This window comes from Podarcis bocagei, assembly GCF_964188305.1.
Source record: "Podarcis bocagei genome assembly, chromosome: 1".
Lineage (NCBI taxonomy): Eukaryota > Metazoa > Chordata > Lepidosauria > Squamata > Lacertidae > Podarcis > Podarcis bocagei.
Genome location: NC_138125.1, coordinates 12,281,536 through 12,425,714, shown reverse-complemented (window position 1 = coordinate 12,425,714; position 144,179 = coordinate 12,281,536). Strand labels below are relative to the sequence as shown.

The window sequence follows — 144,179 nt, the reverse complement described above, 5'->3', positions numbered from 1 at the left end:
ACCAGCTTGTTCTCTTGGCAGAACTCTATTAGCCTTTGCCCTGCTTCGTTTTGAACTCCAAGGCCAAACTTGCCAGTTGTTCCTTTTATCTCTTGACTCCCTACTTTAGCATTCCAATCCCCTATAATGAGAAGAACATCCTTCTTTGGTGTCATTTCCATAAGGTGTTGTAAGTCTTCATAAAATTGGTCAATTTCAGTTTCTTCAGCACCAGTGGTTGGTGCATAAACTTGGATTACTGTGATGTTAAGAGGTCTGCCTTGGATTCGTATCGAGATCATTCTATCATTTTTGAGATTGCATCCCAGTACAGCTTTCACCACTCTTTTGTTGACTATGAGGGCCACTCCATTTCTTTTACGGGATTCTTGCCCACAGTAGTAGATATGATGGTCATCCGAACTGAATTCGCCCATTCCTGTCCATTTTAGTTCACTGATGCCCAGAATGTCAATATTTATTCTTGCCATCTCATTTTTGACCACATCCAACTTACCAAGGTTCATGGTACTTACATTCCAGGTTCCTATGCAATATTTTTCTTTACAGCATTGGACTTTCCTTTCGCTTCCAGGCATATCCGCAACTGAGCGTCCTTTCGGCTTTGGCCCAACCGCTTCATCAGCTCTGAATCTACTTGTACTTGTCCTCCACTCTTCTTCAGTAGCATGTTGGACGCCTTCCGACCTGAGGGGCTCATCTTCCAGCGTCATAATAATAATAATAATAATAATAATAATAATAATAATTTATTATTTATACCCCGCCCATCTGGCTGGGCCTCCCCAGCCACTCTGGGCGGCTTCCATAAAAACCAAAAATACAATAAAATATCACACATTAAAAACTTCCCTCAACAGGGCTGCCTTAAGATGTCTCCTGAATGTCAGGTAGTTGTTTATCGCTTTGACATCTGCTGGAAGGGTGTTCCACAGGGCGGGCGCCACTACCGAGAAGGTCCTCTGCCTGGTTCCCTGTAGCTTTGCTTCTCGCAATGAGGGAACCGCCAGAAGGCCCTCGGCGCTGGACCTCAGCGTCCGGGCAGAATGATGGGGGTGGAGACGCTCCTTCAGGTATACTGGACCGAGGCCGTTTAGGGCTTTAAAGGTCAGCACCAACACTTTGAATTGTGCTCGGAAACGTACTGGGAGCCAATGCAGGTCTTTCAAGACCGGTGTTATATGGTCTCGGCGGCCGCTCCCAGTCACCAGTCTAGCTGCCGCATTCTGGATTAGTTGTAGTTTCCGAGTCACCTTCAAAGGTAGCCCCACGTAGAGTGCATTGCAGTAGTCCAAGCGGGAGATAACCAGAGCATGCACCACTCTGGCGAGACAGTCCGCAGGCAGATAGGGTCTCAGCCTACGTACCAGATGGAGCTGGTAAACAGCTGCCCTGGACACAGATTTGACCTGTGCCTCCATGGACAGCTGTGAGTCCAAAATGACTCCCAGGCTGCGCACCTGGTCCTTCAGGGGCACAGTTACCCCATTCAGGACCAGGGAATCCTCCACACCTGCCCGCCTCCTGTCCCCCAAAAACAGTACTTCTGTCTTGTCAGGATTCAGCCTCAATCTGTTAGCCGCCATCCATCCTCCAACCGCGTCCAGACACTCACACAGGACCTTCACCGCCTTCACTGGTTCTGATTTAAAAGAGAGGTATAACTTTTATATGCCCGTTGCCTTTGTCCATGGAGTTTTCTTGGCAGGGATACTGGAGTGGCTTGCCGATTCCTGCTCCAGGTGGATCACGTTTGTTCAAAACTCTCCACTATGACCTGTCCATCTTGGGTGCCCTGCACGGCATAGCTCATAGCTTCTCTGAGTTATTCAAGCCCCTTCATCACGGCAAGGCAGTGATCCATGAAGGGGAAGACATACCTTAGTCTAGCTTAAGATGGTGTCTGAGCTCCATCATGTAGCTCGGACTCACATTTTCACATTGCTTGCTTGGTGGAAAGTGACAAAAAAGAAAGGATGTGCCTAGGCAGGTAAGAGAATACAGTGGTACCTCGGGTTAAGAACTTAATTTGTTCTGGAGGTCTGTTCTTAACCTGAAACTGTTCTTAACCTGAAGCACCACTTTAGCTAAAGGGGCCTCCTCCTGCTGCTGTGCCGCCGCTGCACAATTTCTGTTCTCATCCTGAAGCAAAGTTCTTAACCCGAGGTAATATTTCTGGCTTAGTGGAGTCTGAAGCGTATGTAACCTGAGGTACCATTTTATATACAGTGGTACCTCTGGTTGCAAACTGGATCTGTTCTGGAGCCCAGCTTGCAACATGAGCAGAATGCAACCTGCGTCTGCGGGTCGCGATTCACTGCTTCTGCACATGCACGTGACGTCCTTTTGAGTGTCTGCACATGCGCAAGTGGCGAAACCTGGAAGTAACCCTTTCCGGTACTTCCGGGTCGCGACGGGACGCAACCTGAAAAGATTTAACCCGAAGCGTCTTTAACCCGAGGTATGACTGTCTAGCTATGCTGTGGGAGTGGGAGTGTCTCTCACAGAGTTCTCTCTAGCAAACTTACAGGAAAACTCTCTGGGCTTCAGCTCCTACCATGTGCCTATCTAGCAAAACATGAATTGTGGGTCTCGTTTCAATTCCAGGTGCAATCCCCTTACTCCCCAACTCCCAAGGGTTTGTCGCCGGTGTCAAGTTGCGTTTTGGACGTGAAGCGTGAGGTCAGAGACGAGATTTCTCCATCTCGCATTAGGAGAGTGGACCTGGTGGCCACAAATATTTTGGTCATCCAGAAACGCGGTTTTCTGGATAAGGCTGCTGTATAGCAAATATGATTTTAAGAGGACAATATGAACTATGGTGAACTCTCTTGCGCAAGATGGAGCAATGCAATGGTTTAGGTGACAGCAGAGCACAGAACAGACTGAGGAGGATGCAGAGAGATCCAATAATGTGTTCTCTTCTGATGCAGCAGGTGTTCTGTTTGGCAGAGGCATTGTATGTGGGGAATTCTGTTTCATCAGCAAAGGTGTTCTGCAAAGGAGCGTGGCCTTGTCAGGGGTCCTGTTTCTCAGAGCGCACACGAGGCTCTGTGTTGCTGAAATCTAGCTCCCATCTCCACTCTCCATCACGCGCCCCACACCTCCCGTATGTGAACCGCACCTCTTTCCCAGCAACGCACAAACTCGGCTCTCTGTTGGATGAATGATTTTTTTCCATGATAACCATGTGGGCTTGCAACACAATTCCACCCATCTGCACCCAGTTCCATTAGCAACATTGTCACCCGCAATGAAATGACATGAATACCGGGCTATCATTGCCAACATGACTGCAGGAAAACATTAATTAGCCCTCATTTGCATTTGTCAGTGCTACTTTGGGAGAGACAAATCTGTCGCGGCAAAGATGCTTTCACAAACTATCGCTGCTTATGTGATAAGCAGATGCACCGAACCTTGCTATCTTGGCTGAGATCTGGCAACCATAACCCCACACACCAAAACGGAGGGTTCCTCGCAAGCTCCTGCCGTAGGGACAAGAGGTGTGATATGGGGGCAAGGTGAGGGAGAGCTGTGCATGTGCCAGAAGCTGAGGGAGAAGTGGTTGGGTGGGCAGAGTAGTTGTTGAGTCTAAAGAAGTATGGCAAGAACAACTATGGTTTTATAAGGCGAGATTGGGGTGGAATAACCCGAGTCACTGATAGGTTAGGGGCAGTTCAGAATGGCTTCCCAGCATGTAGGCTGCATACAAAATGGCAGGGGCAGACCTTGGTAATATGGTGCCCCAAGTGAGGACAAAATTTGACAACCCCTAACTTTGAGTAGGTATCTGTATACATATAGGGTACCTCTATAAATATGGTTGTTCTTGTTGTTGAGACCCAGGACCAACTGGTTGGAAACCAAATGGTCCAAGTTACCCCAAACAAATACAGTTGTACCTCGGGTTACAGGAGCTTCAGGTTACATACGCTTCAGGTTACAGACTCTGCTAACCCAGAAATTGTACCTTGGGTTAAGAACTTTACTTCAGGATGAGAACAGAAATTATGCGGCAGCGGCGTGGCGGCAGCAGGAGGCCCCATTAGCTAAAGTGGTACCACAGGTTAAGAACAGTTTCAGGTTAAGAACGGACCTCCAGAACGAATTAAGTTCTTAACCCGAGGTACCACTGTACTTAAGTATTTTTTTAAAAAAATATCATCATCATCATCATCATTTTCTGCCCCCTTGGCTCTGGCACCCTATGTGGGGGAACCACCCACACTACCCTAAATCTGGCGCTGACAGTGGGGTAGGTATCGCACATCGGTAGAGGTTTCAAGGTCAGGTTTCACCTTGAAACTTATTTCCTTATGTATAAAGGCTCACAGAATGGCTTCCAGATCAATGAAAGCAAGACAGTCCCTGCCCCCCAGTTGTACAGTCTAAAAAGACACGGCACAAAAGGAAAAAGGAATGTGAGCGGTGAGGAAATAAGCAAACTCGGATGCCAGTTCTTAGGCACAACGACTACATGGGACAGACACAACTGAAGGAGAGGAGGACTCAAAGGTTGGTGGTGTTCCAGCTGCATCAATGGAGAGAGCTTGCATCTCTTCTCTATTTGTGCCAGCCTCATTTTTCGCTATTGAAAGCCCTGTCATTCAAGTGCTGGATCTCTGCATCACCATGGCTGTTAGTTGGAGAAGAAAGGTAATTTTGAGGATCAGTCAGGGGGAATTCAGAGGGACAGTTGTTGTTGTTGTTGTTGTTGTTTCCCAGTCTGGGACTCAAGGTGGCTTACACAGATAAAATGGAACCAGCTAAAAATATAGAAATGGCAAATCATTAAAATGTAGCTAAATGCAATAGAATTAAAAATATAAAACAAAGACAATCGTAACAGCAACCAAAGCAGGCTGGGCAAACTTGGCCTAATTCTGTTAGACATTTTGGAAAATTGCTTTCTATAGGTTTGCCCTCTCTGGAGAGTTTGTCACCAAAATTAGCATGAGGGCTTCCAAGGTGGGAGCAGCATTTTTTGTTGATAGAGATGCTGTCCACCATTTTGAATCAAGATGGCAGACCAAAACGTAGATTTGGTGTGGCTTTGCCCATTTGGGGGCATGGGTTCATCCGCCTCTCAAGATACCACCACCAAGCTCAGCACGAGGTTTTCCTCAGGTGGGGGCAGTACAGTCCATGTTGATGTTTTGACACTAGGCTCTAGTGTCTGACCAAAATGTGACTTTGGCGTGACTTCGTTCACTTTTTGGCAGGATGGGTCCAAACTCACAAACGACACTATCCATTTTAAAACCTCAATATATAGGGGTTTCTCAAAACTCCTGGGCACCGCTGGACACTCCCCACTAGTATTGCTATATTGGGAACTCTGAATGCAACTTTTTGGCCTTGTTAGGTTTCAAGTCTTGTACAGCATTTGGTTTGACAGGAAACAATAAGGATCCATTCTGCTTGCTGGATCAGCCCCCCCCCCCAATTTGGAATATTTACTTTTTCCACCTCCCTTCTAATGAATCTTTTTAGCACCCATGATCTGTGTCCCTTTTATTTTCTTCTGGTGATGCATCCTCTCTCCCCACCCCACCCATTTTTTGTGATGATACAGAAGTGACCACCCTGTTCTGCCCAGCTGTGCATCTATATGTTGTTGTGGTGGTGGTGGTGTGGTGTTGTGTTTTTGTTCAGCTGTGCTTCTAACCTCTTTGTATGCTGTTCATTTGTATTATTCTGCCAACAGGGTGAGAGGAAGACATAAAATAAGACAATGTTTAATCTGTCAATAAGGGGAGCCCCCGAGTGCCTCTTACTTACTTAACTAAATAACCATTTGGAAGCTAGATAAAGCTCTGTGTTTGCAGGGCTTAAGCTGTTTCCTGCAGTCAGCTAACAGAACTGTATAGAGAGGCCTTGTGGTCATTCCTCTCCTCTTGCTTGCTGGCCTCCTGTTTCTTCAAAGGCTGCATGGCAGCAATCAATCTGACATGAGCAGGAAGGAAAGGGATGGGCAAAGGGGCTGTCAGGCAGGAAGTAGGGTCAGCAGACAGGGTTGGACATTAAGCTATAAGCACCATGTTTTTGGTGTCCGAGTGAGAGGCCACAGAATTTCCCCACTCCTCTCAGCAGGCTGCCCAGACTGGGAGAAGATGGCAGACCCAGGTGACCACCTAGGAACGTGTCTTATACCATACCCTGCAAGTGTCCCCATTTCCCAGGGATAGTCCTGGAATTACGAAAGCCATCCTGGCTTCTGATTTGATCCCGGAATGTCCCTATTTCCCCTGCCAGGGCTGCTGCAGCCGAACTCAGGGAGGAGTCAGAGTCAGTGCTCGCCCCAAGCGATGACAATGGAAGCGGCTGTGAGGGAACATCTCCTTGTCTCTCCTTGGCCACCACCGCTGACCTTCTCCCTTGGGCAGCTCACAGCAGCTGCTGGAGAGGAGGTTTTCCCTTTTTGTAGATCTACCAAAGAACAAAATAAAACCAATAAGGCCTGTGTCTTCTCCTTGGCGATCACTTGTAGCCAAGTAAGGTTGTCTTCCATAAACATGGTTTTAACAATGAGTCCGTAAGTCACTGTGGAGGCCGATTCTGGATCCACACGTCCTTCCATAGTGGGGACATAGGTTTCCGGGTTGGAGTTGATCACGGTGTGGATTTGCCAAGCATGCCTTCCTCTTAGCACATTTCTCCCTTTTGTCCTGAGTTCGAGCATCTTCAAAACACATGACACCTTTGGTAAAGGCTGTTCTCCAATTGGAGCGCCTGCAGGCCAGTGTTTCCCAGTTCACGGTGTTTATACTACTTTTTTTTATATAGATTTGCCTTGAGAGTCTTTGAACCTCTTTTGTTGACCATCAGCATTATGCTTTCCATTTTCAAGTTGCTTTGGAAGGCGATAATCTGGCATCCGCACAACATGACCAGTCCAATGAAGTTGATGTTGAAGAATCATTGCTTCAACACTGGGGATCTTTGCTTCTTCCAGTACACTGATCTCGCCTGTCTTCCCAAGTGACCCTTCCTCTGGTTGGAAATATTCTGCAGGACAGGGACAAAAATGGGGGAATCGAGGAGGGTCAATTGGGGTGGGTGGAGTGAGAAATGTCCCTATTTTCATCTGAAGAATGTTGGAGGTTATGTTACATTGAGTCAGACCATTGGTCCATCTACTGAATGTAGCTCACTGTTGTCTACCCAGACTGGCAGCAACCCTCCAGAGTTTCAGCCAAAGGACATTCCCAGCCCTACGTGGAGATGCTGGAATCTTCAGCATGCAAAGCAGAATGCTTTAGAACAGGGATGGCGATGCTGGCACAACAGAGGCAGCCGCAACTCAGGGGAGTCATAATATCTCCACAGGAAGGTTTACATTTTCCGCGATTAGGACATAAAACAAGGCTATGTTTAATCTGTCAATAACAGGAGCCTGCCTTAATGCCTTGCCTCTTGTTTGAGTAATTATTAGAAGCTACATAACCTCAATATTTACAGTGCTTTAAGGGCAAGCCACACTCTGTAGGCAAATGAACGTAACAAAATCCTGTTCTCTCCCCCTCCCCCTTTATGGAAAACAGATTCATAGGACTGGAATTTTGAGTGGAAAACTAGCGGCCTGGAAAGGGAGTACTGAATCTTTTCCTTCTCCAAATTTCCTCCCACAGCTTCTACTATGTAGGGATCAAGATGCAGATATAAAGCATCTCTCCACCGTCTTTGGTAAGAGCCAAGCACTGAATATTGGCGGCAGGGGAAGATGATCCAAGTCACAGGCCCTTAAAGTCAGAATGTCATCAAATAATTATTTTCATAGAATTGTAGAGTTGGAAGGGATCCCTGGGGGTCATCTAGTCCAACCCCCTGCAATGCAGGAATCTCAGCTAAAGCAGCAATGACAGATGGCCACCCAACCTCTGTTTAAGAACCTCCCAGGAGGGAGAGTCCACCACCTTCTGAGGGAGTCCATTCCACTGTCAAACAGTTCTTACAGTCAGAAAGTTCATCCTGATGTTCAGCCAGAATCTCCTTTCTTGTAACTTGGAATCAATTGGTTTGAGTCCTACCCTCTGGAGCAGCAAAAAGCAAGCTTGTAATAGCCCTTGAGATATTCAAAGATGGCTATCATATCAGCCTCCTCTTTTCCAGGCTAAACATACCCAGTTCCTTCAACCGTTCCTCATAGGGCTTGGTTTCCAGACCCTTGATCATCCTGGTTGCTCTTCTCTACACATATTTTAACTTGTCAACATCCTACTTAAATTGTGGTGCCCAGACCAGAACTGGGCACAGTGTTGTTGTTAAGATTTTTATACCACCCTTCATCTGCAGATCACAGGGTTATTTACAGCATAAAACGAAAACACAAAATACATAGCAAAAAACCAATAACAAACCAATAGCCCCCTTCCCAGAAGCACATTTAAAAGCCAAAGGCCTGGTTATAGAAGAATGCAAGAGACACACAAGGTAGTGGTTTCAGTGGATGCCTGCATTTCCACCTGAGGAATTTTACACAAGTTTCACTCTCAAAGCATTTCTTCCCAATGCTTTTCCCCATGAATCAATCCAAATCATAACTTTGCCATGTACTGTAGTATCTTGAACTGACTCTCAAATTCAGGCAGTTCTGAGGATTTCTAGCAACAGGCTCTTGGATCTGTGCAAAAGGGGGGGGAGGGAGGAACACTAAAAAATAAAAAAATGCAGATCTGCAGTCTCTGGAACGACAAGCTTTTTTTAAGAAAAGGGGGAAAAAACAAGGGATGTGTATGTACGCAGACATGAGACCCTAAAGCCTAATAAGGAAAGTCTTTACCATTTGTTTAAAGGGCTGGTAATTTATGTTTTTTTGCCCTCTTCCTGAGGAAGGTTGCTTACTTTCTGTTTATGCAGCCACTTTTTAATGTGCGATTGTACATTTGAGGCTGGCTGGAGAAGAACACACTTGAGAGCGAATGCCGAGTGGATGAAGAACAGGCAGCAGGCCATTGTTTATTCCCATTATACAATAGCAGACTTTTAACGCATTGCATGTGAGGCTCTGAATGGAGGAACCTCTGCAGGTAGGCAGAAAGGAAAGCCCAGTGCAAATGGCCGGGTGTTTCCACACAAACCTCTTTTCTGCACAAAGAGGTGCATTTATGGGTTGTGCGCTGCCGACACGTCCCTGCCCAGGCGCATACGTGCTCCACACTTTGATTCCAGAGCTGGAATTCAGGATCCTCCCAGAGAAAATGAAAAGGGGTAGTAGATTCAGAAGAGTCAGAACTTCTTTACGCAACACCATAGTCGTGCATTTCTGCGTACATTTACTTGGTTGGAGAGCTGCGCTGCAAAATTCAGATAGTTGCAAATTTTGAAAGGATGGAGGGGTTTCGGTTCTCAGATGTGAATTAGGTAGGTTCGTCTTTAAATGTGAATCGACTCTATTTTTAAAAAAATATTTCAAAACCAAAACAAAATTACAAACATCAAATTCAAAATCCATATTCATTTTCTAACATAAGCCTATTACATAGATCACCTAAATTAAAATATATCTAATTGCTCTAGGCTTCCCTTTGCTATATGTAAATACAACACAATTAACAAATTATATTATAAATGATATTATAGGTTCCCATATACCCCCACTCCCCTTCACCCATGTGTGATCTCAATATTTTACTTCTTCCAATTTGTTGTGTTGTTATAATTTAATAATTATTCAATTGATTCTATTTTTATTTTCTTGCTTACCCCTGCATGTTTTACACATTCTCTATTAATATTTCAATTCCGGAACCATATTTTTTCATGTGAATTGACTCTAATTTCTCCTCCATCCCTTCTTCTAAGCAGGCCACCAGTGACCATGTTGGATCCAGGAGTATCCCAAAACTCCTTATAGGGGAGTGAAGTGCAGTCTAGAACAGGCCTTCTCCCAGCCTCTTGGACCCAAGAATTCAGAACGCACATCACACTTGTCGCATCAGGATTCAGGATCGATATACTGGCCTGCTTCCCATCCACCCACACTTCCAAGCACTGGTCTAGCACCCAACTGCCTCTCCTGATTCAGATGCCTTTGGGAAACCAGCAAGCAGGATAGACCTTGAAAGTGGAACCACTGAAATACATTATCTCCAACCCCAAAGGGTGGCCCTCCCTCCATCTCTCTCCCAATGAATGCCATTGATGAGTACGTCTAACGCAGTCTCAGTGCCATGACCCGGCATGAAGCTGGGTCATACAGTGGTACCTCGGGTTACATAAACTTCAGGTTACATACGCTTCAGGTTACATGCGCTTCAGGTTACATGCGCTTCAGGTTACAGACTCCACTAATCCAGAAATAGTACCTCGGGTTAACAACTTTGCTTCAGGATGAGAACAGAAATTGTGCTCCGGCGGCGCAGCAGCAGCAGGAGGCCCCATTGGCTAAAGTGGTGCTTCAGGTTAAGAAGAGTTTCCGGTTAAGTATGGACCTCCGGAACGAATTAAGTACTTAATCCGAGGTACCACTGTACTTTCTTCCCTTGATGTCTCTTTTGAGAACTGCGAAGCTGTAGCTGAAAAGACAACTTGTGTGTTTGCTTTAAGTTAAACGAATGCACCGATTAAGCCCTCAGTGGGCTTGTTGAAGGCTTGAGGACTTCTTTCCCAACACAGAAGAGTGGGGAGCTCAGCCCTTCTTGTTTTCATTATTCCAGATATCCAAGTGGGCTGATTGCAAGTGGGGACAGCAGAGCTCCTTTTCCCTCGACTTTTTACAAGAAAAGATTGCACTTTGCCTAATATGGCCTGCTCAATGGACCCTTTGCTTACAGCTATAATTTTAAACAGAAGGTTTGTGCTTCGTATCCCCCCCCCCTTTCTCCACAAGCTGGTTCATTTCACTAGGAAGAAAATGGGACATTAATTAACCCTTTCTTGAGTTGTGTAGTTCTTAACTGATTGGAGGCTGGCGTTAGCTGTGCAATGCAAAATTACTGCACACACCACAATCTACTGCAGATGGGTAGGTTTAAGCCAAAAAAGGGAACATTTACAAAACACTAGCAGTTTGAAAGCATGTCAAAGTGCAAGTAGATAAATAGGTACCGCCAGGCGGGAAGGTAAACGGCGTTTCCATGCGCTGCTCTGGTTTTGCCAGAAGCGGCTTAGTCATGCTGGCCACACGACCCGGAAAAACTGTCTGCGGAGAAACGTTGGCTCCCTCGGCCTGAAAGTGAGATGAGCGCCGCAACCCCAGAGTCGTTCGCGACTGGACTTAACTGTCAAGGGTCCTTTACCTTTACAATTCTCAGGAAAGCGCTGCTGCTTTAAAGCTGGTGTTTTAAAAAGAAAACAAGCTTTTGGGTGTATTTGCAAAGGGTGAGTAGTGCATGTGTGTTTCAGATCGATTGATGTGATTACTCCTGAGGAGCACATGCATTTCTAGCCAAACAGCAGAATCTGCAACAGGGATGGGGAACAGGCAGCTTTCCAGAGGTTGCTGAATTACAGTTTTGCCATCTCTGACCGTTGGCCACGCCGGCTGGGGCTGATGGGAAATGAAGTCCAAGAATACCTGGAGGGCTACAAGGTCCCCACACTTGGTCCTCAAGCTGAAATGGTGTGCAGGGGGACTTCCCCCACTCCCCAGCCCATGTCTGCTGGATGTGGGAAGGAGGATGTGGGGCTGAGGCCATGAGCTTTCCACCTGCCCGGAAAAAAAGAGACCTAGCATATTCACTCTCCAAATGTGTGTGGGGGTTTGTGCGTGTGTCTCAAAACAGAAGTAGGGAGACAATTCAATTCAGGTTGACTTTAACGGTGAAGCGCCCTAAACCCACATTGAAACACAGCCGTGCTTCAAAATCTGCACTTCACTGAATTTTTTAGGACCCTCACCCAAAGCAAGGTAGATGTGTGGGGTGTGTGGGGGTGCAATTTATTGCATTTATATCCCCCCCTTTGATCCAAGGAACTCAAGAGGGTATGCATTATTTCTCTACCCCACCCCACTCCTTCATTTAACCCCCACAACGACCCTGTGAGGTAGGTTAGGCTGAGAGGCAGTGAGTGGTTTAAGGTCACCCAGGGAGCTTCATAGCCAAGTGGGGATTTGAACCCTGGTTGCCTGGGTACCCACGCCTCTCTCCCATAGCTGTCAACTTACAGCCTCGAAAATAAGGGATCAGCAGCCAAAATAAGGGATTTTAGTCAACCAGCAGCCAAACAAAGCCTCAAGCGGTGGTTCCCACAGCGCAGCAACCCGGCAAAGGGGATGCAGCAAGGAAAACCACTGTCACCTCTCCGCTGGGAAGCGCTGAGCAAAGGCGAGTCCCCAGGCAATGCGGCCGATTTGATCGGCACAAGGCATGCAGGCTCCACCCCCCCCGTCGTTCTTAGACTTCTTATTGGGTGAGCAACGCAGCCAAGCAACACAGTTGGAGCCTCCCTCCTCCCTGGCCGGCAGGGAAGGAGCGAGAGGAGCTGCTTCCTTTGAAACCCGGGAAATTTAAGGGACATCATCAATAAGGGACAGCAGCGGGACACGGCGCTGGGATAAGGGAGTTTCCCACCAAATAAGGGACGGTTGACAGCTATGCTCTCTCCCCCTCCCACCCCTCTATATTATGGAATGGCTGCATGGAGTGGGGGGGAGGGACAGGGGGGGAAAAAAGCTCAGTTTTCTGTTATCTCAAAAGCGGTTAGAATAGTGTGGGGAAAACTGGCTCCCTCCTCATGGATCACCTACGTGTGCCTTTCTGGAATCAACGCTAGAAAACGGAGGGCTCGCCAACAAGTCGCTACCCAGTGTGGGCTGCAATGCCCAAACGCCTGCTGTTGGGCCATAAGGGAGTGCAAGATCTTCTGGAAGCAGTGAAGTGAGGTCACTCATTAGATTATTTTTAATGGGCCAGTCCTTGGTTGGCCCACCTGGTGCTCCGATGGCTAAATATAGTAAGGACGGAGCAGTATCAGCAAACACATCTAATTGTCTGGCATTTTGTTTAGACATCTCATGCTAATTCGTTGCATTAGCTTTTCGGAAAGCTTAAGATACGAGACTCGCTGCGGGAAGGAAAGCCGCCTGCTCCTCAGCTAGTCTGGGGAGAGCTTTGCTCTGGGGTGTCTGAAATCTCCAATCCAGTCTCCCCTAGCCTGGCGCCGTCCAGAAATGTTTTGGGCTAAAACTCATACGATATCCCTGGCCATTGGCCACACCGGCTGAGGCCGATGGGAGCTGGAGTCCAGCAGCATCGCTTCTCCTGACCCAACATGATGTGCAACAGTGGGAGGGTATTGGGAGGGCTCAGGTCACATGAGCAACAGCAGCCAGGCCCAGGAGGTCAGGGAGTCCCCAGAATGTGCCCCAAAATGTCCTTCACCCCCCAAAAAACATCCAACCCCCCTGCAGCATATTTGCAGTGGTGGGTTTGGGTACTATGGTGCCCTTTGCGAGGCCAAAGTTTGGTACCCTCTCCAGACCTTGAGTTGCCTTCCCAAAGGGTCCTAGAAGGTCCCTTCCGCCTCTTTGCCAAAGGTGGGGAAGCACTAACTGGCTTTGGGAAGGAGGCAGGAGGACTCTGGGACTCTGGCAGAGCCTCTGCCCCCTTCTCAACGCCTCCCTTACCTGGCTTTGAGATGGTACCACCTTGGCTCAGCACCCAGTGTGTGTGCCCTGCTCACACAGCCTGAAATCAGGCCCGGTACATGGCTTCCATAAGTGCATTTGCTGAAGATATATGTAGAGTTCAAAAGCCACACTTCTGTCTCAGGGAATCATCATCAATTTATTATTCATACCCCGCCCATCTGGCTGGGCTTCCCCAGCCACTCTGGGCGGCTTCCAACAAAATATTAAAATACAGTAATGCATCAAACATTAAAAGTTTCCCTGAACAGGGCTACTTTCAGATGTCTTCTAAAAGTCTGGTAGTTGTTGTTCTTTTTGACATCTGGCGGGAGGCCGTTCCACAGGGCGGGTGCCACTACCGAGAAGGCCCTCTGCCTGGTTCCCTGTAACTTGGCTTCTCGCAGTGAGGGAATCACCAGAAGGGCGCTGGACCTCAGTGTCCAGGCAGAATGATGGGGGTGGAGACGCTCCTTCAGGTATACTGGGCCGAGGCCGTTTAGGGCTTTAAAGGTCAACACGAACACTTTGAATTGTGCTCGGAAATGCCGTGGTCCCGGAAGGTCTGACTGGTCGCCATATTTAGGGATGGGAAGGCCTCTTTAATCCTGGCCCAGTTGCTACATTTTCACCCGCCCCTCCCCAAACACTTGGCTCAACTCCTTTAAGAGCATCCCTGTGGAATCAGACGAAAGGTCTGTCTAGCCCAGCACCCCTTTCTCAAAGAGGCCAAGCAGATACCCTGGCGTGAGCCACCTGGAGATCTCTGAACCTGAGACTTTTTGTATACAAAAAATATGCTTTACTGCTTGGTCAGAATGGAAGATGGGAGGACCCCCAAGGATATGCCCTGTGGGGAGCTGGCTCCAGGCCCATAGGCAGACCAACTCTGTGTTACAAAGATGTCTGCAAACATGACATGAAGGCTGGCAACATCAACCCCACCCTGTGGGAATCCCTTAAAGGACGACCGCAGGGCCTGGAGACAGGCAGTCACAGTTCCTCTAAGTGTCCCTATTTTCCAGGGACAGTCCTGGATTTACAGAAGCCATCCCGGTTTCTGATTTGATCCCGGAATGCCCTGCTTTCCCTTAGGACGTCCCTATTTTTATTGAAGAAATGTTGGAGGATATGAAGTTATGCAACCCTTGAGCTGAGGGAATAACCATACAACCTTTAGAAGACGTCTGAAGGCAGCCCTCGGGTTACAGATGCTTCAGGTTACAGACGCTTCAGGTTACAGACTCCGCTAACCCACAAATAATACCTCAGCTTAAGAACTTTGCTTCAGGAGGAGAACAGAAATCGGGCGGCGGCAGCAGCGGGAGGCCCCATTAGCGAAAGTGGTGCTTCAGGTTAAGAACAGTTTCAGGTTAAGAATGGACCTCCAGAACGAATTAAGTTCGTAACCCGAGGTACCACTGTATAGGGAAGTTTTTTTTAATGCTTAAAGTTTTATTTTGTTTCTATATAGATTGGAAGCCACCCACAGTGGCTGAGGCAACCCAGTCCGAATATAACGATTATTGTTATTATTCTGGAGCAGCAGTTCTCAACCTGTGGGTCCCCAGATGTTGTTGGACTACAACTCTCCTCATCCCTGAGCTCTGGCCTTGCTAGCTAGGGGTGATGGGAGTTGTAGTTCAACAACATCTGGGGACCCACAGGTTGAGAAAGGCTGGAATAGGGTGTCCCTGTTTTCATCAGAGAAATGTTGGAAGGCGTTGCAGTCAGGGTGTGCATCTACAGCAGTGGCCAGAAGAGAAATGAGCACTGGGAGGAGCACAGAGAGAAGAAACATGTTCATCTGCAGCAGCACAACCGAACTCCTTCATCTGCCCCGGCTGCAACAAAACATGTCTCTCCTGTATCAGTCTCTACAGCCAGGGGAGGTACTGCAAGCTTCCAGCAGTTTGACTTACTCCCAAAGGTGCATTCCCCCATTGTCTCCTGAGACAGACGGATGCCAATAACCACTAAGCATTCCTATCTCATGCGCAGCTCACTGGGCAATGCCTTGTTCGGTGACAACCCTGCCTAGCCGGGCGTTCTTAGAGCTGGCTCTCCACCCCCTTAAATTGCAATCGGCGGAAACGGACGCTGCTTCAGCATTCGTCCCAGGCTTTTGGGGAGGGGGCAGAATAGGTGGGCACCTACCTGCTCGTTCGCAAAACGGCCTTGACTTCTCTACATTCCTATAGCAAAGGTCACCCAGGAGGCCGCAGAATAATGTGCTCATTCCTCGTGTGTCACGAGGGCGAAGCAGCAAGTCCCCAAGGAGCGGCCATCTCCTGCATGTTTATTTTATTCTGCAGTATCATGTCAGTGCGTCTGCCTAAATTTAGCTCCCGCGAAGAGCATTTGTAAGTTTCCTGTTACAGTCCTGCTCCAAGTTACCTTACAGTAAATGGGAGGGAGGGGGGGGGGAGAAATCAATGAAATCTCCATTAGTGGGCTAACTGGAAAAAATCAGCAGTATGCATATGTATAATTCTTTCTTCCACTAAAGTGCTCCTTTCACTGGCCTTACATATAGACAGAGACAGAGGGAGAGAGAGACCGGGCTTATATTTCTATTTAAATGACTAGCTTACTTGCCTTTTTTTGCTCAATTTATGTTCCAGATAAGGGCTTTGCACCAGGATGCCGGCTCCGTGGCGCCTGCAGATGGAGTTGCAAATTCAGCATTAGGCTAAGCCAGACGTGGCATTGATGCTCAGGCACAGGCAGCTTCTGCAAAGCGCATTTGGCGGCAGGGTTCAGGGCGGCGGGGGCGGCGAGAGAAAGATAACCCAGACATGGGGAAGTTTAAGCAGGAATGCATCAACATGGGTGGAGCTTTCTTCCCGTTGAAAGATCAGAGGGAGTCACACCGCAAAATAGAAATCTGATGGGGCTGCTGAAGGCCAATAGAAAATAATAATAATAATAATAATAATAATAATAATAATAATAATAATAATGGGTTGTGTCTCATAGGTGACGGGTAGGTCTGGCCAGTGGCGGAGCTTCATGCTCCGGCACTGGGGAGCGGAGAGCAGGCGAGGCGGGGCTAGCACGCGCCCTGGGGGCGTGGTTGCCCACTGGGGTCTGGCACACTGCCTGGGGGCATGGCACCCAGCGCGGGCAGGGGGACAGCCAAGATGGCACCCCAGCGGGATCGCACTGCCAGGGGCAGTGCGCTCCCCCTGCACTCCTCTTCCTCCACCACTGGGTCTGGCTCCCACTCATTGTTGTTGTTTAGCCATTTAGTTGTGTCCAGCTCTTCATGACCCCATGGACCAGAGCACGCCAGGCACTTCTGTCTTCCACTGCCTCCCACAGTTTGGTCAAACTCATGCTGGTAGCTTCGAGAACACTATCCAGCCACCTCGTCCTCTGTTGTCCCCTTCTCCTTGTGCCTGCCTTCTTTCCCAACGTCAGGGTCTTTTTCCAGGGAGTCTTCTCATAGTATCGTAGTATAGTAGAGTTGGAAGAGACCCCCCCCAAGAGTCATCGAGTCCAACACCCCCCCCCCCGCAATACAACCATCTCAAATAAAGCATCCATGACAGATGGCCATCCAACCTATGCTTAAAAGCCTCCAAAGAAAGAGGTTGCTAAATGCTAAGGCAACCCACTCCCAACACACACACACAATGAAAGAGAGGGGGGATTAAGGAAATCGATATCATTTATTTCTTTTGTGAGCAGCTCAAAAACGACGCCCTCTGAGATGTTCACAGTACAAAAAAAAATAAATCAGCAATGCCAAACAAACAATAAAGTTCATGAAACAGCAAGCATATCACCAGCCATAAAATGCCACACAAGGCAAGAGTGAAAGGCAATAACTGTTAGGATATTTCCGTTCCACCTTAAAAGGGAGCAGGATGTTTGTGTCACAGCCTGCGTATTTCCTGTTTTCACAGGATGTTTCTGTTGTGTCTTTGCTTTCGTTATCTCTCTGTCAGAGACACTGACGCAGGCAGTCATGTCTTTCTTTGTTCTGATCAACGCTGAATAAAGCTTGTAAATAATGCTCTCCTGAGTGCGACTTTTGGCTGTGCATTATCTGCTGATAGAGTGTGCATGAGCTCTAGAATGTGGCAAGATATTTTCTAGAAACTCATGTCGCTAATCGATGATACTGCATGCCTACGGGAGATCGATGGATCGTCCGGCAGACGGCTTGGGGCCATGATGGACTTTATCTCCCTGGCAGTATCCCAACAATAACTCCCTGAAAGGAGATTTCCATCAACTTCAGATAAAAGTTGAAACCAAATTGTCTTGACATGCTTTCAAGAAAAAAAGAAAAAAAAGAGCAATCCGGAGGATGGCAGGCAAATCACTCATTTATGCAACTGAGAGCTAGACTTTGCCATAGTACAAGGGCAACCATTGAGTCCTCCAGATATTGATGGACTACAACTCCCATCATCCTCGGCCATAGACTTTGCTTCTGGGGGTTGCTGGGAGGTTATTATTATTTTATTTCATAAAATTTACACACCACTTATTAGGTGCCATTGTGTGAAACCAAGACCCAGTGCGTTTTCCCATCACTTTCCTTATCGCAAATGCCCCCCCCCGGGTTTGTTGCACAAGACCCCCCTACCAACTACAACTGCACAACCTGAATTTGCCATTATGTGACTGAATCCTCCTATAAAATAAAAAGGTAAAGGTAAAGGACCCCTGACAGTTAAGTCTAGTTGAGGACGACTCTGGGGTTGCGGCGCTCATCTTGCTTTACTGGCCGAGGGAGCCGACATTTGTCCGCAGACCGTTTTTCCAGGTCATATGGCCAGCATGACTAAGCCTCTTCTGGCGAACCAGAGCAGTGCACAGAAATGCTGTTTACCTTCCCGCCAGAGTGGTACCTATTTATCTACTTGCACTTTGACATGCTTTTGAACTGCTATGTTGGCAGGAGCTGGGACCGAGCAACGGGAGCTCACCCCGTAGCGGGGATTCGAACCACGACCTTCCAATCGCCAAGCCCAAGAGGCTCGGGGGTTTAGACCACAGCGCCACCCGCGTCCCACTCCTAGTGTGGTGTAGTGGTTAAGAGCGGTAGTCACGTAATCTGGGTAACCGGGTTCGCGTCTCCGCTCCTCCACATGCAGCTGCTGGGTGACCTTGGGCCAGTCACACTTCTATGAAGTCTCTCAGCCTCACTCACCTCACAGAGTGTTTGTTGTGGGGGAGGAAGGGAAAGGAGAATGTTAGCCGCTTTGAGACTCCTGAAGGGGAGTGAAAGGCGGGATATCAAATCTAAACTACTACTCTTCTTCTTCTTCTTCTTCTTCTTCTTCTTCTTCTTCTTCTTCTTCTTCTTCTTCTTCTTCTTCTTCTATAAAATAGTAACAATCTAAAAATGTCCAGGTTGAAGGGGAAAGGGTAATCTGCAGGGGGGTGGGAGGTACCCCCCCCATCCCATTTCCTCCTGGTCCAGTTTTAAACTTCTTTCTAATTCATCATTCTCCGCCTTCCTCTTGTTTCAGCTTCAAAGTTTTTAAAAGCTGGGACTGAGGGTGCCGAAAGGAGCCTGGTAGATGGAAGCTGCCATGGAGAGAAATGGTAACTTCTCATTTGCTCGGTTGATCTTGAGCTTACAGAAGGCAAGCAAAAAAAATAAATGCTGAAATATGCATTTTGCACCAGTATCCCAGAGCGCTTGAAGGAGAAGCAAAGCTCAGATGCATTATTGCAGTATGAATTTCAGCCGCTGATGAACAATGACAGCTATGAAATAAAATACTTGGTCAGGTGTGATGCAACAGATGAGGAAACCAAAATAGTACAGCTAAGCATTCTTGCTCGAGGCTCCGTTTCACATGATTTCTCACGGCATGCAATGTCACTCCAGCGGCACACTCTCTGTAAAACGCAACCAGTTTCTCATTACTCGCTTCAGTTTCTGCCGTGTTTAAATGCATTGAGTGGCACTGAACACACACACACACCAACATCTATGGAGCATATTCAACCTAACATGCAAGCCAAATAGAAAAAGAGCCCCCTGTAAAATCAAAACAGCATATAGTGGAACAAGAATATAATCACTCCCTTGCTGGAAGATCCAGTCTAGACCAGTGCCCTTCTCCCCACAAGCTGCTAGCTAAAAGTCTGGAGAGTGCTTGAAGATCATGAGTGCTGTGAGAAGTCCTTAATAAAACCCACAAGTCCTGGGGGACAGAGGAAGAGAGAATGCGATTAAGGTGGGGAGAGAGAGAGACACTTTTGGACATAGCCCCATATTTTGGACACAGCCCCATGCTCGCAATATTCCATCCCTAGGGAGATGTGTCCTATTTTCTTTTTCAATTCAAATTTTTTTTTTCAATTTTCTGTGTTGTTTTGACTGCCAAAGTTTCATTGGAGTCTTTTATGGTTTGGTTTATTGTTATTGTGGTTTTGATATAAGCCATATGGATATCTGGGCTTGGTGATTTTCTAGAACGTTTCAATCAGGGTTTAGGCTCTGTTTTGGCAGGGAGGCTGCCTTGGTCACCCTTTGATGGGAGAAAGAGAGAGAGACTGGGGGTGGGGGGTGGGGAGTGTGTCCCTGTTCATTCTCCTGGGTTTCTCCTGGGCTTTTAAATACCACCCACCATGGGATTCTGCTGGGGCTGGAACCTCACTTTGGGGTGGGGTGGGGTGGTACTGCTTTGTGATTGTTCCCGTCCTACCTGGATGGCCATTTTAATTTTTCAGTTTATTTTTATTGGAACTTTTCAGCATAGAATACAATAAAAACAGATTAATCTGAATGAAAAAAAGAAAGTAACATAGAAGAAAGTAACATGGACCCTGGCGAGCTCTGGTCCATGGGGTCACGAAGAGTCGGACATGACTAAACAACTAAACAACAACATAGAAGAGGGAGGGAAAGGGAAAGGGAAAGGGGAGGAACAAGGGGGGGGGGAGTCCTCTGTCAGAGGCAGATCTGAACCCTCACCTGGGAGCCTCCCTTTCTTCTCCCTGCCTCCCACCCTGGGAGATCTTCCCTTCCCTGCTTCTCACGCAGGGTCTTTTGCCTTCTGATGGATGGTCATTTTCAGAGGGTGGCACCCAGCTGCACGGAGCCTGCAATGTGAGCTTCTTCAGGGTCCAGTTTTATTCCTGATGTTGGTCATCAGGAGTTCTTGAGTATACTGTCAGCAAGATGCTGCTGGGATGAAGATCTCCTCCATTAAATCTGCAGGTGTGGCAGTAGAAGCACTAGACCAATGTCTTGCCTCAGTAATGGGCCAGAGGAGAGTCAGTGAACTGAAGCTTAACCCACGGAAGCCCTGCTGGTACATGGCTCAGTTGACTGGATGGATGGATGCGACTTGCTCTGGATGGGATTGCACTGTCTCAGAAGGGGCAGGTATGTAGCTTTGGGGCACTTCTGAATCCATGAGTATCACTTTAGGCCCAAGTGGCCTTGGTGCCTCCCACACCTTCCATCCTCTTTGGCTAGTGACCCAGCTGCGCCCCTATCTGGGCCGCAACTGTCTTAACTTCTGTTGTCTGTGCTCTGATAACCACTGGATTGGATGACTACAATGCTAGACTGCCTCTGAAGATGGTTCAGAAACCACAACTGGCACAGAATTGGATAGCGAGCTGGTCCAAATATTTGTGGTTTAGTCGTATAGTCGTGTCCGACTCTTTGTGACCCCATGGACCAGAGCACTCCTGTCTTCTACTGCCTCCCGCAGTTTGGTCAAACTCATGCTGGTAGCTTCGAGAACACTATCCAACCATTTTGTCCTCTGTCGTCCCCTCCTCCTTGTGCCCTCCATCTTTCCCGACATCAGGGTCTTTTCCAGGGAGTCTTCTCTTCTCATGAGATGGCCAAAGTATTGGAGCCTCAGCTTCACGATCTGTCCTTCCAGTGGTCCAAATATACATCACCAGTTTTAGTATGACTGCACTGGCTATCAGTTAGTTTCAAAGTACAGGTTTTGACCTATAAAGTCTTATAAGGCTCAGGACCCCTGTACCATGGGGACCGCCTCTCCGCACATGGACCCAACCTGGACCCTGTGGTCATCATCTGATGCCCTTCTTTGTGTACCCCATCTATGGGAAATTTGGAGCGTGGCAACGCAACAAGGGGCCTTTGCAGTGGTGGCCCCGTTTGTGGAATGCTCTCCCCAGAAATGCATGCCTGGTGCCACCTGTCTCTATCTTTAAGCACTGGGGGCAAAGACTTTTCTCTCCTGTCGAGGAAAATGCACGTTACAGACCCAACTTCCTTTTTAACCACTTTCATTTCATGGTGGAAGACATGTTTTCTGAAAATAAAGACCTTTTATGCTGTTGCGGTGTGCACTTTGGATAAATGCTTTTTTTTAAAGGGCATTTCATCATCTCCCTTGCCTTCAGACAAACCTGGCAGGGGGAAGGCAATTCATTCCATGACCTTGGTCTAGAGCAAACAGAGACTGCCCTGTGCAGCAGGTGCAATGAAGTTGATCGACTAACAGCCTGGCGCAGGGAGTGTGGGGATGGGTTGGGCTCAGCTAAACATTCAAGTGTTCAAGTGGCCTTTCACCAACGGAGGCATGCGGCTTTGATTTAGTTCTGGGGAACAATTGGGCTCACAGCTTGCCCGCTTTGTGCTGCAACAGGTATGATAAATTTGGAAATGCCGACCACTGTATAGTGGTACCTGGCGTTAAGTACTTAATTGGTTCCGGAGGTCTGTTCTTAACCTGAAACTGTTCTTAAGCTGAGGTACCACTTTAGCTAATGGGGCCTCTTGCCGCCACTGCACAATTTCTGTTCTCATCCTGAAGCAAAGTTCTTAACCCGAGGTACTATTTCTGGGTTAGCAGAGTCTGTAACCTGAAGCATATGGAACCTAAAGCATCTGTAACCTGAGGTACCACTGTAAAAGGGGTAGGGGGTAGGGAGAGAAGTCCTGTAGAGTTGGGAAAAGGCAAATATGAAGTGACATGACAGAAGCTGATAAATGGCATGGATAAAGTATACTAGGACTCGTGGGCATGGACAGATAAAAGACCTTCTTAAAGGTAAAGGTAAAGGGACCCCTGACCATTAGGTCCAGTCGTGACTGACTCTGGGGTTGCGGCGCTCATCTTGCTTTATTGGCCGAGAGAGCTGGCGTACAGCTTCCGGGTCATGTGGCCAGCATGACTAAGCCGCTTCTGGCAAACCAGAGCAGCGCACGGAAACGCCGTTTACCTTCGAACTGCTAGGTTGGCAAGAGGTTATAGGACCATAGCTGTCAACATTTCCCTTTTTTAAAGGGAAATTCCCTTATTCCGAATAGGAAGATATTCCGAATAGGAATATCTACTTGCACTTTGATGTGCATTTGAACTGCTGGTTGGCAGGAGCAGGGACCGAGCAACGGGAGCTCACCCCGTCGTGGGGATTTGAACCGCCAACCTTCTGATGGACAAGTCCTAGGCTCTGTGGTTTAACCCACAGCGCCACCCGCGTCCCTGTAACCCAGCACATATTGAAACTATGGAACTCATTCCTCCAGGAAGCGGTCAAGGCCACCCAATTGACTCATGGAATTGTAGAGTTGGAAGGTACCCCCGGGGTCATCTAGTCCAACCCTCACACTGCAGGTATCACAGCTAAAGACAGATAGAAGAAGATGCCGTCACCCTGGTATGGTTCCTCTATATCACATACAAAGCCCAGCAAGATGACAACAAGAATCCGCCGGCAGCATACAAATCAATCTGGCTAACCTGATCCAAAAACCAGGGCCAGATTTAGGTCTGATGAGGCCCTAAGCTACTGAAGGTAATGTCCAGCTGTCCTTTATCAACAACAAATTGTCACTGTTTTTTGTGTTGGATATATGCTATATGGTAATTTATGGACCTGATAGGTATCTAAAGCCATTTGCACATAACAAAATATGCATTTTATCAAAGTAATTGTTGAACTGAAATACAGTCATACCTCGGGTTGAAGTTGCTTCAGTTTGAGTGTTTTCAGGTTACGCTCTGCGGCGACCCAGATGTAATGGAATGTGTTACTTCCAGGTTTCGCCGCTTGCGCATGCGCAGACGCTCAAAATAACGTCGTGCGCATGTGCAGAAGCGGCAAATCGCGATCTGTGCATCTGCAGACGCGGGGTGCGTTCTGTTCTGGATGCGAACGGGGCTCCAGAATGGATCCTATTCGCATCCAGAGGTACCACTGTACAATTGGAAATGTACATCCAGTCCCCCTCCCTTTAATTTTTTGGGGGCCCCCAAGAGAGTGGGATCCTAAGCTATAGCTTGTTTAACTTATATGTAAATCGGGCACTGCCAAACACACACACACACACACACACACACACACACACTGCTCAAACACAAAAACAAATCTCACTACAGCCAACCAAAGACAGCCAACCACACCCTAGGCCACCCCCAACCTCTCTCACCACTAAGGAAATACAAACGAGCGAATAGTAAGAGAACCCACACGAGTGACGCTGACACAAACCCCCACATATACACTAAGTAGAAGAATGGAAGCATTGTCACCCCACCACATATACACTAAGTAGAAGAATTGTCACCCCACCTCACCCCACTCACCATTCCCCCTCTCCCTCTTTTCTTCCTAACACTCTATGTAACACAATAAATAAACTGATCTGTAGAACACACAACTTGAAAAAAAAGAGACAATGCACGTATTTTTTGTAAACTAAGAAATCTTTAATAAAACATATATTGAAAGAAAGGAAAGAATGCGTGGCAGATGGCCATCCAAACTCTGTTTAAAAACCTCCAAGAAAGGAGAGCCCACAACCTCCTGAGGGAGACCATTCCACTGTCGAACATCTCGGATGGCTTTAAGAGAGGACTGGACAAATTCAGGGAGGAGAAGGCAGTCGATGGCTACGAAGCACAATGGCCGTCTTCTGCCTCCACAGGAGGGGAGAGGGCTCTTTTGCTTGGATTCTCTTTCAGGGTTTCCCACAGGTATCCGGGTGGCCCCTGTGAGACCAGGAGGCTGGACTAGACGGGCCGTTGGCCTGATCCTGCAGGCTCTTCTGATGGCCTCACGCCCCCTGCCAACAAATCGGAACAAATGTTCCATGAAGACCCGATATAGTCTAATCTCTGTGCAAGCAGATCAGGATGAAGGAGCGGGTCAGCCGAGGGAGCATCCTTCTGATAAGCGAAAGCCTGTGCAAGGTAGGGTTACCAGACTGAAACCTGGAGAGCCTTTACGCCTCCCGATAAGTTATCTGTGGCTTTTGCCCATGTGCTGTGGTTTATCTGCAGCCTCGATCATTTGCATCAGTTCAGGGAAGTGGTCTGGCGAAGGGACAGGCCGAAGCAGCTGCCTCTGCCTTGCCGACTGTTGCGTCAAGAGCTTTAAAGGTTTCCGAATGGCCCCTGTCTTTGAATCTGGCACTGCTGGTGAGTGGAGGGCTAAGGCTCTTCCAGTGTGGACACCCGGCACTCTCACTAAAACTACATTTCCCAGCATCCTCTGGGGTAAGTCATGGTAGCAACCCAGCCAGATGGGTGGGGTATTAATACTAATAATAAGCTAAACTGCTATAAAACTAATATAAATGTTCAAATATACTCGGAGTCATTCATGCTCTTTATTCAGCTCATGGTGGTGAGGAGGAATGGAAGTTCCCCCAGAATGTCTGCTTTATATACATTATTTACACAATGGGCCCCACTTGATTGGCTAATTCCGGGATTCACCTGTAGGCCAATCAGGTTGCGGATTCACTTCCACCTGGAGCTGGATTGGATGGCTCCTGTGGACCAATCAGACTGCTGCATTCTGGAGCCTATTGTTCTAGGACCAATCAGACTACTGCATTCTGAATCCTATTGTTCTAGGACCAATCAGACTGCTGCCTTTTGGATTCTATTCAACTCAGTACATAACAAATGTGTTGGGTGGGTGAGTTCTTGTTTTGCTATTACGTTATGTATTTTTGTACTGTGGTCTAAACCACAGAGCCTAGGGCTTGCCGATCAGAAGGTCGGCGGTTTGAATCCCCGCGACAGGGTGAGCTCCCGTTGCTCGATCCCAGCTCCTGCCAACCTAGCAGTTCGAAAGCATGTCAAATGCAAGTAGATAAATAGGTACCGCTCCTGCAGGAAGGTAAACGGCGTTTCTGTGCACTGCTCTGGTTTCTCCAGAAGCGGCTTAGTCATGCTGGCCACATGACGCGGAAGCTCTACCCCTGCTCCCTGGGCCAGTAAAACGAGATGAGCGCCGCAACCCCAGAGTCGTCCGCAACTGGACCTAACAGTCAGGGGCCCCTTTACCCTTTACCTTTAAACCATCCTATGGCCTTCAGATGAAAGGTGTTATATAAATTTTATTGATTGATTGATTAATAGTGCAGAGAGAACCTCTGGGCTCAACATCTTCCAGTTGCAGGACTGTGACTTATTAAGTTTGATGTTAACAGATTCAGCTTACCCCACACACAGAGCTCTTTGGGGAAAGCCATGTGTTTTAAATCTGCTTAAAATGGATGGACACAACCTCAGATTTTACTTGCCCTGATCTTTGCTTACCTGGTCTTCTCTCCCAGCATAGCAAGTTTGGGACTGGTTGCAACTCTTTCAACATTTCCTTCATTTTATTTAGTTTTGCTTTTTTAAGTAGAGCATAATTTTCTTTAGATACCTTGGTTGGACAGACCTAACCTTCTCTTCTACATTTTGACCATCATCCTGCCATTTTCATAACGCAAGAGAGCAGTGAAGGTCGCTTCCCCCTCAAGGGGAGGGTGGGAATCCCTGAGAACTTTGCAAGGAGGAGAAGGAAGAACGAACTGGGATGGGTAGGGAGAGAGAGAGAGAGAGAGATATGTCAGTGCATTTGCAACACATGACTCACCCAGGAGGACTGGAGAATGCAGAGGGAGGAAGGAAGGAGACTTAGAGAGGATGGATGGAGACAGTAAAACTTGTCAGTCCGCGCATCTCCTGGCATGCGCTCACAGCGAGGAATGTGAAGGGGTGGAAGGTTGTGCAGGCAAAGGGGTGCCTTCTGAAGGGCATGTCTGAACAGGAAGTGGAAGGCATGTCCGCTCCTTGTTCTGGGTGAGTAAGAATGTTTCAAAGAAACACGGGGGAAATGCCTGTTCTGGTCTTCCAGGAACAGTGGGACGCAGGCTCTGGAATGGCCCTCAAGCCGCAACTTCCAAGTACGGATTTGTGCCTTTTAAAAGAGGTGATGAGGAAGGTTGGGTTGGAAGTACAGGTGGGAGAATCTGTCAATTTCACGTTCTCATTTTTTTCATTTAAGGTGAGTTTGTTTCCACATCAACCTGTGATGGTGGTGATTATGGTTAAAAATGTTCATTAACAATCCAGCAAATTTATCCTAATATGCACATTTTTGTATGCAGTTTTTAATAATAATAATAATAATAATAATAATAATAATAATAATAATACAATAACAATAATAATAAATAACCTCTCCTGGTATGTCCCATGGAGGACCTTACGGTCTTCAAACAAAAACACCTTGGAGGTCCCGAGCCACAGGGAGGTTAGGCTGGCCTCGACCACAGCCAGGGCTTTTTCGGCTGTGGCCCCAATCTGGTGGAACGCTCTGTCACAAGAGACGAGGGCCCTGTGGGACTGGACATCTTTCCACAGGGCCTGCAAGACAGAGCTGTTCCGCCTGGCCTTTGGCCAAGGCACAGTCTGACCCCCTCCTTTGGTAATCCTCACAGAACTCTAGCCCAATGGTTGCCATTAATTTGATTCTGAATTGATTTTAAAATGAATTGATTTTACAATGCTGTGTTACTTTTATTGTTGTTAGCCGCTCTGAGCCCGGCTTTGGCTGGGGAGGGTGGAATATAAATAAAATGTTGTTATTATATTATTAAATAAATAAGCCACCCATCTGGGCGGCTTCCAACAAACTGGAACATTAAGCACAGTAAAACATCAAACATTATATACTTCCCTATACAGGGCTGCTGTCGGATAATAATAATAATAATAATTTTTGCAAAGCAGTTTTCCCTACTCTAATCCATTTTTTGCATGTTATTTTAAAGCAATATGCACATTTTTACACTCACTTTACTCTCCATATGGGCATCTTCATTCAAATGACTGCATTGCACAACACTGCAGATGCCGAAGGACAGCTGTGCTTTGGTTCATGTGTTGTTTTTGCAAAAAGCATGAATCGGGTCTGTTCACCTTTAAATGCAAACCGAACCGAATTTCTCCTGCATCCCTAGCTAGAAACGACCCGTGTGCAGAAGATGATCATTTATTGATATGCTGTCATCAAAGTACTTTGAACTGCCCCGGTTGTGGCAGGGTGCCAGGGCGCAGCTTGTCACAGAACATCATATGGCACAGGAATCATGATATACCAGAGTGTCTTGGCGCACAATAAGGACATAAGAAAAGCCCTGCTGGGTCAGACCCATCTAGACCACCACCCTGTTTTCACAGTGGCCAGCCAGATATCTCAGTGAGAAGCAAGTAGGAGCCGAGCACAGGAGTATTTTCCTTGTCTTTGGTTTCCAGCATCTGGTATTCAGAAGCATGATTGCCTCTCACCCTGGAACCAGAGCAAAGCCATTCTGGTTAGTGGCCAGGGCCGGCTCTACCATAAGGCAGAGTGAGGCAGCTGCCTCAGGCGGCCAATTCTGAGGGGTGGAAAGTGACCTTCAAGGTGTGCCATGTGCTCTGCCCTGCATCTCATAAGCTAGCTTTTTGCCCTAGCATGGCCAGTCCGCCAATAAGGCAACCTGTGGAACCTGCCTCGGGTGGAATGCTTCTCCCACACCTCCCCCTCCAGAACATGGACCCAGATAAGTGGGGAGCGGGCGGGAAGCATCAGTGGCATATCTTGCCTCAGGCATCAAAAGGTCTTGGGCTGCCCCTGTCTTTACTCCCTGCTTGTTCCTGGTGTGGACCTTTATCCCACCCTCGTTCCTGATGTAGACGTTCGCTTACCCCTTCTTTCCTAGTTGCGGGGAGGCATTTTGTGATTCACCTCAGGTACCAAAATGTATTGGGCCAGTCCTACTAGTAGCCATTGGTAGACTTATGCTCTATGAATTTGCCCTATTTTAAATCCGTTCCTTTTGGTGGCTGTCGCTGCCTCCTCTAGCAGCAAGTTCCAAAGTTTAACTACGCAATGCGTGAAGAAGTGCTTCCTTTTATCTGTCCCAAAGCAATAACCACAAATACTTTAAAAATAAACATAGGAGGAATGCTTAATTTTCTGTCAGGGCTCCTCTCTCTCTATGACACATTGGAAACAGGCAGAAATCCGGCTACCCCACTATTGCTGGGCAATTACCATGTTAGACAAAACTGCACCTTTTGAATTCTCTTTGACTTTCAAAGATGCATTTCATTTCAACACTCTGTTTTTCCTTCAGTAACAGCACCGGATCCCAAGGGTTGCTAAACCTCTCCTGCCAAAAAATGCTTGTTTCAAACCTAGCCCTTTGCGACAAGTTAAAAGAGAGGCAAAAAGAAAGGAGCGTCGTCACAGGGCTCTGTCAGGAGCAAAAACAAGAAAAAGATGGCAGCCGTACTGAAGACATGGCAATTTTCACAAAAGTGCATTATTGTTGTTTAGTCGTGTCCGACTCTTTGTGACCCCATGGACCAGAGCACGCCAGGCACTCCTGTCTTCCACTGCCTCCCGCAGTTTGGTCAAACTCATGCTGGTAGCTTCAAGAACACTATCCAACCATTTCGTCCTCTGTCGTCCCCTTCTCCTTGTGCCCTCCATCTTTCCCAACATCAGGGTCTTTTACAGGGAGTCTTCTCTTCTCATGAGGTGGCCAAAGTAGTGGAGCCTCAGCTTCATGATCTGTCCTTCCAGTGAACACCCAGGGCTGATTTCCTTAAGAATGGATAGGTTTGAACATCTTGCAGTCCATGATCACTCCTCAAGAGTCTCCTCCAGCACCATAATTCAAAAGCATCAATTCTTCGGCGATCAGCCTTCTTTATGGTCCAGCTCTCACTTCCATACATCACTACTGGGAAAACCATAGATTTAACTATATACAGATCTTTGTCGGCGAGGTGATGTCTCTGCTTTTTAAGATGCTGTCTAGGTTTGTCATCGCTTTTCTCATAAGAAACAGGCATATTTTAATTTCGTGGCTGCTGTCACCATCTGCAGTGATCATGGAGCGCAAGAAAGTAAAATCTCTCACTGCCTCCATTTCTTCCCCTTCTATTTGCCAGGAGGTGTTGGGACCAGTGGCCATGATCTTCGTTTTTTTGATGTTGAGCTTCAGACCATATTTTGCGCTCTCCTTCCCCCCACCCCTTCCAACTAACTTCGACTCCCCTGCTCTCCTGCATCAGATTTCTGGGCTAATAAGAAATTGATGGTGGCGGCAGCAGCCTCCTCAAAATAAACAAAGTCAAGTCAGTCCAGTCCAGCCTCTCTTGTGGTTTTCCCTTTTGAGCTTCCACAGTTTTCCCTGTCAAACGTAGCACTTGAGATGGCAGATGTGATGAGAAACACCCACCACTGCCAGCAAACACCGCCTGGGCCTGGTTGTCTTGTAAGGCCCCTTGGAGTTGCCTGCTTCCCTTCGGATCATTTCTAGCCTGAGGGGAAAAATAAATAAATGAAGTGGGGTGGGAAATCCCAGGCCAAGCCTTTACTTTATTACTTTATTACGGTCATAGACCAGCATAAGCAAAACATCTAAATAAATAGCATAACAGTATGCATCTAAGTGAATAATTATTAAATAAATGGGAGCAAGAACCAAACGTAGATTTAAACTTAATTAAGCAGGTGGCGCTGTGGGTTAAACCACAGAGCCTAGGGCTTGCCAATCAGAAGGTCGGTGGTTCGAATCCCCGTGACGGGGTGAGCTCCCGTTGCTCAGTCCCAGCTCCTGCCAACCTAGCAGTTAGAAAGCATGTCAAAATGCAAGTAGATAAATAGGTACCGCTCCGGTGGGAAGGTAAACAGCATTTCCATGCACTGCTCTGGTTTGCCAGAAGCGGCTTAGTCATGCTGTCCACATGACCCGGAAGCTGTACGCCGGCTCCCTCGGCCAGTAAAGCAAGATGAGCACCGCAACCCCAGAGTCGGCCACGACTGGACCTCATGGTCAGGGGTCCCTTTACCTTTACCTTTAAGCGTAGATAATGGGTGACTAAAATTTTATAAGAAAAATTAAAAGATCAGTTAACACAGCTATATGGGGTGGGCTTCAGAAGTGCGGATCTAACAATATGGGCCTTCAGTTTAGGATTGAGTTGTAGCATAGACCATTCTTCGTTGGATATCTATCATGGCAGCACAAAATCTGATGGCTGAATATGTGACTTCTGGGCTCTCATCCTGTAATAATAGGGAGATGTTGTGTTGTTCTGAACGTCCAGGAAACTTATATAAGATGGGTTGGATAAACCTAGTTTGAATGTCTATCTAATCCTGGCAATGAAGAAGGGCACGCTCCGTTGTTTCCTGCTGCCCAGAGCCACATGGCAGGCCAACCCTTCTTGGCTCCAAGAACACGCCAGCTTGTAAGTGAAATGATTGCCTTGGATGTCAGGATCCCTCAGGATTACATTAGCGCACTAGGTCGGATTTGGGAAGCAGATTAAATTTGGGTAAAATCTCAGTCTGCAAACTGGGGGCGAGGGAATGAAGCAAATCCTTTTCCTCATCAACAGCAACTCATGTGATGTCACGCCACTGCTTCATTTGCATAGGTATGTTGACAGATGAGCTGACATAATTTTTAATTCAAGGAATGAAAACGTTTCTCCCTTTTGGTGATTTTTGTGTGTGTTTAGCTGATTACGTTTAGCTGGTTACGTATGTTGCCTTCACTTGTTCTCCGAGTGCATGGGGTTTTAGGGGAGGGGTTGTACCTCTGGTGGGGGACACGTTGTGCTCCTTCTGGGGTAGTTTGTGCACATTTGCTCCCCATTCTGCAGTCATCTCTCACCTGTGGCTCCTAGAAGCTGGCAGCAGCATCTGACAACGGCCACACCCCAGGAACGGCTTTGGCTGGTTGGCTAAACCAGGTGAGGGGCGCTGATGGGTCTCAAACCCTCTGCCCCTGCATGCAAAGAGAGACTCTGGCGGATTGAGCAGACAAGACCAATACAGTGGTAGCTCTGGTTACAAACACTTCGGGTTACAGACTCCACGAACCCGGAAGTAGTACCTCAGGTTAAGAACTTTGCTTCAGGATGAGAACAGAAATCACATGGTGGCAGAGCGGCGGCAGCGGGAGACCCTATTAGCTCAAGTGGTGCTTCAGGTTAAGAACAGTTTCAGGTTAAGAACGGACCTCTGAAACGAATTAAGTTTGTAACCAGAGGTACCACTGTAGTGGGTCCAACGGTCAAGAAGGCCGTTTCTGCAGGTGCTGTAGAGGGAAGTGAGGGGCAGATGGGGCTTGTCAACCTGGGAAGGGAGCCCGTCTAGGAGAAGGAAAACACTGGTCCTAAATCTCCGGAGTAAACCCTACACAAACACGGAGTGGAGTTGCCCAGTGGCGTAGCGTGGATTGTCAGCACCCGGGGCAAGGCAAGTAATTTGCGCCCCCTAACCCATGGATTTGCGCCCCCTAACCCTGACCCCCATATGTTGCGCCCGGTGCGGCCGGCCCCCCCTGCACCCCCCACGCTACGCCACTGGAGTTGCCTTTGGGTGAGTGTTGCTGTAGGTGTTTTCCTGTTGTTTCTTGTGGGACAGGAGGTTCTCGGCATCACCTTTATCTTCTGTGAAATGGGCATTTTGTCGTGCCCACAATACTGTCGTCCCCTCTGCCCCAATTTCCAAATTAGCCCCTGGGGCCAAAAAAGGTTGGGGAACCCCCTGCCACCGCCTCCCAATTAATTTTAAAGAAGTACTATTTCTTTCTGCCCAGCAACAACCAGAGGAAAGCATCAACTTACTCTTTGAGCAGCATTATGACATTAACTCTGTTTCAAAAAGAAAAAGCTCCAAGGACACTGCCACTCATCCACCTGCCCCCCCCGCCCCCGCCAGCCCGGTGACTTATTTTGGTATGGAGCAAGCAATCATTCAGTTCCTTTAATAATTAAAAGGCATTTGAGTTGTCTAAGCCTCAAGAAAGAGATAAGCAGCTTTCTTAGGACCAGAATTCAGACTGGTTTAATAAGGCGCATTTATGGGAAATGCTCTTGGCGCTTAACAATGCAGCACTGAACATTTTGGGTCTCTGGGAGACAGAATGAAGAAAGGCAGTGCACATCACCCACAGATGATTTAAACTAAAATATTAAATAGTCAGCGGAGGATAACTTTCAGGGAATTGAGATCAGGCGTGATTTTTCATTTTTTAAAAAGGAATATTGCAAAACAAGCGTGGCATTGCTACTGCCAACCAGATAAAATCCATAAGCATCTTAGCAGTTTAATTCTGCAAGGGAGATGCAAAAAATTAGCCAGGGATGAAAGACAAAACCCATAATTAAGAAGGGTGGATTCAGCTCACACGGAATGCATTTCCGGCTGTCCCCCCCCCGCCCCCAAATCCCACCTTCAAATTTCCGACGTGTGCATCAATGTCAGCTGGGAAATGCTGGTTTCTGTGTACATGCAACCATGCTAAAATTACAGGATATTTGCAATGGCTAATCTGATAGGAGCCCTTGCTAATCTGCATACAGATGGCTGGCGGATGTGCTAAGTACTGTATCACTTTATGATACTGAATACCTTGGTCCAGCCAGGGCTTTATCAGATGCTGCTGTTGCTGCAGGTGCAATGGATCAGGATTCCCCCAAGTTGCCTACAAAGGGGCCGTTACACTTTTGTGAACTCAAATAAAAGGGTCGGCTCAAAAAGAGGGAGAGAGGCAGCTTTAACCTGCCCAGATGGCATCCATTGATTCTAATTCCTGCTGAACCAGAGTCACGTTACAGAGTCCTTTTAAAATTTATATGTACATGTGAGCCATAGGCAATGTTATTGGCAGACCTCTGCATAGAGGCAGAGACAAAGAGGCGCTTCGACGTCAGGGGAAAAAATAAGAGCGATTTGTGCAAAGATGCGCTCCCTTCTCCGGCTTTCGTAAAGCCAAGGAGCCTCTACTATCTTTTCCTTTGCGACCTTTGTTGAAAACACCGACAGTGGAAAAGAAAAGAAAAATGTAATGGAGGTTAAGCCAATTGTAAGTGACACATGAGATTATTGTGCTTAAAACCTCAAAGCTGATGATTTGTAGGGATTCTCAGGACCCAGAATTTCCACTCACTTTCCAGGCCTGGACATGGCATTGAACAGAATCACAGAGCACGGTCAGAAGGGAGTGTTGGGGAAGAGATCCCCACCAGAGGTGGCACACTTCAGATAATTATGGGCTGTCCCGTGAATCCGCTGGATGAAATAGCAGAAGAACGTTGCCTCAGGAGAGCGAGGAAAATTCTCAAGGATGATTCACACCCTGGCTGGCACTTTCTTGATCTCCTGCCCTCAGGTAGAAGATATAGAAGCATGATTAGTCGCACCGACAGGGTAAAGAAAAGCTTCTATCTGTGGGCTGTTAGGCTGCTGAATGAAAAGATAACAACAGGGCAACTGAATTTTGGGTTTGGTGGGTGTGCTTCAGTAAACGAGGGGAATTAAGACTAAGAGAGCTGAGTGGGGGGGTGCTTGTGTAATCTCACTGTATACAAGTTGTACAAGTGACAATAAAATATTTCAATTTCAGTATTTCAATTCAGTAATGGTTCCAGTAGCTCAGTTGCTCACCGGAAGGACAAATTGTGAAGCTGAGGCTCCAACTTTGGCCACCTCATGAGAAGAGAAGACCCTGAGGTTGGGAAAGATTGAAGGCACAAGGAGAAGGGAATGACAGAGGACGAGATGGTTGGACAGTGTTCTCGAAGCTACCAGCATGAGTTTGACCAAACTGAGGGAGGCAGTGGAAGAGTGCCTGGCATGCTCTGGTCCATGGGTTCACAAAGAGTCGGACACGACTAAACAATTAAACAACAAGCTCAGTTGGTAGAGCAACAGACTCTAAATCTCAGGGCGGTGGGTTCAAGCCGCATGTTGGATGAAAGATTCCTGCACTGCAACACATTGGTTCCTTCCAACTCTACAACTCTATGAAGCTGAGGGATGGGACACAAAGGTCCTGCCATTCCTCTCAACAATGGGAACCCCAGAAGAAACTGGCTGCTGGATCAGACCAATGGTCGATCTGGTCTAGCATCCTCCTCTGACAGTGGCCAACCAGATACGAAGTGGTATTCAGAGTTATTCTGATATTGGAGGTGATATATGTTGGGATACTGCTGGGGAGACGGGGGCATCAGGCAGGCCCCCAGCTGGCTCCAGCCACTGGCCGGCAGCCGGATGATCACCGGTCTCCCTTGGAAACAGCATCAATCAGCAACACGAGCCTCAGATACGTTTAGAGACCCGTGCACGCTCTATCAGCAGAGCGAATAAATCTTCTCACAGCAGAAGAGGCAGACAGAGCCATATTACAGCATTTGATTCAGCAGCAGGAACAAAGGGGAAAAACATGTCTGCTTCCCTTCGTCCCCAGCAAAACAGCAATGCAAAAGCTATATACAAACGGAAGTTCCCAGCAAGCGCTGGAGGTAAACAGGCATTTGACACACAACAGATGCCCAGACTTTTAGAAGACATCTGAAGGCAGCCCTGTTTAGGGAAGCTTTTAATGTTTAATAGACTATTGTATTTTAATATTTTGTTGGAAGCCTCCCAGAGTGGCTGGGGAAACCCAGCCAGATGGGCGGGGTATAAATAATAAATTATTATTATTATATAGTATAATACAATAAGTATAATCAGCTATAAACACACATATAACATTATTGTCCTAATACATATATGCTTAATAGAAACCAACTATATTCTGTACCAACTTGTTCCAAATGTCAATATATTTATCCAAACAAGTCTACGTCTATAGGCAATCAGTTCATATGTTGCGAGTGTTGTCATGTTTTAAGCAGAGGGGTTTTTTCGAGAGGGGGTGTCTGTCATGGATGCTTTATTTGAGATTCCTGCATTGTGGGGGTTTGGACTAAATGACCCCCGGGATCCTTTCCAATTCTACGATTCATGTTGATTAAAGGGGATCTTATCTTTATTCTTCCAATTCATCAATATTGGTCTCTTAGCTATATTTAGGGCTTGTAGAATCCATTTCCATTGTCCAGTTGTCAGTTTTTTCCACACAGTCATATTCCCCAATGAATCCTGGGAATGGTACTTTGCTAAGGGTGCTGGGAATTGTAGTTCTTTGGGGGGGAAAGGTAAACTACAGTTCCCAACCATCTTTTATGGGATGTGGGTGTGCTTTAAATGCATGGTGTCTATGCAACCTAGGTCTGACGACACGCAGTAGCCTCCCAGGGCTATGCCACAATGCACAGCGAGATGCGAGATATTCAGAGGGCTATTAGAAGGTTATGCTAGCATCTCAATTTCTTTATCTCTCCTAAGACGGTTTGGCCTTTCGGATGATATCTCCCTGCACGGCAGACTGCTACCGTGGAAGCCACAGGCTAACTAAGTAGACCGCTGATCATCCCGCTTACAGACTTGAATTAAAAAGCTTTGCCGATCCATCTTGAGGTCGGACGAAGGGCCAGGCGCCAGGATAAGCCACGAATCGCCACCTGGCAGCAGGGCAGCTTTAAATCTCCTCTGGCCAGTTGTTATTCCCCCCACTTATTAAATAAATGTTGCTACGAATCAAGGCTGACAGCCACGCAAGCAAGATGGAGTCTTTGAAAAAACAACAGCAGCCAGGCCGTGAAGAGCCAATAAAGGGAGCCAGACTAAACAATGCATTTTTTAAAAAGGAAATAATGAAAGGAGAATAAAATAGACGAATGTTCACTTTTCCCGCCACAGACACTGTGCAAGACATAAACGTAGAGGCCAGCAATTGGAAATCTGAAAAGAAGCTCCTCCATTTTTTGGCAGGGGTTAAGGGCGCCAACGGGACGCGGGTGGCACTGTGGGTTAAACCACAGAGCCTAGGACTTGCCGATCAGAAGGTCAGCGGTTCGAATCCCCGCGATGGGGTGAGCTCCCGTTGCTCAGTCCCAATTCCTGCCCACCTAGCAGTTCGAAAGCACGTCAAAGTGCAAGTAGATAAATAGGTACCGCTCCGGCGGGAAGGTAAACGGTGTTTCCGTGCGCTGCTCTGGTTTGCCAGAAGCGGCTTAGTCATGCTGGCCCCATGACCCGGAAGCTGTACACCGGCTCCCTCGGCCAGTAAAGCGAGATGAGCTCCGCAACCCCAGATTCGGTCACGACTGGACCTAATGGTCAGGGGTCCCTTTACTTTTAAGGGAAAACGGGGCAATCCGGGATCAAATCAGAAACCAGGGCGGCTTCTGTAAATCTGGGACTGTCCCTGGAAAATAGGGACACTTGGAGGGTATGAAATAATAAGAATGTGCAATACATACTGAGCAGAGTTGTCATCAGATTATACACCATGTCTACCTAGCAGGGAACTCTGCAGCTCAACGCCTGAGAGTCTCCTAACACAAGCTATTACCTGCTCATCTCAGATGCAACTACAGTAGTAGCTTGGTTTTCGAACTTAATCCGTTCCGAGAATCCGTTCGACTCCCGGAACCGTTCAAAAACCAAGGCACGGCTTCCGATTAGTTGCAGGAGCTTCCTGCACTCAAGCGGAAGCCGCGGAAGCCGTGTCGGACGTTCAGCTTCCGAAAAATGTTCGCAAACTGGAATACTCACTTCTGGGTTTGCGGCGTTCGGGAGCCAATTTGTTCGGGATCTAAGCCGTTCGGGAACCAAGGTACCACTGTATAGATCATGGGTAGGCAAACTAAGGCCTGGGGGCCGGATCCGGCCCAATCGCCGCCTAAATCTGGCCCGTGGACGGTCTGGGAATCAGCATGTTTTTACATGAGTAGAATGTGTGCTTTTATTTAAAATGCATCTCTGGGTTATTTGTGGGGCATAGGAATTCATTTATTCCCCTCCCCCCCAAAAAAATAGTCCACCCCCCCACAAGGTCTGAGGGACAGTGGACTGGCCCCCTGCTGAAAAAGTTTGCTGACCCCTGATATAGATGCATTTACTTTCATGGATATTGTTAGAGGTTGGGTGTTTGTACTATGAATCATAATGCATAGTTAAGGAATAATAACGGAGGACTGATGTATCAGTAACTCCTAAATAGGGACATTTCGAGTGGTCTGGGGATGGGAGGAGAAGTGTTTGTGTTGGCAGGGGCTGGGGGGGGGAATACCTTGGCCTGCCCGAGCCTTTGGCTCCTTTCCCCCCATTGATGAGCTTCTGAATCGCCCCCAGCTTGGAGCATGTGTTGTTGTTGCTGCTGCCTACATCTTGCGAGGCTGTGTCCTTCTGCCAAGTTCATCTGCAATTCTATGGGCCGCTCTGGAGCTCCGGACCCGTCCCTCTTGCCTCACAGGAGCAGGTGGAACAGCTGCAGCTTCTGCAGAGAGAGACAGTCAGTTGGAACGCTCCTTTTCCCAGGGAGAATTTGGCACGGCAGCCGCTCTCGGGTTCAAAGCAACTGAAGGATGTCGACAAAGATCACCCCTCCCCCCCCACTGGAAAAAAACAACCCACAACTGACTCGGGTGCCAAAAGCGGCGTTTGCCATGGCAGCACACCTGCTCTGGGGTCAAGGGGCAAGGCTTGCTCTGGATGCGGCAGGTGGCTCCTCCCACCTGGGAAGCCTTTGGTGTGGCGTGAGGTGGCAGGGGGACAGGAGGTGGGTGGGAAAAAGCCATAAAGCCTCCCAGTGGACTGCAGGCCTGTTTTGAGGGAGGCCAGCAGGAAAGCAACATTGCAAGCAGGGCGGAGCCACAAAGAAGCTAGTCCTCATGAAGTCTAGAGCAAGCGTAGAAGGCCAGGAAGCTCTCGGTCAACTCTGGCCAGGGCTTGTGAACCAATTAGGTGTGCATAGCCAAGTCACTCTTCCTGGTGTTTAGTCGGAGGGAGCAAGCTTGTTTTCTCCTGCTCAGAACGGCAGGACTCGAACCAAGGGCTTCAAGTTGCAAGAAAGGAAATTCTGACTAAACATCAGGAAGAACTTTCCAACGGTAAGAGCTGCTCGACAGTGGAACAGAGGTGGCGGACTCTCCTTGGAGGGTTTCAAACAGAGGTTGGATGGCCATCAGTCATGTATGATCTAGCGGAGATTTCCGCATTGCAGGGGGTTGGACTACCTGACTCTTGGTGTCCCTCCCAACTCTACAATTCTATGATTCTGTGTTTTCCAATTAAAATCAACAGCTGGCATTTCCGCTGCTGTTCAAAGCTTACAGCTGTCATGTGGGCATTTATAGTGGTACCTCGGGTTACAGACGCTTCAGGTTACAGACACTTCAGGTTACAGACTCCACTAAACCAGAAATAGTACCTCAGGTTAAGAACTTTGCTTCAGGATGAGAACAGAAATTGTGCTCTGGTGGCACGGCAGCAGTGGGAGGCCCCATTAGCTAAAGTGGTGCTTCAGGTTAAGAACAGTTTCAGGTTAAGAATGGACCTCTGGAACGAATTAAATTCTTAACCTGAGGTACCACTGTATAAGGTATTCCCCCCCACCACCATGGGGCAAATAGCAAGTGTAGGGAGGGGGTTGGTTTTAATCAGGATAAATGGGGAATCATGAAGAGTTTCGTTCCTGATCCCCTTTCTAGATGCTACAGATTTTTTTTAAGAAACCAGAGAGAATCTCCCCATTATGTTCTCCCCGCTACAAGCAGCTTCTGTTGCACAACTGATCCTCTGTTTCTGTTTGCTTTACTTGGATTTATTATTATTGTCGACTGATTGATTGATTTTTGCCATTTTTAAACCTAGATGACATTTGGAACGGAAAGGCAGGGCATAAATATATATATTTTTAACAACCAATGGAGAGGCCCATCGGACTTACAGCGAGAAGTTCTATCCTTGTCCTGCATTTTAGAAAAAGAAGGGGAAATTAAAGAAGAAAAGCTGTGGTCTATGTATCTCAGGAAGGCTGGTTTATTCTTCATTGTAAGTAAGGGAACCGACATGCAGAACATGACCTTGCAGCGGCCAGTTCACACCTGCCAACTGTTTGGAAGAAGATTGCAGACAGCACCAGGTGTGCCGTTTTCGACAGATTTTATTGCTGGGTGTGTTGCGGGTGTATTTTTGGAGGCGTGATAGCCCACAGTGGCGATTCTGTATCAGAGTGGCCTGGGGCTTTCTTAACAGAAGGCACGTCTCTCCTTTAAGGGTTATCAGAAGACAGCTCACTCTATGTGAAGGTTTCCCCTATCTGAAAGCCGGTCCGTTCCAAGCTGTAAGGAAGGAGAGCAGGAAGATCTATTAACCGTCACCACCTAGACTGCAGACTGAGCGAGCAGGCAGGTTTGCTGCTATGGTGAGATAGATGTGTTATATCTCTATTTAAATTCTAGTAATTACGCCTAAATTTTCAAGGCTACATATTAATCAGTGCATGCAAAATCTGCATCTTCTTCTTCTTTTTGGAGAGGGATGCACCCCCCCGGCAATCTATAAGTGCCCATCTGACTCCATCAGTGGTGTTCTTGAGATGCCCTGAATCTACAGATGGGAGAATTTTGTTTGGTCTGCATTTCAGTGTGGAATTACAAAATCTGCGTTTCTCAGACCGATATGCGAACACAGCTCTCCTCTGATATTCGCACTTCTCTGAATTCAGTATAATCACTGCTTTTTTTCTTTAAAAATGTTTAGGGATACTCTCATTTTGACTCATGAAAATCACCATTTTATAGTTCAAATCAGAAAAATTAAATACAGTAAATGGACAGAAGTACAACGATTCACAAAATGTTTAGGGGTATGTGTACCCCTGCGTCCCCCCCAGAAAAAAGCACTGAGAATACCTGAAGGAGTGTCTCCACCCCCATTGTTCAGCCCGGACCCTGAGGTCCACCTCTGAGGGCCTTCTGGCGGTTCCTTCACTGCGAGAAGTGAGGTTGCAGGGAACCAGGCAGGGGGCCTTCTCGGTAGTGGCACCCGCCCTGTGGAACACCCTCCCATCAGATATCAACAACTACCTGACTTTTAGAAGGCAATTAAAAGCAGCCCTGTTTAGGGAAATTTTAAGGTCTAATGCTTTACCATTTTTAAGGTGTTGTTGTAAGCCGCCCAGAGTGGCTGGGGAAACCCAGCCAGATGGGCGGGGTATAAATACGAAATTTATTATTATTGGCATGGCCAATCATCAGAGATGATGGAATTTGGAGGAGGCCAATAGCATCAGGCAGGTCCACTGGTCCCCAAGCCCTGCACTACAGACCTCTTCATTTGCTTTCAAGCTCCCCACTTACGTTGGGGTTACACTCCCAGGTACTGCACATATACGTGAAATCGTGTGTGGTGGGGAACACCATCTGAACACCCTCTAAACCTCTGGAAACCTTTGCAAAACCCTTAAAGAAACCAGCGGCACTTACCAGACTGGCATAAACGGTGGCAAAGGTGGCTCTCAGTCTTCCTCATTGCTGGAGAACTATTTGGAAACAAGAAGAAGGGGCCATTTTGGCCCACTTTGCAGTTTAAATGGATTTATGTATTTATTTCCTGGTGCTGCACGTATACACGGTCGTGTGGGAGTCGAACCAGTGCATCGTGGGTTCTTGAAGCTTGATGGAGCAAAACATAACTGTATCTAATATACTCAGTGAAGCATGTACACAAGTGAATGTACACACACATTTGTGTTTTTGATCATTTTCACGACAGCAAAAGGAGGCCCAAACAGTCTCCCCTCACCTTTTGCATTTGACCCTTGCATAAACGTCTGCAGCGCAGGCTGTGGGAATCCTGGGTGTCAGTAAAGGTGATCGAGTTTGCATGGCTGAAAGTTCTGCGTTGGGTTATGCCGCCGTTTCTCAGACTTGCCTCCCCAGCTGTTGTTGGACTACAACTCCCATCATCCCTGGCCACTGGTCCTGCTAGCTAGGGCTGGTGGGAGTTGTAGTATGACGGGGTATGCTACCCTTCATAATTTCCTGGGGGAATAGTGTGGCTTTTTCATTAAAAGAAGGCAAGAAGCCCCTACATATAAAAAAAATCTCTATAGAAGGAAAATTACAATTCCACAAGTGATTATGTTCAAGTTGCAATATTTTTTTCTGATTCTGATTTGTCCTAAGGTGGGAAAAGGAATTATGCTGCCACTGGAGCCTGGCTCTCTCAACCTAGGAGAGAGATATAGGAGATATAGGTGATTGTCAGGTTGGCGGTTCAAATCCCTGCGACAGGGTGAGCTCCAGTTGCTCAGTCGCTGCTCCTGCCAACCTATCAGTTCAAAAGCATAAAGTGCAAGTAAATAGTACCACTCCGGTGGGAAGGTAAACGGCGTTTCCGTGTGCTGCTCTGGTTTGCCAGAAGCGGCTTAGTCATGCTGGCCACATGACCTGGAAGCTGTACGCCAGCTCCCTAGGCCAATAAAGCGAGATGAGCGCCGCAAGCCCAGAGTCTTCCGCGACTGGACCTAATGGTCAGGGGCCCCTTTACCTTTATAGGTGATTGTCAAGCTCGGAGAGCATGCTTGCCATTGGCCACTTATCCACTCCACAGCTGAAACAAATAGTGCTAACAGTTCATCTTCGCTTGTAAAGCCGACATAGGTGATGAACCTTTGTTCCTGGATTCTTTTGCTTGCAGGAAAATCCACATTTGTGCCCATTCCGATAAATGATTTGTGTGTGAGCGGTTGTCAACCGATTGCGATTAGAGCAACACGCAAAAATTCACTGACTTGTGTCACAGAGATTATACCTTACACATTGTGAGGAAAAGAGGAGAGAGACTTGTATGAAATTTGCACAGGCTCACTTAGTGTGCAAATGCAGAAATTTGGAAAACAATTCCTGTAATATAAATAGAAAGAACACCATGCATCTCACCATGGTGAGGAAGAGTGACCTGGGAACCTGCTTACTGTTGACGGGCAACTTCAAGGCTCCTCCTGCTCTTTTCTGAAAGTTCATTGCCTTTAAACCAGTCTTGGACCAGTTTGCCTTTCACATAAAGGGCTCTCTTGAAACAGAGGACGATGGCTGACAGCCCTCCAAACAGAGGAGAGTCATCTGTAAAACAGGACTCAGGCCACCCTGGATAAATTTGTATAGTCAACCTGGAAGCAACATCTATGAACTATGTGTGGAAACAGGGCTCTGAGATCGAACCCCAAATTCCTGATTATATAGCCCATAAAAAAAGCTTATGCATATTTTCAAGGGCAAGGCCATAAATATTAAACATAGTTCAAGATGAGCCCAATTAGGATGCTAATTAGAATGGGAAAAAACATTTGCCCTTATTAAAGAATGGTGGCTGGCAGGCGTGTGATCAGCAGATTAGATTAGATATGCAAAACAAAGTGCAATGTGGAGATTTCGAATAACTAATTAAAAAAGTAATGAATATAGCTAATGGGCACAATCCACTCATTTATATCCCATTGGTGTAGCTCCCATTCATTTCAATGGTGCCTCAGCTCCCCAAAGGATTTTGCCCAACAGGTTTATTGCATTAAAAGAACCTTTAGAGCTTGAAGCTGTATGCGTGGCAGGTGGAAGAAAAGGGAAGGTGGAAAGTTATTTACAGATGTGACTTGGGAGATCTGCAGTCACAGAGCTCCTTGATCATCATGGTCTGCTGCCCAAACCCAGCAGATGCAAATCTAATTAGATCTAATTACACTTTCCAAAAAGAATGCTAATTTGAGGCAACGGTGTGCAAGGGTGTCTAAGTGCCTCTTTTGCACAATGTGATTTGCCTCTGATTTCTTAAACAACAAGCTCTTTCCAAACCACTACTTTCGGTTAACAAGACACAGGTCTCTGGAATTTAGCAATAACAATCACACCTTCTATCTCTGTTTCCTAGGCTTGATTTCTTGTTGCCTGTCCCCAACAAAATCGGCAACCCGGATTTGCTTGTTAGAAATGCTGCTGGTGTGAATTGCTTTTGCTGGTTTTAATCTTGGCCTTCTTTCCTGGGTGTCTCCTTTGCACCAGAAATAACCATCAATAAGGGTGTAAGAAGGCATCCTTTTCCGCCCTTTATTTCTCGCATGCAGTATTGTTTCCGTTTTGCTGCAGTCCTTTTCCTGCCCAAAAGTACATAACTCATCTTGCTGTCTGCTGCAACAAAATTACACAATTTATGTGCGCTGCGCAATGCTACTGTTAGGTGAATTTGTACCTGATTGACTGGTGGAACCCAAATACAGTGGTACCTCAGGTTAAGTACTTAATTTGTTCCGGAGGTCTGTACTTAACCTGAAACTGTTCTTAACCTGAAGCACCACTTTAGCTAATGGGGCCTCCTGCTGCTGCTGCGCCGCTGGAGCACGATTTCTGTTCTCATCCTGAAGCAAAGTTCTTAACCTGAAGCACCACTTTAGCTAATGGAGCCTCCTGCTGCCGCTGCGCCGCTGGAGCACGATTTCTGTTCTCATCCTGAAGCAAAGTTCTTAACCTGAGGTAATATTTCTGGGTTAGCAGAGCCTGTAACCTGAAGCGTTTGTAACCTGAAGCATATGTAACCCGAGGTACCACTGTAATGCTCACCAATGGTTCTTCACCATCCTGGAGAAAAGGAGAAAGTGGACTACCACAGGAATTGACCAGGACCTGTTGTTGTTCAACATAACTGACTTGGATGAAGGATGGACTGGCGGCGGAGAGGACAAAGAAGAAGAAGGGGAAATGGTAATCGTTGTCTGTTCTTCCCATTCATCCCTCAGACAAAAGGAGCAAATCTATTCACTGGTCCCACTTCTTTTTGAACTACAACCATTTAACACACAGCTGTGCTCCACATTAACTGAGCGAAATAAATTCCCGGGCAGCATTATAGGGCCTGATCTACACACTTGGATTTATGTTTAGAGGTAAGCTCCCCTTGATCATGAAATAACCCCCCCCCCAAAAAAAACCCCTCACATTGAGAGCTGCTTCCTCTGTTCAGCTTCCTTTTTGCTTCGTGGGCAATTCAGCAGCCTTAGCTGTGTGGCGCTGCAGCGCCGCCACCATCTTAGGCCAGAGGGGGTACTGCAGCTTTCAGCCCAGCAGGGACCAGGTGACCTCAGGAGCAATCTGGTCTTCTGCAGCTTGTTGCTCTGTCCACTGAAGCCAGCTTGCCTGACTATATCATCCTTCGCACACAAGGGCAGCAGCGGCAGCGAGGGCTGTAGATGATGATCCGTTTGCCCAGAGCTTTGCCGCCACAGAGAAAGTGCTTCCTTAGTAGGTTTGCAGGTGCAAATATGATCTGGCATACGGTGGTGAGCTTCGATGGGAGTCCTGTGTGCAGCAGCACTGTCGGCCCCCAAATATGTTCACATCCGCATGGCTTTAAATCAAGCAGCACTGCTGCAGAATGTGCGCACCTCCTGAGATTAGCTGCCTCGGAACATGCATTTTAAATCGCCCCACTGACACAGATAGCATTGCCATGGTAATTAATGCTAACACTGTGAGGAATGGCACATTTAAGGTGGCGGTGGGGAGATTTCCTATTTTAGATTCCCTGCTCTCTCTCCGTTGACAATGATGTCACCTTTCACAGCATTAGTGAAGGCTGCATTTTCACTTTATGTATCAGGCATGAGGATTCCAGGGACTTTGTTTGGAAATGAGAACAGGCAATGCAATTTAATTTGTCATAATCATGCACTGCTCCAGAACACTTTGCTTTCATCACTCTTTATTTTTCTTTTATTTATTAGACAGCTTTTGCCTCTGAATCAGATTCTCAAAGTGGCTAACAAATTAAGATTAAAAAAAAAGACACGATTTAAGGCAACATCAAACTGATATACAAAACAACATGATAAATAGCCTCTTAAAGCGATCTCCAGCTTCTGCGATCTTCCAAGCCTTTCTACGCAGTCTTATTAATGAAAATAACAGCTGTAGTTACCAAGGCCATTTACAACAGAATTTAAAGCGGCGGCAGCAGCACCAATGTTAAAAACGCCATGACCAAGTATTAAAATGACGACTAAAAAGTAAATTTAGACAGCGATACGGACCAATTCTAAAAAGAGCAACAGGATCAGAAAACTAGATCCCATGAGAACAGAGGTGGGCAATCTCTGGGCCTCCAAGCATGGCCAAAGGGCAGGGAGAAATCTGGAAGCCAGAGGTTCCCACACCTGCTTTAGAAGCCCGAGGTAACAGAAATATTCAATGTGAATCAATTTCTCAAATAGGCTTAAGGTTTTAAAAAGACACCATAAAACAGCAAATCGGTACACAACATAAAATGGTGAAAAGAAGAGTACAGCTCAAAGCCACTTCCAGCATCAGCCGCAATCTGCCCACCCAACCCAATGCTGCCTACTCTGATTGGCAGTGATCCTCCGGGGTCTCTGGCAGGGGGTCTTCTTCCCTATCACCTGCTACATGACGCTTCTAGGCGAACTATGCACCCTCCACCCCCACAGTAACCTTACAGTGGGACACAATTATTTCTATCGGGAGGGGATCAAGCAAAGATGGGCCCCAGAGGAGTCAGATTCATGAGTAGGAGAAAGATTTCATCGCAGGGAACATTTCAGACATGCAATTACCGTATTTTTCGCTCTATAGGATGCACCCAACCATAGGACACACCTTGTTTTAGAGGGGGAGGAACAAGAAAAATAATTTCTCCCCCTCTCTGCGCAGCGCCCCTTCAGCGAAGCGGCAGGAGAAACGGAGCCCCTTCCATTTCTCCTCCCGCTTCGCTGAAGGGGCGCTTTGCAGAGAGGGGGAGATTTTTTTTTCTTGTTCTCCCCCTCTAAAACAAGGTGCGTACAGTGTGTTCAAGGTGCGTTCAGTCACCTTCAGTGAAGGCAACCCGAAGCCTCTGGAGCGCAGCGGGAGTTCTTTGGAGAGCGCGCTTTCCCCCACCGCCAGCCTCAAAGAGCAGGTCGGGGCTGGCGGGGGAAGCCCAGGTCCCCCCCCCCAGCCCCATGGACCACACATTCGCTCCATAAGACGCACAGACATTTCCCCTTAGATTTTAAGAGGAAAAAGTTGCGTCTTATGGAGTGAAAAATACGGTAAGCTGGCAGAGCTGTCACAGAGAAGCCGGTGCAACTTGCAATCAGGTTTGAGGACACAATATAAGTGCCAGGAGAGGCTCCCGAGGGGCACAGAAGAACCTTGGACCTCCTTGGTCCAAAGGCCAGATTTTATCTCTCCCACGCCTGTGGGCCAACTTTGATAGGTGGGAGGAAACACATGCCTGTCAATCAAATGATGTCGCTGTGACTCCAGCTGACTGACACCTGTCAAAGTTCAAAAGGTGCAGCGTTTCCCAGGCACCCCAAAACCAGCTGATTTTGGGGTGTGTGAGAAGCAACTTGCAGAGGGCTGAGCACGTCCTTCAAGTTCTGTGCTTGGCGCTTAAGAAGTATTCACTCCAGGGTTGCGGAGAGCCTTGTGCCGGGCTTCCAAAGCAACCAACGACCAGCTGGTTAGCAAGCGCAGATCGAGGAGGTTGTGTGTGATGCCAATCTATGGCGCTAGCAAAGCCCCGTCCTTAACTGATGTCATATATGAAGTTGGGTGTATGGCAGGTATGTGTGGCTTGGCCAAAACAGAAACCACCAGCCATATCCGGTCCCCTGACTGCTCTCCTCTGCAGCAGCCAACTTTGACTCAGCAATTCCCAAACTGGACCAGGGCTCATCGATGAGAAGACAAAACACATTTGGTACCTTAAAGCAAAGCCAGGGCGACTGCCCACAGAGAGCGCTCTGCCCTTGCCTCCTTCCGATGAGCTTTCACCTCCCTTTGCAGAGACATAGCAGAATTCCTTCTCTCCGTGGGGGTTGTTCGTTGCATCCCTGCGTGAGTCACAGCTCTGCGCCAGTCTCCTCCCAATGGGGAGGGTCAGCCAGATCATCGGCTTATGCAGAAGTGTGTGCTTGCATGCGTCATCTGAAAGGCTAGTAATTCTTACTCCAAAAGTCAAACTTTTGGAGTGCAAGGGGGTGCCTGTGGCGGTTATTGCTCTATCCTTTAATATGCTTTTCCCGCCAGCGGGGTTTGCATGGCGTAATTACACATTACATGCATGTATATGTAGAGTAATCCAAAGGACCTTTTAAAAAAACGAATAAAAGACCCTCTTGCAGTGCATGAAACAGAGGCCAGGGGGCGGGGAGGGGAGGGGGGAAGCAAGGGCTTAATCCTTCCCTTCCTCACCGTTTTGTCATTCCAAATTGCCCTCCCCAAACAGCTGCTGCTGCAAATGTGTGTCTGTCCTAGCAAATTAGGATTCTGCTCTCCCAGCTTTAGCAGCTTCTATGCTGTCCAGTGTTACGTTCAACCAGTCAATAATGAACTCATGGCTGTCAAGACTCACTGCCAATGGTGGGCGAGGACTTATGTCTGCAGCTGCAAATGATGTCAAATGCTTAACGCCCGCTTTGCCCAGGGTGACGGGGGAGAAAGCAGCAGTTCCCTAATTTCTATTTTTGCAACTCTTTCCTGAAATATATACATTCAGAAAGGGAAAAAAATCTTATCAATGGTTTGGTGGTTGTTGTTGTTTATTTTTATTTTTTAAACGAAATAAAAAATCCCAACCTCACCCCTCCAGAAATCTCAGCAATGGTTATTCTTTTTCTAGCAGCTTTGGGACAACGTTGGTCTGGAACCACATGAAGCTGAAGATGAAGCCCATGGTTTTAGGGAGAGCTTCGTCAAATGCAAAATTCATGCAGTCCTGCAGAGGTATTTCCACCACCTCAATCAGCTCCCCTTCTTGTGGCTGGCCTCCACCTTCGCCGGCTTTCATCTCGTCTGTTACCTCGGCGTAAAACAAGGTCTGCTTTGATCCTGACACACCAACACCAGATCTTTAGGGGTGAGAGAGGGAGAGGAGAGAAACCAGTATGTATTTAAGGAAACCTTTCATGAACACCTGTCAAAATAAGGGGTACTCTGTAACTGAGAGCAGAACGACACAGTGTGAGAAACACAGGATGTTGCTGAATGGCAGCCCTGCACTTCTGTAATCTGTATATTATTATTATTATTACCATCCAGCCTACACATTTACACCCAGCATATTAAACACTAAGAATTGAAATAGCATTAAAAGATCCATTAAAAACATGGACAATAACAATATAAACATCACGGCACCAGCCCTTTCCTCAAAAACAGTCAATTCCCAAATATCTATTGCAGGGGTGCCAGCTTGAATAAAATATTGGGGGGTGGGCAGGTAAGCCCCATCCAACGTAATTGATCGACTGATGTAGCGCATGCACACCATTTTAATGGCAATGCCCATCAGTTGGGGGCCCGCCTCAAATATTTTATTGGGGGGAGGGAACCGCCAAAAGGCCCTCTGCGCTGGACCTCAGTGTCCGGGCAGAACGATGAGGGTGGAGTCACTCCTTGTTGTATGAAGGTATGAAGTCGTATGAAGAAATCGGCTGGCTGGGTTAAGGCAGACGGTTGCCATTTTCACAGCAGCCCTGCGTTTCTTCTTGGTTCAGAGAAGGGTGGTCACAATGATCTGGTGGTCAGAGGAAATCCCCTCTGGGGAAATGCTACATTATTTGGGGGTTTTTGGTGACCCAAGAAGGAAATGATAAAGTTTTATAAACTTATGCATGGTGTCAAATGAAAGGGAGAAAAATCTTCTCCCTATCTCTTAATACCGGAAACGTAGGGTCCTCCAACAAAACTAACTTGAAGCAGATTCAGGACAGACAAAATGAATGCAGGATTTAAAGGTAAGGAATTTCTTGTAAGTGGATGGGGCGATGCCCACCAACTTGGGTGGGAGAAATTCATAGAGGGAACGCCTGCAAAAGATTATTAGTCATGCCAGCCAGAGGTTCAGTAACATCTGCAGAGGTGCTGCTGTGGGCCTTCCCCCGAGACTGGCTACTGGATGGGCTTTTGAATTGATCCAAACTGATATATTTATGTTCTTATAACACGCAGGCATGGGGTTTCCAGTTCACAATCTTGCTGCTCTGCCACTCTTCCAAGTTAGACACAGTGGTACCTCGGGTTACATACGCTTCAGGTTACATACGCTTCAGGTTACAGACTCCGATAACCCAGATATAGTACCTCGGGTTAAGAACTTTGTTTCAGGATGAGAACAGAAATCGTGCTCCTGCGGTATGGCGGGAGCAGGAAGCCCCATTAGCTAAAGTGATGCTTCAGGTTAAGAACACTTTCAGGTTAAGAACGGACCTCCAGAACAAATTAAGTACTTAACCCGAGGTACCACTGTACTCTCTCTCTCTCTCCATCTAAATATATGTTGCAATAGATTTATTTGTCTTCCATTATTTCATTTATTTTGTGTTCTCATTTTGTATTTCTACGTTGTGCACTGCTCTGTGATCTTCAGATGAAGGGCAGTATACAAATTTAATAAATAAATAATAGTTACAGTGAAATAATCTACTCCTACGTTTCTGAATCCATGTTCAAAAATTGAGACTTATTGATCATCCTGTGCTTTTAAGCATACAAACCCTCCAGTCAAATTATGAAATCGATTCATTAATAAAAGGAAATTCAAGCAAATGCACTATGCGGCATCTGAGGAACGTATTATACTGCTTTTATAAGCAAATCCAAAATCACGACGCTCTTTGTACTGCATGCCAATTCCGTGCACACACACACACAATGGGTAAGCTGATGAGCGATTAAGGTAATTTCCCAAGGTAATTGATTTGGACCTTTACACAGTTCTGAGGTTATAAGTAGCAGGTGCAGGAAAAACACACACACAAAGAATAGAAGCAATTGACACAAAATTATATTATATTATACTATCTGCAGACAGGTGTACTGGCAGGTGATTCCCTCTAATTACAAAGCATGTCATTGTACTGTGGCCATTAACCAGAGCAGTAAGGTTAAAATTGTATTTATGCAAAGATTACCATGGAGAGTACAGCATGAGACAACATTAACTCTACCAGGTATGGCCAGTATACTGTATTTTTTATGGGAAAACATTAAAAGACCCCATTGGCAAAATAAAAAACAAATGAAGTGAAACCATATGTCCAAAATAATGATGATAATACTAATGATGATGATGATGATGATAATAATAATAATAATAATAATAATAATAGCCCACCCATCTGGCTGGGTTCCCCCAATGACTCTGGCCAGTTTTCTGCTTGCCATTCCGCATATTAGTGAAAACGGTGTACAGATATACATTAGATGAGGGGAAATTGCACTAAAATGGTGATGACTTTCCATGAAAACTATTATTATTATTACTACAGTCATACCTCATGCTACGTCCGCTTCATGTTATGTTCTTTCAGGTAACGTCCCGTGGCGACCCGGAAGTACCGCAAAGGGTTACTTCCGGGTTTCACTGCTTGTGCATGCACAGAAGCGCAAAAAAAGGTCACACGCATGCGCAGAAGCGGCGAATTGCAACCCATGCGTGCGCAGACCTGCTGCTGCAGGTTGCATTCATTTCATGTTAGCGAACGGGCCTCCGGAATGGATCCCGTTTGCAACCAGAGGTACCACTGTATTATTATTATTATTATTATTATTATTATTATTATTATTATTACAAAACTGAGGTGGAAATGCGGCAAACAAAACTTTTAAGATTTGAAAAACGAGGACCTGACCCTGAGGGATAACTCGGCCATTAGAGCATGAGACTCTTAATCTCTGAGTCGTGGGTTCGAGTCTCACATTGGGTAAGATTCCTGAATTGCAGGGGTGGGACTCATAGCTGTCAACTTACAGATTTGAAAATAAGGGACCAGCAGCCTCAAAAATAAGGGATCAGCAGCCAAAATAAGGGATTTACCCAGCACAGGTATATTCAACTTCTGAGCCCCTCCAAGCCAAAGGCAGAAAGCCCAGCCAGCAGCCAAACAAAGCCTCAAGCGGTGGTTCCCACAGCGCAGCAACCTGGCAAAGGGGATGCAGCAAGGAAAACCACCGTCACCTCTCCGCTGGGAAGCGCTGAGCAAAGGCGAGTCCCCAGGCAACGCGGCCGATTTGATAGGCACAAGACATGCAAGCTCCACCCCCTAGTCGTTCTTAGACTCCTTATTGGGTGAACAATGCAGCCAAGCAACACAGCTGAAGCCTCCCTCCTCCCTGGACGGCAGGGAGGGAGGGAGGGAGAGGAGCTGCTTCCTTTGAAACCCGGGAAATTTAAGGGACACCATCAATAAGGGACAGCAGCGGGACACAGCGCTGGGATAAGGGACTTTCCCACCAAATAAGGGACGGTTGACAGCTATGGTGGGACTAGATGACCCCTGTGGCCTCTTCCAACTCTACAAATCTGTGATTTTGGTTCTGTGACTGGTTCAGCCATCCCTACGCAGCACATAACATAGAGTCTGCCATTTAAATGACCCTCCAAGGCCTAAGTTATTGGCAGAGAGGGAGGCAAAACTCAAATGTCTGGGTAAAAGGGGAGGGGGCTGTGACTGGTGTAGTCTTGCTTCTTCTGTCTGTCCTCAATCTCTGTAGGGACCTCCTGTTCTTCTCTTTGCCTCAAAAGAGCAAACCCAGATGCATCCATAATTATCCCCCCCCCTCCAAATAACATTGACGGAATGATAATACAAATGGGGGGGGGGCAATTCCCAGCCTGTTTACTCAGAAGTAAGCCCCCTTGAGTCCAGCGAGGATTATTCCTAAGTAAGCAGGCCTAGGATTGCAGCCTGTCTTTCACACCAAAGAAAGCACCTTTTCATCTGGGAAGCCAATCGCATAATCTGGCTCCAAGGAGTTGTAAGAGACAGCTCCTCTGTTCCTCTTCTCCTCCCCCTAGCAAAAGCTCCTTAATCCAGCAGGAAATGACATTTGCCAGGATTGACAGCTGTGGATCTGAATTTAATTCCCAGTCCCCCGCCCCTCTTCTTCTTCTTCTTTCTTAAAGCATGTCAGTGTCCACTTCAATAGAGTCGTCAAGAGGAAAAGCAAATAAAGTTTTCCTTTCTTTGAAAGTCCCAACTCTCCATACATTTCGACAGGCATCTCCAAGTAGGGGAACAGATGCTTTCCCCCCCCACAAAGCTGCAATCTGGGGAGGCAGAAGGCTCTGAGCACATTTTCATTTTAGATTATTTAATTCTTGACATTTCCTTAATTCCAAATACTAGACGCATTCTGCATACACACAGTTGGCTTCCCCTCTTCGTTCTGGTGGAATTTCAATGTGCCTTAAAAAAAAAAAAATCCTTCTAAAATAGTTGGGATTACAAAATGTATCCCAAATTGCATCTAATAATTTTGATTTAAATCAGCATGTAACGTCCCAAGGGCTGGAAAATGATCCACTTCAGTAATTCCTAAATGATGTGCTGGGGCACACCGGTGGGCTGTGTGGACCAAATGAATTAAAAATGCAACTCTCCTATGCGCTCAGTGTACTTTCTCAAAGGAGGCTGCTGGTGTGTCTCTGCATGATTTGTTGTTCCGGCACTGCATTCTTCCAATCCACTCGGACAGGAGGTAACACTGGAGAGGTCTTGGGCTAATAATAATAATAATAATAATAATAATAATAATAATATAGAAAAAAATGGCCAGATGTTAAGCGGACAAGAATAGTTGTTGTATATCCAACAGTGTGATTGTGTCTGTGCCAAAAAAATGCCCCATATAAGTAGTTTACCCCACATCATTTCCCCTCCTACTGAGAATTGTGGAGTTGGAAGGGACCACGGGGTCATCTAGTCCAACCCCTTGCAATGAAGGAATCTTTTTGCTGAACATGAGTGGGGCTCGAACCCGTGACCTTGAGATTAATAGTCTCATCCTCTATGGGAGTGGGACAAGGGGACACAAGATGGAGCTATTATTTCCAGTGGTGGGCCCATGTCAAACGTGACATTTAAGTTCAGCCCTGAGTAACTCTGTGCAGCTTTGAAGAAAAAACAAAAGGGGAAATAACTTGTCCGGAACTTAGGTGGGCATGGTTAGACTTCCCCGCAAACTAATTGCAGGAAGAGATATTATCTCTCCTGTGCAATCCACCTCCTCTTCAACCCCCAAGGAAGTGAAGCAACAGGTGAAGGCAGGTAAAGGCTTCCCTTGTCAGGCTACTATTGAGGAAGGGACAAAGCTTTTATTGCCTTCTCCAGCTTTCTATTTTGTTTGTTTTATGGCAGTTGTTGGTGACTGAGCTGGGTTTAGGGTGGCTGTTATCTGACTGGAGAAGGGGCATAGCACAGTTAGCCTGCAGGTCTTGGGTTCAATCTTTCAGATCTCCAGATTAAGGGGGAAAGAAAGATCTCAGGAGCAGGGCTAGGAAAGCTCTCTGCCAGAGACCTTTGAGAGATTCTGGTGGAGAGCATTAAAGAACATTAGCCCATGGTCTGGCTCAAAGGGTTGTCAGAGTACCTAACTGTGGGATGTAATCCATTGGTGCAGTCAAATGCTACATTCCTTATTTCCCTGGAGTGGACACAGGCAGGGGGACATCCAGTCAGGGTAACTTTCTCTTCCATTGGTCTGGAGCATCCTCCCCCTGCATGTGACCTGGGAGATGGGCATGGCTCTGGCTGACTCCACAAAAGAGCCAAGTCATGCAGCCATTTTCTTAGTCTCTAGTTCTGTCTTCACGTGCTTGGTGATCTTTTGCTGCCATGCTGCTCTCCTGCAGCCATTTTGTTCTATTCATGTAATTTTGCTGTCTGCTGGCTCTCAGCCAGCAGCACATAAGTTCAGTCTCCACATGAGATGAACTCACAGTTTCTTTGTGTAACTACTAAGCAAAGCTTGCCTTTCAGGGATCAAATCGTGAACTGAAATGTGAGTAAACTTTTTGTTACTTTACTCAGAAAGACTCTTGTGTCTTTATTCTTTTAAGAGCGATCAAAGGGGACACCAGGAAAGAAACTTAACTAAGAGATTCAAATGAATCTGCAAACTAGCTTCCAGCTACATGGAGGGGAATCTGCTCTGCTACATCACTTACTAGCGTTAGTGAAGGAAGGATAATACTTATTCAATAGATCCTTTCCTACAATCCTAAACATTCCCACACTAACAGCATGTTCGGGAAATGTTCGGCTTGTCTGATTTCATCAAGGTCTACCCTGCCAGCTGCTCTCCGAAAACCACCAAGCCCAGATCGACTTACCTGCACGAAGTAATTTTCTTCAGGCTGGCTGTAGGGATCTCATACCCACACTCTTCCAAGACTTCCATGCAAGCTGTCTCTTCCAAAGAGAGCTCTGGCTTGTCTACAATGCCAGCGCAGAGCTCATAGGTCACTCCCGTTGAAGCAGGCAAGTGGCCTGGCAGAGGGCACCAGCTCCTCTGGTTTTCACGTTCGAAGACTTGAGGGCAGAGCCGCTCCATCTCACACATGTAGACAGCTGGAGGGGGGAGGGGAAAGGTAAAATATAAGACTCTGGCACTCACCTGACCTTAACAAGAGATAGTCAAGCCATCACACCAATCAAACACCTCCGGCCTCTATTTATTTATTATAAGATGCATATTATTACAGTTGCACTTAGAAGTCCCTGGTACATTTACTGTGCTGCGTTGTTTGAAAATAAGTTTGTGTGTGGACATCCAATTAGTGCTAATTAGCAGAACAGGAGAGACCCTGCATGCTTTAGAAACTTAGATTCCAGCAAGATCTCTCTCCCCGTCCCCCTCCACATTACTTCTACTTTTGGGAACAACTTCTGTCTCAAGGCAACTTCCGTTTGCCAGCCAACATTTCACAGGATTCATTGATACTCACTGGGATGTTGGGCTGTACATGATGTACCATGTGCGCAATGATGAGTGTTTCAGCCTGTCAACTCAGCTGCTGTTTCGGCAGAGTTATGAAAAGCACGTGTGTTTGTTTAAGAAAGCCCTTTTTGAGCACATAGTACCCCCCCCCCGTGCAGAGTGGATTGAGGAGTGGAATTTGCAAAAGACCTTTTGCATTAATCTAGAAACAGCTGTTGCGGTAATACTCTCCTAAAGGAAATGCTAAGAGCCATGTAATACCATCAAAGGAAACACAAAGCACTGGATTCTGCACGGTTGATCCGGTCTATGTTGGCGTGCAGACTGCCAAAAGGCAGGTTGCTGCGACGAGCAGCCTTTGTTTCAGGAAGGCCACCTTTTTTTATCGGCCTTGCTTCTTAGCCTTTAATGGCAGCCTGGCAATATATAAATTAATCTGCCAGGCCGTGGGGATAAGGGGTAGGTCACACCTACATATAGGCTGCCATGAAAGGATTGGAGTTGGCCCAAAGAGTGGGGGTCCTTTTAAAAAAGTTGGTGCAAAAGGGGGGGAGGGCTGAAGAGGTGGGAGAGGTGTCCCAGGTGAACAAAAACAAAGCAAAAGCAAACTCCTAGAATTGGAAGATCTACTGAAGATCAGGTCAATTCTGTGTCCAGGGCAGCTGTCTACCAGCTCTATCTGGTATACAGGCTGAGACCCTACCTGCCCGCGGACTGTCTCGCCAGTGGTGCATGCCCTAGTTATCTCTCGCTTGGACTTCTGCAATGCGCTCTATGTGGGGCTACCTTTGAAGGTGACCCGGAAACCACAACTAATCCAGAATGCGGCAGCTAGACTGGTGACTGGGAGCGGCCGCCGAGACCATATAACACTGGTCCTGAAAGACCTACATCGGCTCCCAGTACGTTTCTGAGCACAATTCAAAGTGTTGGTCTGACCTTTAAAGCCCTAAACGGCCTCGGTCCTGTGTACTTGAAGGAGTGTCTCCACCTCCATCGTTCTACCCGGACACTGAGGTCCAGTGCCAAGGGCCTTCTGGCGGTTCCCTCATTGCGAGAAGCAAAGCTACAGGGAACCAGGCAGAGGGCCTTCTTGTTAGTGGTGCCTGCCCTGTGGAACACCCTCCCATCAAATGTCAACTACCTGACATTTAGAAAACATCTGAAGGCAGCCCTGTTTAGGGAAGTTTTTTAAGTGTGACATTTTAATGTATTTTTGATCTTTGTTGGAAGCCGCCCAGAGTGGCTGGAGAAACCCAACCAGATGGGCGGGGTACAAACAAACAAACAAAGTAATTATCATCATCTAGTCCAAGCCCCTGCAATGCAGGAATATACCTCTGTCCCATACAGGGATCGAACCTGCAACCTTGGTGTTATCAGCATCAGGCTCTAACCAACTGAGCTATCAAGCACTCTGCAAAAGGCAGCTGCTTTCTTTAGAGGGTCACACATTTTGAAGCCTAAATGGTTGGGACTAGGGAATCTAAAGCATGTTTGTAAGTGTAGTGCACCCTATTGTCCTGGGATAGCTCAGTTGGTACAGCATGGGACTCTTAATCTTGGGGTCATGGGTTCAAGCTGCACGTTGAGCAAAAGATTTCTGCATTGGAGGGGGTTGGAGTAGATGGCCCTTGAGGTCCCCTTCCAACACTACAATTCTATGATTCTACAATTCACCAGAAAGGCTAGTGCATCTTCCCCCATCTCCGTCACAAAATATTACGCCACAGGTATTCAAAGGGCCACCTGCTTTTTACTGCTAAAGCCCCTCAAAAGCTGTGCTTCACTGGAGAGCAAGAAAGGGGATTACCTGGACGGAACTGCTTCACCACAACAAAGCACCGCCGAGAAGTATTAAAGATCAGGGTGGCCACGCTGAGGAAGGAGACAAAAGCACAAGGGAGGAGGAGATCAATGCACTTGCAAGCAAGGAGGCATCCCTAGGCTTTAATGGGTTTAGGGGCTTGGCCTTGGAAGGCAGGATGAGCCAGCCAGAAGAACACAAGCTAAGGACACAGTTGTTAAATTCATAATCTAATTTTGGAGATAAGTCTCTGGCACGACTCTATGTTTCCGCACACCAACTCAGGTAGAAAGCTGTAGAGTCGTCTGGACACATGGCATGCAATAGTACTGGGGACAGATGGAAATGATAGTTATAATGACCCTAAGTGGGACTGCAAGAAAATGTCATGGTGTGGCTCCTGTCCAGGGTTCCGGTCAGCCACACCCACTTCCAGGACTCCGCCTTTTTGTTTCCTGTTCCCAGCATTCCTTGCTCACTGAGCATGCTCCGTCCTCGTGGGACGGCTTTTCCAAGCAGCTGCGCATGGTTCTTTTTCCTAAATATTTTCATGCTTTTTCTGCAGACCTTGCGATTCCCTTGTGCCTAGTGATATCGTTTCTTGGCTGCATAAAGATCCCTACTCTTATACAATCAAAATAAAAAAATTCCTTCCAGTAGCACCTTAAAGACCAACTAAGTTAGTTCTTGGCATGAGCTTTCGTGTGCATGCACACTTCTTCAGATACACTTCTTCAGATATGTATCTGAAGAAGTGTGCATGCACACGAAAGCTCATACCAAGAACTAACTTAGTTGGTCTTTAAGGTGCTACTGGAAGGAATTTTTTTATTTTGACTATGGCAGACCAACACGGCTACCTATCTGTAACTTATACAATCAGTACATCTTATAGGGTATGAAACAGAGGCTTGGTTGTTTGAGACTTCCATCATATGCCAGACCGCCAACATTTTCGGCATGTTGAAGCAGTTGCCATCAACAAAAGAAATGGTGCATGTATGACTGGCATGTCAGTTAGTCATTTGGGACCATATTTGCTGATTTCTGCGAAACTTCTCTGGAGCAAGTGCCGTCGCTCTGACGCACAGAAGTGAACAGAAACTTATATCAAGATGGGCAAGAAGTACTGGCAGTTATTTTACATCGGAGACAAGAAAGCATCAGAGACAGTTGTAGTCACAAAGGTTTACAAATAATCACTGAAGAATTAAACAATCAAGAAGCTTCAGCTTATTAATCAAATTGTTCCCTATCACATGTTAATAATAAGTAACGATCAAAATGTACTTACTTATTTCATAAAATGTACACAATGCTTGATTGTAAGAAAACTCAAAGAGGTATACACTATTTGAGGCTATAGAAAGCTTTTAATATTCCCCTTTTCTCCGCCTTTCTAAATTCATTTCCCCAACTGACTCTAAATAACATCCCATAACCAATTCTAAGTGCCTTGGAATTATCTTGTCAATCTCAAGAAGCTCTCCACCAGTAGTCTAAAAGGCCTAAAAGCATTGAACATGCATAATGGCTAAGAATTGGAGGCTACGACACTTAACACAAATTATGCTGTGAGCAACACACACACACACACACACCACACACACACACACACACATTTCCTCTCCCTATAATATGGGTTCAGTGTAAGTTATGGCAGTTTCTGGAAGGCAGACAAATAATTGTGTATCCGAGGGTGACATGATCTATGCAAAACTCAGCCCAGTCATAAAACTCTACATAAAAGTAAGATCCACTGAGCCCAGAGCGACTTTCCTCCCCAAGCACAGATGGGACAAAATGAAGGGCTGATGAAATTCCACCCTCACAACCTGTTCTTCCTCATTTCCCTTTGGAAATTTGGAGGTATAAAGCTTCTTACAAATTTTTCCCATGCTTTTTATATGGAAGAGATTTTATCCTGGTTTTTCTAGCCGGATTTAATGCCAACTAACTGTCAAGCATATTTGTTAATTGATGTATATATTAAGAGTTCCATGATAACTTGTTGACTACCGAATATTAATTTTGACTGATACCTTGCCCTGTTTCAAAGACCCAGGAATCTGTTCAAGGCGGCTGAAGGGTTACGGAGAACATAAGAGAGGTGATTATCAAGGAGTCATACAATACCATAGTGCTGAGAAAGCTTGTTTTTAATTCTTCATCTGTGAGATTTGCACAATGTGAAATGTGATTATGTTTGATATTATTAAAATTAACCACAACCTTAATAAAAATAAAAAGCAGTCTCCATAGCACTGCACTTCAATGATATTGTTTCCCCAGCTTCCTCCCCCCTCTTTCTGCCTCTTTTATCTGTTTCCCAAAGGCTATTTTTTGGGTGTGTCCCCCCAGTGTTTTTTCCTTATAAAAAACCCCCACTATGACATGGGGCATTGCTTTCTATGAGCCAAATCACTAATAGCCTAAGGACCTGACCACGCAGGAATCAGGGTCTCTGATAACGGCAGTCCATTCACTCTCCCAAAGGTCCCCCAAGCTGTCCAGAATTAAATGGGTGTCAACACAAGCAAAACAATTTGCTTGCTTATGATTCTGGTTGAATTCTGCAGAGTGCAATCAGGGGTAGAGGCAACTGCCCTACGAACATGTCGCCTTCCTACCCAACAGGTAGCCTGCATAGTATCTCTCAGGGATGCAGGACATTTGGAGAGGAAGTCATGCATATTGTCACAGCAAGAGGCACATCCTGTCTTGTTTTGCCCCCAATGGCCAGTGAGAAGCCAATGACAGAACCTGAGAAAAAGCTAGGAAAAATATTTTCCACCCATAGACGGGCCAGAAATGGCAAAACGATAAATTTCGAGGGGAGGGTTAAAACCATCCGATGAAGTATTTTCTCTTTCGGAATGAGGAACGAAGGCTTTTAAAGTGAATTTTTGCAACATTGCTGCTGCTTCCGACTGGATGGCTAAGCAAGCAACACTCTTAAGGCGATGCTGGAAAAAGCATTTCCAAATATTGTAGAACGCAGAAGATCTTCAGGTTTTAAGTCTCGGAGTGCAGTCTGGGATTAGGGGAAGCAAAAAAAGTAATAAAGGAAGTTTATGGATCATAAGAAAGAAATTCTTGCCAATATTTCAACTTCTCTCAAAGATGGGGGGAGGGGCTATACTCTCCCCCATAAATGGCTGCATAGTTTTCAGAAATTTTGCATTTCTGATCTCACAGAGGAGTTATGCGCCTCTCAAGGGTTTTTAATATGTGTTCCTGCTTTTTATCACGGCCATAATGATTGGATCCTACACGAGTAATACATTTTCAAAAGGCTCACGAAATTAGAATTTATATTCCAACAAAGAGACAGAAAGAGAGAATAACGATGACTTGAAAACGAAGTAGCATGTGTCAACTCACTGAAGAATGGGTTATTATCCCCCCCCCCCCAATTCAGACACTTAAAGACATACACAGAACAGATGGAACAATCAGAACCAAGCTGTCAAAGTTAAGGAACAAGATCAAATTAAACTTGAATGGAATAGTGTTTTCATTACAACTGTCTCCTTTCTGTGCCATCTTGAGACAACAGGGAACGTTGAAACACGGAAGATTTGTGAAACTTAACAAAGTATCTGCAAAAAGCCAAATTAGTTCTTAGTTCAATTAATAGTTTAGCTTCCTTGAACACTGATGAAAGGGGTTTTCTTGTTCTAAATTGGAAATGTTTGTTTACTGTCAGACATTTAAGGCGGTTCAGCGAACTAGGCTTCAGATAATTTACTTTCAGTTTCCCTTAAAAGTGGCAAGCCCTTGTGAACTTGGGGAGGTTGAGGCTTATCACTAACTCCAGGCACTGGCGGAGGAACGGGGGCGGGGGGAGCACACCACCCCCGGCCCCATCGGGGGGGGGTACCGTCATGGCCGCCCCCGACACACGCCACCCCCCCACACACCCCCAGGACGCGCACCAGCCACGCCCCCGCCTGCTCTCCGCCCCCGGTGCCAGAGCATGCAGCTTCGCCACTGACTCCAGGCCAACTTCAAACCATGGTTTATGGAAAGTGGCTTGTTCAAACAGCTAATTGTAAACCATTGCCCCCAGTTCTCACACTATGACAAGCTGAGTTTAAGGGAAACGGAAGGTAAATGATGCCCAGTCCTTCTCCTGGCTATGTGAGAGGAAGTCGCGGGGACTGCACAAGTCTGACGCTCGCTTGGGCTCATTCCAGCTCAAGCGCATCACACTAAAGTGACTAAACCATGGTTTAGTGCAATATGCAAACACAGCTGAAGTGAAACTTGGTTAGGCTGCCCAAAATATCAGACAAATGAGAAGATAAATGGGGGTGGGGGTGGGGACACAAGCTGAAATAATTAATGGGCCTGCTCATTCCAGTTTCCATTGACTTTTTCTTGGGGGGGGGGGGGCTTGGCCTTGTGGTTGAACACTTCAGCCCAGTATGCCTGAAGGAGGGTCTCCACCCCCATTGTTCAGCCCGGACACTGAGGTCCAGCTCCGAGGGCCTTCTGGTGGTTCCTTCCCTGTGAGAAGTGAGCTTACAGGGAACCAGGCAGAGGGCCTTCTCGGTAGTGGCACCCGCCCTGTGGAATGCCCTCCCATCAGATGTCAAAAAGATAAACAACTACCTGACTTTTAGAAAACATCTGTAGGCAGCCCTCTTTAGGGAAGTTTTAAATGTTTGATGCTTTATCGTGTTTTTAATATTCTGTTGGGAGCCACTCAGAGTCGCCGGGGAGGCCCAGCCAGATGGGTGGGGTATAATTAATAAATAAATAAATAAATAAATAAATAAATAAATAAATAAATATTTTGTGTCTCTTGTTTGGAACTGAGACCTCAGCAATGAGGGAGGCTTTGGGAGGATAGTGAAGTCTAGCATGGGGGGCGGGGCTAGGTAGTGAAAGTGTGTGTGTGTGTGTGTGTGTGCGCGCGCACGTCATTTTGATGCAGGAGACACTCCAAGGGAGCAACACCCAATTAGGAATACTGTCAGCCAAGTTTTGGGGGGCAGAGGCATGTTTGCATTTTAATGGACGTCAAACCCTTACCTGACAACACAGTAACCATTTTGGTGCTACGTGGATTCCAGTTGTCCTGGATTTCTTCGGATAACGAGGAGGAGGCTTTCACCATTGGAAAGTGCACACACAAACGTTATTAAAAGCTTTATTTGAACAAATGAAATGACTTTATATTCCCCCCCCCCCCGTATTGTAGTGACAACATATTTGGCACCATAATGGACGAAAGATTAGATCCGGCCACTGTGTTGTGTTATGGGAATGCCTAAGCAGAACACAAGGGCAGGAAAAGAGTAGAGTCTCCTTGGAATGTATGAAGCATACACAAGAATTTAATCTGAAATTGACATCAAAAGGCCCCGAACAATAGGTCTCATGTGCAAACATGCCAGAAATGCATACAATTTGTTTTTGTTCTTACTCCCTCCCTGGAGAATGCAGTCAACAAAACTTTGTTTCGGGTCCATTGGGATGCTGAGAGACTACAGAAAGAGCCGATGGGAAGAGAAAACTCCTTGGGAAGTGAGGGTGCCTCTGACCTGCATATACTGCTCCCTCACTTGCAAAGGCTCGCCCGTTCAAGTCAAGAGACTATCCCTTTGGCCGGGGCAACTCCTCCTCCCCCCCATGAATCCTGCATACTCAGGAGATCAGTGCTCGCACCAGAGAGCTCAGAGGAGAACTGCAATTGCTCGAGTCACTGAGTCAGGGATCCCAAAGCTTGAACCAGCAGATTTGACCCTGACTGAGTGCTTGTCTGGGAACTTTGTTCCAGAAACTATGCTGCTCATCAAGGGTTTGTGATACGACGGCATTGTCATCTTGCAATGCTCCACCCTCTGAGACAGCCAATTGCTCCCTGAGCAAAGCCACTTCCGCCTTAAGGAGAAGGTGGGGTTGTGGGCACTCACGACCCCTTCATGTGTGCAGGTGTGTGGTCAGCCTTGTGCGAATGGGGGGCTCCGGCTGTGTCACTCCCAGGCTGACCAACCCGGTTGGTCTGGAGGTGTGGCCCGCTCAGTTTAAATGGGAAACAGCCGGGAGATCTCCTCTTTCCTCTCTCACCAGCTCCTGTTTTTAAAACAAACAAAAATATACTTTTATTTTGCTTTAAACAAATACAGATAAAGTGGTACCTCGGGTTAAGTACTTAATTTGTTCTGGAGGTCTGTTCTTAACCTGAAACTGTTCTTAACCTGAAGCACCACTTTAGCTAATGGGGCCTCCTGCTGCTGCCGCGCTGCTGGAGCACGATTTCTGTTCTCATCCTGAAGCAAAGTTCTTAACCCGAGGTACTATTTCTGGGTTAGCAGAGTCTGTAACCTGAAGCGTATGTAACCCGAGGTACCACTGTAAATATAAACAACCAAAATTACAAAAGAAAAATCCTTACTAATAATAATAATAATAATGAAAAAGCTAAAAAACTACAAAAAAATTCCAAGTACATGGCATACAACATAAGCCATTATGGGAAAGAAAAAAGAAAAAAGGAAAAGGAAAGAAAAAGGAGGAGGAGGAGAAAAAGAAAAAAAGAGGAAGATGAGCAAAAACACAAGGCGGCTCATCTATTGTACGCTTCCGTCAAGGTCACAACAGATTATTATTCTTATCAATTCTATCTGTATTCCATAGAATCCCTCATCTTGGTATCAGGGAACATTTCCCTATGCGGTATCATTCTAAACATAACCAGGTCTTTCTTGATGGACCCTTATCCCCTAGATAATTATTTAACAGCTCCTGTTTTTCCTTGCTCGTGGATCTCCTCCGTTGGATCTCTTCTGCTCCCCGTGTTGGCTGCCGTTCCTTCTGGGCTTGGTACAGTGGGCAGTGTTGACAGCCTCTCTGCCAGCTTCCGTGAGTGATCTATTCCAAGGCACGTTTACAGGTCGGCTTTGGGGGCGCAGTGCTGCTCTCTGTTCCTCGCTCTAGCAAGCTTTGGAAGGCACATTCGGGTGACCATTTGGGGGTTGATCAGCTGGGAGGCGCAGCACAGCTCTCCCTGCTTTGTCTTGCTTTGTGTGTCTGTGTCCTATCACTGATGCTCGACTTTTGTTCCCTTCTTCAATTCTTACTCCTTTCCAGTCTCATGGGTGGGCAGATTCCATTTTAGCTAGTAATGGTAAAAGTAAAGGACCCCTGCTTAAGTCCAGTCGAAATCAACTAAGGGGTGGGGAGCTCATCTCGCTTCAGGCCAAGGGAGCCGGCGTTTGTCCGCAGACAGCTTTTCCGGATCATGTGGCCAGCATGACTAAACTACTTCTGGTGTACAGAACACTGTGACGAGTGCCAGAGTGCCTGAAAATGCTGTTTACCTTCCCAATGCAGTGATACCTATTTATCTACTCACACTGGTATGCTTTCAAACTGCTAGGCTGGGCAGGAGCTGGGACAGAGCAATGGGAGCTCACCCCGTTGCATGGATTTGAACCGCCAACCTTCCAGCTGGCAAGCCCAAGAGGCTTGATGGTTTAGACCATAGCGCTACCTGCACCCCCATATTAGCTAGTGACCTCAGCAAGCCTTTGACATTGCTTCCTGCAAGTTTCAGATGGGCCCTTGTGATTGACCTGATGCTGCCCAGACTTCATATCCATTCTTTTCCAGCACAGATGAAGAATCAGTGCATCTCACTTTGTTGTTGTTGTTTAGTCATTTAGTCGTGTCTGACTCTTCGTGACCCCATGGACCAGAGCACGCCAGGCACTCCTGCCTTCCACTGCCTCCCGCAGTTTGGTCAAACTCATGCTGGTAGCTTCGAGAACACTGTCCAACCATCTCATCCTCTGCCGTCCCCTTCTCCTTGTGCCCTCCATCTTTCCCAACATCAGGGTCTTTTCCAGGGAGTCTTCTCTTCTCATGAGGTGGCCAAAATATTGGAGTCTCAGCTTCAGGATCTGTCCTTCCAGAGAGAACTCAGGGCTGATTTCCTTCAGAATGGAGAGGTCTGATCTTCTTGCAGTCCATGGGACTCTCAAGAGTCTCCTCCAGCACCATCATTCAAAAGCATCAATTCTTTGGCAATCAGCCTTCTTTATGGTCCAGCTCTCACTTCCATACATCACTACTGGGAAAACCATAGCTTTAACTATATGGACCTTTGTTGGCTAGGTGATGTCTCTGCTTTTTAAGATGCTGTCTAGGTTTGTCATTAGAACTCTGCAAACTTTGCCCACAACCTCCCTTGACTTGGATCTTGATTTTGCAAGCACTCTTGGCAACAGCAGCAGGCAGGAGTTACCTGCAACCCAATGTATGACAGTTTCATCGAATTTCATTTTCTTACCCTCTGCTTGAGGATGTTCCACCCAAACATCAGAGGATCTCATTAACAGAAACCATTGCCAGAAAAAGAAATCTGAATGAGACAGTTGTATCTTTATAAGCTACTGAATTACTGGTGGTGGGGACGACGACCAGTTGCAGCACAGTCCTAACCTTGTCTACTCAGAAGTATTACTGAATTCAATGGTGCTTATTCACAGGTTAGGACTACAGCCTTCGTCTCAGGATAAAACTGGATGTAGAGCTAAAACAGTCCTTTACACAAACTCTCAAGTGTTGAGATTGTAGAAGCACCGAGTTGGTTGAGTGGCGACTCAAATGGAGAAAAGCCAGGGGGAAAGGGAACTGGTAAAAAGCAAAACAGAGATTCACTAACTTCTCAACTACAACCAATGCACAGTTTTTGAAGAAGGCTACTAAGAACAACACACTATAAACGTTCAATGTGATAAATGGAGTGACATTAACGTCCTTTAATCAGGCAGGCAGATCAAGCGGCTTAGGCAAGAGAAAATACAGCCACTCCACTCCAGGGCTGTTGCACTAAAGCTACAGCCTTTTGATTATTTTCTGGTGCAACCCCTTTCCTTTCCCAGAGCTTTAACCATTAATGCAGGCAGGCCCTGGATTAAATGTGGGCACGCCTGCACAATCTTTCGTTGGCTCATTGAGAGCTCCTTCAAAGCGTGCTGCATCTCACTCCCCCCACCAAAGGCCACTACCATTCCAAATGGCTACTTCAGATGCAGCCCCTCAGAGACGCAAAGCCATAAGCTCTTGACAAAAACACTCAGCCTTTCATACTAATAGCCAAGTGGACGCTCTCCCCCTCGAAAAGGAAGATAATTAGAGAGGTCTAAAAGGCTATCCCTAAAGAAATGGTTTTTGCAACACCCCCCAAAAAAAGAAATTCAACATGCAATGTACATTTTTTAAAAATGCATTACAATCGTAGACTTGGCAAGTACATTTTAACTTTTCTGCGGTGATGCAAAACACTACTAACCTGACGTTGTGGTCAAAGGGCTCCTTTCTTTTTTATACCACAACCCAGTATCAGATATATTTGACAATGACTCCTGTTTGACGCTATGAGATTATATTGAGGTTTGTAATTTATTGTGCAGGAGTAAATTTATAACAGTGATGGTATTTGGGGTCTTAAGGACCTCAATTTTAATTTATATGGGGTACTAGAGGCCTAATTCAAACAGAACAACAAATCCCCCTCTTTCTCCACACTTGAAGGGAGAAAGCTTAAACCAGAGCTTTCCAAACTTTTCATGTTGGTGACACACTTTTCAGACATGAGTCATTTTGTGACACAGTAATTCAGTTTTACCAACAAACCGGAAGTTAAACTAATCCCTTTCCAGCCCTGGGAGGAGCGCCGGGAGCGTTCGTGCCACACACCTACACACTACAGCCGACACACTAACATGTCACGACACAGAGTTTGGAAAACTCTGGTTTAAACGATTCAGTTTGTAGAGAACAAGCTACGGTTTCCTGTTTTTTAATCTGAATAAAGGAAACTATGGTTTATGCACAACATAGTTACTCAAGAAACCAATATATCAAATCACTGTATCCAGCAAAGTAGTGGGGAGGGGGGCATAGTTGGCATTTCACTTCAAGATTGGGCCATGGACTCCTGATACCTTCCTCCTGCAGTTTTCCATTTCATTAAATACCTTCTGGATACATGGATAAAAAATACTGAAGCGTTAACACCTCCTTATCGGAAATCCTGCATCAACATAAAGTAGGAATAGCAATGCTATAATCAAAATTATAATATAACCTGCAATAAAGCATGTCTCTCCTCCCAAAGCAAGCACTCTTAACTCTCCCCTGAAGGCACACTCTTCCAGTGTTTCCTGAGACAGACGGATGCCAAAAACAAATCAAAAATTTTAATGCAACCCCTGCAATAACTTAATTACAGTGGTTTCCTGCCCCTCATTAATGTTAACTGAAGCCTAAATGATTCCAAAATTCTTCTAGTTAAACATTCACATTGCATGTGTATCCATGTATCTGTTGAAACACCACAGAACCCCTTTATTGTACAAAACATGCATGAAATGTGAACTAAGAAGAGCAAAAGGAAATGGTTTTTTTATATGTATATATATTTATACACCTACAGGGTCATTTGTGCATTGGAGGGTTAAAACAACAACAGCGTGAATTGGGGGGGTGGGGGGGTTGTTACTTTAGCAAGATATTCCTTGTGATGCCACAAGCAACAAACCCTGCTCCTTTAACAATCAGCCTTGCAAGAGAATGAGGAGTAGCAATAATTTTTAAGACGTATTAACAATCCCAGAAGCATCTATCTTTGAAACATAAACTACAGCTACAGATTATTACATTGGCTTGAGCTGCCTACGGCGTTTTATTTAATCAGCGTATAAAAGAATGAGGTGCCGAAGGACATTTTTTAAAACAAACAGACGCTCAGCAACATGGGTTCGTGGGTAATAATGGATAAAATATAGAGTGTAAGAAATTAAGCAACAACAAAAAAGGGAAGTGGGCTGTCGGGCCAACATTTTGTATACAATACACCGCATCAGTCACAGCATTTTAAAGTACAATATACTGTCTCTCTGTGTGAGATACTTTGGCCCACATCCCAGGATCCGCAAGACAAGGAGACCTCACTGTTCCAAATCATTTTAAGGCGGAGGCGCAGGGAATATTTAAATAAAATTTGAAGTCCATTGTGCTTATAGCTTCACTCAGCTTTTTTTGGGGGGGTGTCGCTTGCGACACGTGTTGCAATGACCTTTGATTATTTGTAAAAACTGTCTTGCCACCCCCACAATGCATTACGTTAACACCCTAACCCTGAAGGAATCCAAAACTGCGATGGCATACAGAACAACTTGCACTGGTTGCCACGATGGCACACCCGGTCCGCTGCCTGCTGGTTGCAATCTGTGCAGTGCATTTGGAGACAGCTTTTTAGAAACTAAGGGTGCGCCGCGAACGCAAGATTCACCTTGTGTCTCTTTTGGATCTGCTCTGTGGTGTTCCAATTAGATTTGTTATTTGGGTGACAATAATTCACCGGGGATAAAAACTAGACCAGTCCATCAAAGCAAAAGATCCCTTCTTCTCCTCTTTACTCCTTCCCCTTTGGAACGCTAGTGTTTCCCCAATGAGTCTGGTTTAACTTCTCAGAAAATGGATGGAAGAAAAGTTTGTGCATCTAACTTTCTGGATAAAGCAAGGCCACAAAGTGACTTGGAAGTTTAGAGGGTCCCTGATCCCACTCACGGCATCTTGTTAATGGTGCAATCCAAGGAACACGATATCATTACTCAATTCACCCTGGTTTGCCTCATTATTCAGGCTAACAAAGAACCACTGCACACCCTCGGCAGAAATGATTTTCATGTGGTCTGTTGACGAAACACCCTAAACACTCTCTAAGAGTAGTTCCTAAGCTGTGCACGGAGGCACGCTCGTGTGCCATGAAAAAGTAAGAACATGGTAGTTGTCTTATTTGTTCATTTGTCTATTCTGTTGTCTACTCTGACTGAAAGTGGCTCTTCAGTGCCTCAGACAAGGTCTTCCCATCACCTACTACCTGATCCATCTGCTTGAATTTTGAGTAAGGAGAAGTAAGCTTCCCATTTTAATTCAGAAAAAAAGAGTACCGCATTTTTCGCTCTGTAAGACACGCCAGACTATAAGACACACCTAGTTTTTAGAGGAGGAAAACAAGAAAAAAAAATATTCTGAATCCCAGAAGCCAGAACAGCAAGAGGGATCGCTGTGCAGAGATCCCTCTTGCTGTTCTGGCTTCTGGGATAGCCGCGCAAAGCCTCTTCAGGGCAGCGGGATGAAGGGTCCCCCTGCCCTGAAGAGCACACACATGACCCACACACATTTCCCCTTACTTTTTAGGAGGGGAAAAGTGTGTCTTATAGAGCGAAAAATACGCTATTTCTCAGCTTTCGGAAATCTGGAAGCACTGCCCTATCTTCCATCCATATTTCAGTCTTCCACCCATCCATATTTTTGTGCCACGATACAATTTTGCACATCCACATCTGCCAAGAGTGGTCATTGCCAGGGCTTTGATGCCAACCAAATCTACGGCAACAGCATGGCTCTGCAGATTTACTTGCCACGCAGGCAATGGCTGGCCTTTAAAGTCCATTCCCCTGAATTTGTTAGCAGTGTAATAATCCAAGGGACCTGGCCTTTACGACTGGACTCTAATTGAAAATAAATTTATAAACTATAGGAAGGCCAACCCAACAGGCTGTGTTACTTGATAGCCTCCATCCAACCTGTGATGCAATGGATGAGAATCTCACCTTTGTCAAAGAGGCATTGTCTCAGCCACACACAAAAAGCAGATGGTTCCATAAATGCACACCTCAATTCTTCCAGGTTCCAGGCAAGAGGCACCATCATGCTTCAGGGGCACATTCCAGACAGACAAAAGCTCTTGAGAAGTGTGTGGGGTGGGGCGGGGCAGGGCTGGGGTGTGGCCTAGGGAAAAGGGGTGTGGCTTGGGGAGAGGCATGGCTTGGGGGAAGCCCAAAGGCTGAGAAGACCCAAGAGCCGCATGTGATTAATTTTAAGGCAGCTCCCTATGTTCCAATTAAGGTCCCGTCCAAAGGATAATTATGAACGTGTGATACATACAAATCAGATAGTTATCTCAGTTGAAAGATATTTGGTTCTTTGGCTCATTCCTCTCGACAAAGGCAGGATGAAATTCATTATTCCCTGCATCATCCTTGATAAAGAGGTGTCAAGTCCAGACTCGACTAGCTTCCAAACCCTGTTGATTGCACAACATCCCTTCGCAGCTTGTTCAAAAAGCTTTTTCTTAATGTTTAACCTGAAATGTTCTGTCTTCAGCTTCAGATGTCTACTTGTTCTGTTCGCGGTGGCCAAGGAAGATAATTGATACCTGTCTGTTTTTAAAGATCTCTTTACATGTTTATAAAGAGCACTCTTGTCTCCCTGTAAGCCTTCAGGGCCCAGGTATGAACAAGCCTCCCTCTTGTTATTCATGTAACAATTCCCCTTGTTTGGTTTTCATTCAGCATGTTTGCTTGGTCTCCTTTGAACTCCCCCCCCCCCCATTCAGAATATGTTGAAAATATTTAGCGTTACTCAAAGATCAACTCGAGCTTTTTATCATTTTGGCTCGTGTAATTACTGGGCTGCCAAATCCCATTGCATGATGATGGAGAGGTACTTCGGTTGGTACCTCCCACTATGTCCGATAGAAAAGCCTGATTTGTTCAGTTACAGGGCTCTGGGAAGGGCATCATGAGGGCTCTGGCAGCTTATTGGTGACCTTCCCAGAGCCCGGTAAACAAGGAAAACCTGCTGGGTGCACAGGTGGGGGGAATAAATCAATGGAGGACGGGGAATGGTAGGCTTCCCCTGCTCTCCTTTTGTTATTTATTCATTCCTCCATCCATGTAAGGTAGTGATCACATATATGTAAACTGAGTGTACCTTGCAGGCCCAGTGTATTCAATGCTTTCAACATGAATTGAGTTCCCAGGTGGGTTATCACACACACTGGCTATTTTGCAGGGTCTTGTGTGAATTGCATAACACACAGTTTGACAAATAGTGGGAGCGTTAGGTGGGGTTTGGAGGCCACCCAGAACCTTTTGGCCTTACAGTATGACAGCAGGAGATCTAGGAGAAGCGTCAGTAACAAAAACAGAACAAAAAGGTTTCCTTTGTGTGCAGATGTTGTTTAAATTTAGTACTCCAAAAGTTTAAAAAATTGGTATTTTGTGGCAGCATACAAAAAGTCGCAATTAAAAAACAAAACAAAAACAAGAATCATGATACATAAAATATGTTGGTCTACAGCTGAGCTTTCCAAACTGTGTGTTGTGACATATGTCAGCTACAGTGTGCAGGTATGTCATGTGAATGCTCCCCGTGCTCCTCCCAGGGCTGGAAACGGGTGAGGTTAACCCGTTAACCTCCGGTTTGCTAGTAAAACTCAACTGCTCTTCTAAAAAGTGTGTCACCAACATGAAAAAAGTTTGGGAAGCTCTGATTTACAGGTTTCCTGAAAGGTGTGGGAAGGTTCCTAGAATTCTTTAAAGCGTGAAGTTTTTATGGAAACATGTTACTCTTTTTTCTCTCTCGTTTTGACTCTGCAAAAACTCCCTTTACCTTGCCTCAGTCTGAGGCTTGCCCCTTGTTTTTGTGGGCACTCTTCTGTACGTGATCATTAAGCCCACAAAGGTTAAGGGTGCTATGCCTGAGGGCTGACGTGAAAAAAGCGCGACCCAGACCTCCCAAACCTGTAAAGGGATCTTATGAGTTCTTTCTTTTCAGCTGCATATATAACATGCATTTGAGACATATTTGCATACATTTAAAGGGTGCTGGGGAAGAGTAGCTCTGTAAAGGATAACCTACAATTCCCAGAATTCTTTGGGCATAAGCGCACACAGCCTCTGTCAGAGAGCTACCACTCCCAGCACCATTAACAAACTGCAGTTAACAACACTATTATTTATTACAGGGCAGAGCACGGAGCAGTTTACAATATGAATTCTTCAGAGGTGGGCATGTGCTTTAAAACTACCTTATGAATGTTACCTTAGAAAGATGTATTTATCTATGACAGCAGTGCTGGTTGGTACTAATGGCAGTTTTCATCCAAAACATTTCTAGGGCACCATCTTGGGAAAGACTGATCTAGTATATGCTCACATTGGCTAATTTGGTTCTTTAAAAAAAATGCTTAGTAGTTTCTACCACATGCATGGACCTGGGATTGAAGGCCAAGTAGTTTTGGAATCTTGTTATCTTTAGTGATTACTTAAATTTAGAATATTATGAGCGCATTCAAAATATCTTATTTTGCGATCTTAATGCATCGCTACTAAAAAAGGAAACTTTCTTTTAGCATGGTCCCACAGCTTAATGCTCTGCGTCACAACTGAGACCGCAAAAGCAACTGATCTCCAGTTGTGATTTTTAAAAGGAAAGGAAAAGAGGAGTAAACAACGTGGAAAGACTAATGAATGAATCTGTAAAAAAAGTAGTACAATGGTTTCAGTAATTCAAATCTCAACATCATTAGCCACAGCCAATTTGACCGAGAGGAGCAACGTCTTTTGCATAGGCGCCAATGAAATGAACATGAGTTTTCTATGCCGGTGGCATGTATAGCTTTGTAATGCAAGGGAGTTGAGTTAATATGTGAGCATTATGTTGCTTGTTCAGTGCATGGGGCATCTGTATTAGAGGCCAAAACAGTTTGCCCGTCACCCACAATCCCTCCTCCAATGCCTGGAATTGGCTGCTTCCAACATGTGAAAAGGATCTAGGGGTCTTGGTGGACCACAAGCTTAACACGAGTCAACAGTGTGATGCAGCAGCAAAAAGAAGAAGAAGAAGAAGAAGAAGAAGAAGAAGAAGAAGAAGAAGAAGAAAGCTAGTGCTATTCTAGGTTGCCTCAACAGTAGTATCCAGATCAAGGAAGTGATTGTTGTTGTTTAGTTGTCTGACTCTTCGTGACCCCATGGAGCAGAGCACACCAGGCACTCCCGCCTTCCACTGCCTCCCGCAGTTTGGTCAAACTCAAGCTGGTAGATTTGAGAACATTATCCAACCATCTCATCCTCTGTTGTCCCCTTCTCCTTGTGCCCTCCAATCTTCCCCAACATCAGGGTCTTTTCCAGTGAGTCTTCTCTTCTTATGAGGTGGCCAAAGTATTGGAGCCTCAGCTTCAGGATCTGTCCTTCCAGTGAGCACTCAGGGCTGATTTCCTTCAGAATGGATAGGTTTGATCTTCATGGGACTCCCAAGAGTCTCCTCCAGCACCATTATTCAAAAGCATCAATTCTTCGGTGATCAGCCTTCCTTATGGTCCAGCTCTCACTTCCTACCTACTCTATTCTGCCTTGGTCAGACCACACCAGGAATACTGTGTCCAGTTCCAGGCACCACAATTTAAGATGGATGTTGACAAGCTGGAAGGTGTGCAGAGGAGGGCAACCAAGATGATCAAACGTCTGGAAACCAAGTCTTATGAGGAATGGTTGAAGGATCTGGGTATGTTGCAAGGATAAGCAAATCGGGTGACCCCCATGCGTGCTGCACGTTTGAGAAAGGACCAGAGAACTGGTCAAGCCAAGAAATAAATAAAAAAGAACGCAAGAGGCTTGCTGCGCAGGAGGCATCCACAGCGAGTTCTACCCCAAAATAAAACTGATCTCTGCATTAGCAGTTCCGGATGACAAACTTAGGGGCCTGGGGTGAAGAAGCCCTTTGTATTCCTACAAAGGTATAAAGGCTGCAGCGCAGAGCAAGATGGCTTGGCATGCTCACGGTTGAATGCTGTGCTCTGTAGTCACAAAAAAAGTTGCCGGATGACAGCTGCTGCACATGCGAAGGCAACAAATGTTTTGTGACCAGAGATGACTGGTGTGACACGTGCACCTTATGCAATCGTGTAAAACAGCAAGCAGCTATTTTAAAAACGTCCTGTGAAAAAGTCCTTTAAAAACTATAATTGCAAAAAAATAACCCCACCCAGCCCTTCTAGAAAACATATTTAGTGAGCTTTTCTCTGTAATCCATCCGTCCTTTAAAAGGCTGCTAGGTATCATAGCTGCAGTACTTATGAAGTGTTATATGCTGGAGAAACAATTTATGAAGTTATTATGTTCGAGAACAGCAAGGCGTAGCGAAGTACTGCATTTCCAGCAATTCACTGATCTCTCTAATCCCCCAAAGGAAACCTCTGGAGACTGGCCTCTCTTCTCCAAGCCGAACAGTGATGTTTTTGAAGTGTGTTCCCTGTCTTTGGAACTCCCTTCCTCTGTGGGCATACAAACAGTCTAAACCAAGGGTCAAACTAGACGTGACACTAAATGCATCACTTGGAAACACGTCAGGGCTTTTGAAATTTAATAATAGATGCGTGGGAGGCGGGTGAAAGCTTTTTTTCAATACAGTATATGGCTAACAGCAGCGTGGGGGGTTTCAATAGGAATGTAGCCGGGAAGGGTTAAACTTACCCTCTCCGTGTGATGCAGCCCCAATCTATTAGTCTATTAATATCACATCTGATTTGGCCCAGAAAGCCAATTCAAACTATTAGGAGGGGAATGAGGAATGGTTCATATAGAAAATGTACTGCGTCAGAATGAAGATTGGGGGGGTGGATGGTATGCTTGAATGCATAGCCATGTTTTGAATTTCCCTGTATGGCTAAAACCAACATATCACCCTAAACCCAAACAAATAAATCTCTTCTAGTCTAGCTGAAACCTCCTTCCTGATGCACTGTTCCCCTTTGAGAGGATGGTATAAGTGCCAGACCTTTCACAGAGATTTGCTGTTTGTACACAACCAAATGGATGCATGGGTTAGATCAAACTGGTTAAGAGACTGAACTATAATTCAGGAAATCTCTGGTTTGAATTTTGCCTCTGCTGTGAATTCACCAAATGTCCTTAAGCAATACTCTCGCTCTAACTCTTAGTTTCAATGCCAGGCCTTATAGGACAACCGGCTCACCTGAGAGGGTTTGGTATACGAAGGATGATGAATGCGAACAATCAGAAGTGCTATATGACTGTTAAGTGGATAGATAGATAGATAGACAGACAGACAGACAGATAAGATGAGAGAGAAAACTGATTGGTTGAAGGAATATGTAAAAGAAAAAAATGCTGCAAAATTTACCTGTCATGTGTCCTCATGAAATCCCATTTCTTTGAAATGCCATTCTGCAAAACAAAAAAGCCATCCCTAACAATTAGTACAGTGTGTTAGTCTTCAATCAACCAATCAACCAATTGTTCCATACATGTGTATGGTTTAAATGCTATTGTAGCTTATGTTGGAAGCTGTTTGTATTTGGTACAGAGGTGGCATAGAAATAGGGTTACAATAAATACATTTGATCAGTTTAGAATATTTTGCCAAGAACTATGGTGGTAAAGGGAAAGCAATGCTGGGGCTGGGGGGTGAGGATGGGGAACTGGTGCCACCGGGGGAGAGATACTGGACTTCACGGGGTCTAGAACCACCATCCTAGCTTCTGTTGACCTACTTGGTCTCCTTTAAAAATTCCCAGCTGGATGACCAATGGCCAGAGAGGGCAAGGTTCCTGCACCTTATCATGGTTGCACATAAAACACGCCATGTACCTACTCTAGGCTTCATTTCTCACCATCTAGTCCTTGTGAGAATGAAGGAAATAAGTCACATGCTACCCCTGTATTTTCTGGAATTACGCTACAACCTCTTTTCAGCCTTTGAGTTTTTATTCATTTATTTGCCATTTCACACCAAGGAGTTTTCCAAAGCAACTTACAACATAAAGCTTAAAAAACCCATATAAAGCACAACAGCTAAGCATGCTCATCCAAGATTAATTATAAAAGGGCAAATCCTTTTAAGAAAATGCGCACCGAAACAGGCCGAAACCCGCTCACTCACTGCCCTTCAGATTAATGATCAAGGCCTGAATGTACAGTAATATTTTAGCATTTAGCACCAGGCTTGCTTTCCGGGAGAGAGCACTGTACAAGTGGGGAGCCACCACCGAAAAGGCCTATTCTTGCATTGCCACCATGCTCAACTCCCTCAGAGGAAGCAGGGGAAGAAGGGCCTCGGGTGGCAAAAGGCTCCTTGTTTCATTGTGTTATGTTTATTTGTTGGTTTAAAATCGTATCTGTACATAGGCAGAATTTCATTCACACTTTTGCACAACGCCCTGGTTCATCTTTTGATGAACAGCAGCTAAGAAATACTTCACATAAATAAATTGTCGCAATGTGTGAACAAGGCTCATTTGGCAGCATGTTGAAAACCTTAAGCCAGGTGAGAGAAAAAGAAAAAGGATGAAACTGAGTCGCTGGGTGGGTGAAGATGCAACACAACAAAGGCAGGCCTGAAGGCTTATATACGGAATTTGTCAGGGCAACTGAACACAGAACAGTTGGTGGGGATTAGGCGACTGCAACATTGCCTTGGATAATAAGCTTCTGAACTTCTAGAAGTTTAACTAGGCTTTTTGCTGCTGTTGACACGGACTGTTTGTCCAATGGCTGGTTTATATGACATTTCCACAGGGCTAACTGCAAAGTGGTTGCTCATCCTAGGAGAAACTCTCCTCAAATGTAAGCAGCTCTAAAAGCAGTTAAAACCGACCAAATCTATAAGGAGATTTCATTGGGGGGGGGGAATGCTATGTGGGGTTCAAGCCTGATGACTCCCTGCAGAGATTCACCCCATCCCACGTAGTTCACAAAAGCCCCACAACCTTCCAAATAGGCTTGGATAGGCAAGGGGGTGCATTTTCTTTCAAAATGCGGGGATTTGCACTCTCCAGCGGGAGAGAGCACCCAGCAGGGTTAAAAACACTCTCAGAATTAAGCAACAGTATAGCATGGAATATAAATTGTTAAACTCTTTTGCAAATCCCGTTTAGTCTGCTTTAAAGCTCTTGCCCCCACCTCTCTCTATCCCTCTGCCAATGAACAGACCACACACTCTTAATTTAGTTTAAAATGCTTTACTTACTAAACCCAAAGGTCTGGTTCATGCATTATTCCATGCAGCAGCGAAGAAAACACAAGTAGATTACTTTTGGGTGCAAATACAGACTTTGGCAATCCCACCTGCCATTGAACCCAATGTGTTTTCACTATATGCGATTTTGGCTTTAGGTGCGATCCCTGGAACATAATCCCTGTGTTAAATTGCAGGCTTTCTGTGTTACATAAGCCTGGCACAATTTCAAAGTGCTAATCTTTCTTTACCAAATACAAGAAAAATATACGTGCTAGATTAAATCAGTAAGCTAGGCCTTCAGAATATTTTATGAAGAAAGCTGGAAGCTTTCCAATGTATATTATCCTATTCAAATTTGCATAAGGTAATGTAAAAATTTGCAGAAAATTTCCCAATTCGAATGTTTTCCAGAAAACTCATAACTATACCTGGCCCAAACAGTTTCATTTAGTAGCATACTACAGAGACAGAGCTTTCCACTTTTGTGGACTGTTTAATCTACAATAATGAGGACATAAATAGATTTAGAGTCTGCTAGGATATGCATGTTTTCGCTTATCCCTATGCACTGGTCCAACAAAGCTTTGCAAAGGAATATCTAGGAGCAAGATTCAATTTTGCATGGCCAGCTTGCACCTGTCCAAATAAATAATGCAATAAACAAATGAAAGTGTCCAGCATCCCATTGTTTGCTGTGGCAGAAACTCAAATGACTGCCATTTGCTGCCATTGTCCTTGTGTAATGCAATTTGAACTCGGCTCTATGCAGCCGAGTTTCTATTGTGCCAAATGCCTGGCTCTTTGCTAAGAGTCCGCTATGAAGGCTGCTAATTATTAATTCCAGGTAAACAGTTGCCAATGGTTATATGACTCTGTGTACTTTGCAGAACAATAAATCCAACTGTGCTTATAGTGATTTTTATCAAGAAATGGGCAAGTTCGTGGCACTGATTTATCTTTCTCCTGTTCAACAAACCTGCATATTCATAGTATGATGAAGAGATGGGCAAACGGGAATCCACTGGTGTGTGTGGGGTTCTTGTAGGGCCCCTAACATAGCCCTACAACTGCAACTACTGCAACCATTATTATGAATCCCAACCTCTGCCTTTTACTTGGGAGAAACAACTGAGAAACGTTAGCGAGAGTATTAAGATCCCTTTGCTTGTGTCTCAACTTATGGGGGAGCAAGTCAGTAGATGTCATGGGCTGGCTGGGCACAGAGGAATGGTGGGAGGCACCAGCTGGGGAACCATCAAGGGACGAAGGCTCAGAGGCCGGGAAGTGGTGGTGGGATGACAATGAGTGGTCAGAAGGAGAAGAGGGAGCAGACTGGGAGGAGGAAACATTGGAAGCTGAAGAGGTAACAGGGCTTAGTGAGCTGGGAGAGTCTGTGGTAGAGAGAAGTCCAGAATCAGAATCAGAAACTGAAGCAAGCAAGTGGGAAGAGGGAGGTCAAGAGGCAGAGATGAATCAGGCTGGGTAAGTGTCACGGGGGTCTCCCCCTCCTGCTGAGACAAGCTCCCCTCCCCCATGTCTCCCAGAATCAGAAGAGGGCTGAAATGGGTGTAGCAGTGGCAGGCTGCATGCAGGTGCAGTCTCTGATTGCCTGAAAAAAGACTGAAGAGGAGGGGCCTTAGATGGCTGTGGGGAGTTGGGGATTTTCAGTCTCGGCAACTGATTCAGGGAGTAAGACCTGCCGGGGATGGGCAGCTGTGCTCATTAGGCCTGAAACTCAGCCAAGTCTGGGAAGATCATGTTTTTGTTAATGAAGAGTTAACGCCAACTTTGAGCAGTGTGTGATTTACTGCTGGCTTGCTCTGTGACAGTAGCCTCCACCGATGCAAAACGTAGCCCCTCATTAGGAACTGCTCGACTTTTCAGGGTTTGCAAAGTAAACAACAGGCTTGTTTATTTCTCTTACTGCAACCAGTTTGTGCATTTGAACATTTAAATGTGATGTAATCAAGTGGATCCATGTTTTGCTTGCACGTTCTCTCCCCGCCCCCCGGCGCGCAAATAGCTAAAACAACAGAAAGCCTCCGGCAGCATCTCTTTCGTAGTAACCCATCTCCAAAGGCATGTTTAAATAAACATGTTTCCACCTCTCTGTTACCCCCAAGCAATCCTAAACTGGTTGGCCTACTTAGGGAGAGGGTGCCATGACATGGATGCCACAACTGAGAAGGCCCTGCTCCAAAAGACTGCAAATTACTACGCCCCACTACCACTGACCGGCATAAACTCAGAAAAAGATCTTGCCATTAGATCTTTAAAGGAAAGGGACGTGGGTGGGGCTGTGGGTTAAACCACAGAGCCTAGGAGTTGCCGATCAGAAGGTCGGCAGTTTGAATCCCCATGATGGGGTGAGCTCCCTTGGCTGGGTCCCTGCTCCTGCCAACCTAGCAGTTCGGAAGCACGTCAGAGTGCAAGTAGATAAATAGGTACCGCTCTGGCGGGAAGGTAAATGGCGTTTCCGTGCGCTGCTCTGGTTCGCCAGAAGCGGCTTAGTCATGCTGGCCACATGACCCGGAAGCTGTACTCCGGCTCCCTCGGCCAGTAAAGCGAGATGAGCGCCACAACCCCAGAGTCGGTCACGACTGGACCTAATGGTCAGGGGTCCCTTTACCTTTATGAAGGTGCGCCCTCTATGGCAATCAGGTTTTTAGTTAAAGGAATCAGAGTTAGAAGGGACCCCGAGGATCATCTAATCTAACCCCTTGCATTGCAGCAATATGGAGCTGTTCATATGGGGATCGAACCTGCAACCTTGGTGTTATCAGCACCAGGATGTAACAAACTGAGCTATCTACATTTGAAAATGATCTGCAACACGTACTATCTCCAAGCTCAGTAGCAAAACACTTGCTTTTCATTCAGGTGGACCCAGATTCAACCCCTGGCATTTCCAGTTAAAAACCTCTCAGGTAGGGAGGCTGGGAAAGCTTTGACTACTATCAGTGCTGACAGGGTCCCCATTCTGGACTGGATGAACCAATTCTCCCTAAGCCAAGCTGTGCTAGCCGCACAAAAACAAGAGGAAGATGCTTAACCATCATTCTCGACATGAACCATCTCCTTGTCTGCTGCACTTTTCGCTCCCACTTTGTTTATCCATTTTCCATTTTAGCTTAATGGAAATTGATTTCACATCCATGTGGTTTGCAAGAAAAGATGACGGGAGATTTCATAATTTGGGGTTGTTGGATTGGATTTTTTTTCTTTTTGCTAGCTGCATTATTAATGCCGGCTACTGTCATGTGAAGTCAACAGCTAACATCTCCAGTGACTATGGCAATGCCCTGGCACGCTCTTTACCTCTAGGTCAATCTGAACTTGGCGCGATTCGTTCGTGTGCATTTCCATTTGCATGCCTCCACCCCTGCATTGTTTCAATTAGCCCTGTTTTAGGGCATCACTTTGAGCACGGCCTTCGTGTAAACAGAATTAACGAGGAAGAGAAAACAAGGCTTCGCCTTCCGTGCCAATCACCGCTTAAAACCAGGAGGGGATTTTGAAAGGAAGCACACAAGTCTATTCTCCATGCGATATTGTGAAATCGGAATTATCAACATAAATTGTACATCGCAAAACAGAGGCAGCACGTTTGGGCTTGCACAGATTTCTACGGAACAAACTGAACTGAGCTCTTTTCTACGCCCCGCTGCAAGAAGAATGGCATTCCAACACCCCCTGAAGTGGGCGAAAAATATGGCTCCCCTTTCAAAAGACGTTTCCCAAAACTATGGAGAGGAAGTCTGGTGTGGCAGATGCAGCACTAGACTTGGCCCTGAGCTCAAACATCTGCCTACCTCTCTTGACAACCTTGCCTGTCCACCTAATCTAAACTTCTCGGGGTTTCCATGAGGGCAATATGGGATAATCCCCATATAATACCACCCTGAGCTCCTTGGAGGAAGAGTGGGATGCGAATGTGATCAGTAAACAGATGACTGTTGGTACTGAATAATTGGATGAGATTGTTATCTTCAGCTGTGATACTGCGCTTCCCAGTGTCCATTGGGAGCTCTGAGGCGTTTGAGGACAACCCCAAAATTCAGGGGGGATGGATGAATCAGGCTGCTATAAGAAAAACCCCACTCACCTCTGCATCTAGCTCTCTCCTCCACTGAGTTGGTAAGCATCATGGCCGGCTCTACCATTGGGCATGGTGAGGCGGCCAGTCTCAGTAAACAGATTTAAGGCTGCCATTATTATTTTCACTTGCTGTTGTATTTATGATATACCACCAAAGAGGGTTTAATTGGTATTTTCTGCTTCAGGCACCAAGAATGAATCCCGTTTGTATCTCAGCTGTAAGTTGGCTACCTTGAACTAAAAAGACATTTAAACCAACCAATCCGGGGACGAGTAGAAGCTACCTCCCCCACCCTCCCAAGAATGGTACACAACCCAAAAGTCGCACTGTAATTTTTACAAACCGTATCCATTTTAGGCTTCAAAGCGAGGGTTATATTTTGGCAGGAGACTGTAATGAAACTGCATCCAGATGGTGATGGCAGTATAGTTTTACTGTTCAAAAGGTGTCGTTTTTACCCATTAGGAGGCAAAACAAACATTTGAGAAGTGAATTCACTTCTTCAGCTGTTCATGTGATACAGGGGACCAGGCCACTATGCTTATTTCAAACCCATCAGCTCCGAGGACAGGTAAGTTAAAATCTGCAAAGTTTCCCTTTATTGTTAAGACAGCATCACGAGCTAGATATGTAGGCACAAACTGACACAGCTTTTACTCCTAGATTTTATAAACTCTTGATTTACTTTGTGATGAGGCAACCAATGCCGCCAAATTTTAAACAGATGAGTTATTTCTTCCAGCATGTGGAAGTGGAGAGAAAGTGTCAGGCTTGGGCGAGGGAGACCTGGGTTCAAATCCCCCACGCAGCCACAAAGCTAAACAAGTGGCCTTTGGGCCAGTCACTATCTCTCAGTTTAACCTTCCTTATGGGATTGCTGTGAAGATAAAACAGAAAGGAAGGAAACCAAGTATACCATCTTAAGCTCCTTAGAAGGGAGGCACAGAATGCCTCTATATATTGCTTTGTCATCCAAAGCAATCGCATTCTGCCTATAAAGCCCACTCTTTCCCTCAAGCAAGCAGACAGTAGTATGCTGAACTTGATACCTGAAAGGGGGGAGGATATGTCGCCGGCACTAGGAAAGCTGATAGGTTCAGGGGTCAAAGCTACGGCTTTTCCTGCTACCTTCAGTTTACTGCTAGGTCAGCAACTGCATTTAAGGTTATAACCTGGGATGCAGATGTGAGGCAACTGGAACTGGCACAAATTGATTTGAGCAACTTGGCGCTTCAGTAAAAGAAAGAGCTGAAAGGTGGACGTTATACCACTTAGTGTTATATGGCTCATTTTTAAATAAGGGATGATAAAAATAATAATAAAATATTATTTATACCCCGCCCATCTGGCTGGGTTTCCCTAGCCACTTTGTGCGGCTCCCAACAGAATATTAAAAACATGATAAAACATCAAACGTTAGAAACTTCCCTAAACAGGGCTGCCTTCAGCTGTCTTCTAAAAGTCAGATAGTTGTTTACTTCCTTGAAATCAGATGGGAGGGCGTTCCACAGGGCAGGTGCCACTACCAAGAAGGCCCTCTGCCTGGTTCCCTGTAACTTTGCTTCTCATAGTGAGGGAACCGTCAGAAGGCCCTTGGAGCTGGATCTCAGTGTCCAGGCTGAATGATGGGGGTGGAGACGCTCCTTCGGGTATACTGGGCCGAGGCCGTTTAGGGCTTTAAAGGTCAGCACCAACACTTTGAATTGTGCTCAGAAACTTACTGGGAGCCAATGTAGGTCTTTCAAGACTGGTGTTATATGGTCTCGGGGCCACTCCCAGTCACCAGTCTAGCTGACGCAGTCTGGATTAGTTGTAGTTTCCGGGTCACCTTCAAAGGTAGCCCCATGTAGAGTGCATTGCAGATAGGGAGCTGCCTTATACAGAGTGAGAATACTTGGTCCACCTAGCTGAGTGCCATCTACATTGGCTGGTAGCGGCTCTCTGAGGTTTCTAAAGGGGAATTCAGCCATGGATCTTCCACAGATGCTCTACCATTGAGCTACGGCCCTTTCCCTAATAATTAATTTGCTTAAAAAATAATAAAAAAGACAGGCCCCAGCTATGCATTCTGGGAAGAGTCCAACACTTCCTACATGCCGCACAACGAAGACTGAATGATGCTCATAAAATAATTCTGTGAAGTTGCAAGTAAACTGGGGTGCACTGAGTTGGGTCCCCCACTTCTATTTCCCAAGGGGAAAATCTTCCAGCAAGAGCCAGATTTCTACCGAAACATCCACAGTCAATCCTGGCCCAACCCTTCCCTCTATGAAAAGGGGAAAGCAAGCAGCGGTGTGACTGTAAGTGCGGAGAAAGAGACCTTAAAATAAACACCATTTAGCCATGTTTACTACACTGGTGCGCCAAAGCACTCTGTGCAATTCACAACTCAAAATAATGGCTAAGAGAGATGATATTTTATAGGGGAGGCAGAGGAAAATGAGCAAGTAGAAGCTCTATACTAACTCCCCCAGTGGAACCTGGAGGAATTGAAGAATATGCAACCAACCTCTCCAGTAAAACCTGAAGACAGAAACTGCCAGGGTCAGAATATTATTCCTCTGTAGCAACCTCCCAAGCCTTCTTGCTTTTTTAAAAGAGAAAAAGGAACCACCAGAAGGAGAAGCACTAATATAGAGCATTTAGCAGGTGAGGATTTTCACTTTTGTGGGAGTTGTAACTATAATGCCTTATTTAAAATATCTCCGTATTTTAAAACAGAATCACAAAAATCTTTTTAACAAGCTATCCTCCTATTGGTATGTTTCACTTTGAAAGCAACAACCGTTTTAGTAGCTCAGCCTCCTCAAGGTTCCAGAGAAGCCATTTTCCGCTCACTTGCTTTGAAAGTCATTAAAATAACTTGATGAAGAGCAACAGCGGGGGGTTAATGGAAGGCAAGGCTTACACACAATCTTTAGATTTCCCCCGAAGACTTTCTCACAGGACCTTCTTACAAAAATCACGAGGACCTTTCACCTCCCTCCAGTCCTCTGCAAAAATCAATACAAAATGGACAGATGCTACCAAGCCCCAGATTTTAAATTATGTCTTACATAACATAGCGAGCGGCCCTCTCCCTCTCCCCAATGGTGAACCTGCAAAACATATGCTTAAAAGGATGGTGAGTTTCGGTGTTTCCGTGTGCATGTGTTAAATTTGGAGTAGACAGGATGCTATGAAAGAGGACAACAATAGTTCACGGGTAAACTTTCATTACCTATTGGTGATAAATAGAGTGGCTGGGCGAAGGACAAGAATACTTCTGCAATGAGAGCCAGTTCACACATGCCCATCACTTAAGGGCCAGGTAAGAATTTAAGAGCAACACTGTTAGATCACTCTAAAATGGTCCATTTAGTGCAGCATCCTGTTTCCCCGCAGGGTGGCTGGAATTGGGATGGCAGATTTCCCCAGGCCACACACCCCTGCCAGTCAGTTGATATACCTGGGTGACATCACCTGATGCGTAGGGTTGAATCCTGCTGGGTGCAGCTTCACCAGGGTGCTGCCTGCAGGCAGGGGTAGGCAACTTAAGGCCCGTGGGCCGGATGCGGCCCAATCGTCTTCTCAATCCGGCCCATGGATTGTCTGGTAATCAGTGTGTTTTTACATGAGAAGAATGCGTCCTTTTATTTAAAATGCATCTCTGGGTTGTTTGTTGGGCATAGGAATTCGTTCATATTTTTCTTTCCAAAATATAGTCCGGCCCACCACATGGTCCGAGGGACGGTGGACCGGCCCACGGCTGAAAAAGTTTGCTGACCCCTGCCTGCAGGGGACGCACTGCTGAAGCTGACCCCAACCTGCAGATGAACTTTGACAGCTAAAAAAGCGGCAGCTAAAAAAGCCAATGCAATTCTGGGCTGCATCAATAGGAGTATAGCATCTAGATCAAGGGAAGTAATAGTGCCACTGTATTCTGCTCTGGTCAGACCTCACCTGGAGTACTGTGTCCAGTTCTGGGCACCACAGTTCAAGAAGGACACTGACAAACTGGAACGTGTCCAGAGGAGGGCAACCAAAATGGTCAAAGGCCTGGAAACGATGCCTTATGAGGAACGGCTAAGGGAGCTGGGCATGTTTAACCTGGAGAAGAGGAGGTTAAGGGGTGATATGATAGCCATGTTCAAATATATAAAAGGATGTCACATAGAGGAGGGAGAAAGGTTGTTTTCTGCTGCTCCAGAGAAGCAGACACGGAGCAATGGATCCAAACTACAAGAAAGAAGATTCCACCTAAACATTAGGAAGAACTTCCTGACAGTAAGAGCTGTTCGACAGTGGAATTTGCTGCCAAGGAGTGTGGTGGAGTCTCCTTCTTTCGAGGTCTTTAAGCAGAGGCTTGACAACCATATGTCAGGAGTGCTCTGATGGTGTTTCCTGCTTGGCAGGGGGTTGGACTCGATGGCTCTTGTGGTCTCTTCCAACTCTGTGATTCTATGACAGATGGGCAGGACTTCCCACCTACCAGTCTCCTGACACCAGGTGACTGACAGGGGCATAGCCCCACCCACCAGTCAAAGCTGGCCTGACGGGTGAAGTGGAGATAAATATCCGAAACAAAAAAGATCCTAACCCTGAGATATGAGAAGTTCACAAGCAGAGTGTGAAGGTGCTGATAACACCAATATGCAGCTGCAAGGGTTGGACTAGATGATCCTCATGGTCCCTTCCAACTCTGTACTTCTATGATTATATGACCCCTACCCCCAGCAACTTGTATTTAGAAGCATAACATTTCTTCTGATTAATTTTATCATGGCTAACAGCTGTTAAGAAGACCTGTCATCCGTGATTTGCAGGGAAGAACGAATGTTCCATCACATATTAAATGTCATGTAAGTTCACAGTCTCAAACACCACCATTTCTCAGACCTAGATCTCCACACCTGAGGAAGAACGGGGTGGTAGAGTGCTGGGGTGGTAAAATGACCCGTATCACTTTAGAATGTTTTGCATGTGTCTCACAGTTTTGAATGCTTCCTGATGTTAGGAGATCCCTGCCAAGAAAACACCAGCACAGCAGATCTCCAGGGCTTGATGAGCTGCATCCAAGTGTACCAAAGGAGCTTGCGGATGTAATTTCAGAGCCTTTGTCTATTATCTTTGAGAATTCTTGGAGAACAGGTGATGTCTCTACATTTAGCTGTTGAGGAGCCGTGCAGTGTGCATGCCAGTCTGAACCACCCCAAAGAGCAACACGGAAGGAGGAACTATCCTTGGTGGTTCCTCGCATCACCTCAGTGATGTGCAAGAAAAAGCCCCATTTGAGACGACAACTCCGCTTTCAATTCTTAAAAGGAACAGAATTGCTAGATCTAGCCAGTCCATTGGTAAAGCATATGCAATGATACAGTCATACCTCGGGTTAAAAACGCTTCGGGTTAAAACTTTTCAGGTTGCGTCCCGCAGCGACCCGGAAGTACCGGAAAGGGTTACTTCCGGGTTTCGCCGCTTGCGCATGCGCAGACACTCAAAATGATGTCACACGCATGCGCAGAAGCGGTGAATCGCGACCCGCGCACACGTGGGTTGCGTTCTGCTCAGGTTGCGAACGGGGCTCTGGAACGGATCCCGTTCACAACCAGAGGTACCACTGTATTTGCATTTTCCAGCATTGCTTAAATGAGGTATAGGCTTCTTTCCAGTCACCTTAAGGGTACCAGGTGGTCAACAGACCAGGGCTGCTGCACCTTTAACAGTTGTGCAGAAGATAGAATTTCAGTAGGTGAACTGCAAACGACACCTCCTGAAATTCCCTCTTCTACGCTTTTATTAAAGATACAGGAGCCCTGCTCTTTCTCTCTCATGCATCTGGTCTAAGGTTCTCAGACATCCCCGTTTCCCAGGGACAGTCCCCGGATTTACAAATCAGTCCCCATACAAAATCCATTGAAGTTGAAAAGTGTCCCCGGATTCATTGGGGGGAAAATCTTTTAACCTTAATCTGGTCACCCAATGTAGATTCCGTTTATGCTGTGCTTCTCAGTCACATCACCGCTCCAAAAACTCTCTTCTCCAAACTCTGGCTTTACCTGTTGAGGGACAGGGCGCCACCCATTGGCCACCTTGCACTGAGCCTATCATCATCATCATCTCCATCTCTACACTGCCCTTCATTTGAGCATCACAGGGATAGCTTACAATATAAAAACACAAAAATGCATGACACAATAACAAACAAGAACACCACATCCCAGTTTAAAAGGCCATGGATTGTTTAATCAATCGTCCAGGGTTGTCCCACACAATGGGGCATCAGAGTGACCACTCTCAGCCCTGCCCTTTGGGGGGCTCCACACCCTAACGTGGAGGCAGCCGCAGTTGGGAAAGGCAGCCATGGGAGGAGGGGTGTGCCTGAATTCAGGCGGCAGCTGGTTACATAGGAGGGAAAGCAATGATTCTTCAACATCAACTTTGTTGGACTGGTCATGTTGTTCGGATACCTGATTATCGTCTTCCAAAGCAACTACTCTACTCCAAACTCAAGAATGGAAAGCAAAATACTGGTAGACAACAAAAGAGGTTTAAAGATGTTCTCAAAGCAAATCTAAAAAAATGTAGTATAAACACTGACAACTGGGAAACAATGGCCTGAGAGCGCTCCAACTGGAGAACAGCCTTAACCAAAGGTGTCATGGACTTTGAAGAAGGAAGAACTCAGGGTGAAAAGAAAAGAAGAAAGAAGAAGAAGGAGGCAGCTGGTGACATAGGGGAGAAAAATAAGCTTTTTCAAAAAGCAAAGTCTCCCCCAGTCTTATCTGGAATGAGTTTCAGTTTGTTGGCTTCAAGTTACAAAAAAGATATTCTGACTAAACATCAGGAAGAACTTTCTGACGGAAAGAGCTGTTCAACAGTGGAACAGTCTTCCTTAGGAGGTTGTAGAGCAGGCTTCCTAAAACTCGGCCCTCCAGATGTTTTGAGACTACAATTCCCATCATCCCTGACCACTGTTCCTACTAGCTAGGGATCATGGGAGCTGTAGGCCAAAAACATATGGAGGGCCAAGTTTGAGGAAGTCTGTTGTAGAGTCTTCTTCCTTAGAGGTTTTAAAGCAGAGGTTGGATGGCCATGTATGCTTTAGCTGAGATTCCTGAATTGCAGGGGGTTGGATTAGAAAACCCTTTGGGTCCCTGCCAACTCTACAATTATATAATTCTAATCTCCCTTAATGGCTCACCATGGGAAGATAGCTTGGCTTGATTAAATTCCAACACTTGCCTGATCCAGAGATGAGAGGGGTCCGGTACCCACAAACTCACAGCAATATTTTCCCTATGCTAATTGCGACAGATAGCCCAGCTCATTGGAAGGCAAGTATGCACCTGAATCAGACAGACTCACTTTGCAACAGAGGTAAAGGGGCTTGTCTTCCACCTGGAGTTGGTAAGCACATTCAGACTTAGGGGTTTTCCACCCAGCCCCACCTAGGCTCGAAGCTGCTCACAACAAATAAACAAAGTCCACAAAACAGGGCAAGACACCAGGAAGATTAGAAGCCATAAATAGAAACATTATTCAACAACTGCATCTGAAAGCCTTCCTTGAAAGCTGGGTTTTGCAGCCCCTCCTGAAGGCTAGCAAGAGCATGCTCCAGCAGACATCTTCTGGCAGACTATCCCACAACCCTGGGGCAGTGACTGGGAATGCCTTGCTTCTTGCGCTGCCTGTCTCTACCTCCCGCAATGATGGCAAACAAAGCAGAAAACTTGAGGGCATTCTTGATTTGAGGGGAGGGGTCATATGGGAAGAGGAAGCCTCAAAGATGTGGCGGTCCCAGACACTAAAAGGCTGAAAGCAGTAGCTGGGCCAGAAGCTATTTGTGATGTGTGCTTGTTTATTTTTTTTAATTTTTTAAATATATTAATGGTATAACCAACAGGACAGAGTAGTCCAGAAATTCAAGAAAAGAAAAAACACAGCAACAATCGAGTATGGACAGGTATAAGTTGAGGAGACAAAAGGGATAAAAATATTGAAAGAAACTTGTACAAAAGAGGCAATGCTGCAGTGTTCTAAGATAAGACATAAACAATGGGTCAAAAACTTGTATAATCCAAAGCAGCACCAGATGCTATCATATTTGGACGGCGTTCATCATCTGTGTGACTACGTCGCTAAATAAGCTTTAAAAAAAACACCAGATAGCCGCAAAGTCCCATCTGAGAACCCAGCCTTGGTGGGCTAGTTTCTCTGATGTCGCTATAAATAAGACTTTTAGAAACCAATTCATAATAGAGAGAGCATAGAAGCACCCTTCCAGCGCTTGTTTATTTTTGGTGTTGCTTGGAAGCCATTTTAAGGTAAGTTTAACAAATACAGTGGTACCTCGGGTTACAGATGCTTCAGGTTACAGACTCCGCTAACCCAGAAATAGTACCTCGGGTTAAGAACTTTGCTTCAGGAAGAGAACAGAAATCGTGCAGCAGTGGTGTGGCGGCGGCAGGAGGCTCCATTAGCTAAAGTGGTGCTTCAGGTTAAGAACAGTTTCAGGTTAAGAATGGACCTCCAGAACAAATTAAGTTCTTAACACGAGGTAAGATAAAGGTAAAGGGACCCCTGACCATTAGGTCCAGTTGTGGCCGACACTGGGGTTGCGGCGCTCACCTCTCTTTATTGGCTGAGGGAGCCGGCGTACAGCTTCCGGGTCATGTGGCCAGCATGACTAAGCCGCTTCTGGCGAACCAGAGCAGCACACGGAAATGCCGTTTACCTTCCCGCCAGAGCGGTACCTATTTATCTACTTACAGTTTGACTTGCTTTCAAACTGCTAGGTTGGCAGAAGCTGGGACCGAACAACGGGAGCTCACCCCGTCACGGGCATTCGAACCGCTGACCTTCTGATAGGCAAGTCCTGGGCTCTGTGGTTTAACCCACAGCGCCACCCGTGTCCCTTTAACCCGAGGTACCACTGTAATAAAATAGTAACAATATTCCAAGAGAGTGGTTTCACCTTATCTTTGTTAGCACGCAAAGGGCACTGTGCCATAGAGTCTAAAGAAGTGTGCAAACAAGCAGACTTGACTTTTGTTTTCATAAGACAACCATTCCCAGTTCTGCAGAATCCTGGAACAGCTCTGGGAGAGGAGAGTTCCCAAACATTAAGTTGATTGTGCCTCTGGCAGTTGTTGGCAGACAGGGGTGTTGCACTCACATCCAGTGTTTGAAATTCCCCAGGCGCCAAGTGCGTTTTGCTACTGGCACACGGCCAATGGCACCCATGTGGAGATTCCTGGGCTCCAGGCTGGCAACCACGGTTTAAAAACCTCTGCCTTAGTCCATTTCCGTTTCCACTGTTTGGGTTCCCCCTTCTTGCGTACTGGGACAAGTGAATGGTTTCTAAGAGCAAGCTACAGTCAAACAATATAGTTGAGATCAGAGTCGTAGAATCAGTCTAACCCACTGGCAAATAGACATTCCATTGTGGTGACCGTAACCTAGGTTTAAGCTTATATATCAGAGTTTCTCACACCGCTCATGTCCGGCTTGCAGACTTCTCACAGACATCTCATCTGCCGCTGTAATGGACTACATAGACCACTATTCTGATTCAGCAGGCTCTTCTGGTGTTGGTTTGGTTTTTAATTCATTTACACTCCTCCTTTCTGCCATGGAACTCAAGGCAGAACACATACTGTCTCCAGCCTGCCAGCCATGCACTAACCAGACCTAAAATTCATTTCACAAAGCTGATGCATCAAGACCTGGGATATGGGCTGAGGATCTAGCCCACTCTGATATCTTGGAAGATAACGCATTTATATATCTCTGCCTCTCCATCCACACACCCCATAGTGTATAATGTTCTTGTTAAGTACTTTAGACATGTGTAAGAAACTGAAAGAAAAGCTATAAACCAGGAATAGGCAAACTTGGCCCTCCAGATGTTTTTGGACTACAACTTCCATCTTCCCTAGCTAACAGGACCAGTGGTCAGGGATGATGGGGGTTGTAGTCTCAAGACATCTGGAGGGCCGAGTTTGGCTATGCCTGCTATAAACTAATGAGCAGAAAACTCTTTTGTGTTGATTTTCCAAATCAAGATGAATCAGAAGCGGCAGATGAATATCACATCACTGTGTTATGTTTATTTGAGCATGCACAGAAGCCACTATAAGGTTCACAGCCCTCCAAGAGGGTTTTCATGCCTTTAAGCATTGCTTAGAAGGGAACATACACCAAATGAAACTGCTCCTTTGGCAACAACACCATGACAGCAAAGAGAAAAGGAAAAATCTGCCTCCTGGGCATCACTTAAACCAGGAGGTGGAAATCTCAAATAGATTAATTGAGCAAGTTTTAAGCTGTTTTAAGATGTTATCTGCTGTTTTCTTATTTTGTGTTATTTTAGACTGTACACTGCTGTTGTTTCAGTTTAATGCGTAAACCTGCAAACAAGCACAGCCTACAACTGATGAAAACCCACCAATCTTCCCTACCCATCTTTGGTTATTGCTTCCTGATAAAAACACTCTTAGTAGTATAAGGATTTCACTGATAATAATGTAATTAAACAAGCAAGCAAGCATTGGTGTCATTTCTTTCTACCTTCTGAAAGGCAAAAACTTTCCCATAATTACACCGAGCAGATTCAAGGAAAGGACATCACTCACCTTGCGGAGTTTGGTCCTTCTTTTGCCTGTAATGTATTCATCACCACTCATCACATCTGTCCCTGCAAATCCTATTTCCTGTTCTATTCATGAGGTGCAGCAACCTGGAGCTTTAGAGATTGCCGCCACACTTTTCCCATGGCCTTCTCACCTCTCCTCTCCCCGAGCAAGTACCCCATTCCCATTGTTTATCATCTGTTCTCCCCTGCTGGAAACTGCTGTCAGATGTTCACTTATCCCTAATCTCGCTTGCTGCCTTTGATATTCTTTCTAATCCAACAACCTGTCAACTGGGGCATCGGCCCATGTCCAGGCCAGCTGCTCTGTCCCAGGCTCCAAGATTCTCTCCCAGACTCCATCTGAAATGGTTTTAGGGGATTCTGACCCAGCAAGGAAAACGTGAGGCAAATAATTAATGTCATCTCTATCTGCGCTCATGACTTTGGTGTGCCATTAAGCACCCCGCCAATGAAGGAAAGTAACTTTTTAAAAGTTGCTTTAAACTCGGGCGTTAATGTATTAATGAAACCCTGGTCAATGTTTAAGGGACATGATTGAGGACAAGCAAGGTCTTGAGGAAGGCAGTGAGAAGATGCTTTTTAATTGAAAAGCAAATCTGCATACAAGCCTCCCAATTTGGACAGAACTTTCTTGCACACCTGCAGCTTTAAGGCAGAACTGCAGAGCAAATGTTCAGCAGCGAACTTTCCTCATGCTAAGTGTAAAATATGAACATTAAACATGAGCAGGTGGTTAAGATGCATTGCTACAGCACTGCAAAAACTCAGCGTCTCCCCCACTTCTCAGGGAAGAAGGTTGCTGCTTCCCACCCCCCTCTTTACAGACCTTTTTTCCAGTGAGTTTTTAAACCTCTGTGGCAGGTGAAGCTTTTCCTGGCATGGAGACCAGATGGTGGGAACAGTTTCATCTGCTGAAACTGCACAGGAGAAAAGCCAGTAAAAGTAAAATAGAAATGGGGAATTTCCACATGGGATAAAGCACAAAATTAAGTCTAGCGGTTCCCAGAGCCTGGGGGAACCTGTCTATTTTTAAAAGTTCTTAGGAACCATCAAAACTCTGTCATGGTGGCTGATACCCTCGCACCTGATGAAATTTCCTCCTTCTCCGTGATCCTTGAAAGTACAGGGACTGGATCTTTGCAAACTGAAACTCTTGTTAGAAAAGCTGCCTTCTTTCAGATTTCTCAGGGTGGAAATGCTAACTTCTATGACAGTTAACCTCTGTAAAGATTTTGAGCAGATTGCCTGATGTTTCTTAAGAAGCACTGAAAAGCCTCTTCTAGGATGATACACTCTATTTGCACTCAGTATCTGACCTTTTTTTTTTCTTTTTTAGTATAATCCTAACTCCACCAATTTAGATAGTTCTTTTTCTTTCTTTTTTAAGAAAAGTGCACAAATTGCATTGTATGTCTCAGATACAGCTCAACTGCTTTCATTTTGTACAGGAATTCAAAGGAAAATTAAACAAGGAGGGTTTGAGAATGCGTAGAGATGTACGCAAAAATATTCATATGTCAGATAACTGAAATTAACGTCTGGCAGGTCCAGACCCTGAGAAGGCAACATTTTTCCAGGTGTGTCTGTTCCCATTAGGGTGTTGCAATGAAGAAAAAGGCCTTGACTCTTAAAGGTACAGGATCCCAATTTAGGGCCTGGACCTGATGACTTTTAATTAGAGAATGGTTCATTTCCTTTCTAAAGAGTGAATATTGATGACGCTGGGACATGCATATATAAAACACAAACACACACACATTAGACTAGCTTTAGATAATAACACACTCACAGATTAGCACTCCAAATAACTTTTCATTAATTTTAATCCTTGCGCTAATTTACAATGCACACCAATACACTGATTTATTTTGTGTTTTATAACAAAGCATAAACTCTGAATTCAGGAGAACATTACATATGAAGCTGCCCTATGCTAAGTCAAACCGCTGGCTCAGCATTGCGTTTGGCTAGTAGCAGCTCCCAGGTCTTGAAGCAGGACCTTTCATAGATCCTTCAAACTGGAGAAGCCAGGAAATGAGCCTAGGACTTTCTGCAAGAAGGAGCCAAGGCCCCCTCCCGTAAAATATCTGTATATCTCAGCTTCTCCATTTCACATCCAGTGTACCCCTGCTGCTATTTTTTGTAGCCATATAGACATGATGTTATTTTAAGCCTTAGCTTCCAAGAGATATCAATGATGCTTACGAGAAGCATCGGAAAGAGGGTTCTTGATTAGATTCATCTTTGGTCTATTCTTCCTATGTTCTTAAAGGAAAATGTGTGTGGGGGGGGCTTATTGTGCTTTTACCACCTTTTTTAAATGGCCTTGAGGAATAGGATCTATTTAAAAAAATGTGTCTAAGTATTACAACAAAGGGACGCGGGTGGCGCTGTGGGTTAAAGTACAGAGCCTAGGACTTGCCGATCAGAAGGTCGGCGGTTCGAATCCCTGCGACGGGGTGAGCTCCCGTTGCTCAGTCCCTGCTCCTGCCCACCTAGCAGTTTGAAAGCACATCAAAGTGCAAGTAGATAAATAGGTACCACTCCGGTGGGAAGGTAAAGGGTGTTTCCTTGCGCTGCTCTGATTTGCCAGAAGCGGCTTAGTCATGCTGGCCACATGACCCGGAAGCTGTACGCCGGCTCCCTCGGCCAATAAAGCGAGATGAGCGCCGCAACCCCAGAGTCGGTCACGACTGGACCTAATGGTCAGGGGTCCCTTGACCTTTACTTTATTACAACAGCTTGACAAAAATCAGCTGTGAAGCAGCACTACACGACCACTATTCACCATTGAATAGTCAACTCTAAACCATGAGATCCACCTGTTCCTTTTTCCTCCTCCTGGCAGATCCCCAAAACACGGAGAGCCGTACTTCCTATAAGTATTTGAAAGAGATCGAAATATCAAGCCTGCCCCATGCCTAAGGCTAGTAATATAAACGTGCAGTCCAATCCTATACTTGTCTTCTTGGAAACGCCTCCAAGTGAGTTCAGTGGGGATTGTTCGCTAGTAAGACTGCAGCCTTAAAAAAAATGTATGTTAAAATGTTCGGTTATTCTCCACTGGAAGCTAATGAGGAATAATGACAATTGACAGCTCAGCTCATTCAAACACACCAGCAGAGAAGATCTCATCATCAGCCTAGCAAATTGAGAACATTTGAATTCCCAGCAATTTGAGGAAAACTTCGTCAACACTATTTTAAACCCAAACTGTATGAGTAAAAAGGGAGCTTCTGTTAAAATGTCTTAACTGTTCATCAGTTCAGAAGAAGGGAACATTTAATAAGTGACAATATATTATTAAAGCTGGTGGCCCCCACGAGTGTTAACCCGGCGCTGTGCTTGTATTTTTCCATTTGCAAGAACACTGACCCTGCAGCAAGGTGTTTTATATTGAAATTGTAATAGCTGTGAAAACTGTGCAAGACATTTAAGAGCGCTGTTAGCCATCGATCTTCCACATACTGGGACAGTAGACCTCTGAGTCATAGTATCACAGAACTGTAGAGTTGGAAAGGGACCGAGAGAGTCATCCAGTCCAACCCTCTGCAGTGCAGGAATCTGAACACATAATGCTGAGATGATGGCTTGGTTTGGGGGCTTCGCAGAGGCATAAAGCTGATTCTGTCTTCTTTCTGGATAGTAACACTTGTCTTTAAAATAAGTATAATAAATTGTCTGGCGTGCTCAGGTCCATGGGGTCACAAAGAGTCAGACACGATTAAACGACTAAACAACAACAACAAAAAATAATTAATTGATTGAGAATAATTAACTAAATTATTGAAATGTTAATTGATTATAATGATATTCATAATTTAGCACCATGCTCCCATCTGCAATTCCGAAATGGAGTGAGATAATAATTTATTTATAAAGAGGATGTCTAATTGGAAAGAAGAACACGTTCATTGATGAATGAGACTTCTTTTTTGTATCTAAATAGTGTCTACCTATTTATTTATAGTCTGCGTGTTAGCGAAGGCCTTTTGATATGCTTCTTGATTTGATCAACCTCCCCCCCCCGCCCGCCGCCAACACATTTTCCCAATCACTATGCAGATTTTAAAAAATAACAAATTTAAAAAATGCCCCCATCTATCATGGTTGTAAAACTAGGGTTTTTATATCATATGTCCTGACATAGTGGGCATTCAGGCCCCTTAAGCAGTATCTGGGCGAAAATCGCTGAAATGTCTTTGAAAATCCGGACCAAGGCAACCCATGTTGGTTGATTTAGGCGATTTTCATTTAAAGTAGTTCAAAAACTCCTTTTCCATTCTTGTTGAGAATGGAAACACAAAAAACAACAACTCCTCAGCAACTTTGGGCAAACCAAACAAAACAAAAAGGCATGCCAGAATCCTGGGAAGTCTAGTTTCTTAACACTGCTGAGAGTTGTTAGGCAACCCCTATTCCTCTCACAGAGCTATAATTTTCAGAATGGCTTAACAGATAATCCCTCTTCCCAGAGAACTCTAGACCTGTAGCTCTGTAAAGGTCTTCCTAATAATTCTCAGCACTGTTGACAGACTACAGCTCCCAGAATTCTTTGGGGCAAGCCACAGCTGTTTAAAGTGGCATGGTGCTCTTTTGGATGCATAGTGCAGACATAATAGTCAGAATTTCACAGTCCCCATCTACGGTAGTTGCCAGAAACGAATGCAGCAAAAGCAGACAGAAAATTCCAGCTGGGCCATTCTTGCTAGGAGTGTGCGTTGTGTTTGATGACACAATGCTGCCTGTGCACAGATGGCTGCATCTGTTGTGTGTGTAGCAGAGGAGCCACTGCTTGCCTTTTTAACTCAAAGCGCTCCTCAGGCTCCAGCAGCTGTGGGGCGGAGGATACAGCTCCCCACCAGCATGGCTGAGCACCCATAAGCAGGAAAGCTGAGGGAAAGGTGTGCTCAGGGCATGGAAGCTCACAGCACACTTGGGCAGTCTCAGAATGGGCTGGGAAGCATTTCCTTTCCAAAAATAAAATCACTCGGTGCAAAATATCACTAGCTATTTGGTAGAGACATGGGACAGGGCCTTTTCGGTGGTGGCTGCTCCCAAACTCCTTCCCTAGAGAAGATAGACTGGCTCCCTCCATGTTGATCTTCTGCTGGCAGGTGAAGACCTTCTTGTTCCAACAAGCTTTTGGGAACTGATGGCACCTGTCACTGTTCGACAGTGGAATTTGCTACCAAGGAGTGTGGTGGAGTCTCCTTCTTTGGAGGTCTTTAAGCAGAGGCTTGACAACCATACGTCAGGAGTGCTCTGATGGTGTTTCCTGCTTGGCAGGGGGTTGGACTCGATGGCCCTTGTGGTCTCCTCCAACTCTATGATTCTATGATTCTATGAATGAGATGAGATTCCCGTATTGCAGGGGGTTGGACTAAATGACCCTTAAGGTCCCTTCCAACTCTATGATTATATTTCTGCTTTTAATTAAAGGGCTGGTGCTGTGCTCTTCTTGTAAATATTGGTGTGGTTTTAACAGATTATATATATGCATATGGTTTTAATTTTAATTTTATCAGTGCCCCCCTATTCTTTTAGCGATTCTTATTTTTATCTGCAAGCTGCCCAGAGTCCCGTCAGGGGAAAATAAACATACAATAATTTTTAAAGCAAAAATGGTGCTGCCTCCCCCCTTTTTTTGCAGGTACGGAACTCTGCACATGCCCAGAGCCACTCTGCGGATTCAATTTATTCTATTTCTGCACCACTTTTCTTTCAAACGAACCCCAAAGCAGCTTACAAACCATAAACAACAAAAACAAGCAGCGTAATTCATACAGGGGGGAATCAAACCCCAACAAATCATTTGTGAAACCGCTACAACCTATAGAACAGTTAACAAAGCAAATATATATATATATATATATATATATATATATATATATATATATATATATATGTATATATATATGTATATGTATTTGAACATCGCAATTAAAGCCAAAGTCCGATTACACGATTTGCACATCCGAGTTTATAATCTATATAAAACAATACCTGGGGGGGGGGAGGAGGGAGCTACTGCCCCTATCTTTCGGCAACCAGGAACCCCCTCAGCCACGAAAAAGCCCACGTCCTCTGCCCATGTGCAAAGTGCTTACCCCTCCCCCCCATCACTTCTACATGAACCTCAGGAACCTTGTGGGGCAGGGGGTGGGGGGAAACAACTGTGTAACCCCCGCCAGACTTGAGCCCCGGCACCTCTCCAGCAGCGGGGGTGGGAGAGAGGGGGGGGGGCAAAGGAGGCGGCAAGGCGCCCCCTCACGCCGGAGCCTCCGTTTCCGAAGCGCCGGGCTTGCGTCGGAGGCGGCGGCCGGCGAGGCCTAGTCGCGGCGGCAAGAAAGCGGCGGCGGCGGCGGCGGCGCTTCCTCCACGCTGGGCCGCAGACCCTCCTCACCGGGCTTACCTGGCGGTAGCGGAGGCGAAAAGGCCTCAAGTACTGAGAGTGGTCGCAGGGCCCTACCGCTAAGTCCTCGATGGATTCCATGGGGGTCGAGGACGAAGAGGAGGAAGAGGAGGAAGCACCGCCTTCGCCTCGGAGATGCAGCCCGAGAGGGGAGCGAGGAGGAGGGAGAGAGAGGAGAGAGGGTGAGCTGCCTCTCTCATATATATTTATATGCCGGAGGTGTTCTGACTGGAATATGCACCTGTGGCTGCGTGTACATGAGACTTTTAAATCACGCACACAGCTTCTCCCTCTTCTCCCCTCCCCCCGACCCGAAATCATGGAAACTACGGTTCCTTCACACAGAGAGAAAACTACATTTCCCAGCACCCTGAACAAACTACACACGGAATCGCAGAAAGAGATCGGCGTGCTTGGCATATAGCAAGCCCCCTTTTTCTCCGGGAGGCTTCCTCCCAGCTGAATTATTTGCAGCTTGAGAGAGAGCATAAAAAACGCTCTTCTAGGTAACCTTCGTGAAATAATAATAATAACATTAACAATAATAATCATTTATTATTTATACCCAAGCCACTCTGGGCGGCTCTCAGCAGAATATAATAAGCACAGCATATTAGCTCCAGGCTGCAGATAAGAGGCAAGTAGGCGAGCCTCAGAACATCTAGCGAGCATATCACAGGCGAAGCTTGACAGGTACCATGTGTGTGTGTGTACAGTCATACCTTGGGTTACAGACGCTTTGGGTTGTGTGATATCCGGTTGCGCACCGCACCGCACCCGGAAGTACCAGAACGGGTTACTTCCGGGTTTCAGCGCTTGCGCATGCGCAGAATCGCTAAATCGCGCTTTGCGCAGAGGTGCTGAATCGCGACATGCGCGTGCGCAGATGTGGTGCTGCGGGTTGCAAATGCAGTAGGTTGCGAATGTGCTTCCCACGCGGATCACGTTCGCAACCCGAGCACCCACTGTGTGTGTGTGTGTGTGTGTGTGTGTGTGTGTGTATACAGTCATACCTCTTGTTACGTTTGCTTCAGGTTAAAGCTTTTCAGGTTGCGTCCTGCGGTGACCTGGAAGTATCGGAAAGGGTTACTTCCGGGTTTCGCCGCTTGTGCATGCACAGACGCTCAAATTGACGTCACGCACATGCACAGAAGCGGCAAATCGTGACACACAGACACACAGACGCTAGTTGCATTCTGCTTATGTTGCGAACAGGGCTCCGGAACAGAACCCGTTCGCAACCAGAGGTGCCACTGTATATATATGTGTGTGTGTGTGTGTGTGTGTGTGTGTGTAGTATTTTTATTAAAGATTTTCTTGGTTTACAAAGCATGTGCAATATATATTGCAGGTACCATATATTGACAGATACCATACAGGTTGTTTGTCTGTAGCCTACTGCAGAGGCTTTCAACCTTTTTTGGGTCCACGGCTCCCTTGACCAACTACCTTCTGTCTGTGGCACCCCTGTGGGGCTCAGGAGCCTAGTTAGGTCACCCCTTGCCTGCAGCCCCTCACCCCTTTTCAAACACCTTCCCTTGAGGAGAGTTCCCTCAGTCTCTTCTCTTCTCTTCTCCCCTCTCCTTGGGAGTCCTCTGGGCAGCCGCCGCTGCTGCCGCCCCTGGTCTCTGAACTGCCCCCCCCCACCTCAAAGAGAGGTGCCTCCTCACACTGCCCCACAGGGGCCTGGGAAGCATCCCTGGCCATCCCCAGAGGCAACATTCGCCTGCTGAGCTTGTAGCCAGGGCTGCTGCAACAAACAGCTGTGCAAGCCTTTGGGAGGCAGAGATGCGAGAGGGCATCAGAGGAGGGAGAGAAAGAAAGAGGAACAGAGGCCAGTGTTGCCCACAGCATCCCTGACCATCATTCAAGGCATCCCAGAGTGCTACAGCACACTGGTTGAAGACCACTGCCCTACTGTGTTTGAGATAGAAATGTGTACAGTCATACCTCATGTTACATCTGCTTCATGTTATGTTCTTTCAGGTTATGTCCCGTGGCAACTTGGACGTACCAGAAAGGGTTACTTCCGGGTTTCAGCGCTTGCGCATGCACAGAAGCACAAAATGACGTCACGCACATGAACAGAAATGGCGAGTTGCAACCGTGCATCCGCAGACACGCTGCTGTGGGCTGCGCTCTTTTAATGTTGCGAAAGGGCCTCCAGAACGGATGCCGTTCGCATCCTGAAGTGAACGCAAGCCGCGTCTGTGTGGGTCACGATTTGCCGCTTCCGCGCATGCGCGTGACATGGTTTTGAGCGTCTGCGCATGTGCGAGCGGTGAAACCCAGAAGTAACACTCTCCGTTACTTCTGGGTCGCCGCAGCCCGCAACCCGAAAATGCTTAACCCGAAGCTACTTCAACCCAAGGTATGATTGTAGTTATACGGTCAGGGTTGAGATGTACTCCATTCTTTTAAAATTATGCACCAAGAATAGCTGGGTTATGCAGCCATTCTCCTCTCTTGGAGGTTTTTGAGCAGAGGTTGGATGGCTATCTGTCATGGATGCTTCAGCTGAGATTCCTTCATTGCAGGGGGTTGGACTAGATGACCCTCGGGGTCACTTCCAATTCTATGATTCTGTGATTCTAAATTGAGTAAATTTAACCATTTCCCATAACTTCCACTTTTGCACAACGCCACTTGTTTATTTGTTTGATTATATGCCTGCCTTTTACTGCAGGATCCCAGGGCAGGTTGCTGCAATTTAAATACAGTGGTACCTTGGGTTTAGAACTTAATTCGTTCTGGAGGTCCGTTCTTAACCTGAAAGTGTTCTTAACCTGAGATACCACTTTAGCTAATGGGGCCTCCCGCTGCTGCTGCGCCGCTGCCACGCCATTTCTGTTCTCATCCTGAAGCGAAGTTCTTAACCTGAGGTACTATTTCTGGGTTAGCGGATTCTGTAACCTGAAGCGTCTGTAACCTGAAGCATCTGTAACCCAAGGTACCACTGTACAGTGGATGCTTGGGTTGTGAACGTGATCCGTGCGGGAGTCACGTCGGCAACCCACAGCGCCGCATCTGCACACACGCGGGTCGCAATTCAGTGCTTCTGTGCATGCGCAAAGCGCAATTTAGCGCCTCTGCAGATGCACAAGCGCCAAAACCCGGAAGTAACCTGTTCCTGTACTTCCAGGTTCAGCACAGTGCGCAACCCGGAAACACACAACCTGAAGTGTCTGTAACCCGAGGTATGACTGTATTGAAATAAGTTTTGAAGGGGTACAATCAAGCGAGAGAAATGGGCTGGCCTCCAAAATATCTCTTTCAGGGGTCAAAGGCCAGGGTGTAAAGAGGTGCCTCTTCATCGTATGACAGAAACTACATAACAAAAGTGCCAGACACACCTGGGTGGCGAAGGGTTGCCACAACTGGAATCCTCTTCTGGAACCATGTCCAGCTAGTTGTTTCCGTGGTAACCACTTCACTTCTGCTCTTTAGTCATGCAAAGGGATACTTAACAGGCTGGGCCAGAGCCAGTAACCTAACAAAGAGACTAGCTTGTCCGCTTCAGCTGCTTTTCTTTCTACAAATCCCCACCTTGCCAAAATAAAACCATGGTTTAGGAGGAGAGCTACACTCATTCTGCTGCACCCTTGTCCCGCCCAAATCCTATAACAGTATTTTGTGGACAAAGGTGGTATTTTTGAGATTCCTCCATGCCTGTTAGCCTAGTGCTGCCTTTCCCCCATGAACCCCAGGCTGTATCGCTGCCATATATATCGCCCGGTTCAGGGGGCAGAAGAATCGTGACCACAGGGGGCCTTTCTGCTTAAAGGAGTCATAGAATCAGTCAGTGCATCCTTGATGACTTAACATTTCATGCTGTATTTCTCCTCTTGTAACCCATGGTTTGAGAATCCCTGCCCTAACCTATGACTTAACAAGCCACAGGTGGCTTTTAAAAAAGGAAAAGAATAGGTATTAAATCTTCTGTTGCATGTGATAATTATGTTTATATATGGGTAACCGGGTGCCTTGCTTGTAATCTCGGTGGTGAATCTTTAACTAAGACCTGAAATGCCAATTAGATGATGTCACTATCACATTAAAAGGCAACGCAGCAGATGGCCGGAATTTCAGAATAATGTTTTAGTACAATCGATACATTCGCTTAAGTAGTGATTAGCAAACAATTGCGTTTGTGTTCATCAGTCTTGCTGTTGCCTAGAAAGTGAATACAAACCAGAGACGAAATGACTGTGACAAATCTGGAACTTCTGTTCGAGAATCTAATGTTGCCCTATCAAGTGTTAGGGAGTGTTAGAGAGACGTTTTCCTTACTGGCAGCCAAGTATCAGGAGGAAAAGGCAATGAAACTCTCCGATCTACAGAAGAGGGAGTCTGGGTTGTGGCAGTTTTTTGTTTTTTTAAAGGCACATAAAGGGATTAGATTTTTGAAAAAGTTAGCAAAATGAGGATAATAGTAGAAGAACTGTAATAAAAATTTCTGTTTCATTTTTGCCAGGGTTGTTTGTTGTTTGCTGCTTCCGTTCCAGGTGCTGCAAGCATGAGCTATTCAACAAAAGGATATTTTGTAATCCATAGGAAGGACATTAATTACCCTGCATTTCACATTGTGAGTAATCTGAAAATATTTAGGCAATGCTACCGGATTTAGTGCCCTTTGAATGAGAGAACACTGGAGAAGGAGACCCATAGCTGTTTCGCAGTATTTGCTTTATTTACCTACACTGAGATAAAAGGTAACCCCCTTTAGGGTTTAGAGATGTAGTGAAAGGGCTTTAGGCTCACCTTCTCCCTCCTCAGATTCCTTTCTCCCTCCTTTCCTCGTTTGAACAATCGGCAATTTGCCATGTTGTCTTGAGTACAGGGCTTTGCTTTGCTTCCAAACCAGAACTGAAATCCAGAAGAATTCAAACAGTGGTTTCCTATTCTTCTTTGGAGGCAAGCAGTGGTTAGCCCTATCTGAGCATCTCAACTCCCAGTGGCTTGCTCAAACCAGAAATGGGGGCAACTGGAACTTAGGAAGGTGCCTTATACCAATTCATACCATTCATTCGTCTAGCTCAGTATTGTCTGCTGGTAAGGGTGGCAAAGCTGGTGCTAAAATGACAGCTTAATCCCTTAGCTCTTCTCCTGATCCAGCAGAATGATAAAATAAAACCAACTAAACCAAAAGAAAATAGAGCAAAAACAAGTGGACCTGTTCTAGGACATGCATTTAAAATCTAAAGAAAGGAGTCTGGATACATATTTTTAAGCTAAAGAACTCATGGGCTGTGGTTGCTTCACAGAAAGTTTTCAGACAGTGACCTAACAATGGCACCCAAAATACAGAAGCAATCAATCAATTTATAGTGTAAAGGCCAAAGGCCTTTACAGTGTACAGCAGAGGGCAAGGCAAGGCTTTCCTCTGGAATTGCACAACATACCCTATAAAAAGTTAACAGCATAACATTTTTAAAATAGAGAGCACTGACATATCCAGAACTGAGCTTCTTAGCTGTCAGAGCGAATTTGGCTAACAGGTGTGTAATCTGGAGCTCTTTATCACCTAGGACCTGACTGTCGCCTCCTGGGGGGGATCGGCCTGAGAGACAGTCAAGAACAGGTGATAAAAAAAAAATCTCTGGGCATTGGGTATAAGGGGCAAAGCAGCAGGTAAACAGAAGCAGCCAAAAGATAGCCCAGAGGCTATCTCAAAATAGAAATTTCTCAAAATAGAAATTTCTCAAAATAGAAATTTCTCAAAATAGAAATTAAAGCTGACTTTTCAGAAGCAATAAAATGTTCGGAAGGAAAAGTGACAGAACTGACAGGAAATATAGAAGGAGTAACTAAGACAGCTTCTGAAGTGTTTGATATGTGCAAGAATTCTAAAAAAAGACTTTTTTGGGGGGCGGGAATGGAATACACTATCCTTTCAATAGATGCCTACCTCCAGGAGCTGGAAAACAGATATTGCAGACCAAATCTGAGGGCTCGACGAGTGGAAGAAGGTCTGAAGAAACAAGGTTATGGTGATATTGCAGATGAGTTATCCAAATAATTCCCTGAAATTGGTCTCGCCACAGATCGAACTGAATGCACCCATAGTGCCCCACCCCAAAGCCTAAAGAAGGAATTCCCACACAGACATAAAGTTTGCTTTAAAGTACGCTCTCTGTCTAACTCAACACTGGTATGGTAACTCCTTTTTGTAAAATACGTTCCCCCTGTGAAACTGTCCATCTGCCATTCAACGCCGACAAAAGATTTCTTCTCCCCATAATTGCACAAATTTCCTTTCCCTTGAAGCAGTGTGGGTGAACCAGAGGGATGTCAATGGAAAGGTAAAAGAATCATAGAATCATAGAGTTGGAAGAGACCACAAGGGCCATTGAGTCCAACCCCCTGCCAAGCAGGAAACACCATCAGAGCACTCCTGACATATGGTTGTCAAGCCTCTGCTTAAAGACCTCCAAAGTAGGAGACTCCACCACACTCCTTGGCAGCAAATTCCACTGTCGAACAGCTCTTACTGTCAGGAAGTTCTTCCTAATGTTTAGGTGGAATCTTCTTTCTTGTAGTTTGGATCCATTGCTCCGTGTCCGCTTCTCTGGAGCAGCAGAAAACAACCTTTCTCCCTCCTCTATGTGACATCCTTTTATATATTTGAACATGGCTATCATATCACCCCTTAACCTCCTCTTCTCCAGGCTAAACATGCCCAGCTCCCTTAGCCGTTCCTCATAAGGCATCGTTTCCAGGCCTTTGACCATTTTGGTTGCCCTCCTCTGGACACGTTCCAGTTTGTCAGTGTCCTTCTTGAATTGTGGTGCCCAGAACTGGACACAGTACTCCAGGTGTGGTCTGACCAGAGCAGAATACAGTGGCACTATTACTTCCCTTGATCTAGATGCTATACTCCTATTGATGCAGCCCAGAATTGCATTGGCTTTTTTAGCTGCCGCGTCACACTGTTGGCTCATGTCAAGTTTGTGGTCAACCAAGACTCCTAGATCCTTTTCACATGTACTGCTCTCAAGCCAGGTGTCACCCATCTTGTATTTGTGCCTCTCATTTTTTTTGCCCAAGTGCAATACTTTACATTTCTCCCTGTTAAAATTCATCTTGTTTGTTTTTGCCCAGTTCTCTAATCTGTCAAGGTCGTTTTGAAGTGTGATCCTGTCCTCTGGGGTGTTAGCCACCCCTCCCAGTTTGGTGTCATCTGCAAATTTGATCAGGATGCCCTTGAGTCCATCATCCAAGTCGTTGATAAAGATGTTAAATAAGACCGGGCCCAAGACAGAACCCTGTGGCACCCCACTAGTCACTCTTCTCCAGGATGAAGAGGAACCATTGATGAGCACCCTTTGGGTTCGGTCAGTCAGCCAGTTACAAATCCACTGAGTGGTAGCAGAGTCAAGACCGCATTTTACCAGCTTCTTTACAAGAATATCATGGGGCACCTTGTCAAATGCCTTACTGAAATCAAGGTAGGCTATATCCACTGAGTTCCCTTCATCTACCAGGCTTGTAATTCTGTCAAAAAATGAGATCAGGTTAGTCTGACATGACTTATTTTTCAGAAATCCATGCTGACTATTGGTGATCACAGCATTCCTTTCTAGGTGCTCACAGACTGTTTGCTTAATGATCTGCTCCAGAATCTTCCCTGCTATTGATGTCAGACTGACTGGGCGGTAATTATTTGGGTCCTCTCTTTTCCCCTTTTTGAAAATAGGGACAACATTTGCCCTCCTCCAGTCTGCCGGGACTGAAATTCCCTTTTGCTCCCAAGTCTCCTATGGGGCGGGGAGTGCCACTGAAGACTGGCTCTTTCTTCCCATTTGTTCAAGTATGGCAGTGAATTATAGATATTTGCTGTTTTCCTTCTTGTTTAGGTTAGGTCAAGGTTAGGGTCTCCCAATCCAGGCAGATTTCTCTTCTCCCCGTCCTGCAAAACAACACAAGGTGTTGATGGGTTGCCTGCCCTTGTGGCTGGCTTAGGCATGGGGGGTAGTTAAAATGCAGCTGGCTCTCAGATTTCAGTGGCACGTGAAGCAGGGCTTTACACCCCAGAGTTATCTGGGTTTTGTGCGGCCTTAACACAGGTCTGCGCTACCTGTGACTCACCAAAGATGCATGAAACTGCCAGCCATATGTTGTGGCTTGCTTGGCAATCTCCTCTTTTGTTGCTGTTGTAAGAAGGTGATAGGAAAAGAAGTGTGAATAATAAAATAATGATGATGATGATGTAACCTGCCCATCTGGCTGGATTGCCAACGTACGTAGTTCACCAACATACGTGGCTGCTTTTGGCACGGAGGGTCACAGGTTCACCTTAATAAGAGAAACACCCCCTGCTCCCAACATTGCAAAGTTTCACTCTTGCCTCTGTGTTCACTGTAATGAAAAATTGAGTGACTTCTCCTAACGGTGCTGGATTCCTGCCAGAGAGGGCTACCACAATCACCCACCCCGGCCAGCAAAGGGGTACCTGCGTCTCCGTCCACTACATGAGAAACAAAAATGCAACCAGTGAAACTTTTCCCAGCGTGAAGGAGGGGGCCGTTGCCTGAAAATCATTTGTTAGAAGCCCCGGGAGCCAAATGCAGCCCCTCCCCCCTCTCTCTGGGGCCCCTGGGACTCTTCCCAAGCCAGCCGCCCCCCCCCCGAAATTAGCAGATGTGATTAACTTAGGTCCATTCATTTCAGTGAGCCCACTTTGAGTAGGACCAGTCGTGACTACAACCCAGGGTGTGTGCAAGTGTGTGACATTTGCCGTGCTCGGACCGATTAGCGTCCAGCTCCACACACCTCGGGCAGGATGCGGCCCCCAGAAGGTTGGCGAGAATGGAATGCGGCCCCTGGGTTCCCCACTCCCGGCCAGAAAGATTGAGATTGCTTCTCTCTCTCTCCACACAAGCTGCCACTGTGCAGTGCTGTGTTCAGCCAAAGCCAGAATGTCATCCTGACGATTAGCAGTGTTTGTTTTAACTCCTGTTGGCTTTGGAGGCTGGCTGCTGGAGAGCTCTGCCGCCGCCCTTTCTCTTAGCCCTGCTCCTGTGCCTGGCAGCTGCGGAGGGCAGTGAACACCCTCCTGGCTGCACCTGTGTGAGTGTGTGGAGCCAGTGAGTCAGTCCTCCTCCTCCTCCTCCTCTGCCTGCCCAGCCCAGCCCAGCCCATCTGCTCAGGCAGCAGCCCGGTGTTTACCTTGGACACAGGAATGTCCCTTGCAGCGCTTCTCCCTTCCGCTACTGCAGCTTTTCACCAGAGCTGCCTGAATCATTCGTTCCCTGTTCCTGCTTAAGGCACACTTCCTTAAGGAGTAAAAACAACAACTGCCACCATTGCCTGTAGGACTTATTGTTTAACTACAAAAGTCATACAGGGACTCTTTGCAGAGATGGCAGCCTCCTTTGGGTTGTACTCAGCGGACTCAAGCTATAACTAACGTAAAACTCTTGCTTTCAATGGGTCAGATTCAAACATCAGAGGAGACCTGTTGGGTTTCGTCCAACATAGCACGGCGCAAATGTTCTGCCAGTGAGGGTTTCTGTTTGCATGACAGAGCCTTCCCCCTCTCGCCTTCCCCCTCACCACAGCCCCCCCCCCCCGAAACTGTTCTTGGAGTTCCCCTGACCCACTGGAGCAGATTGGGGGAGGGTGTTGGGTGCACGAAGGAGTGGAGATGGGGGCAAGTTCCATTGCACCAGGGGAAATCCTTGGACTTAGAATCATAGAAGAGTTGGGGGCCCAGGGATCTCAGCTAAAGCATCCATGAAAAGATGGGACACATTAGTTGAATAACACACATTGAAATGAGTAATGGTAAAGGGACCCCTGACCATTAGGTCCAGTCGTGGCCAACTCTGGGGTTGCGGCGCTCATCTCGCTTTATTGGCCTAGGGAGCTGGCGTACAGCTTCCAGGTCATGTGGCCAGCATGACTAAGCCGCTTCTGACGAACCAGAGCAGTGCACGGAAACACCGTTTACCTTCCCACTGGAGCAGTACCTATTTATCTACTTGCACTTCGTGCTTTTGAACTGCTAGGTTGACAGGAGCTGGGACCGAGCAACGGGAGCTCACCCAGTCGCAGGGATTCGAACCGCCGGCCTTCTGATCAGCAAGTCCTAACTCACAGCGCCACCCGCGTCCCTATTGAAATGAATAGATATGTCTAAATTAGACCCAGTCATTTCCTTAGTTCTGCTCTGAGTAGAACCTGGTTAGATGCCACCTTTTGCCTGCATGGCAGTCACTTAGATCAAAACCCCTGTTGCTTTTTAACCTTGTGCTTACAATAAGGTTGCAAGCAACTAGCTGGAACATAAGGACATAAGAAGAGCCAGGCTAATGTCCCATCTAGTCAACATCCTGTTCTCACATTAGCCATCCAGATGTCTGTGGAAAACCCTGAAGCAGGGCTGCCTGGGCACAAAAGCGTCTCCCCTCCTGCCATTTCCCACAGATGGTATTCAGAAGGATTACTGCCTTCGACCATGGAGGAAGAGCATAGCCATTGTAGTTAGCAGCCATTGATAGCCATCTCCTCCATGAATCTGTCTAATCCTCTTTTAAAACCATCTAATTTTTAAAACCATCTATTACAAAATAAAAAAAAGGAAAAAGAAAAATACAAAATAAAAATAGTTAATTCAATTCAATCTTTCAATGACTTATCTTTCATTTGCTTATTTCCTGGACCTCCTCACGCCTCCCTTTTCTGTATTCCAGTTCAGTTTGTTAGTTCAGCAAATCCCTCCCCTCTTTGTTTATCCTAGACTTCAATCTTAAAATATTGTAACATTGGATTTTTACCTATTAACAATCCATTTTCTCACATTCCCTTATAACATTACAGCTATAAATCACTTAGTTTCTATCCAACATCATTCTAACATTCATTAATAGTGAAGCTTTTCCTATCTTGTGGGAATTCAGGTGTCCCTGCGAGATCTTGCAAGAGCATCCCAGAGTTGGCACGCTGAGCGAGCCTTGCCCCCCAAGCAAGGGGGAGAGCTTAAAAGCTATTTTCGCACAGGGTCCGCTTGAGTTATCAACTGTATTTGCTACTAGAAGGACTGATGATGCTTTGAGATGCGTAGCTTGCAAATGTACTAACAATGGATGCAATCCTTTGCATAACCTGGGAGTAGGTCCTGTTGAGCTCAGTAGGGCTTTAGAGTAGACATGTATAGGATTGTATTTTAACAACTGTGGCCTGAACAGGTCTCACTGTACACTTTTGTTTAAATACCTTCTGTGTAAAGTAATGGAACTTCTGATTGCAATTTGTTTTAAACAGTTTTTAATGTTGTATTTTACATTCTTGTGACCTGCCCTGGGTTTTCTTAGTGAAGGGTGGATAATATATAATGGAATGTAATATTAATAATAATAGCAACAACAGTTTGCCACACAGGTTTAAGTTTATTTATATTGAGTGTTATGAGAAAAATCTCGTTGGTGCCCATATGCAGATTTAAACCTATAAAACCTGTTCAGCCGCAGAGAACAGTTGGTTTGCTTCGTTAAAATGTGGATGGGAAGTAACACACAAACATGTCATGCACTATTGGCAATGGAGTTAATTTTTGGTGCTAGGCAATTTGATTAAAATTGTGTCCTTGATAGTCCATGGTGCCTCCTGTATCCTGCCATTGTGTTCATGTATAAAAGAATGAGATCTGCCCTTTCCCATAAGAATATAGCCACATTCTTTTTTCAAGTAAAGCCAAATGGAGGAGAGCTGCTGAGTGCAGGGAGTGGGGTGTGTGCGTGTGTTTGAGGACCGGGACATTCGCAGGGAAACCAAAATGCTTGTTTACAAATCTATTGTACAACCAACCTTACTATATGCTTGTGAAACATGGACCACTTATAAACGCCATCTCCAACTTCTCAAAAGATTCCATCAACGGTGTCTCAAAAAAATCTTACACATCACTTGGGAACACAAGCGAACTAATATCAGTGTACTGGATGAAGCAAATATCACCAGTGTTGAAGCAATGATTCTTCAACATCAACTTTGTTGGACGGTTATGTTGTGCGGATTCCTGATGATCGTCTTCCAAAGCAACTACTCTGTTCCGAACTTTAAAATGGAAAGCGTAATGGTAGTGGTCAACAAAAGATGTTTAAAGACTGTCTCAAGGCAAATCTTTAAAAATGTAGTATAAACACCGACAATTGGGAAACACTGGCCTGCGAGTGCTCCAGTTGGAGAACAGCCTTTACCCAAGGTGTCATGGGCTTTGAAGACACTTGAACTCAGGTTGCAAGGGAGAAACGTGCTAAGAGGAAGGCACACTTGGCAAATCCACACCATGATCAACTCCTGCTCAGAAACCTATGCCCACATTGTGGAAGGATGTGTGGGTCCAGAATTGGCCTCCACAGCCACTTACGGACTCATTGTGTGTGTGTGTGTGTGTGTGTGTGTGTGAGAGAGAGAGAGAGAGAGAGAGAGAGAGAGACATGAACTTGAAACATTTTGCAAATCTTTAAGTTGATAGTTATTGCTCTAGTGATTGGTTGTTAAAATGAAACTGAGTTCTTCACTGCCCCCCCCCCCAAATCTGGGTTGTAGCCAATTTACTCAGAGTTGGCCTATTGGAATCAATGGACATGCTTGACTTTGGCTCATTGCTTTCAATGCGTCTACTCTGAGTAAAACTTAGTTGGCTGTAACCCATGGTCCATGTTAGCAAAATGAGAAAAAAGTGACTTGAGACTGGGAGGTCCTGCACAGATTTCTCATTAAAGTGACCACTGATTTTAAACACCACCCCCTAGCCAGCATGACAACATTTGCCTGATACATTTTTAAAAATCACTGCAGTGCAGTAAACAAACCCTGATGTTAAGTGGTTAATTTATAAACTGAAATATCACTGTAATAAAAAAACTCGCTTCCTTTGATCTTGCAGTTACAAAATAATTAAAGTATTAAATTGCACATTAGACCTCCAACCGCTGGCAGATGTGAAGCTTCTTGAGAGTGGGATGCGGGAATGACTGAAAGGCAAGTTGAAAGACAGTTTAGTTTTAATTACCCAGAAATTTAATTCCTTTCTTAATTTCAAAGATATCTTAAATGAAAAGGCAGTGCTATCTAACATCAAATTTGTTACATTAGATATAAGAGCTTGGAAAATTCCCCAGAACTCTCTTTCTACACACTTCTCACTGCTTGCAAATTATTGGAAAGAGTTGCAGTGAGGGACTTTTAAATTAATATGCGTTGAGTTCCAATTTTAGAATAGGAGAATTCATCCCCCCCCCCATCAATGCCTTGAATTGTACTTGGCCAATGGGCTATTCCCTCCAGCTAATATGGGCAGTAATTATCTCTGAAGGATTAAAACAAAAATGGTATCTCTTAGTTTAAATGCAATGCAAACCGTGTTCCTCAGTTTCATTGGGAAGACTTTTCTGGGAGCTGCCATTTTAATTTCCCACAATGCATCTAGTCTAGCATTACTCCAAGGCATTGTGGGGAATTTAAATGGCAGCCAACCACCACTAAATAACCCCCCCCCCCAGGACCCAGCTCTGCCTCAGATACTTGGAGGCCCATCACAATCTGATGTCTATCAGAGCTGAGGCAGTGTTAGGCCCAAACTCTTGGCAAATCCCAGAGTTTCTTAGATCAGGGGCAGGGAATTTGTGGTCCTCCAGATGTTGTTGGACTACAGCTCCTATCATCCCTGATCCCTGGCCCTGCTGGACAGGGCTGATGGGAGTTGGAGTTCGGCAACACCTGGAGGGCCACAGGTTGCCCATCCAGTGACTCTTCTATGAGCCTTCTCTGAAGCGTGTCCATCTGACTGGTCACTCAGCAGTAGCCTCCCTTGGCCAGAGCTAGATGAGTGTGTTGCACACACAGAAGGGCTAGTCAAGCTTCGGTTTGGGATCTGCCCACATGTCAAGCAATATTTGGGGGGTCGGTGGGGAGTAGGACAGACCTCACCACCTTTGGCAGCTGGGGTAAAAAGACAGAAAAAAGCACTAAAGCATACAGAACCCAGTGTGCCCATGTGGATGCAAGTTGTCGGCATGCAGAGGGTCGCAAGGCCAGCTGGCTAGCCCCAGCTGGGTCGTCTCTGCCTAGCCGTCCCTCTGCGAAGACCCATCGGTCTCTGATCCGGCGTAAATCAGTGACCCAGGCTTCAAAACCAGGGCACACTATGTCAGAGTAAACTGCACACACAGAATAGGCGTGAGGCTTGTGGAAGCATACTACAACTACGGATTTATTAATCATAAATCAGGACAAAGAAACATGTCGTCTGCCTCTTTGTCTTCTTCTCAGAGAGACAGGGAGAAGCAAAAGCTATACACACAACGGAAGTTCCTAGCAAGCTGTGCTGGTATGTAAACAGACATGTGACATGCAACAGTTCCATGTCTGCAACTAAAGGTGGAGTGGAATTTTCCAACGCCCCCTCCTGAGCCGTCAGATCAATCATTTAGTGAGTGAAGAGGGGGTGCAAAGCTCCTTCCTCAACTGATTGGCACGGGTGTGGGTGTGTCTGTGTGTGCCCTGCATGTGCATCATACTTGTGCATTATTTGTTTGTTTGTATACATAATGCTTCATGCTGAAATAGGGGTCTAAGCAGTTCACAGGTATAAAAGCCAATTGCGCAATCATGAAATATAAATACCTGCAATTAAAAAGGCGCAACCCTATGAAACAGGAGACTCAAGTCGAGAGATCAAGGGAAGGCCTGTGCAAACTTAAATTTGAATGTCTGTGTGTGTTTGGGCTTAAGTGTGTTGTGACTACACCTACTTTTGCCCATGCCCGATGCTAGCAAGGACTGGCCAAGAGCGGGCCGAAAAGATTGTCACTTCTGGTGTACAGCTGAATCTTTGCCACAAGTCCTGCCGGAGGTGTAAGTCCTGGCAGAAGAAGTCTTCCATGTGCATCTCCACTATGCCACCAGCAGTTTAAAGCTGGTGTCCAAGGTTTGCTGCATGTCGCCACCCCACCCCTTTCATTATTCCCTCCTCGGCACAATGGCATGTGCAACAATAGGCTGTAAATTTCTCCACGAAGAACTAAGCACGCCGTGCTGTAAACAGGAGACTCTTTAAGCAGGAAACAATAAGGGGTTTCTTGGAAAATGCATACTATGTGCAGAAACGCAGCCCTCCAGCTAACAGTAAACGCATTTTTACGAGTCCCCATTGGGACCTCTGGAACTTGGGGGGTGGGGTTGCTGCTGCAGCAGTAACCGGAGCCCATGTGTGAAAGACAGAAAGATTCTCCAGGGAGAAGACAAAGAGAATACTGGGAAGAGAAAAGAACTGAGGGCAGCGTTGGAGAAAATTCTTATCTAGCTCATTCGCAAAGAAAGGAAAAGGCAGACTTCTTGGCTCGTGCAGCAGGCGGGGAAAAGGGGGGAAAAAACAAAAACCACTAGTTACGCTACCACCTCTCCTCTGCCTTGGATTTTAGATTTTTTTCCAGCACTGTTTTTTCCTTTACCAAAATAGGAGAGGAAAAGTTCTGCGAACGGCGTTGGAGGCCTTGTGGACAGAGGTCCCCATCTCTGTAGGGGAGCAACAGTAAGCATGCTGCTTTTGGGTGGGTGGGGGGAAAGGGGGGAAAAAAACCCTTCAGTGATGTTAGATAATGGGTGTTTAACCGCAGTCGTCGCTTGAGCAGCCAAGAGTGAAGTCTGCAGTCCAAGCGATGCTTTTTGCAAAAACTACTGATCTCTTAAGGTTGCTTCTGTCCGTGGAAAGTACCCTATCTCAGAACAAAGTAGGCATTCAGCCATACTGTTAAAAGCATTCTCATGCCACTTTTAGCAGTCATAGCACCCCCCCCCCCCACCTGGGAACTGTAGTTTGATAAGTGTGCTGACAGTTGTTAGGAGACCCCTCCCAGAGCTATATTTCCCAGCACCCTCAACAGACTAAAGTTCCCAAGATCCCTTGGAGAAAGCCATGCCTGTTCTAAGTTGTGTAATGTGGGGGGTACGGACGCGGGTGGCGCTGTGGGTCAAACCACAGAGCCTAGGACTTGCCGATCAGAAGGTCGGCGGTTCGAATCCCCGCGGCGGGGTGAGCTCCCGTTTCTCGGTCCCTGCTCCTGCCAACCTAGCAGTACGAAAGCACGTCAAAGTGCAAGTAGATAAATAGGTACCGCTCCAGCGGGAAGATAAACGGCATTTCCGTGCGCTGCTCTGGTTCGCCAGAAGCGCCATAGTCCTGCTGGCCACATGACCCGGAAGCTGTACACCGGCTCCCTCGACCAATAAAGTGAGATGAGCGCTGCAACCCCAGAGTTGGCCACGACTGGACCTAATGGTCAGGGGTCCCTTTACCCTTACCTAATGTGGGGGGTGGGTGGCCTGGGGAGGTTCCAAGGGCCTGATATAAAGGGATGGAGGGCCACATTCAGCATCACATGGTGGAGGTTCCCCAACTCACTCTATAACTAAAGCAATTATCCACTTCACTCTTTCTCTACGTTCCAATAAGCCTGTTCTTTAAGAAAATATGAGTGAGAATAAGTAAGATCCTGTTACCTACAATCTGACAGATGTTCCTTTTTTTTGTCCTTGAGGAAACAGAGGAAATGTGTGATTGCCTTGTAGTTCTTCCTCTGCTCCTGAGTGACAAGGCTGCCTACTAGTCATGCCTTTCCTTTATTATTCTTTTGTTTGAGAAGGAGCTGCACCTGAGTGCAACAGGAGGCGCTGGATTCCCAAACAAAAGGAGTTTTCTTTTAATTTTAGCAACAGCATCACTCAAGCGGAAATCAATAGACAGGCTCCTCTTCCTCCAGCGGAGAGGAAGTGCTGACAAAAAGGGGGATATATTTAGATGTGAACTATGCAACTCGTAAAAAAATCATCATCGCCATCTATGTCATCCAGGGGATCTGATTATTATAGGCCATGACAGCCCTGGCTCTGGGTTTACCATGCTCTCCCCCAAAATGTGTGTTTGCGTGAGAATCGTTTGTGTGTCATTCCCCCACCCCCAAATTTGCATGGTTTTCTGCACTTTGCAGCATTTCCCCATGGAGTTTTCATTTGGGAATGCATTGGTAAGGAAGGACAGATGGAGAGAGGAAACGCATGGAGGGGAATGGGAAATTAAAATATGCATGGGGAGGAAGGAGGGAAATAGGAAATAAGAAGTTCTGATAAGCTGCCATGTGCAAGGACAGGAAGTTGTGCTGGGTACACACAAGCATACAACCAAGGAAAGATTGTGACACACACCTCCCACTTCTAGATGCTACTCTGCTGGAACAGGGGAGACTTAGTTTAGTGACCGAGCCTATGCTTTGAATGAAGATCGTCCCACTTCCAATCTGTGGCAGATCCTGTGCTAAGGATCTGGGGCATGAAAAAGGATTGGAGGACCACTGCTGATCAAAATGGACAGCACTGAGTCAAGCGACAGACCAGTGGCAGCCTGATTCATTTGAGAGCATCTTTGTATGTTTTTATTGTCTCTGCTTCATTCCTGTTCAACTTGGATGGGCAACTCAAGTGCCTTAAGGAAAGGGCAGTAGCTCAGGGGTAGAGTGTCTCCTTTGAATGCAGAAGGTCATAGGTTCAAACCCAGGCATCTCCCTGTCTGAAACCCTGGAGATCTACAGTCATACCTTGGGTTGAAGTTGCTTCAGGTTGATTACTTTTGGGTTGCGCTCCGCAGCGACCCGGAAGTAATGGAGCGCATTACTTCCGGGTTTTGCTGCTTGCACATGCAAAGACGGTCAAAATGATGTCACATGCATGCACGGAAGCGGCAAATTGCAACCCATGCAGATGTGGGTTGCATTTACTTCAGGGTGTGAACGGGGCTCCGGAACGGATCCCGTTCATATCCAGAGGTACCACTGTACTGCAAAGCCAGTGCAGACAATACTGAACTAGGAAGATAGGTCGGACCCGGTATAAGGCACCTTCCTATCTTCGTAGACGCCTTTTTCTTCATGTACTCCAGGGCTGGGGTACCTCCGGCTTGGGGGCCACATTCTGCCCTCGAAGCATATCTCTCTGGTCCTTGGTACTCTCCCCAGCTACACCCTCTCTCCCGAGGGACCCCCACCATGCTTCATGTTCTCTTTGAACATTTCTGTCCTTGAAATCCGCTAACTGGCCTGGATGGAGGTTAGAGACGGGTCTCTGAGTATACGCAGAAGCTAGCCTGCATCAGTTGCTCCACCCACTTTGCCTCTGGACTTGCATGTGGCCCCCAGAAGGTTCCCCAGAGTGGAAGGCGGCCCTCAGATAGTTAACAAGAAAAAAGCCACCATGACCTCATCATTACCAGGTCTTGGGGGTGGAGGAAACAACAGGGATTTCCCTCACCTGTATATCCCACCTTTGACCTGCAAGGAGCAATTGGCTGCCTGCCGTGAGCCTGGACACAGCCTGTGTTCTGGTATTGCAAGGCAAATCAGATGCCAGACTTGGAATGTGGAATGATGCAAATGCCATGCCAAGGTTCGGCATTCTTTATCCAAATTAAGCAGCCAGCAACATACTAAAGTCACAAAAATGCGCAGCCCCGGGATATTTTATTTTCCTTCTGGCTGTCAGAGGGTTTCCTGGCCGTAGCGGGGAGGTGGGGGAGTTTGAAAAACAGCCGCAACCAGGCTGCCTTTTACACGAGTTGCTCAGGAAATATGAAAAGGAAGCGCAGTTTGAAAAGCTGGCACGGAAAGAGCAGCCGTCTCAGTTGCACGATTCCCTCAACCTCCATGGAATAATTGCAGAGTTAGAAGGAAGGCAACCGAAAGCCCATCTAATCCTACCTAGGTTGCTCACTGGACAAGGCTGTTTGAACTTATTAAACCAATCCTGACCCAACTGTCAAAGTGCTGGTTTTGTCCAATAAGGCCTTAAATGGATCAGGACTGCCTCTCCCCATTTGAACCTACTTGGATCATGAGATCATCATATGAGGCCCTTCTTCTCCATGTGCCTCTTCCACGAGAGGTCCGGAAGGTGGCAACATGAGAATGGGATTTTCTGCTGTGGCTCCCCATCTATGGAATGCTATCCCCAGGGAAGTTCAGCTGGCACCTTCATTATACACCTTTAGATGCCAGGTGGAAACATTCATCTTCAACCAAGCCTTTCGCTGATTAACATCTGATACCTTTTTAAATAGGGACGCAGGTGGCGCTGTGATCTAAATCACTGAGCCTAGGGCTTACCGATCGGAAGGTTGGTGGTTCGAATCCCCGCAATGGGGTGAACTGCTTGGTCCCAGCTCCTGCCAACCTAGCAGTTCGAAAACACGTCAAAGTGCAAGTAGATAAATAGGTACCGCTCCAGCGGGAAGGTAAACGGCATTTCCGTGCGCTGCTCTGGTTCACCAGAAGTGGGTTAGTCATGCTGGCCACATGACCTGGAAAAACTGTCAGCGGACAAACGTTGGCTCCTTCGGCCGGTAAAGCGAGATGAGCGCCGCAACCCCAGAGTTGGTCACAACTGGACTTAACTGTTAGGGGTCCTTTACCTCTTTACCTTTTAAAATGTGTTTTTTTGGGGGTTTATTGGTTTGTTTTCCTTCTTGTTTTTATTATGTATTTTGTGGGGTTTTTTCAATTTTTGGATCAACAATGGTATACAAATTTAATAAATAATAATAATACCCTGTTCCCCAATAAGCCAGGTTACCACCATATAACACAAGGATGGGGAGCAGGAGGAATCATAGAATCATAGAGTTGGAAGAGACCACAAGGGCCATCGAGTCCAACCCCCTGCCAAGCAGGAAACACCATCAGAGCACTCCTGACATATGGTTGTCAAGCCTCTGCTTAAAGACCTCCAAAGTAGGAGACTCCACCACACTCCCTGGCAGCAAATTCCACTGTCGAACAGGTCTTACTGTCAGGAAGTTCTTCCGAATGTTTAGGTGGAATCTTCTTTCTTGTAGTTTGGATCCATTGCTCCGTGTCCGCTTCTCTGGAGCAGCAGAAAACAACCTTTCTCCCTCCTCTATATGACATCCTTTTATATATTAGAACATGGCTATCATATCACCCCTTAACCTCCTCTTCTCCAGGCTAAACATGCCCAGCTCCCTTAGCCGTTCCTCATAAGGCATTGTTTCCAGGCCTTTGACCATTTTGGTTGCCCTCCTCTGGACACGTTCCAGTTTGTCAGTGTCCTTCTTGAATTGTGGTGCCCAGAACTGGACACAGTACTCCAGGTGAGGTCTGACCAGAGCGGAATACAGTGGCACTATTATTTCCCTTGATCTAGATGCTATACTCCTATTGATGCAGCCCAGAATTGCATTGGCTTTTTTAGCTGCCGCGTCACACTGTTGGCTCATGTCAAGTTTGTGGTCAACCAAGACTCCTAGATCCTTTTCATATGTACTGCTCTCAAGGCAGGTGTCACCCATCTTGTATTTGTGCCTCTCATTTTTTTTGCCCAAGTGCAATACTTTACATTTCTCCCTGTTAAAATTCATCTTGTTTGTTTTTGCCCAGTTCTCTAATCTGTCAAGGTCGTTTTGAAGTGTGATCCTGTCCTCTGGGGTGTTAGCCACCCCTCCCAGTTTGGTGTCATCTGCAAATTTGATCAGGATGCCCTTGAGTCCATCATCCAAGTCGTTGATAAAGATGTTGAATAAGACCGGGCCCAAGACAGAACCCTGTGGCACCCCACTAGTCACTCTTCTGGAACTCCAGATGTTGTTGGACTACAACTCCCATCAGCCCCTGTCGGCACAGCCAATGGTCAAGGATGATGGGAACTGCAGTGCAGCAACATCTGCAGGGCCACAGATGTTCCCCACCACTGATATAATGGCATCTTCCCAATGTAAAATATACCAGGATCAGAAGTACTCTCCTTCCTTGGAGGTGTTTAAGCAGCGCTTGGATGGCCATCTGTCATGGATGCTTTAGCTGAGATTCCTGCATTGCAGGGGGTTGGGCTAGATGACCCTTGGGGTCCCATCCAGCTCTAAGATTCTATGATAAGGTGAGTCAAAGTAAGGAAGTCTGTCTCTTTGGATACAGTTATTTATGTGGAAATGGCAATGCAAAGCCATTCACTCCATTGCTTTTCCTACCAAATTCCTAACAACTCTCTTATCTTTGTGGCTCATTGTTATCTGAAGTAGCAAAATGTCCGCCCACCGGTGATAATGTTTGTAAACCCCAGCTTGGGCCAGTTTATAGAGTTTGGAAATTTTCAAGCATGCAAATAAGGGAGATGATAGCAGGGTGGTGGTGGTGAGGATTAGTAGGCTGGCTGCTGACCTCAGGATGGATCAGGACAGCCTTTTCCGTACCACAACTCCTAGGGGCATGTAGAATTTATGGGGTTATCTCCTGAGGTCACAGGTCTTGCAAACTTGGCCTGCTTGCCACCTTCCCTTCCCTTCCTGTAAGCGTTCTCGACAGGAGCAGTCTTGCCTGAGTCCCATGTTCCAGAGGAAAATGATCGTGCAGCACTTGCAAACATCTTAAAACATCGCTGTAGAGATGGGGCTTGCTTTTTGACCGTGTATTTTCATTTTTACCGCTAGCCTTTGTGTCAGGAAGCGAATGTGATGCAAAGGAGTTTATTATCCTCTGCACATTGGGAGGGAATCACTTAAAACTTTTGAATTAAAAAAGAAGAGAAAGGCTTATTTTTTTGCGTCATTGCAAAAGGCAGCTGATGGATTTCGCACTCAGGAACTTTGCTTATCTCATGTTGCTCCAGCAGCCAAGCCCCTTCCCTGAAACAAACAGGGGCCTACCTAAATTGTCCGCGTGCCAGCTTTAGGTGCAAATTTGGGTGAGAAAATGCTGTCTGTACCAGTGAGGATGGAGTCAAGGCTTGGCAGTCGGTTTTGAGAATGGCATATCTCGGCTTTTCAGTCTGCTCCAAATGCCTTCCTGTCACCAAGCGCCATTACGTATGGGCAGGAAATTACACATTTATGAGTGATTTACTTCTAAACAAACACGGCTACCCAAACAATAAGTTATTGAATTGGGCTGTTAGCTTTTTAAAGTATCCCAGTGAAAGATCATAACAGCTGTCTCGGCTGATAACTACTGTTTGGGATAAGAATATTGTTGACTGAGTTATTAGCCAATTGTTTTCGTGAAAGTCAAGCTGCATCTTTTTAGGTTGGGGGGAATAAAATGGGTGGGGGGAAATCACATATCAATTTTCTTTAAAACAATGTATTTCTCTGAGCCCCCATAATCATGACTTCTTTAGATGAGGGCTTGAGGGCGAAAGAGCTGTTGCAGAGGCCACATCAAGATTCTTCTTTTGAAATTTGAATTCATTGAATGTTTGGGGGTGGAAAGGCAAAGAAAGAGGGAGTGTGAGAGGCAAAAAAGAAAAAGAAAAAAATGAAATTATAATGTATTATTTATTTATTTCATTTATGAATTACTCCCTTGAAAGCACCTCAAAGCAATTCCACAATACAGTTGTACCTTGGAAGCCGAAAGCTTGTGGCGAAACTAGTGCAGTGCACGGAAACGCCGTTTACCTTCCTGCAGGAGCGGTACCTATTTATCTACTTGCACTTTGACGTGTTTTCGAACTGCTAGGTTGGCAGGAGCTGGGAACGAGCAGCGGGAGCTCACCCTGTCGCAGGGATTCGAACCGCTGACCTTCTGATAGGCAAGCCCTAGGCTCTGTGGTTTATACCACAGTGCCACCCACATCCCAGAATGCCTTGCTAGTCGAATGTTTTGGCTCCTGAACGATCGAAACCCGGAAGTGAGTGTTCCAGTTTCCAAAGGATTTTCGGAAGCTGAACATCTAGCGCAGCTTCTGCGGCTTCTGATTGGCTGCAGGAAGCTCCTTGGATGTCAAACTTTTTGGAAGTCGAACGGACTTCCGGAACGGATTCCGTTTGGCTTCTAAGGCACGACTGTACATAGTTTGGAGGCTACCGTGTCACATTTTACCATCCTCTCACTTCCCTCCTGAATGTGATAAAACAATGCGGTTCCATGATACTAAAATGAAGATACTTTAGGGGCAAAATCTCATGGGCATGAAGCTCAACTTCCATGGAATCTCCACAGGATTTTGCCATTGTCGCCTTTTCCTGCCCTCTTTTAATGCGATTTCCCTGAGCCCTTGGATTGGCTCAGAAAAATTATTTGAGCTTTTAAAAGAAAAGAAAAGAAAAGAAAAAGATTCTCCACCAGAAAAGCTCAGCGAATTTCCAAGTCAATCTGAGACAAGCTTCAGAGAGATCACACGTTTTTCAATTACCGTACTTTTCCGTGTATAACACCCCCCCTATTTTGGGGGACTCAAAATTTAGAAAATTGGGGGTGGGGGGAGATTTCACGAAGTTGTTGAGCTTTCTGGGGGGAGGATTGCCCGCAGTTGTTGCTGAGCTTTTTTTTAGGGAAAAATGCCAAAAGTAGCTCACCCGCCAGACCAACATTGACGCTCACCACCAATAACAATCTTCAACTCGCGGCAGCAACCAATCCCACGCCCCCAAAGTGCACTACCCATGTATAAGACGACCCCTAATTTTGGACATGATTTCTGATAAAACTAACATAGTCTTATACACAGAAAAGTAGGGTATTTTCACACATGTTCAGTTTGATACAGGAACGTAAGAGCCTTGTTCAATCAGGCCCCTCTAGTCCACGCACTTGTTTTCACAGTGGCAAAAAGGAAGATCTTCTTCATCATGATTTACTATTTGTCTAGACTGTGCCTTACTCATCTTGTATGGTTTACAGGAGGAAGGAAAAGAACAAGGTGACAGGAGTTTTCTTTTTTCTTTTTAATGGCATCGGTTCATTATTATTTCTCTTTAAAATACATCATGGTCAGGATATTTCCGGTGATACTTTTACAGCTTTGGATGATTCATCTGGACCTTTTCTTGGGGTATTTCCACCTCTTCTTCTGTTTAAATAATAAAGCACACAACAGCAACCAAACAGCTCTACTTCTCCATAACACATGTATGTTGTGAAGTATATTGGTATTATTTTCAGCTCTCCTACCCCACTAAAGGGGACACGGGTGGCACTGTGGGTTAAACCACAGAGCCTAGGACTTGCCGATCAGAAGGTCGGCGGTTCGAATCCCCGTGACGGGGTGAGCTCCCGTTGCTCGGTCCCTGCTCCTGCCAACCTAGCAGTTCAAAAGCACGTCAAAGTGCAAGTAGATAAATAAGTACTGCTCTGGCGGGAAGGTAAACGGCGCTTCCGTGCGCTGCTCTAGTTCGCCAGAAGCGGCTTAGTTGTGCTGGCCACATGACCCAGAAGCTATACGCCGGCTCCCTCGGCTAATAAAGCGAGACGAGCGCCGCAACCCCAGAGTCGGCCACAACTGGACCTAATGGTCAGGGGTACCTTTACCTTTACCTTACCCCACTAAAATGAGAAAGGAGGAGTGGACCTCAAAAAGGTGCTGTGAAATGGTTTGTTAGAAACATGTATGCTTATGTTGTAGCCTGATGTACTTTAAGTATATCTGCTCATATTCTTGTGCACAAGTTGCGTTGACTGGAGTATAAAAAGGTAAAGGGTAAAGGGGCCCCTGACCATTAGGTCCAGTCGTGACCGACTCTGGGGTTGTGTGCTCATCTCACTCTATAGGCCGAGGGAGCCGGCGTTTGTCCGCAGACAGCTTCCGGGTCATGTGGCCAGCATGACTAAGCCGCTTCTGGTGAACCAGAGCGGCAAACGGAAACGCCGTTTACCTTCCTGCTGGAGTGGTACCTATTTATCTACTTGCACTTTGACGTGCTTTCAATCTGCTAGGTTGGCAGGAGCAGGAACCGAACAACGGGAGCTCACCCCGTCGCAGGGATTCGAACCGCCGACCTTCTGATCAGCAAGTCCTAGGCTCTGTGGTTTAACCCACAGCGCCACCCGCGTCCCTGACTGGGGTATAGTAGGCGTCAAAAATGTTTTGCTTCTCCCAGGCTATTCACTAATTAAATAACCTATAACAGAAGTGGGTTGGTTTGTTTGTTACTATGTTGTGTATTTTTGTGCCTTTGTGTTGTATTGTAAACCACCCTATGATCTTCAGATGAAGGGTTGTATAGAAATTTAAGAAATAAAATAAATAAATAAATAACTTCTGAATCAGGAGAGGCCGTGAAAACTCTGGGTGCGTTGGTGAACTGGATCATAAAAATCATAGAGTTGGAAGGACCCTAAAGGGTCTAGTCCAGCGGCTCTCAACCTGTGGGTCTCCAGATGTTGTTGGACTACAACTCCCATCATCCCTGAGCTCTGGCCTTGCTAGCTAGGGGTGATGGGAGTTGTAGTTCAACAACATCTGGGGACCCAAAGGTTGAGAAAGGCTGGTCTAGTCCATGGGTAGGCAAACTAAGGCCCGGGGGCCGGATCCAGCCCAATCGCCTTCTAAATCCGGCCCGCAGACGGTCTGGGAATCAGTGTGTTTTTACATGAGTAGAATGTGTCCTTTTGTTTAAAATGCATCTCTCGGTTATTTGTGGGCATAGGAATTCATTCATCCCCCCCCCAAAAAAAAAGATAGTCCGGCCCCCCACAAGGTCTGAGGGACAGTGGACCGGCCCCCTGCTGAGAAAGGTTGCCGACCCCTGGTCTAGTCCAACTCCCTGCAATGCAGGTATCATAGCTAAAGAATTCATGTCAGATGGCCATCCACACTCTGCTTGAAAACCTCCAAGGAAGGAGAGTCCGCCACCTGCCAAAGGAGTCCATTCCGCTGTCGAACAGCTCTTACTATCAGGAAGTTCTTCCCGATGTTTAGGTGGAATCTACTTCCTTGTAATTTGAATCCATCAGTTTGGATTCTACCCTCTGAAGCAGCAGAAAACAAGCTTTCTCCATCTTCCATGTGGCAGCTCTTCGTAACACTTCTCACTCCTTCCTGGGTTGTGCAATTTTGACTAATACAATATGGCACACAGCCCTGAACTTTGCTGTTCACTGGAATTTTTTAATTCTGAGCCTGGAGGCATGGACTTTTGGTTTCTTTGTTTGTTTGCATAGTTTCTGTACCCTAAGCACATATACTTCATAAATAAGAAATGATGAAATAAAAAAACAAAAAACAAAGCTCTAAAATGCTTAATAGTTCCGAGTTAATAGCTTTGTCCAAGTAGATTTGGCAAGCATTTAATAAAAGTCATGGTATTTAAAGCTAAGCTATTAGCAGTTTTTAAAAAATGACTGCTTTGATCTAGTATACGGGATATTCTTCTCCAAAAACACATTTATGCCAGGTAGAAAATATTTCAAACACACTTAACTCTGTCTGCAAATTTCACTCATTTTTATTTTATTTAACTAAATTTAGATGCTGCTAAAGAACCACCACACCAACATGTTTCCATCAAGCCCTACCTCACCTAAGGGTGTCAATATCACACCAAGATCTAAGAATGCATTTAAGAAACCTTCATCCGTTAAGAACTCCCAACTAGTTAACTGCTTGCTCAACAGAGCCTGAGTCATCCTTGAATTCAGGTAAAATCTCTGAATAATACATGCAATTGGATCTCAAAGGCTTTGTTTTCTGAGTTATGCCATTTCCCCCTTTTGGGATGTCGACTTTTTTTTTTGTAATAGGAAACCTTGACTTTTATGAAGTCCCTTTATTACACGGAAGCCAAGAAACCTGTCTTTGGTTTTCATCCTTCTAGACAAGGTCATTTTTCAAAAGGTTTTAAGAGTTGATCATAAGAATAATGTGGGTCACAGCAACCTGACCTGTGGCAAACAACTTCTACCACAGGAAGAAAAACCTTTTTGAATAACAAGAGTTATTTTATACTTGATTCTTTCTTTCTTTCTTTCTTTCTTTCTTTCTTTCTTTCTTTCTTTCTTTCTTTCTTTCTTTCCTTCCTTCCTTCCTTCCTTCCTTCCTTCCTTCCTTCCTTCCTTCCTTCCTTCCTTCTTCTTTTTTCAGACTGTTACTATTACAGAAGCAGATGGGGCTCATTCACCAGGGAAGGGAGCCCATCCCCATCTAGGAGAAGGAAGAAAACTCTTACCCTAAACCTCCGCTGCCTTGCAGGAAATCTTCAGGAGAATAAAAGGCTAAGGTTTAAAACCTACACAAATCTGGAGTGGAGTCCCTAAGATAGTGGGATGGCACCTTGAACTCCTCCTTCTGGCAACTCCTGCAGCCAAGCTGGTGCCAAACATCTTGCCCTGCTTTCCTTTGGACCACATCAGTGAGGCCGAGAGAGGGGTCTTGTTGTCTGGGCAGCCCACGACCTCCATACACACTGCCTGTCCTTGTGCCCCGGGGAACTCACTTTGTTACTAAAAGCAGCCATTCAACTTCATCCCTGGAGGTACACTCCATTGTCTCTTGAGACAGACGGATGTCAACAGCAACAAAAGATCCTAATAAGGCAAGGATGGGGGGGGGGACCTTAGACCCAGGTGTGGCCCTCCAAGCTTCTCTAGCTGGTCCTTGGGACTTTTTCCAGGCCACCCCGCTTTCCCCAACCATACCCTCTACTGGCCCTTGTTCACCCACTTTTGCCTCTGTCCTCACCCAGCTTTTAAAGTATCTACAGTGGTACCTCGGGATGTGAATGGGATCCATTCCGGAGCCCCATTCATATCCTGAACGCAACATAAGCCGCGACGGTGCATCTGCGCAGGTCGTGTTTTGCCGCTTCCGTGCATGTGCGTGACGTCATTTTGAGTGTCTGCGCATGCGCGAATGGCGAAACCCGGTAATAACGCACTCCGTTACTTCCGGGTTGCCGCGGAGCGCAACTCGAACGCACTCAACCCGAAGCACATTCAACCCGAGATATGACTGCATATGAATATGTCCTTCATTTCCCATGCAGAAATTTCCAGCTGTTTTTGGACTACAACTCCCATCATCCATAGCTAGCAGAACCAGCGGTCAGGGGTGATGGGAATTGTAGCTGGAGACCTAAGTTTGGGAAACCCTAGACTAGATGGTTCTCTATGACCAGTTCCAGCACATTCTTCTTCAGTTCATACGCTATTTTTTTTATTTCAGCAGGCATTTTAAGGAAGCCTTCTGTTTTTATGATTGGTTTTAATTGACTTTATCAGCTGTGATTTTTCTTTTTCTGCAAACTTTATGCATACCCTTTAGAAACTTCAGCAGGTAAATAAATAAATAACAAGAAAAGTTCTTGTTTCCTGACTGCCGCAGGCGGCACGGCGCTGCTGGCCATTAGGCCTGGAGTTAGCAGGGAGGTCATTCTCGAAACACGGCCACATCCTTGCCAAACGCAGGTGACTCTGGATGCAGCAATAAAGCAATGTTTTCTTAAAGTCATTTGCTGACCCAGGCACGCCGGGGTCCGTGAACAAACCAGCGCTTGCTTCCCGAAGACCTTGCTCGCAGTCAGCACCAGACAAGGCAGTCGCTGCGGCATCAGCCCATTTGAATTGGAAATAAGGTGTTGTTAGCAACTCTTTGCATGGGGTGGCCCTCAAATCAAGCACCGTAACTGGCGGGTGACAACAGCGGCAACGCGGAATGGAACGGGCAGTTGTTCCTTTGCGAGGGCTGCATCTTTTCCACTGCCCGTTAATCCAATCAATAATTAACCTGCCTCTTAGCAGGGCTTGTTATCATAGCAATTCAAGTAGAAAGAAAAAAAAGTGCCATCAACCTGACTAATTTCTTAGAGAAAGCCTTTCGGGCACAGCAAGTAGGCTTGCAGCTTGCAGTCCGACATGCCATACAAGCCTCTTGAGGCTTGTCTACATGAACAGCAACGACAGCGATCTGCATGACTAAGCAGGCCTGCCGTTGGCCGTTTATTCATGAATCAGTATGGGAAACTCGGGTCACATCTCAGAAGGAGAGGTCGTGGACTCTCCTTCGTTTGAGGTATTAAAGCAGAGGTTGGATGGCCATCTGTCATGGATGCCTTAGCTGAGATTCCTGCATTGCAGGGGGCTGGACTGAATGGCCCTTGGGGTCCCTTCTAGCTTTGCGATTCTGTGATCCGCACCATACATTTATAACATTCTTATAGCACTTTTAGAGGGACGCAGGTGGTGCTGTGGGTTAAGCCACAGTGCCTAGGACTTGCCGATCAGAAGGTCGGCGGTTCGAATCCCTGTGACGGGGTGAGCTCCTGTTGCTCGGTCCCTGCTCCTGCCAACCTAGCAGTTCGAAAGCATGTCAAGTGCAAGTAGATAATTAGGTACCACTCCAGCGGGAAGGTAAACGGCGTTTCCGTGTGCTGCTCTGGTTTACCAGAAGCTGCTAGCCACATGACCCAGAAGCTGTATGCTGGCTCCCTTGGCCAATAAAGCGAGATGAGCGCCGCAACCCCAGAGTCAGTCACGACTGGACCTAATTGCCGGGGGTCCCTTTACCTTAATAGCACTTTTAACAGTCCTGGTTTCCCCTAAAAGAATCCCGAAAGCCGTAGTTTGTCGAGGGTGCTGAGAATTATACTCTAACTCCTAACAACTCTTACTACCCATAACAAACTAAAGTCCCAAATGCTGCAATCTTTCTTCACAGGACCCTAGGACCCACATACCTACCGGACCGCCTCTCCTGGTATGCCCCGCAGAGCACCTTAAGGTCCACAAATGACAAAACTTTGGAGGTCCCAAGTCACAAGGTGATTAGGTTGGTCTCAACTAAGGCCAGGGCCTTTTCAGTGCTGGCCCCGACTTGGTGGAACGCTCTGTCACAAGAGACTAGGGCCCTGCGGGACTTGGAAAGCCACAGGGCCTGCAAGACGGAGCTGTTCCGCCTGGCCTTTGGTTTGGACTCAGTCTGACCCTTACGTTTCCCTCCCCTTATGGTTTTGATCTATGGGCTACTTTTAAAATGAGGCTGCATTTTAAATTGCATTTTAACCTGTATTTTAAATTGATTTTTTCCCTATTATGTTTTTACTGTAATTTTACTGGTGTTAGCTGCCCTGAGCCCAGCTCTGGCCGGGGAGGGTGGGGTATAAATAAATTTATCATCATCATCATCATCATCATCATCATCATCATTATTAAGGAGTCTCTCCAGCCCCTTGGTTACCCCTTTCTCCAGCTCTACAATATCCTGAGGCGCCCAGAACGATGTTATGTCGTGCTGTAGCATCCAAGCAGCTCTGCCGCTACTTGTTGCTGATGTTGCTCCCACTGGACCACATGACTTCTTGAAAATCTCTGGATATTAATCCCCTCCCCTCTTTTGTGGCCTGGGAATGTGATCTGAAAACCACGGAGGTCCTTTTTTTTGTGTGTGTGGTCTGGGTGTTATTTTGTTTTCTTGCGATATTATGCCTCTCTTTGTCCAAAGTGTACCTTTCTCAGGATCTCCGTCTCAACTCCGGTTTGATATTTCAACATGAAACACTTGAGAAGAAAAGGCAGGTGTTTGGTTATGACCTGTGGGAACATGGAATCGGCTCATTGTTTGGTCACCAAGGTGATACCCCACTTTAGTCAAGTGTCTCAAGATCTGCAAGTAGGCCTTCTCGGTATTTTCACCATAACTAGCATTTTTTAAAAAAACAACAACAAAAACACCACATTACACACACATTCTGAACAATAAACTACATTTTATTTCAGATCTACCAGTATATCTCTGACCAGTTTGCAGTGGTTTTCCGACTCCCGGTTGTTAAAAGAATTGCAAGTAATATTGCAAATTTAAAAAGGAAACCTCTTCGACGGCTGGCCGGCCTTGTGAAATCCTCACACTGGTAATGGAGAGACAGTGAAGGAATTATCATAGCTGTTGTGGCAATTAGCCACTGGAAACCTTGTCTTCCATGAATTTGTCTAATACTCTTTTAAAACCACTCAAGTTGGGTGCCGTCACTGCCCCCTGTGGCAATGAGTTCCATAGTTTATATTGCATATCCATCTAAGTCACCTTCAGAATGAAACCAAAGGGCAGGTCACTTGAGTCTGATTATTTTGACGGTTCTGCTTCTGAAGATGACTAGCGCTTGATGCAATTGTTAAGAGGGGAGGGGTTCTAAAAACAAAACAAAACAAACAATAATTGTCAGGCTACATTCTATACTTTATTAGCAACCTGGCAGTTAAATTCGATTCACAACCTTCCTTAAGATACGTGCACAATATTGCCGCTGTAAAATGTTCTGGGTGGATCCGGCTGTAACTGATGCCTTGAGCTGAGCATGTCAGGTAAGGACAACATCAGAAGCAACATTTTGAAGGGGGGGGGGGGAACAACACGCCTCAGTATTTATGTTTAACGTGCTGCCAGAGCTATTGTCTGAGGAAACCTATATCCCTCTGATGAAGGCCTCTGCCTTTGACCAAATGCAACTAGCAAACGCATAGGCGTTCAACGAAAGCCTTTACTCTTTTAGGTAAGGGCAGTAAGCATAGATTTTGCAGGGCTGGGGAGGAAATCTTAGGAATTTGTGTCTGCTCCACAGTTAGCGCCAGAGCAAAGTCTGACATAATGCGCATTCCCCAAGAAAGAGAAATATATGAGAGCCAGACTACATATCATATACATTGACATGGAATGGCTAATTATTCTAGAGTACAGGCTGTTTCTTCTTGATAGAAGATGTTTGGGGAGAGGGTTGTTTTCAGCAGAGCAGCAAAAGGGGTGCTTAACTTTGACCCTGCCTGTTGGTTTTCCAGACCCCCCAAGTTCCCATATTTTCCAGGGAAAGTCCTGGATTTACAGAAGCCGTCCCGGTTTCTGATTTGATCCCAGAATGTCCCATTTTTCCTTAGGACGCCCCTATTTTCACTAAAGAAATGTTGAAGGGTTCGGAATTATTCGACACCCCCCCCCAGGTGAGTCATGTGACCCTTGCCTTGCTTTCCCCCTGAAAAAAGTGCTTTTTTGGCAGGTATGCAATTGAATTTCTCCTCCATCCCACACTGATGCCTGTGGTGGATGCGTTGTTGTTGTTGTTGTTGTTGTTGTTGTTGTTGTTGTTGTTATTATTATTATTATTATTATTATTATTATTATTATTATTATCCCAGAATCCTGCCAGTTTCCCTAGCTCAACTTAGATCTGCAATGCTCCGGAGAAGTCCTGTGTTGCAGTAGTGTGGAAACCTTTGAGGGTCGAGTTGAAATAGCCAGTTACGAACTTCTCCCCCTTTCTCAACTGTGGTGAAGTTTGCCCATATTTGCTAATTGCAAAGAGATAATATGGCTTTCTTGTTACAAAAGCTTTGCCTTCGGTTATGTGATACGTTACGCATGCTGTATTTATTGTTTGCTTCGCTTAATAGGTTTATGTAGATTGTAAACGTTTCAAATGATTTGTATAGCCGTGTGGATTTAATCTGAGCTAACTTTAATAGCCAAAGCTGTGATCTGAACTTCGTTTCCTTGGATAAAGTCTCCCCTGGCCTCAGTGGGACTTCACTTCCCAGTAACTGACCATACAAGTGGAGCTAGAGGTTTGAGACACTCGGAAGAGGGCAAAGCCCAACAACAGTTTATTGTGCAAACCGTTTCATCTGCATTGCCCATTCTGTAGTGACCTCTGCTGGGTAACAGCCGAAGCTGTAATATCCTGTGCACTGCGACACTCAGCAGATCTCGGCGGCTTTTCACATCATCTCTAATCAAGCTGTGTTTGATTGCTGATCATCAGGAATGCACTTGAGATGTTCAGACGCATTCTGGGAGTCACACCTACCTGTGGAGCATTTGTGTGTGGATGCAGAAGCCCAGGTGTGCTCGCATTCATTGCTAGAGAAATTTGGACTCTGCAGGTTAAGGCTGCAGCCCTACACAAACTTGCTGGCGAGTAAGCACCACCAGCACAATGGAACCTCCTTCTGAGTAAGTGTTACTTCCAAACTAGTATGGCGGGGTGGGGAAGCAGTGGTCCTTGAGATGTTGCTGGACTACATCTCCTATCAGGGACGCGGGTGGCGCTGTGGGTTAAACCGCAGAGCCTAGGACTTGCCGATCAGAAGGTCGGCGGTTTGAATCCCCGCGACGGGATGAGCTCCCGTTGCTCGGTCCCTGCCCCTGCCAAACTAGCAGTTCGAAAGCACGTCAAAGTGCAAGTAGATAAATAGGTACCACTCCAGCAGGAAGGTAAACGGCATTTCCGTGCGCTGCTCTGGTTCGCCAGAAGCGGCTTAGTCATGCTGGCCACATGACTGTATGCTGGCTTTCTTGGCTAATAAAGTGAGATGAGCTCCGCAACCCCAGGGTCGGCCACGACTGGACCTAATAGTCATGGGTCCCTTTACCTTTACCTTTACATCTCCTATCATCCTCAACCTCTGGCCATGGTGACAGCAGCGGCTGGTTGGAGTCACAAGCATGTAGTTAAACTATGGAACTCACTCCCACAGAATGGCTTATCAACTTGGGTGGCTTTAAAGAGGATTAGACAAATGCTTGGAGGACTAGGCTACCAATGGTTACTAGCCACAATGGCTATGTTTTTTAAAAAATAATCTATGTATTCTTCTTCTTATTTAATTTATATACCACTTCTGTGCCAAAATGGCTTCTAAGTATGCCATGCCAACTTGATCAGCTTAACTACAGTGGTACCTCGGGTTACATACGCTTCAGGTTACATACGCTTCAGGTTACAGACTCCGCTAACCCAGAAATAGTGCTTCAGGTTAAGAACTTTGCTTCAGGATGAGAACAGAAATCATGCTCCAGCGGCGCGGCAGCAGCGGGAGGCCCCATTAGCTAAAGTAATGCTTCAGGTTAAGAACAGTTTCAGGTTAAGAACGGACCTCTGGAACGAATTAAGTACTTAATTCATATACCACTGTATATGCTTACTGGGTTTTGATACTAGGACAGCAAAGATGAGAAATAATAGTTTTCTGAGCTGTTAGTGTTCTATACAATCCACCCCCTGTCCAGTTTGATATAATACAGGCCACATTCACCCCTTGCATTCAACACTCTCCCCCCAAAAAACCCCTGGGAACTGTAGTTTGTTAAAGGTGCCGGGAATTGTAACTCTGTGAGGGGTAGACTATAGCTCCCATGATTCTTGGGGGGGGGGAACCATATGCTTTAAGGGTACTGGGTGGATGTGACCACAGTCCGCAGAAAGATGTCCCACACTGTTCTCCCGAATGTGTGAGAATCACTTCTAATCACTTAAGAGCGGGACCTACATTTCAAAGTACCCTAAAGAAAGCAGGCTGCTGACTTATATCAGATGAGGATCTGGCCTAGAGAATTTCAAACACAGACTGGTTTTTTAGCACTGAGAGAGCACTGGCGCTTATTCAAATTCCCTGCAGAAAGCTCAGTTGTTGGAACTTGCCTCGATATGTGTTTTTCTTTCTTTGATCACCATTAATCATTTCCATTTGCTTCATGGATGGCCTTGTATGCATTCTACAAAGACTTGTTTACTTGTGCCTCGCCAGTAGCTGTGCTGTGCTCTGGCGCACAAAAGGCTGCCTCTTAGCTCCGATGAAGGGAACGAACAACTCCACTCACGTGTGCATTCACTACCTTGCCGAGTGTCCGTCAGCACTCATTCTCCTGGCAGGCCTTGAACCCAGTGACCTAAGGGATATCAGGCAGGAAATCCCCCTGCATGTTGCTGCTGCCACCCAGCTTTGATCAGAAGAGGGACATGGACACAGCCAAGGAATCCTTCTTACAGCAATATGCAGAGCAGGTCCCTCATTGCAAATATTATTGCAATTGCTAAATTCCAGGTTAGGTTTGATCACTGGTGTGAGCGGCTAGGAGATTTGGTCTTGCTGGGTGAATTCTTCTTTGTCTCCCCTTCAAATGCACAAGGACTGGGCCGGACGATACAGTCATACCTCGGGTTACAGACGCTTCAGGTTGCACATTTTTGGGTTGCGCACTGCACCAAACCCGGAAGTACTGGAATGGGTTACTTCTGGGTTTTGGCGCTAGCGCATGCACAGAAGCACTAAATCAAACTTTGTGCATGCGCAGAAGCGCTGAATCGCAACCCATGCATGCACAGACGCGGCGCTGCGGGTTGCGAACATGGGTTGCGAATGTGCCTCCCGCACGGATCACGTTCGCAACCTGAGCATCCACTGTATATGAGTTATTTAGGACGTCCCTATTTTTGTCGGAGAAATATTGGGGTGTCTCTATTTCCATCTCAGAAATGTGGGAAGGTACCGTATTTTTCGCCCTATAGGACGCACCGTCCCATAAGGCGCACCTAGTTTTTTTGGGGGGAAATAAAGGGGGGAAAATTATTTTTCCCCCCCCAGGCGCGGGGCTGGGGCGGGGGAGGCCCGAGCTTCCCCCGACCCCAGCCCCCAAACAGGCAGCTCTCTGCAAGCCGTGGGAGCCCAGCGCTGGCTCCCGCTGCTTGTGGAGAGGTCCGCGAAGCCTGGACACGCTGATCTCAGCACGCGCAGGCTTCGGCATGCAGGCAACTCTCCGCAAGCAGTGCACACCGACCCCTCTCGCTCTCCAGGCTTCAGCGAAAGCCTGCATTCGCCCCATAGGACGCTGTCAGAGCTGCTTCAAGATCCTAGCTCACAGAGGATCACGCTAGCCAGCGGTCATTAAGTAAAAGTCTTTATTGAATTACAGTTTCCATTCTCACGCTGCTGTCTGCAACTCTACGTCTACTAGCTAGATCGGCGAGGCTCCGTCTGAGTCTCCGCCCCGTGCGCACCAACTTAATATCCTAGCCTTGCTCCACCTTTTCCTCCTGACTGTCCTCCTCTGGGTCCCTCTACCCCCCGGGGCTTCTTCCTTCCGGGATTCTTCTGACGCTGACCCAGACCCTTCTGCCTCCTTGCGCCGGGCTTTAGGACCCGGTTCCCTTTCGGGGCTGCTCACTGCGCCGCCTTCCTCTGCATTTGAACTTGGCGCGCGCGCCCAACCTTCCACTTTCCTCTTAACCGTTTCTTCGCTCCCCGATGGAGGTGTGGCCACTCCTGACTCCTGCCCTCCCTCCTGTGGTGAGCTGCCAGCGCTTCCCTCCTGGCTCCTTTCCTCTTCCCTGCTTCCTGGCGGTGACGCTGGTCCCGATTTCCAGCTGCTCCCCCCTGAGTCTCCTCTGGCTCTATCTTCCTGGGGTGCCTCCCTAGACGCCCCCCTTGCCCTGGCCACTGGTGCTCCTTTCTGTGAATCCTCTGATTCACTGGAAAGACTGGGAGATCTCGGGTCGTCGTCATCACTCATCCTTTCCTCTGTCTCCTCCCCTTCGCTCTCTGTTTCCTCCCTTGCCCGTGCCTCTGCACCTAAACCCCTGACATCCATCCCCCCCTCGAAGCCCCCCAGTCCCCCCTCCCCTCCTTCCGGTGCTGGAGCTGGGGGCTGCTGTTGCAAAGGGACGAACGTCGGATATCGGTCGCTTCCCGTGGCAGGCCTCCAGCGGAACTCTTCCAGGTCTTCCTCTCTGCTCTCGTTGACGACAGTCACCTCCTCTTCCATCTCTGTGCCGCCGTGCTCGAAACCAGGGTCGTCCCCGAAAATGTCCATGTCCGTCTCTCCCGCACTTCCTCCAGGCGGCGTTGCTCGGCCGGAACAGTCCAGCCACTTCCTGCGGAACTGCTCCTCCGGCCTATCGTCCCACCAATACGAGGGTTCTGAGACAGATCCCGAGGGTGACCCCTCCGGGGAACGGACGTCTCGTGTTGGTTCCTCGTCCGAGTCGAACCCCCTGAACGTGCTGTCCGAAAGCGTGGGCGTGAAAAGCCAGTCGTCGAAAAAGTCTGCTGGCATAGGTCTATGTGGGAAGAGGGCATGAAACTCGTCTTTGAGCAGAGGTTCGTCTAAAGCGTAGCCCGGCACCCAGCTGTTCGCACTGGCCGGGGTGCCCTCCCTGGCGAGAAAGTATTCTACTCCCTCTTCCCCCCATCTGGAGTCCAAAATCTCCGTGACTTCGTTGATGCGCTCCTCCTGTGCCACTCCCGCGTGCCCCGTTCCTTCTCTGAGCGGACTCGGCGCCGTTCCGGGTTCCTGGAACCTGTGCGGTGCCTTGTAGGGAGTGAGCACCGATCTGTGGAACACCGGATGCATTCTGGAACCCTCCGGGAGCGCCAGCCTGAAAGCCACCGGGTTGACCTGCTCTTCGACTTGGTAGGGCCCCAGTTGTTTATGCCCTAGTTTCTTCTTGGCCAACGACCTGGCCGGCACTGCGTGGGCTGCTAACCAGACCCAGTCTCCCACGTGGAGCTCTTCGCCAACCCTTCTGTGTTTGTCCGCTTGTACCTTGTATGCGTGTTTAGCCAGCTCCAGGTGGCGCCGCAGCTGATCGTGGACTTCCTGCAGCTCCGACGCGAACGCATCTGCTGACTGCGGCTCCCCTTCTCCCCTGCATTCCAGTCCCGGAAAGGTTCTAGGGTGCCGCCCGTTGTTGGCGAAGAACGGCGTGACGCCCGTGGATACGTGCTTCGTGTTGTTGTAGGCAAACTCTGCAAGCGGCAGGTAATCCACCCACGTCGCAGGCTGTTGGTTTGCATAACATCTCAGGTACTGCTGCATGATGGCATTGGCTCGCTCCGCTTGCCCGTTGGTCTGCGGGTGTCTCGCCGACGCCAGATTGATCTTGACGTTTAGGAAGCCCATCAGTTTCTGCCAGAAGTTCGAGATGAACTGCCGCCCGCGGTCGGACAGAATAGACCGTGGCAGACCGTGAACCTTGAACACGTGGTCTATGAACAGTTTGGCGGTTTGCTCCGCCGTGGCCACCTTAGCACACGGAATGAAATGCGCCATCTTGGAGAACAGGTCCACCACCACCAACACTGCCGTCTTGCCCCTTGAGCTGGGCAGATCCGTGACAAAGTCCAGAGCCACCCTTTCCCAAGGTTCGACCGGAGTTTGCAGCGGCTCCAACAGTCCAGCCGGCGGTTTGTGCACCGGCTTTGCCCTCTGGCAGGTGTCACACCTCGCTACGTAGTCTGCGACCTCCCCTCTCATTCCAGGCCACCAGAAATCCCTGGCTACTAATTCCACCGTCTTCTCCTTGCCAAAGTGCCCGGCCGTGGGTGCGTCGTGCAGCTGCTGTAGCACCTTGGCTCGAAGTTCGTCACCCGGCACGTAGATGGCCCCTTTACGGATGAGCAAGCCATCTCGTAGCTGGAAACCGTCGGCCGCTGCCTTGCCCCCTCGCACCTCTGCCATCTTCGTTTGTGCGAAGGAGTCCCCCTGCAACGCTCGCCGCACCGCCTCTAGGTCCACGGTCGCCGCGGCGCACGCCCACACTGTCGGTGCAAAGATGTGCATGGCGGCCGCTGGTGTTGCGTCCTCCAGATACTGTGGCTTGCGGGAGAGAGCGTCTGCCATGATGTTGGTGTCCCCCGGGACATACTCTATTCGGAAGTCGAAGTCCGCAAAGAACTCAGCCCAACGTATCTGCCTCTGGTTCAGGAACTGTGCCGTGCGCCAGTGTTCCAGATTCTTGTGGTCCGTGCAAACCTGCACCGTGTGCTTGGCGCCGATCAGAAAGTGCCTCCACGCCTTGAACGCTGCATGAATGGCCAGCAACTCCCTGTCCCATATGGTGTAGTTCTGCTCGGACTTGCTGAGCTTCCTGGAGTAAAACGCTCCCGGCCGCCACACGCCCTGCGGGTCCTTCTGCAGCAGGACCGCCCCCACTGCTCTGTCCGAAGCGTCTGTCTCCACCCTCATCGGCATGCTGGGGTTGACATGAAGCAGCTGCTCTTCCGACGCGAAGAGACGCTTGAGGGCCTGAAAGGACTGCTCCGCCTGCTCTGTCCAGATGAACTTCTTCTTCTTGGAGCTAAGGGTGTCAGTGATGGCCGCCGTCTGCATCGCGAAGCCTTTGATAAACTTGCGATAGAAGTTCGCAAAGCCGACAAACCGTTGGACCTCCTTCCGGTTGCGTGGGCTCTTCCAATCCAACACCGCTCGAACCTTGGCGCTGTCCATGGCGAGCCCCTTGGCAGACAGCTTGTAGCCCAGAAAATCCACCTCCGGCACGTCAAATTGGCACTTCTCCAGCTTGGCGTAGAGCCTGTGTTGCTTTAGCCTGCCCAGCACTTCCTTGACGTGCTTGTCATGTTCTTGCTGCGACTCCGAAAAGATCAGGATGTCATCCAAGAAACAGACGCACGTCTTGTAGAGAAGTCCCGCCAACACGTGATGCATAAATGCTTGAAAAACGTGAGCGCCATTTTGTAGTCCAAAAGGCATAACTCTGTATTCGTAGGTACCCAGTGGCGTGAACATGGCTGTCTTCCACTCATCACCTTCCCGCATGCGAATGAGGTTGTACGCCCCCCGCAGGTCCAACTTGGTGAACACCTTTCCTTTCCGTACCTTCGCCAGGAGGTCGTCGATGCGGGGCATGGGGAAGTCCGACGGCTTGGTCACACTGTTCAAAATCCTGTAATCCACTACGAGTCTTTTTTGGGGCGTGTCTCGCTTCTTAACAAAGAATACAGGACTGCCCCCCACTGCCTTAGACTCCCGGATGAAACCGCGCTCCAAATTATGATCGATGAAGTCTTTGAGTTCCTGCAGTTCGTCCTCAGACATGGAATACAGCTTCCCTTTAGGCAGCGCCGCCCCCGGCAGCAGGTCAATTTTGCAGTCATATGGTCTGTGAGGGGGTAGCCTGTCCGCCTCCTTCTCGCAGAAAACTTCCAGAAATTCTGCGTACTTGTGGGGAATCGCTTGCAGCGTGCCTAGCAGCAGCTGTGACTCCTCTTCCTCTCCTTCCTGCCTGGGTACGATGCAGTGTTCAGCACAAAAGGAAGAGCCGAAGACCAGCTGCCTCTGGAACCAAGCCATCGTTGGGCTGTGCTTGTCCAGCCAACTCATACCCAATACAATGGGCGTGTCAGACAGTTGAGTGACGTTGAAGCTGATGACTTCCCTGTGATTCCCAAGTCGCATCACCATTGGTGGCGTCTGCTTCACCACTTGCCCCCCTAGCAGCTCCCTGCCATCCACCGTGACAACCTGCAGGGGCAGTGTGGCCGGCAGCAACTGCACAGCGTGCCTGTCGACAAATTCCTGCCCTATAAAGTCCGCGTTGCTGCCGGAGTCGATGGTGATTGGCACGTCCATGGTGATTCCATTGGGCAGCTGGAGAGATGCTGTGAGCCTCACTACTGGTTTGGGCGGGAGGGGGTTCACTGGCTGTAAAATTTCTGGGGACTGCGTCACTAACACGTCTGGCTGGGCCCCAGTGCCTCTTCCTCCAGCCAGACATTGTCGTTTCCCTGCTGTGGTCCTCCCTGCTGCGTTGCTGCAGTCACCATTGCTGAGGCTGCAGTAAGCTTGTGGGGCCTCTGGGGACACTCTTTCGCCATATGCCCTGGCTGCTCACAGACGTAACACTTCCTGGTCCCTCTAGGAGGCTTCGCCTTCACTGCTGCCGGTGCTAGGGCTCTGGTTGCTGACTGAGCCCTTGCACCTCCAACCTCCATAGGTTCGGCTCCTCCTCCTGGCGGAGGCGTGGATTGCGTTCGCGCTGCTTCTCTGGGAAAGAAGGAGGGGCCCCCGGCTGGTTCGCGCCCTCCACGTCCTTCGTCCTTGCTCCACGGACGTCCTTCCAGCCTCACCCCCACGGCCAGTGCCCTCTGAACGACCTCCTGGGTGGTTCGGGGTCTCTCCCCCCTCGCTATCTCATCTTTAATCGAGTTGTGCAGTCCCTCCCAAAAGAGGTCTCTTACAGGAGCCGAATCTCTGTCCCATTCCAGGGCGCTGACCAAGGCGAAAAAGCGTGCATGATACTGTCTGACGCTGGCCCTCCCTTGTCTCAGCCCATGCACCTCCTTCCGTGCAAGATCAATGTCAATACTTGATAAGAAACACCCATCCATCGCTTTAATAAAGGCATCCGCATTCTGGAGCGCCGGATCGTTATCTCTCCATAAATTGCGCAACCATGCTTTCGCCTCCCCATGCAGATGGGACATGATGAACCCCACTCTCTCCTGTTCATCTCTAAAGTCTTTATGCAACAGTTGCAGTGCGCACAGTACGTCGGCTCTAAAGTTGGGATACTGTTGCAGGTTCCCATCGAAGTGAGAGAGCAGCCCGCCTGTCCGTCTCGCCAACCCAATTCCCTCCTGCCGGGGTGGTTGCTTTGCCAGTACGTCTAACCTGACCTGGAGATCCCTGCAGGCGGCAGCTGCCTCGTCCTCTCTCTTCCTGGATGCGAGAACCTCGGCGTTCAGTTGTGCCACTGCTTTTCTGAGGTCCTCTATCTGCTGCTCAGCCGTCATGTCTCCTGCCGTTCGTGAGCTCGCTAGTGGGCGCCTGTTTCTCTCCTCTCCTCGAGGCTGCAGATGCCCACAATGTGGAGACGGAGCCTACTGTCAGAGCTGCTTCAAGATCCTAGCTCACAGAGGATCACGCTAGCCAGCGGTCATTAAGTAAAAGTCTTTATTGAATTACAGTTTCCATTCTCACGCTGCTGTCTGCAACTCTACGTCTACTAGCTAGATCGGCGAGGCTCCGTCTGAGTCTCCGCCCCGTGCGCACCAACTTAATATCCTAGCCTTGCTCCACCTTTTCCTCCTGACTGTCCTCCTCTGGGTCCCTCTACCCCCCGGGGCTTCTTCCTTCCGGGATTCTTCTGACGCTGACCCAGACCCTTCTGCCTCCTTGCGCCGGGCTTTAGGACCCGGTTCCCTTTCGGGGCTGCTCACTGCGCCGCCTTCCTCTGCATTTGAACTTGGCGCGCGCGCCCAACCTTCCACTTTCCTCTTAACCGTTTCTTCGCTCCCCGATGGAGGTGTGGCCACTCCTGACTCCTGCCCTCCCTCCTGTGGTGAGCTGCCAGCGCTTCCCTCCTGGCTCCTTTCCTCTTCCCTGCTTCCTGGCGGTGACGCTGGTCCCGATTTCCAGCTGCTCCCCCCTGAGTCTCCTCTGGCTCTATCTTCCTGGGGTGCCTCCCTAGACGCCCCCCTTGCCCTGGCCACTGGTGCTCCTTTCTGTGAATCCTCTGATTCACTGGAAAGACTGGGAGATCTCGGGTCGTCGTCATCACTCATCCTTTCCTCTGTCTCCTCCCCTTCGCTCTCTGTTTCCTCCCTTGCCCGTGCCTCTGCACCTAAACCCCTGACAGACGCACACACATTTCCCCTTCATTTTTGGAGGGGAAAAAGTGCGTCCTATAGGGCGAAAAATATGGTATGTAGCCAAGCAACGCGCTTCACCAGCATGGTGGAGACAATTGCACCTCCAAGGACTGCTCCCTTGCTCATGAGGTGCATACCCTCCCAAAATTTCTCCGCTGAAAATAGGGACGTCCCATTCCATAATGATAATTTTGCTATTTATACCCCACACATCTTGCTGGGTTGCCCTAGCCACTCTGGGCAGCTTCCAACGTATATAAAACCAATAAAACATTAAACATTAACAAAAACTTCCCTACACAGGATTGCCTTCAGACAGCTTGGGGTTCGGATAACTCCATACCCTCCAACATTTCTCCAATGAAAATATGGACATCCTACCATACCCTTCAACATTTTTCCAATGAAAATACGGACATCCTAAGGAAAAATGGGACATTCCAGGATCAGATCAGAAACCAGGATGACTTCTCTAAATCAAGGACATCCCTGGAAAAGAGGGGAGCTTGGAGGGTCTGGAGGTGGTGGTGATGTTTAGCTACCCCCTTCCCTTGAAAGTATGGTACATAGAGCTGAAGGAGGAAGTTGGAAGAGTGCCCCTCTTTCCCACTTCCACTTCCATCTCTATGTGCTTTGCAAAGCTCAGCTTAATTACTTTTCTGCCTCTTAGGGCATGGGCTTATCCAGGGGAGAGAAATGACTGGAGGGGGCAGGTTTCATAGCCCTCTCTCAAAAATCCTAACATGCTCATGGGGACAAAAAGATAGGCCGGCCCTGCTGTGCGGAGTCTATAACCCAAAGTATTCTTTCTTTTAGCTGTACCACCATGGCACTGGTTCCCAGTGGCGTAGCGTGGGTTGTCAGCACCCGGGGCAAGGCAAGTAATTTGCGCCCCCTAACCCGTGGATTTGCGCCCCCTAACCCTAACCCCCAGATGTTGCGCCCGGTGCGGCCGGCCCCCCCTGCACCCCCCACGCTACGCCACTGCTGGTTCCTTCTTCACAATGGTCCCATGATATCTAATGCAAATAGGACTCAACCAGAATACCTGCTGACATGCAGTTACCCAAGCAACCATGGAAAGTTTGACAGTTTTTCAATTAATCATGAGAGCAGGGAGCATGATGAATGCATCTAATTTGTGTTTTGCAAAAGAGTGTGAGAGAGCATGGTTGTCGTGGCATTCTTTCCATCTTTTTCTGCACGGTCATGGTCTTCTTTTGAGGCTTCGAGCAGCCCATGGGTTTTCTTTCTCAGCTTCACTCAGGACTGAACAGCTGCCCATTGTTCCTGCTTAGCATACGCTGGAATTCAATTCGTCTTCTCCGCTCTCTTCACTTTTCTGTGTTATTCTCTATTCCACCCCTGGCATCAGTAATCTCTGGGTAATATACCACTGGTGTCATTAGCTGCCAGTCCTGAAATATATCAACTTGTCCCCCCCCCCCCCATTAGTCAAAGAATATACTGTAGTTTTAATTTCAGGTTGTGAGGTGTTCTGCATTATACATCTTCTGGCTTCCCCTCAGCCCAGAAAAAAGATATTTATCCCAAGAGCTAAACTATAATCCACCTTGAAATTTCTGTTTAATTTTCATTGATTTTATATGATTTGATTGTAACTGGAGGGCACTGATTAATGCTGTCCATTTTTGTTCAGGTCAGTAGTGATTCTGCCAAGTAGTCTATCTAGTTAGACTGTAGAGATATTTACTTCTTTCTAATTTTGTTTGTTATTATTCTGGCCTGGCGGGTGCTTCTCCCTTGCACAATTAATTACCTGGGCAATCCTACATAAGCAGGGAACCCATACTGATGTCATGATGCAATGTTAACAGTCAGATTGTTATATAATTTAATTTTAACGTTAGACCTGAGGGTGGGTTACAGCAATAGGGCACAGAAAATAATAATAATAATAATAATAATAATAATAATAATAATAATAATAATAATAATAATTTTATTTATATCCCGCCCTCCCCAGCCGAAGCCGGGCTCAGGGCGGCTAACAACAATAAAACAGTACAAAAGTACAGCACAAACAACACTCTAAAATCATTCATTATAAAATTAATTAATTCAAGCCACTGACAACCATTGGGCCAGAGCTCCGCGAAGATTGCCGAGGGAGGGAGTCAGGCTGTGCCCTGGCCAAAGGCCTGGTGGAACAGCTCTGTCTTGCAGGCCCTGCAAATCGTGAAACATAATAAAATATCATCCATCTGCCAGTTTGTCACTATGCCGGACAGTTCCTCGGCATCCAAAGCTCTCAGGAAAAATACAATTCTTCCACTGGCTACTGAAGTCGGGAAGAACCTCTAGTCTAGAGGGAGGATGGAGACCTATTCAGCCTGGTGGTCCAGATTCTCAGCTCCCCCACCTTTGGCAGACCACTTTGACAGGTGGGCAGTGCTGAAATCACTATGATGTCATTTCCCTTCTGCAGCATGAAGATACCAGCCAATCCAAGCAGGGGTTGACAACAGTTCCTATCAACTAACTTCAAGCCCCACTGAAATCATCTATTTCCTGCAGGGCTTGGTGTCACATACGACGTCAGCTCTGGGGAGGGGTGTGGAAAAACTGCCTCCTGGGCCAAATTATGACCCTTAGGAACACAGGCAGGGGGGATCCCCACCTCTGCTCTAGAAGAACTGCTTCCATAATCGGGGTGCTATTTGGCTTCTTCACAACATTGTGAGCATGGAAGAGGGCAATAAGTATGTGAAGAAAGTCTAAAGTTACTGTACAGTGGTCCCTCGGGTTAAGAACTTAATTCGTTCTGGAGGTCCATTCTTAACCTGAAACTGTTCTTAACCTGAAGCACCACTTTAGCTAATGGGGCCTCCCACTGCTGCTGCGCCGCCACTGTGTAATTTCTGTTCTCATCCTGAAGCAAAGTTCTTAACCCAAGGTACTATTTCTGGGTTAGCGGAGTCTGTAACCTGAAGCGTCTGTAACCCGAGGTACCACTATAGTTATAGGTTGTTCTTGTATTTGCATGCAAACCATTAAAAACTATTTGGACGAAAAAGAAAGAAAGAATGTATTAAGGAATAAATGAACAAGTTTGCAAGGAGTGCCAAAGAGCTCTCAGAAACATGGCCTTGGGGGGGGGGGATGGGAGAAGAAGAAGAGGAGTTTGGATTTGATATCACGCTTTATCACTACCCTAAGGAGTCTCAAAGTGGCTAACATTCTCCTTTCCCTTCCTCCCCCTCAACAAACACTCTGTGAGGTGAGTGGGGCTGAGAGACTTCAAAAAAGTGTGACTGGCCCAAGGTCACCCAGCAGCTGCATGTGGAGGAGCGGGGAAGCGAACCCAGTTCACCAGATTACGAGTCCAGTGCTCTTAACCACTACACCACACTGGGAGGTGGTACTGACTTTTGACTCAGTTCTAGAATGAGCATCAGCATTGCGAGTTAGTAGCCAGGCACGATGGATGCTACATTCACCCAAACAGTTCTAGTGTGATGGCCTGGGAATCCGATTCAGAGGCTGAACCGGAGGAATCCCAGCCTGCACAGGAGTCCCCGTCTCCAGGGCCGGCTGAACTGGGGCAGGGCCTTGATTCTGAAGCGCCTGCACCTGTGCCGGATCCTCAGGAGCAGGCACCAGGTGAATCCACTTGGGCTCCGGAGGTGATTGAGGACTCAGTGCCTACAGGTGAGTCTCCCCCTGGGTCCAGTAACCCTTCAGCCTCTCCTGAACTGCAGAGGCTCAGGGCAGAGAGGCGAAGGGAACTGGTTTCCCCCAGGAGGAGTGCTCGCCTTAAGGCCAGGAGAGGCGGGTCTCCTGGGGGCCGGGACTGCCCCTGGCCTCAGAGAAGATAAAGGCCAGTCAGCCCGGTCCCAGGTTGCAGGAGCAGCGTCGTTGATGAGCTGTTTCGGCCAGCATCCAGTCCTGTTCCCCCAGAGTTCCTGTCCTTGCCCGGCTTCTCGCTGTGGACCCTGCTTTGCCCGAGGAGGACTGTCTGGCGACCCTCAACTCAGGTCCTGGACCTCGCCCCACGGTAACCTCCCCCCTGGACCAGCACATCTAGCCTGACTTGAGGACAGTGGCCAGCCTGAGGGGAGGTGGGGCTCACTCTGGAACCTTACTGCAGACATGGGGAACCTGTTCCCCACATGGAAATATTGGACTCCCCCCCC

The 144,179-nt window shown here is 46.8% G+C and overlaps 1 protein-coding gene across 1 annotated transcript; it reads right to left on the bottom strand.

Annotated features, from left to right (window-relative positions):
• Positions 1-45,341: 45,341 nt before the first annotated feature.
• On the bottom strand, positions 45,342-98,470 carry NUDT14 (nudix hydrolase 14). The gene is made up of 5 exons (XM_081193764.1): positions 98,093-98,470; positions 75,107-75,150; positions 57,101-57,165; positions 54,680-54,917; positions 45,342-48,413 (listed from the first exon to the last, which is right to left on the bottom strand). The coding sequence occupies exons 1-5, from the start codon at positions 98,411-98,413 to the stop codon at positions 48,170-48,172; spliced, it is 912 nt and encodes a 303-aa protein (XP_081049890.1). The 5' UTR covers positions 98,414-98,470; the 3' UTR covers positions 45,342-48,169.
• Between the last annotated feature and the right edge of the window lie 45,709 nt (positions 98,471-144,179).

What these genes read in the sequence shown, in the direction of transcription:
- NUDT14 (XM_081193764.1), bottom strand. Translation starts at nt 98,413, where the DNA reads ATGATTTCGGGTCGGGGGGAGGGGAGAAGAGGGAGAAGCTGTGTGCGT. An exon ending in GGTGAAGCAGTTCCGTCCAG is followed by an intron (nt 54,918 to 57,100) that starts GTAATCCCCTTT and finishes TCCCCCCTCCAG; the next exon opens with CTGTCTACATGTGTGAGATG. An exon ending in AAGAAAATTACTTCGTGCAG is followed by an intron (nt 48,414 to 54,679) that starts GTAAGTCGATCT and finishes TCACCCCTAAAG; the next exon opens with ATCTGGTGTTGGTGTGTCAG.